Here is a 144,179-nt window from a genome sequence, read left to right on the forward strand (position 1 = left end):
GTGCTACCAAACGTCACAACCTAAATGGGTGATTATAAAGGTGCTCTACAGGTGTCTCCAAAGGTACTTGTTGGGTTGGCGTATTTCGAGATTAGGATTTGTCACTCCAATTGTCGGAGAGGTATCTCTGGGCCCACTCGGTAATGCACATCACTATAAGCCTTGCAAGCATTGTGACTAATGAATTAGTTGCGGGATGATGTGTTACGGAACGAGTAAAGAGACTTGCCGGTAACGAGATTGAACTAGGTATCGAGATACCGACGATCAAATCTCGGGCAAGTAACATACCGGTGACAAAGGGAACAACGTATGTTGTTATGCGGTCTGACCGATAAAGATCTTTGTAGAATATGTGGTAGCCAATATGGGCATCCAGGTCCCGCTATTGGTTATTGACCGGAGACGTGTCTCGGTCATGTCTACATAGTTCTCGAACCCGTAGGGTCCGCACGCTTAACGTTACGATGACAGTTTTATTGAGTTTTGATGTACCGAAGGAGTTCGGAGTCCCGGATGAGATCGGCGACATGACGAGGAGTCTCGAAATGGTCGAGACGTAAAGATCGATATATTGGACGACTATATTCGGACTTCGGAAAGGTTCCGAGTGATTCGGGTATTTTCAGAGTACCGGAGAGTTACGGGAATACGTATTGGGCCTTATTGGGCCATACGGGAAAGAAGGAAAAGGGCCTCAAGGGTGGCCGCACCCCTCCCCTTGGTCTGGTCCGAATTGGACTAGGGAAGGGGGGCGCCCCCTTCCTTCCTTCTCTTTTTCCCTTCCTCTTTTCCTATTCCATATGGGAGGTGGAATCCTACTAGGACTAGGGAGTCCTAGTAGGACTCCACACTTGGTGCGCCCCCTCCTAGGGCCGGCTTCCTCCTCCCTTGCTCCTTTATATACGGGGGCAGGGGGCACCCCAGAGACACAACAATTGATCCTTGAGATCTCTTAGCCGTGTGCGGTGCCCCCCTCCACCATATTACACCTCGATAATACCGTTGCGGAGCTTAGGCGAAGCCCTGCGTCGGTGGAACATCATCATCGTCACCACCCCGTCGTGCTGATGAAACTCTCCCTCAACACTCGGCTAGATCAGAGTTCGAGGGACGTCATCGAGCTGAACGTGTGTAGAACTCGGAGGTGCCGTACGTTCGGTACTTGATCGGTCGGATCGTGAAGACATACGACTACATCAACCGCGTTGTGATAAGGCTTCCGCTGTCGGTCTACGAGGGTACGTGGACAACACTCTCCCCTCTCGTTGCTATGCATCACCATGATCTTGCGTGTGCGTAGGAATTTTTTGAAATTACTACGTTCCCCAACAGTGGCATCCGAGCCTGGTTTTATGCGTTGATGCTATGCACGAGTAGAACACAAGTGAGTTGTGGGCGATATAAGTCATACTGCTTACCAGCATGTCATACTTTGGTTCAGCGGTATTGTGAGATTAAGCGGCCCGGACCGACATTACGCGTACGCTTACGCAAGACTGGTTTCACCGTTCGGAGCACTCGTTGCTTAAAGGTGACTGGCGGGTGTCTGTCTCTCTCACTTTAGTTGAACCGAGTGTGGCTACGCCCGGTCCTTGCGAAGGTTAAAACAGCACCAACTTGACAAACTATCGTTGTGGTTTTGATGCGTAGGTAAGAACGGTTCTTGCTAAGCCCGTAGCAGCCACGTAAAACATGCAACAACAAAGTAGAGGGCGTCTAACTTGTTTTTGCAGGGCATGTTGTGATGTGATATGGTCAAGACATGATGTGATATAATGTGTTGTATGAGATGATCATGTTTTGTAACCGAGTTATCGGCAACTGGCAGGAGCCATATGGTTGTCGCTTTATTGTATGAGATGCAATCGCCATGTAATAGTTTTACTTTATCACTAAGCGGTAGCGATAGTCGTAAAAGCAATAAGTTGGCGAGACGACAACGATGCTACGATGGAGATCAAGGTGTCGCGCCGGTGACGATGGTGATCATGACGGTGCTTCGGAGATGGAGATCACAAGCACGGTGCTTCGGAGATGGAGATCACAAGCACAAGATGATGATGGCCATATCATATCACTTATATTGATTGCATGTGATGTTAATCCTTTATGCATCTTATCTTGCTTTGTTTGACGGTAGCATTATAAGATGATCATTCACTAAATTATCAAAGTATAAGTGTTCTCCATGAGTATGCACCGTTGCGAAAGTTTTTCGTGCTGAGACACCACGTGATGATCGGGTGTGATAGGCTCTACGTTCAAATACAACGGGTGCAAAACAGTTGCAGACGCGGAATACTCAGGTTAAACTTGACGAGCCTAGCATATAACAGATATGGCCTCGGAACACGGAGACCGAAAGGTCGAGCGTGAATCATATAGTAGATATGATCAACATAGTGATGTTCACCATTGAAACTACTCCATCTCACGTGATGATCGGACATGGTTTAGTTGATATGGATCACGTGATCACTTAGAGGATTAGAGGGGTGTCTATCTAAGTGGGAGTTCTTAAGTAATATGATTAATTGAACTTAAATTTATCATGAACTTAGTCCTGATAGTATTTTTGCAAAGTATGTTGTAGATCAATAGCTCGCGTTGTTGCTTCCCTGTATTTATTTTTGATATGTTCCTAGAGAAAATTATGTTGAAAAGATGTTAGTAGCAAAGATGCGGATTGGATCCGTGATCTGAGGATTATCCTCATTGCTGCACAGAAAAATTATGTCATTGATGCACCGCTAGGTGACATACCTATTGCAGGAGCAGATGCAGACGTTATGAACGTTTGGCTAGCTCAATATGATGACTACTTGATGGTTTAGTGCACCATGCTTAACGGCTTAGAATCGGGACTTCAAAGACGTTTTGAACGTCATGGACCATATGAGATGTTCCAGGAGTTGAAGTTAATATTTCAAGCAAATACCCGAGTTGAGAGATACGAAGTCTCCAACAAGTTCTATAGCTAAAAGATGGAGGAGAATCGCTCAACTAGTGAGCATGTGCTCAGATTGTCTGGGTACTACAATCACTTGAATCAAGTGAGAGTTTAACTTCCAGATAAAATAGTGATTGACAGAATTCTCTAGTCACCATCACCAAGTTAGTAGAACTTCGTGATTAACTATAGTATGCAAGGGATGACGAAAGTAATTCCCGAGCTCTTCGTGATGCTGAAATCGACGAAGGTAGAAATCAAGAAAAACATCAAGTGTTGATGGTTGACGAGACCACTAGTTTCAAGAAAAGGGCAAAGGGAAGAAGGGGAACTTCAAAAAGAACGGCAAGCAAGTTGCTACTCAAGTGAAGAAGCCCAAGTCTGTACCTAAGCCTAAGACTAAGTGCTTCTACTACAAAGGGACTGGTCACTGGAGGCGGAACTGCCCCAAGTATTTGGTGGATAAGAAGGATGGCAAAGTGAACAAAGGTATATTGGATATACATGTTATTGATGTGTACTTACTAGTGTTTATAGCAACCCCTCAGTATTTGATACTGGTTCGGTTGCTAAAGAGTAGTAACTCGAAAACGGGAATTGCAAAACAAACAGAGACTAGTAAAAGGCGAGGTGACGATGTGTGTTGGAAGTAGTTCCAAGATTGATATGATCATCATCGCACACTCCCTATACTTTCGGGATTAGTGTTGAAACTAAATAAGTGTTATTTGGTGTTTGCGTTGAGCATGAATATGATTTGATCATGTTTGTTGCAATACGGTTATTCATTTAAATTAGAGAATAATTGTTGTTCTGTTTACATGAATAAAACCTTCTATGGTCATACACCCAATAAAATGGTTTGTTGGATCTCGATCGTAGTGATACACATATTCATAATAATGAAGCCAAAAGATGCAAAGTTAATAATGATAGTGCAACTTATTTGTGGCACTGCCGTTTAGGTCATATTGGTGTAAAGCGCATGAACAAACTCCATACTGATGGGATTTTGGAATCACTTGATTATGAATCACTTGATGCTTGCGAACCGTGCCTCATGGGCAAGATGACTAAAACGTCGTTCTCCGGAACTATGGAGAGAGCAACAGATTTGTTGGAAGTCATACATACAGATGTATGTGGTCCAATGAATATTGAGGCTCGTGGCGGATATCGTTATTTTCTCACCTTCACAGATGATTTGAGCAGATATGGGTATATCTACTTGATGAAACATAAGTCTGAAACATTTGAAAAGTTCAAAGAATTTCAGAGTGAAGTGGAAAATCATCGTGACAAGAAAATAAAGTTTCTATGATCTGATCGCGGAGACAAATATTTGAGTTACGAGTTTGGTCTTCAATTAAAACAATGTGGAATAGTTTCACAAATTTATGCCACCTGGAACACCACAGCATAATGGTATGTCCGAACGTCATAACCGTACTTTATTGGATATAGTACAATCTATGATGTCTCTTACCAATTTACCACTATCGTTTTGGGGTTATGCATTAGAGACAGCTACATTCATGTTAAATAGGGCACCATCAAAATCCGTTGAGACGACGCCTTATGAACTGAGGTTTAGCAAGAAACCAAAGTTGTCGTTTCTTAAAGTTTGGGGCTGCGATGCTTATGTGAAAAAGCTTCAACCTGATAAGCTCAAACCCAAATTGGAGAAATGTATCTTCATAGGATACCCAAAGAAGACTGTTGGGTACACCTTCTATCACAGATCTGAAGGCAAGACATTCGTTGCTAAGAATGGATCCTTTCTAGAGAAGGAGTTTCTCTCGAAAGAAGTGAGTGGGAGGAAAGTAGAACTTGATGAGGTAACTGTACCTGCTCCCTTATTGGAAAGTAGCTCATCACAGAAATCTGTTCCTGTGACTTCTACACCAATTAGTGAGGAAGTTAATGATGATGATCATGTAACTTCAGATCAAGTTACTACCAAACCTCGTAGGTAAACCAGAGTAAGATCCGCACCAGAGTGGTACGGTAATCCTGTTCTGGAGGTTATGTTACTAGACCATGACGAACCTACGAACTATGAAGAAGCGATGGTGAGCCCAGATTCCGCAAAATGGCTTGAGGCCATGAAATCTGAGATGAGATCCATGTATGAGAATAAAGTGTGGACTTTGGTTGACTTGCCCGATGATCGGCAAGCAATTGAGAATAAATGGAACTTCAAGAGGAAGACGGACGCTGATCGTAGTGTTACTATCTACAAAGCTAGACTTGTCGGAAAAAGGTTTTTGACAAAGTTCAAGGTGTTGACTACGATGAGATTTTCTCACTCGCAGCAATGCTTAAGTCTGTCCGAATCATGTTAGCAATTGCCGCATTTTATGAAATATGGCAAATGGATAAACAAAACTGCATTCCTTAATGGATTTATTAAAGAAGAGTTGTATATGATGCAACCAGAAGGTTTTGTCAATCCTAAAGGTGCTAACAAAATATGCAAGCTCCAGCGATCCATCTATGGACTGGTGCAAGCATCTCGGAGTTGAAATATACACTTTATTAAGTTGATCAAAGGATATAGTGTTATACAGACTTGCGGTGAAGCCTGTATTTACAAGAAAGTGAGTGGGAGCACTACAACATTTCTGATAAGTATATGTGAATGACATATTGTTGATCGGAAATAATGTAGAATTATTCTGCAAAGCATAAAGGAGTGTTTGAAAGAAGTTTTCAAAGAAAGACCTCGGTGAAGCTGCTTACATATTGAGCATCAAGATCTATAGAGATAGATGAAGACGCTTGATAAGTTTTTCAATGAGTACATACCTTAACAAGATTTTGAAGTAGTTCAAAATAGAACAGTCAAAGAAAGAGTTCTTGCCTGTGTTACAAGGTGTGAAATTGAGTAAAGACTCAAAGCCCGACCACGGCAAAAGATAGAAAGAGAATGAAAGTCATTCCCTCTGCCTTGGCCATAGGTTCTATAAAGTATGCCATGCTGTGTACCAGATCTATTATATACCCTACACTGATTTTGGCAAGGAAGTACAATAGTGATCTAGGAGTAGATCACTGGACAGCGGTCAAAATTATCCTTAGTGGAATAAGGATATGTTTCTCGATTATGGAAGTGACAAAAACGTTCGTCGTAAAGGGTTACGTCGATGCAAGTTATGACACTAAATCTAGATGACTCTAAGTCTCGGTCTAGATACATATTGAAAGTGGGAGCAATTAGCTAGAGTAGCTCCGTGCAGAGCATTGTAGACATAGAAATTTGCAAAAATACTTACGGATCTAAATGTGACAGACCCGTTGACTAAAATTATCTCACAATCAAAACATGATCACACCTTAGTACTTTTTGGGTGTTAATCACATAGCGATGTGAACTAGATTATTGACTCTAGTAAACCCTTTGAGTGTTGGTCACATAGAGATGTGAACTATGGGTGTTAATCACATGGTGATGTGAATTATTGATATTAAATCACATGGCGATGTGAACTAGATTATTGACTCTAGTGCAAGTGGGAGACTGAAGGAAATATGCCCTAGAGGCAATAATAAAGTATTATATATTTCCTTATATCATGATAAATGTTTATTATTCATGCTAGAATTGTATTAACCGGAAACATAATACATGTGTGAATACATAGACAAACAGAGTGTCACTAGTATGCCTCTACTTGACTAGCTCGTTAATCAAAGATGGTTATGTTTCCTAGCCATAGACATGAGTTGTCATTTGATTAACGGGATCACCTCATTAGGAGAATGACGTGATTGACTTGACCCATTCCGTTAGCTTAGCACTCGATCGTTTAGTATGTTGCTATTGCTTTCTTCATGACTTATACATGTTCCTATGACTATGAGATTATGCAACTCCCGTTTACCGGAGGAACACTTTGTGTGCTACCAAACGTCACAACCTAAATGGGTGATTATAAAGGTGCTCTACAGGTGTCTCCAAAGGTACTTGTTGGGTTGGCGTATTTCGAGATTAGGATTTGTCACTCCAATTGTCGGAGAGGTATCTCTGGGCCCACTCGGTAATGCACATCACTATAAGCCTTGCAAGCATTGTGACTAATGAGTTAGTTGCGGGATGATGTGTTACGGAACGAGTAAAGAGACTTGCCGGTAACGAGATTGAACTAGGTATCGAGATACCGACGATCAAATCTCGGGCAAGTAACATACCGGTGACAAAGGGAACAACGTATGTTGTTATGCGGTCTGACCGATAAAGATCTTCGTAGAATATGTGGGAGCCAATATGGGCATCCAGGTCCCACTATTGGTTATTGACCGGAGACGTGTCTCGGTCATGTCTACATAGTTCTCGAACCCGTAGGGTCCGCACGCTTAACGTTACGATGACAGTTTTATTGAGTTTTGATGTACCGAAGGAGTTTGGAGTCCCGGATGAGATCGGGGACATGACGAGGAGTCTCGAAATGGTCGAGACGTAAAGATCGATATATTGGACGACTATATTCGGACTTCGGAAAGGTTCCGAGTGATTCGGATATTTTCGGAGTACCGGAGAGTTACGGGAATACGTATTGGGCCTTATTGGGCCATACGGGAAAGAAGGAAAAGGGCCTCAAGGGTGGCCGCACCCCTCCCCTTGGTCTGGTCCGAATTGGACTAGGGAAGGGGGGCGCCCCCTTCCTTCCTTCTCTGTTTCCCTTCCTCTTTTCCTATTCCATATGGGAGGTGGAATCCTACTAGGACTGTGGAGTCCTAGTAGGACTCCACACTTGGTGCGCCCCCTCCTAGGGCCGGCCTCCTCCTCCCTTGCTCCTTTATATACGGGGACAGGGGGCACCCCAGAGACACAACAATTGATCCTTGAGATCTCTTAGCCGTGTGCGGTGCCCCCCTCCATCATATTACACCTCGATAATACCGTTGCGGAGCTTAGGCGAAGCCCTGCGTCGGTGGAACATCATCATCGTCACCACGCCGTCGTGCTGACGAAACTCTCCCTCAACACTCGGCTGGATCGGAGTTCGAGGGACGTCATCGAGCTGAACGTGTGTAGAACTCGGAGGTGCCGTACGTTCGGTACTTGATCGGTCGGATCGTGAAGACGTACGACTACATCAACCGCGTTGTGATAACGCTTCCGCTGTCGGTCTACGAGGGTACGTGGACAACACTCTCCCCTCTCGTTGCTATGCATCACCATGATCTTGCGTGTGCGTAGGAAATTTTTTGAAATTACTACGTTCCCCAACAGATAGCTAATCCTATCGAAGACTACACTTCTGGCCACCTCCATCTTGCAGCATGTAGAAGAGAGTAGATGGTAAGTTCACCAAGTAGCATCGCATAGCATAATCCTACCCGGCGATCCCCTCCTCGTCGCCCTGTTAGAGAGCGATCACCGGGTTATATCTGGCACTTGGAAGGGTGTGTTTTATTAAGTATCCAGTTCTAGTTGTCATAAGGTCAAGGTACAACTCCGGGTCGTCCTTTTACCGAGGGACACGGCTATTCGAATAGATAAACTTCCCTGCAGGGGTGCACCACATAACCCAACACGCTCGATCCCATTCGGCCGGACACACTTTCCTGGGTCATGCCGGGCCTCGTAAGATCAACACGTCGCAGCCCCACCTAGGCTCAACAGAGAGGTCAGCACGCCGGTCTAAATCCTATGCGCGCAGGGGTCTGGGCCCATCGCCCATTGCACACCTGCACGTTGCGTACGCGGCCGGAAGCAGACCTAGCCTGGCAGGCGTTCCAGTCCAATCCGGCGCGTGCCGCTCTGTCGCTGACGTCAAGAAGAGCTTCGGCTGATACCACGACGTCGAGTGCCCATAACTGTTCCCGCGTAGTTGGTTAGTGCGTATAGACCAAATGGCCAGACTCAGATCAAATACCAAGATCTCGTTAAGCGTGTTAAGTATCCGCGAACGCCGACCAGGGCCAGACCCACCTCTTTCCTAGGTGGCCTCAACCTGCCCTGTCGCTCCGCCACAAAGTAATAGTCGGGGGCCATCAGGAACCCAGGCCCACCTCTACCGGGATGGAGCCACCTGTCCTTTCAGCCCCCTCATCAGAATCACTTACGAGTACTCAACGAGCCGACCCGACTTTAGTCACCACATGTGTCATGTATATAAAGTATATAGTATATACCCGTGATCACCTCCCGAAGTGATCACGGCCCAGTAGTATAGCATGGCAGACGGACAAGATTGTAGGGCCACTGATGGAACACTAGCATCCTATACTAAGCAGTAGGATAGCAGGTAAGGGTAACAACTGTAGCAACAATGACAGGCTATGCAACAGAATATGATTAACCGAAATCAGTAACATGCTACACTACTCTAATGCAAGCAGTATAGAGAAGAATAGGCGATATCTGATGATCAAGGGGGGGGGGGCTTGCCTGGAAGCTCTGCCGAGAAGGAGGGGTCGTCAACACCGTAGTCGTACTGGGTAGCAGTGGCGTCGGTCTCGGTGTCTAGTGAGAGAAGAGGGGGAAGAAACAATAAATACAATGCAAACAAATGCATGACGATGCATGACATGACAAAGCGTGATGCTAGGTGTGCCCAATCACGGTAGTAGGTGATACCGGCGAAGGGGGAAAACATCCGGAAAAGTATACCCGTTGTTTCGCGTTTTCGGGCAGAGGTACCGGAGGGGGAAAGTTGCGTGTTCGATATGCTAGCGGTATGTGGCGGACGAACGGGCTGCTTAACCGGATTCGTCGGATTTTTCTGAGCAACTTTCATATAGAAAACATTTTCATCTGAGCTACGATTTATTTTATATTAATTTTCCAAAGTTTTTAAATGATTTTCTAATTTTCTGGAATTGTTTTAAATTCGAATATTAAATTCTAAAGTGCAGTCAACCCAGCCAACCTAGTCAACTTTTGACTAGTCAATAGGACAATGTGGCCCACATGTCATTGTCATATAAATTAACTAGTGTCTAGATTAAAATGAGACCACGTGCCATTGCTTTATATTAAATTAAACTAGCACTAGGGTTAGTTCTAAACTAATCCTATTCTAATTAAACCCCACACACACACACTTATGCACACACACCTAGCGCACATCAACCACGGCCATGGCCTTGACCATGGCCAGCCGCAAGAACATGCTGCAGCAGGCAACGGCACTACGCAGCGGCACTACGGGAGCAGCAATACACAGCGGCAGCCACAAAGGGCAGCAGCAAGCAGCATGGAGCAGTATAGAGCAGCAGCAGTAAGTAGCAGTGGGCAGCGGGCAGAGCAACGCAGCAGAGTATCAGCAGCAGGTAGCCAGCGGCAGTAGATCATCAGCAGCGGCACGTACGCGGGAGGGAGGCGCCAATAGGGCGGCCAGGAGCAGCCGCGGTGGCGCGGGCGACGACGGGTGCGTCGGGGCGCGGCCACGAGCGGGCGCGCACGCACGGGGGCGTAGCCGGGTGAGGGTCGTTTCGGTCAGGGCGCAGGCACGGAGCTAGCTTCGGCCATGGCGGGCGGCGGCTACGGAAACAAGCGGGAGACATGCTAGGGGATACGGAGGAGAGGGGAAAGAGGTCATAGAGGACCAGGAGCGCACAGTGAAGCTCGAGGCGGGCTCGTGAAGGCCCGAGAGGCTCGGGGTGGAGCGGATCGACGAGGGGCAGTGGCGATATCCGACGAAGGGGATCGATGTGGACGGCGTCACCGGTGCACCACGGCCTTGATCCAGTGGCGCAGGAGACAAGACGAGGATGATGGAGCTCCTGGACATGCTCCCACGGGTTGGCGACGACGGTGGCCGTGGTAACGACGGTGAGGCAGCGGTGACCGCGAGTTGTTCGAGCTCAAATTCGAGCGGAAGAGGAGGGGGACGACGGGGGATCCAGGGGCACTGAGCGAGATGGGGGTTAGGGTTTCGGTGGGCGCCTTTATAGGCCGAGGGAGGCGACGTGGTGGCCATCCGGCCATGGTGCGTGCCGTGAGATGGCTGCCACGCCATGGCCCCTGCCTCCCCCTGTACCTGGCAGGGAAAAAGGCTGGGAGTGGGTTGGGCCATGTGCACAACTAGAGCCCACTAGGAAAGTACTAGTTTAGGCCTTTTCTCCTTTTATTTTCTGTTTTGTATTTTCTCCACTGTTTTGCATTTTAATTAAATACCAATTGAATTTTGTTGAATACAAAACGTGTCACCTAAATCAAGCACAATTTTTTTGAAGAGGCCCACAAAGTTTTAAGCGGTTTGGAAATACCTAAAGATTTATTTAATTTTGAAAAGGCTATTTTGGTTGTTATTGGACCACTTTATATTTCCTAGGAATTAATTGGTGAGTCAAACGATGTTGGTTTCAACATGTCAAAAGATCAGGGGATTTATAGAATATTGTAAACATTTTAGTTTGGCAGTTTGTAGAAATATTATTTTTGACTTTATTTTAAATTTTGAATTTGAACCGGTTTTGAATCTAAGTGAGATTATCAACAGTAACAGTGGTGACGTGGCCTCATTAGCAGAGGATTACTGTGGCTTAGTTATCCGGCGTCATAATGGTTTCCCCCTCCGGCAGGGTGCCGGAACGGGCTCCCGATTGGTTTTTCGTGGCTACAGAGGCTTGCGGCGGCGGAACTCCCGATCTACGTTTTTCTTTCTGGAGGTTTCTGGATTTATAAAAAAATTGGCGTTGGCTTCACGTTAGGGGGGTCCATGAGGCAGCGGCAAGGCAAGGGGGCGCCCTCCACCCTTGCCGCTTCCTCGTGAAGCTTCTGGCCCAACTTCGATGCTTCGTGGGCTTCTTCTGGTCCATAAAATATCACCATAAATTTTCAGCTCGGTTGGACTCCGTTTGATATTCCTTATCTGTAAAACTCAAAAATAAGGAAAAAACAGAAACTGGCACAGGGCTCTAGGTTAATAAGTTAGTCCCAAAAATAATATAAAATAACATATCAATGCATATAAATCATCCAAAACAGATAATATAATAGCATGGAACAAACAAAAATTATAGATACGTTGGAGACGTATCAGCTGTGGAGGAGAGGGAGTCCGGCGATGTTGCGGCACTGGTGGCGGCGGAGGAGAGATGCTCGGCCATGGGGATGTCCTGGTGTCTGATATCAAGTTGGGGAGAATTATCTCTTGCCTTGTATTTATCAGTTGCAGATTACACCATATATACATGGGAGAAGTGCATGCATGCCCTACAAAAGAGGCACGCAGGCCCTAGCGTGATGCGATCCAAAATTACAAGAGAGAGAGAGAGAGAGAGAGAGTTACAACAGTATTAACATTATGATGTGCACAATAGTCTAACATGGAGCTCGCGGCAGATGCCGGAGAGGCCTAGGCCCCCGAGGTCCTCTTGCTTGGGTTCCCACTCCATTGATGGTCGAGCACGTATGGTGGTGGACTGGTGGTTCGTGGAGAAGGGAAATGAACTATTGTAGGTAAGAGATGAGCCCGAGCCTACAGCCCCCGCACTGAGACCGAGGAAGCAAGGGCGCGGGGAAATGGACTAGTAGCGAATGCATCAGAGGCAAGGGATTCACCTTACTTTTCGGGGAAAAGGAAAGAAGGAAAATGATACTCGCTGACTGGCCTTAATTTCTTTTAGGACTTTGCTAACTTCCACCCAGTTGGACGTTAAGCAACAGATCTGCACGATCGTAATTGACATGCATGCGGCTCTTAATAAACACATCCCATAGTATTTGCATGCATGCATGCAATTAGCTTCTATGTTGTTGGCCTCCGCTCTCTCTCTCCGTGTCCGCACGTTAATTAGATGCATGCGGCTCTTAATCAGATACATGCATGAAAAACAAAACTGATGATGTCACCATATTCTTTTTCAAAATTGAAAATTGAAAATGTTTTGTAGCGCAAACCATCGACCGAATTGAGAAACTGTCTTCACATAAAAGATTTATCGCGACAAGACCTTCGAAACTAGATCCCATGTTGGTATGTTTCGACGAATTTTTTTTGTCAAAAGTTACCAGGCCTAGGCTAAATAATTTATCACGTCTGTGGTACATCAGTTACCATCCAGGTTACTTAAAAATTATCGGGGCATAAAAATGGCTCCGCCAACATTCTCTCCACATGCAAATGCACCAGAGCACGTGAAAGCTGATGTCATTGTAGATTCTCACTATTTCGATACTGTAAAATGTTTTATAGCTCAAACTGTCGTTTCTAATTGAAAATTAGTTTTCACATACAAAATACGCCGCGACCAGAATTGCGAAAACTAGATCCCATGTTGGTAAGTTTTGATCATTTTTTCATCAAAAAGTTACCGTAAGTTATCAGTTATGTTATACGTATATTAACATGTTATTTATGCAGAAGTGACCGGGGGTGTGTTTTCAATGACTTCTTTCCCCAAGGTCAAAGTTACTGTGGTATTTGTACCTAAGTTATCAGGTCCGCGATGCATACATTACCATGCTATTTGCATAGAAGTAACCAGGGTATGTTTCAACAACTTCTTATTCGGGACTAAAATTACCGTGGCATTTGTACCTAAGTTATCAGGTCTGCGGTGCTTATACAAGAATTACCAGGGGCGTGTGTATTCAACTATTTTTTCCAATGTCCTCCCCCATCCCTCGACACCGTCTCCAAAGTTACCAGGACTAGGTAACATAAGTTATCAGGTCTGCCATGTGTGAGTTATCATGCTATTCACAAAAGAAGTTAACGGGGGTATATTTCATCAACCGCGCTCCCCCCACCCGGTCGCCATATTTACCAAGACCGGGATATATAAGTTATCAGGTCTGTGATGTGACCGGTGTGTAAATTACCAAATTATCAAGTTTTTTACACATAAGCTGCGAGGGGATGTTTTCAAATAGTTTTTTTCCATCAGGTAAAAGTATCACATTGTTTGTGCATGAGTTCTTTGTCTGTGATGTGTAAATTATGTTAATATTTACACATAAGGTACCGGGGGTGTATTATACCAAGGGTCAATAGCTCATGTGCGACGTTTTTCATGCGAATTGAAAGGAGTGCGACGTTGTTGGAATGAATGGATGTGATGCGACGTTTTAGAAGCAAACAATAGCTCCAATGCGACATGGCTCTGTTTAACCATGATATGAAAAACACGAGGGGTTAGTGATTCGAGTTATGACACGCGGGACCTAGCAGTTACTCGCATGCGGGTGGGACCCACAACTTATCCACGCAAGCATGCCCGTACTCATCAGCGTGCCCCGACCCGAGCCAGCCACGAGCCCGATCCAGCGCACCCCCCCCCCCTCCCCGCCCTCCATTGCTTGCCCTGCCCCTTTCCTTTCCCACCTTCTTCTTCTTCTGCTCCGGCAACGAAGCGCGCCGCCAGCGAGTGATGTCTAGCTCGACTTCGGCCTCCCGCCAATCATGAACGCAGTACGGTCCACTGCCGTTGACAAGATGCCCCGATTGCCCGCGCATGGAGCCTCTGAAGCGTTTGACTTGTGTGAGGGAAGAAAATGGCAACCGTGGGCGCGAGTTTGTGAAATGCTTGAGCAAGCCACAGCCAGGGCAGGTTAGATCAGTGTTCTTGACCAATCCTATGGTCTAATTTCTCCCGATTTCTTTCTTTTTTCCTCGAATTAGGGCGGTGGATCTGGGTGGTGAATCTAGGATTCATGCGCCGCCGGCCCCCTGTTTTTCAGGTTCTGAAGAAATGTGGGCATTTTGAGTGGCTCGATGACTATGTTGAAAGGTTGAAATTGGAGGGATCAACCGGAACCCAAGAACTCAATTTTGGGGGGCGGCTTGCCGTGGAACAAGCCCCCAATTTGGCGGACAAAGCCGATCCGATGATGCACAGTGCAGAACTGAAGTGTGAATTGAAGAAAATTGGCAAGCAATTAAAGCATCTGATCGATTTGAAGCAGCAAGCAAATATGATGGCCGGAGCATTTTATGGTTGTGTCATTGCTATGGGTTTATTTTACTTGATGTTCATCAATCGCTAGAATTTGTTAGAGTTTCAGTTAGTGTGTCAGCTAGTTTGAGGGGTGCCCAGTAGTTTTAGTTAGCCAGGGATCATTGTTAGATGAATTTGAATTAGTGTGAAGCAAAACTTGCTTGAATTATTGTAATGATATTCCCAGGGGCCCTATTCAGTGTTCATGCTCTGTTTTCTCTGTTTTTGTTCTTCAGTTAACAGAGTACACACCCAAATTCAGTTTCTAGTAAAAAACAAAACTGGGCTGCCGAATAGATGTTGGGCCGTGAGAAAATGGGCCCTGATAAAATAACCATGCCCAAGACTAGCCCACCTGCGTAGGGGCACCAGGCCACCTCTAACTTCGGCAAATAAAATGGGGCCCAATAAAATGTACTTGTTTTTATTTTGGCCTTTTTCTTGCACTAAATTTTGTGATGGATCATTTCTTGATGCACTAAAACTAAATGTTAATCGTTTTTATGCATGTCTATGGTTCCATGAACTAAATGAGTTGCATGAGTGCCCGAAGTAAATTAGTTTGCATTTCCTAGTTGCACCCATGTCCACAGTGGGTTTGCATAGGGCTCCTAGTTATATGTCCATGGTTTGGCCAATATTTTGAAGATGATGTGTGTGGTGATTGGGGTGTAGCAACCCGGGCCCGTAGCAACCCATAGCAATACACGAATTAATAAGCAAGAACAACCCATAGCAATCCACAAATAATAGCACGAAACATACAATATATATAGTAGCATAACGATTATATAGAAGCATAAGGATTGCAACCCATAGTTCCACGATAACCTTACAACTTAAAGTACTAATAAAACTTAATAATAGTAGCATAACGATTATAACTTAAAAAACTAATACGATAGATCTATAGCAAGCTAGATAGATCGGGGGGCACCAAACGCGGGTTCTTCTTCGGGTTCTTGTTCTCCTCCTCCTCCGGGGCCACCTCGCTCCTCCGGGCGCCGCCCTTCACTCCTCCCCGTTGTTGATGGGGTACGGAAGCGTGTGCATAACGCCGTTGTTGGGGAAGATGCCGTTGAAGTCGGTGAAGATATTGTAGGTTGTGAAAACTATGAACTCACAACCAACCCAATACGCTCGCCCGAGGAGATGGAAAGCATCGAAAGGGTTAGTGAACGTGGCGAGGAGCCCAACCACAACACCGTTGTGGTTGACCTCCTCAAGATGGTACATCCGAGGAGAGCCGCGGGGGAGGTGGCGGAAGCCGGCCGCAAGGAAGAACTCCTTTAACTCCCTTGCACCCCTCCACCTCGAGATCGCCCAAACCCTAAGGGTTCTCTCTACATACACTCCGGCCGGGTAGAGCCTTTTCGGCACGGTTGGGGGGAAGCAGTAGGTGGGGGCGTTGTACTGCATGGTGGCGGGGTGGCTGGAGAGCTCGATCGGGTTTGATGGAGAAGAAGGAAGAAGGAGGGCAGAGGAGGCAGAGGATGGGGTGTGGATGAGGAGGGAGAGGAAGACGATAGTGCCCGGCTTAAATAGCCCAAGTGCGACGTGGTTTCACCCCGTAGAATTAATGGCAGGCGGCGTTTGGTGGCGCCCCATGAAAGTGTGTACACGAGCGTGGGAAACGGGCTGCGATCCTTCTGTGCCACCGGTCGCAGGTCAAGCGGGACGGGCTCACGCACGCGTCTGTGCCATCGTGGGTCAAGGGGACATGCCTGCCCCGGGTTCTCTGCATGTGCCGCCCGTGCATTCATGCCGTAGCCCATTAATTTGCCCATCTTGCTAGGACCTGGCTAGAGGGCAACGTTCGGTCGATGGGAGACGTGACAATAATGGACGCCTTCATTTTCCCATCTTGTAACGGGCAGCACGCCGTTTGAACTGCATCGATACCCACATCGATACCCCATGCCAGTATTGTGTCCTCAAAGAGGAGCACGCCATGTACAGCGGGTACCCATGTACAGCACGCCATGCAGCGTTGGCTTTTTGGTTGTCTTCATCGGGCTGCTGCATTGTGGCCGCGTGCATGCTTTGATGCAACGCTGCATCGGTTCTAATGGTAGGCATGCGACAGCTTACTGCGTCGATAGGGGTGGCGGAGCAGGGCTACGTCGAGGGCATGCATGCAACGCACGGGCGCAGTTCTGTGGGTGGGCATGCATGCTGCGGGTAGGCACGGGCACGGATGCAACGATGGAAAGGGCACTGCGTAGGCTTGGTCCATGCACCGCGTCAACTCTTGCCGTTGGATTAAAATGAACGGTCCTGATGCCCCAACGAGAGAGGCTGATCCAAACCCCACTGATTCAACCAATCAGCGCGTCTCATGCGGATCGATGCACACTGTAGCTAACCCTAGCGCCTGATCTCAACCGTCCACGCACAACGATCGACGACCCGGTAGTGTGCGGGGTTTTGAGGGGTTTTGACTGATTAGGGTTGAGCATAACAAATTCAAAAAAAATCAAAAAAAAATTGCGCACATAGTCTTATTATGTCGTATAGTAACGAGAAAAAAATATAAATATGGTTTACATACATTTTTATGGAAAATCCTTCACAAAATTGTCATTCCTCGAACAATGTAGTATGGAGTTCAAGGGAGAGAGTAGTGGGCACCCGAGAGTAGGTGGGGTTTTGAAAATGAAAAGTGTGAAAACCTCACCAAAACTTTATTTTGGATTGACTAAGAAAGATCTTAACTTACTTTTCTCATTTTCATGTTTTAAACTTGTTTTATATATAATTTTCTATTAAACCTTGTTTTTTCAAAAAGAAAAGAAAATAATAGAAAATTAATTCAATAAATAGTGAGACTTTAGATTTACACTATATAGGTAGAATAGATGTGTAGAAAAATTATTTGGCTGGTTGAGACAAGGTGCCAAAAAAACTTGCTTAAATATGAGGCCGTTTACCCTACCTTTGGAGGTCATTTGAGACACACTTTTCATGACTATGAGTTCAACTTACCAAAAGGGCTCGGAATGAACAGCAAGCAAACATATTTCAGTTGAGGTACTTTAGATAGCATTAAAACATCAATACCCCATCCCTAATTCAAATTTGAGCCCAAATTTGTATTTAAATTTGAATTTTGTTTGGCTAGTTTAGACTAGGTACCAACAAACAAGTTCGAATAGAAATACGGGGATACATAGTGACTACCAGTACGCACCAAGTTACAAATATTATTACATGCCTCAAATTTTCAAACTGTTCTCTGTTCTACCTCTTCCTACCACGTCGTGTGCCCTTCTTCGCCTTAGCACTTCTTGTTTTTGGTTCTACTACACACACAAGTTCACTGATCATCTTGGTTTTCTTCACTGGTCTTTTCAACACCTCGCCAACACCCTCGTGATCAGTGTCTTCAGTCTCAATGTTGACAGCAGTTTCAGTTTCTTCGGTGTGTACCTCAACATGGGTTTCTTCAGTCTGAACCTCGACACGCTCAGGTTCAGTTTCAACCTCGAGAGCAGTTTCTTCAGTCTGAATGTTGACTGCAATTTCAGTTTCTTCGGTGTGCACCTCCACATCAGTTTCTTCAGTCTGAATGTTGACTGCAGCAGGATTTTCTTCAGTCTGCTCAGGCTCAGGCACACTTCTCTTCTTTCTACCGCCATTGACTCTTGCTTTTTTTGTTGGCCAACACTGTTCAACAACAAGGGGCTGACTTGCTCGCTTCCTCCTGGCCATTGGGAAAATGTTATAGATATAGTAATTGGAAAAAAGCACCAAATCAAAACACAGACAAATAAACAAGAACATACTTTGGCTTATCAGGAGTGTAACAGCATTTGACCGATCCCACTCTGTGCCCAAGTTCCTGGCACAACTTGCATATGTTTTTGTTACCTTTTTGGGCCCTTTTTGGCTTTCCATCTTTCTTTCCCTTCTTACCACTCCCACTTTCTCAAACCATGCCTTGAATCTACTCTGTTTAGGCCTGCCAGCCTTTCTTTTCGTCAAGGGAGGACACATGGAAAATTCAATGTCCACTTCAGGCCACTGAGACTGATCTGTAAGTGCTGGAATTGGAGTAGCATATGCAGCTTTGAATCTTGCTACCGAATAATATTCATGCAAATATGGGTGCATGTTTATCTTCGGTTGGGATGCTAAGAAGAGAATGGCATGCTCACATGGTTTACCAGTGTGTTGCCACTCGAGGCAAGTGCAATCATGCAATTTAGTGTTAACAACATGTCTCCTTCCAGTTTTGTTATCTCGAACTTCAGCACCCCAAGGTGAAGATTTTTCAACAAACAAATGTGAAAGACATCTGCTTCTATTGACCACCTGTTGTACCACTGTTGGAAGCTTATCACCTTGCAGACAATCACCTATCCTTCTTCTCAATTCCCACAACCGCATGAGCATGATCCCGATTTGGTCAACCATGTCATGCACAGGCAAATCTTTTAACTCCTTCACCTTGTTGTTGAAACTCTCTGCCAAATTGTTGTTGATGTGGTCACACTTGATGGCAGTGTTGAATGCTGACCTGTACCATAACAAAGAATGGTAGGTGTTCAGCCATGGACCAAACTCATCACATGCTGCAATTATCTTATCAAGATGATATGTGTGTGTCTGTCTAGTGTAAGATCTTGCTGATGGCCACATGCGCCCAAATTCTTCTCCTCTAATTTTTTTGATCAAATTCATCCACAAATGACTGAAGCACTCCCTCTGCTCAGCATGTGGGAAAACATTTTTCACTGAATTTTCAAGCCCCTTACATGCATCTGTGTGTATAGCCAAAGGTGACACTGCTCCTAGGCATCTTTTCAACTGGATCATGAACCATGTCCTTGAAGCCTTTGTTTCTGACTGAAACAAGCCAACAGCAATAGGAAACATCCAGTTGTGTCCATCTAGAGCATTGCATGCTGCCAACTGGCCATTCCACTTGCCTGTCAAAAATGAAGAGTCTATGCTCAAATATGGACGGCACCCTGCTTTGAACCCATCGATGCAAGGCTTCAAAGCCATAAAAAACTTGGAGAACTTGACTTCACCTTCAGCTGATACCTCTGTATCTATCTCCACAACACTGTCAGGTGACCTCTTTTCCACCTCTGCTTTGAAGTTGTAAAGCATCCTAAATGTATTTTCCCAATCACCATATAAATTTTTCATTGTCCTTTGTTTTGCCTTCCACACTGTGGTATATTTCAGTTTAATGGGGTACATCTTTTCCAAGTCTAATTTGAGTTTCTTGGCAGTAGTGTTTGGTGTTTTGGCTAAAATTGGGGTGATCTTTTCTGCAACCCAAAGTTGTGATGTCATGGTTGATACTCTCTGTGAACTTGTAATACAAGTATGTTCATTGGGGATTTGGTTAACCCTGACAGTACTTCCATCAGGTTGCAGTCTAGCAGATATGTACCACTTGCAAGGGTTCACACTACCATCAAATCCTCTGCACCTCGCATAAAACTTCTTTCTATCAGTCCAAACAGTCTTGGCATCAAACTCATGTTTCACTGCATAAGTCTTGAAACACATCCTAAACTCCTTCGTGCTTGGGAACAACTTGCCTACTTCAATGACAGGGTTTTCTTTGTCATACACATGCACCAGCTCATCATCATGTGCATCATCTACTTCATCTGCAGCTTGTTCAATCAATTGTCCATCTACTTCTTCATCAGCATTAGCAGGCAAACTAGATTTGCCCCTCTCCTGCTTATCTCTGTCATCGACTGGAATGCCAAAAAGTTTGGCCATCTCAATGTCAGGCATTGGTGCAATGACCAAATCAGTAGGCTCATCTAATTCAACTACATTCCAATCAACAGTTGCTGCAGTTTCAGTTTCAGTTCCAGTCACCTGTCCCTCTTCGGCTATTACTGTAAGTTCAGTACACATGGGAATCAATGGCCTCTGTGTAGCCCAATCATCATCTACCATCTATGCAGCCAATTGTGATGGCACATATCCAACCTTCGAAAAAATGTTCAGATCAACGAGCTCAGCAAAAAAATTAGCCAGTTTGCTTGTCCAGCCGTTTTGCCAATCGATTTCTTCAACAATCTGTTCACCATCTTCTATTCTCACATACTCTCCTTTCCAATCATCAAACCGCAACAGAGATACTTCTTGCTCTGGACCCGAAATAATATTCTCCCCAATTTTTTCCACCCATTTCTTCACTGCCGTCTCTCCCATGTTCTGTAGAACTTGTGGATCAATCTCTGTAAACTCAACCTCCCATTTAACAATTGTGTCTCTCTCAATGTTCTGTATGCTACCATCAACTAATTTTGCCTTTGATGGAAAGAAATTGACTGTCAATTCGAAGGTCCGAGCGGCAGCATCCCTCTGTCAGTGGCGGACAGCGTGAGCCCGTGAGAAAGAGCAGACGAGGCCCTAATTGCATGCAAAATTGGATCGGAGAGAGGCGCATTACCTATTCGAAGTTGAATCTGGCGGCTCCATCTCAGTATGCCCACGGGCTCCCCTCACAACCTATCGATTCAACAAGCGAAAACAGAGGAAACGAGTTGAGATCTACGGGCCCGAGAGAGGAACGGGAGGGCGACTAGGGTTTGAATTCACTCACCATTTTCTGAGGACGAAGGCTCCGCCGCCGTTGAGAACGAGGGCTCCGCCGTCGCCACCGAGAACGCAAGATCCGCCGCCACCGGAGAAGAAGGGGGGCAGAGTGGCGGGCCCGGCACGGTCGGGCGGAAGGGCACGGTCAGCTGTTTTGAGGAACAATTAAGTTGGACCCACATGTCCTAACATAAACGGGCGGGCTTGGTTGACGACCAATTTAACACCCCATGTGGCCCTGGGCTATTTACACGCTCAAATGTGTCGCATCACAGCCATTCATTCCAACAACGTCGCACTCCTTCCAATTCACATCAAAAACGTCGCACAGGAGCTATTGACCCATTATACCACATGTAGCCCGATAACTACAAAATTAACCATGTTGATAACTATAGTACATCTAGCCCGATAACAAAATAATAACCATGTTGATAACTATAGTAAATCTAGCCCGATAACTACATAGTAACCATGTTGGTAACTATAGTACATCTAGCCCGATTTTTTTTTGAAAAGGGGGGATTCCCCGGCCTCTGCATCAGGTGGATGCATACGGCCACTTAGATAAATAAAATAGGTTCAACAATGTCGAAAAGTCGTAAAAGAAACTACGTCGAGCTCACAAAGACCTCGTCACAAAAAAAGGCCATATAGCCACAACCGGCTGGCAGAAAAATAGGTATGGAAACTAATTGCCTATCCTATTACATGACCGCCATCCAAACCGGTTGAATATATCCCGCGCTACCATCTCCCACCGGGCAGATCCAGTAACCAAACGCTCCCCGGCCTCCGTCGGAGTGAGTAGGGACCACATACGGATCAACGCCGTAGCACGGAATACAACCTGCAAAAAATGAATAGTAGTTATTCTGTTAAAAACCAAATCATTTCTGCAGTTCCAAATTGCCCATAACAACGCACAAACTCCTACACGAATGTGTCTAGCTGTACCGGACTCTATCCCATCCAGCCACGTTCCAAATAACGACCCGACCGAACTCGGAGGAGTAATGTTAAAAGCAATTTGCACTGAGCGCCACAAAATTCTTGCCAACGGGCACTCAAAGAATAGATGCTTAATGGTTTCATCCCGATCACAGAAACTACACCTAGTAGATCCTGTCCAATTGCGCTTAACCAAGTTGTCCTTTGTTAGAATGACCTGTTTATGGACAAACCACATAAACACTTTGATTTTCAAAGGAACTTTGACTTTCCAAACATGTTTGGATTTAGGAATGACACTCGAGTTAATAACATCGATGTACATCGATTTAACGGTAAAATGTCCAGACCTAGTAAGCTTCCAACATAACTGATCGGGCTGATGTCGTAGCTGAACCTCCATCAGTCTACGCACCAGATGAAGCCAAGCTTCCCATCTATTACCAACAAGCACCCTCCTAAACTGAATATTAAGGGGGGTGGCCTGCATAACCGTTGCCACAAGCGCATCACGTCTATGCACAATACGATAGAGAGTTGGGTATTGTAGTGCCAAAGGAGTCTCACCAAGCCAGGTGTCCTCTCAGAAGCGAGTATCGTTACCATCGCCGACTATGAACTTTGTTCTATTAAAGAAGGCTGTCTTAACTCTCATAAGCCCCTTCCAAAATGGCGAATCAGTTGGTCTCATTGTCACATGTGACAAAGTTTTGGATTGCAAATACTTGTTACGAAGTATCTGTGCCCAAGTCACATCAGTCCCGTCTGATAACTTATTTAGCCACTTACTAAGCAGGCATCTGTTCTTTACCTCAAGATTCTCGATACCCAACCCCCCTGATCCTTGGGACGACAAATAATATCCCACTTTGCGAGTCTATACTTTCTTTTTAGATCATCACTCTGCCAAAAAAATCTTGACCGATAAAAGTCCAGCCTTTTCCTAACCCCAACTGGAACCTCAAAGAAAGATAGTAGGAACATCGGCAAACTTGTAAGCACCGAATTAATAAGAATCAACCGGCCTCCATAAGACAGAAGTTTGCCCTTCCAGCAACTAAGTTTCTTTTCGAACCGGTCTTCGATACATTTCCACTCTTTGTTCGTGAGCTTACGATGATGTATGGATATACCTAGGTAAGTAAAAGGTAAAGCCCCTAATTCACAACCAAACAATTGCCTATAAGCCTCTTGTTCCTCCTTGGCTCTACCAAAGCAGAACAACTTGCTTTTATGAAAGTTAATCTTTAAACCGGACAATTGTTCAAATAAACACAACACCAGCTTCATGTTTCTCGCTTTTGCCAAGTCATGCTCCATGAAAATGATTGTATCATCAGCGTACTGCAAAATGGACACACCCCCATCAATTAGGTTGGGCACCAAGCCACCTACTTGACCGGCGTTCTTTGCCCTGCCTATAAGAATGGCCAACATATCGACTACAATCTTGAACAAAATAGGGGACATTGGATCTCCTTGCCTCAGGCCTTTGTGTGTCTGAAAATAATGACCTATATCATCATTGACTTTAATTCCAACACTACCTTTTTGCGTAAAGGATTCTACCTGGCGTCGCCAGGCCTCATCAAAACCCTTCATACGTAAAGCCTGTTGAAGGAAAGGCCATTTGACTTTGTCATACGCTTTTTCGAAATCCACTTTGAAAACCACCCCATCCAGCTTTTTCGTGTGGATTTCATGGAGCGTTTCATGTAGGACCACAACACCCTCGAGAATATTCCTGTCCGGCATGAAGGCCGTTTGGGTAGGCTGCACAACAGCATGCGCGATCTGTGAGAGCCTATTGGTCCCGACCTTGGTGAAAATTTTGAAGCTAACATTAAGAAGACAGGTTGGCCTGAATTGCTCAATTCTCACAGCCTCTGTTTTCTTAGGGAGAAGGGTGATCGTTCCAAAGTTTAGCTGGAAAAGATGAAGCTGCCCAGCAAACAGATCATTGAACAAAGGCAACAAATCTCCTTTAATGATAAACCAGCATTTCTTATAGAACTCCGCTGGAAATCCATCTGGGCCAGGCGCTTTGTTAGTTTCCATTTGTGAGACGGCATCAAATACCTCTAGCCCGATAACCACATAATAACCATGTTGGTAACTATAACGCATAATAACCATGTTATGGGATGGAAGATCTTGTCCACTCTTCAAAAGTTTGGTAGGGAAGAGGATGGATGTTGTAGATTCCTAATCTACTTAACTCCTACCAAATCAAGTGCAAACTGAAGCATTTTTCAGAAATCAGATGATTGATTGAACACTCTTTTTTATGATCTAAGATTATTTCATACGAATCCTCGTCGTTGCGTGCTTATGAAATGATAAATAAAACAAATAAGAAAGAAATAGGGAGACAAGGACGTGATGGAGATTCCTTAAAGAACAAAGAAAAAGAAAACATCAGGGAATGGTCAAAAAACTGCGATAGGATTGCTTTTGCAAAACAATTAGTACTGCTAGGATGGTTATTATGTGTTACACGTTAGCTGCTAGGTGAGGGTTCGAATCACAAATTTAGCATCAGTTTTTTTACTATAAAAATCCTTGTAAACAAAGCCTACCAATAGATTTAGCGCACAGAAAAAAAAGATGGTGGATCTTCCAATCCAGAGACAAAGTCGAGGCGTTCAATGTCAATGTATCCAGAAATCTTCCCTCTAAACGCGCCACCAAGTTAGCAACTCTCAGATTTTTAATCTTAAACAAAGAGCCTCTACGCATTAAAAACGAAACCTCGGCACTTTTGAACATTGAAAGCTGGGCGGGATGGTTGGTGTGGTGTTGTATCTACAGAAGGTCAGAAGTTCGATTCCCATCGTAAACCTTTCCTTTTTCTCGCTCCGAACATGCGTTACACTTTAGGCGTGCTGGCGACCCTACGATCTAAATCCAACGATCGGACGTTCGATTCCCATCCTCACCCTTTCCTTTTTCTCGCTCCGAACATGCGTTACACTTTAGGCGTGCGGGCGACCCTACGATCCAAATCCACGACGCGTGGGTCGTTCGGATCTGTTAGCGAATTTCCAGTCGACCTGGCGACCCTACGATCCAAATCCAACGATCGGACGTTCGATTCCCATCCTCACCCTTTCCTTTTTCTCGCTCCGAACATGTGTTACACTTTAGGCGTGCTGGCGACCCTACGATCCAAATCCAACGACGCGTGGGTTGTTCGGATCTGTTAGCGAATTTCCAGTCGACCTGGCGACCCTACGATCCAAATCCAACGACGCGCGGGTCGTTCGGATCTGTTAGCGAATTTCCAGTCGACTGAAAAATAGCTTTCTCGTTTCTTTTAAGCACTGTACCACTGAAACTAAAAATGTCTTGTTGTTGGCCTGGGACAATCTTGGTAAAAGGAGGCATGGTGCACCATGTTGAGTTCTTGTGAGGCACTGTGGAGGGCTGGACAACGTACATGCACATCATACATGTGACATGTTGAGTTCTTTTGAGATGGAAACCGTGTTAGTGTAAAAAACGACAGCTTTTGAAAACTCATTAGAGCATGTATGTATCAAACTCTAGCGCGTGTCACGGACCAGTTTAGTCCCCGCCTAGCTAGCTTCACACTCTGCTGCACGCCATCCACTGCAAGCAAAGCATCAATTTTTGCACTGGAATGGATCTGCATGCATGAAGCCATGACCACCAAAGCAATCACGTAAGTAGTAAAAAGACAGGACTGCATCAACAGAGACGGAGACGATGGAGACGTGATCGAGGGTAGTGGCCCTACCTCAGACCCATACGTGAAGCTTCCCGGAAACAGGGACCGGCTGAGGCATGGCTAGCCTGTCGAGAGTCGATCGAAAGCTCGATCGATTGGGCTGACGTGCTTGTCATCGGTGCCGTCAATGATAAGATTAAGAAAAATAATGCTGTTTTTTTTACAAAAGTGTTGGTACACTTCGATTGAGTGGAAACTTGACCAATGGAATTAATAACGACACAAATAACAATTGCTATAGTAAATACCCCGCCCTTCTATTCTTTTTTCTTTTGGAGAAACACATATATATTTTTTCATACTTATACCAATTACAGTACACTGACTTGGGTTTTAAATTCAAGAAAAATACAAAGTAATTTCTATGACTAAGAATTAAAATGAAATATCTTGAAAACACATTTTTAACGGTATCAATCGCTGCTACTAAAAGAAATGCTCCAAAGACTTCGGCAAGGTCATTCTTCACTGGACAAAATCTGAGAAGATGCAAAAAAGAAAAGGGGTGGATGGAGTGCACGTGAAAGTCTAGTCCCACCTTGCCCCGGGGCAAATAAGTCTGAACTTCTCAATTTGTTTAAATTTGTTTAGCATTGTGAGTATACCATAGTTCAACCTATAGCAATAATAATATTTCCTTCATGGAAATCGTCAAGCATAGCTTTTAGATCTCATTTAATTATATTCCAAAATCTTTGATAAACTCAATTGGAAAACCATCAGGTCCAAGGCTTGGCCAGGTATTGTTTTGGCCGTGAGCCCTAAACCCCTGGTCCTCCCGTCCGAGACCACGACACATTCTTCTTCTCATGTCCAAGAAAAAGTCTCACACAGTTTGAGCAAAATTTGTCAAGCTTAAACAATTGTACTAGCTAGCTACTACCCAGCACTCCCACTCGCAGTTTCAAAGACCCCCACACATACATAATTGATAATCCCAAGCATGCATATATCCGGTGCAGTGATAATCATACATAAACTTACGACGGTACAGTGATAATCAGACATAAACTTAACGACTACAGCAACTTGCTACTACTAAGCTACTGTACTACTTAAGTCAAATCTTTTCTTTCTTTTTTTGCGCTGGAAAGTCAAATCTTCTTCAAGTTGCTACCACCGTGGAGTCGTGGACAGGATGCAGCTAGCTAGGCAGGGTTGCTGGAATTGGCTCCGTCTTGACAGGCTGCAGCAGCTGCATGCCGGTGTGACGGCCGCTCGTACTCAGTCGAGGTGGACCTTGTGGACGACCTCGTGGTGGTGGTTCTTGCACACCATGTAGACCACCGGCTGTGCCACCAGCGTGAACAGCACCACCGCGCTGAGAGCCACCGCCGTCGCCGCCCCGTAGGCCAGGAACCCGAGGCTGGGGCCCAGCGCGTCGTCCACCGCCAGAACCGGGAAGGCCACCAGCACGGCGAAGATGCAGCCGTCGAGCGTGACGAAGACGCCGGCGGCCGCCCAGAACTCGCCGGCGAGGAGCGCGCGGCTCTTGCGCAGGGCGCCGAGGAGCATGGTGTCCTCGAGAAGGGACACCACGCAGGCCAGCTGGCACACCACGGCGACGTAGGCCGCGCCGGCGAGGCACGCGGCCCATCCCAGCAGCTGCATCGGCAGCATGATCTTGTCCGGAGCGCCCAGCAGCTCCTGGGGATGGAACAAGGCGGAGACGAAGAGGGAGGTGCAGATCACAAGAAATGGGCCTGCGGCGAGGAGGAACTTGCAGAGGAGCCGCGCGAGCGGGACCGTGGGGAACCCCCTGACGACGCGATCGGCGGCGCGGAGGTCGCCCCCGGTGCAGTAGAGGGAGGCGACGCAGAAGACGTAGGCGGCGGTGCAGAGGAGCATGAGCAGGAGGACAAGGCCGGTGGAGACGGCCACGAAGAGGAAGAAGGCGAGCCGGTCCGTGACGAGGCGGAGGAGGCTGGGGCCGTCGTGGTGGAGGTCGGAGAGGACGCGGGAGCGGAGGATGTGGATGGCGGCGGAGGTGGCGAGCAAGAGCGCGGAGAGCAGCGGGGGAACCAGGTTGACAAAGTCGGGGGGCATGGCGCGGCGGATCACACGGCAGGTCTCCCGGCAGACGCCGGCGAGGCCGAGGCCCCCGAGAGCCTGCTAGTCGGGCGTCCACTCCATGGATCGATCGAGCGAGCACGGAGGGTGGTTTCGAGAAGGAAAGTGCGCTGCTGAAGTGAAGGGGAGAGGACGGGCAGACTGGGGGGGGAGCAGAGGAAGGGGAATGAACATCGAAATGCTCGCCTGTTGCCTGTTGGTGGCTGTTTTTTTTTTCGGGGATTAGTGAGAGAGAGAGTTCACGGGCGAGTGCATTGGGACTTAATGTATGGAATTATGTGGCCTTATTCACCCACGCGAGCACAAGCGCCGGAGAGGAGCTCAAGGCGCTCCCCACTGGTTTCCATGGTAATGGGTAGGGTATGGGCGGGTACAACCCTTTTCTGCCCAAATCCATACCCACAAAAACATTCTATATCCATTCATTTCAAGATCCATGGGCACAAATTGACACCCATATCCATACTCATCGGGTATCCCATACTCAATGGGTATCCGATGGGTACAGTATATAGCATTTACATGTTGAGAAATTATAGAAATGAGTCTAAAATTCAAGTGATGATTGGTGATCAGTTTAGCATCGACGTTGCCTCCTGCGATATGGGCCTATTAGAGGTGGAAAGGGAGTACAATAAGTGGTTGGTAGAAGGCCGACACAAAGGAGGCGGCCATGAGAACTAGGGTATATTGCTCCGAGTGTTGGGCAAGAGTCCGTTGCCGATTAGTCAAGATTTCATTATTTCGATGAGTCACATAGGTTGGAGGAGGAGTGGTGATCTATAAGTTGCGATCCTATGACTATGGCCGGTTTATGGAATAAGGGATTGAGGGTTTGGCCATAGAAGTTACTTTTTTCTGGGTATCCACTGGGTTACCCATGGGCACAATTTCTTACCCATGCCCTATCCATATATTTTGCGGGTATGGATACCCATACCCATGGGTATCAAATCTTGCCAAGTCTTACCCATGCCCACTATTTTAGGGTAGGGTACCCGCGGGTACCCATACCCATGGGCAAAACTGCCATCCCTATTTCCTCGGGCCAACTCCACCGCGCGACCCCAAACGGACGTCCGGTTTGGCCAGATTTTGTCCCTTTGAGGCGTCGATGGGTTCGCCCGTGCCCGCGTTTATCCGATGGGTCGTGGGTGCGCCCAACACGCGGCCGCACCCCAAAACATGTTCGGGATGGACGTGAATAAAAAAATATAAAAACTAGAATGAAATGACTAAAAAAGTAAATAAACGCATTAAAAAACATAAAACATATATAGGGGTCACGGCCACAAAACGGCCCAGTTTCTCAGTCCTCTTAAACAGCCCAGTTTAATAATTAACATAAAAACAAAATAAAAAACGCCTCCCGCGCGCTCCTGCCGCGCCCGTCGATGTCGTGGTCGTCGCCGTCTTCACTGGCCGCCGGTGTCGTCGTCGTCGCTGACGAGGTCCACGTAGGCCAGCGGCGTCCAGAGGTGGGCCGGCGGTGCGTGGTAGACGGGGGCGGCGGGCTGGACGGCGGGAGGTGCCTGCACCACCTCCTCCCGTGGCGACGGCTCCCGCTCCGGTGACCGCGGCGTCGTGGGGCACCAGTTCACGCCCACGGCATCGGCCATCTCCGGGGCCGTGCACGACTAGGCCCACCCCTGGCCCACCAGGGCCGGGTGGAACGCGGCCACCGGCGGCTCCTCCACCACCTCCTCCTTCGCCACCATCTCCAGCTCGGGGATGGCGACCTCGCCGGCGGCGGAGCGGTCCAGCATCTCCTCGAGGCCCTCCCAGTGGCGCTCATCTTGCGTGCGCATGGAGTCCTCCATGACGCGCGCAACGAGACGGGCCTCCTCTTCCTCCGTCATGCGAGGAGGTGGTGGTGGCGATGGAGATGGCGACGGCGTGGGCGTGACGCCGCGCACCCGCCTACGCCCGCGCTCCTGGGGAGCAGGCGCTGCGCACTCCCGACGTGGCCGCCACGGACCCGTCGACGTGCCGGCGAAGAACGACGCGCGCCTGGTGTCGTGCTCATCACGAAACCAGGTGTCCCAGAGCCCGGAGTCGGGGCCGTGCCTGGGGTCGTAGAAGAGGTCGTTGGGAGGAGGCGGCGGGGGTGCTCGATCTCCTCGTCGCGCGCACGGCCGCTCGTCAGGACCGGCGGGATCGGGACCCGGTCGGCGGAGAGGTGCCAGTTATTGGGGAGATGGACGTCGCTCCAGGGGAGCGGCGTCCTCGTATCCCAATAACGGCGGCACACTGACGCGCGAATGTAATGCCGGTCGCGCTCGCCGGCAGACGTGGGCGCGATGGAGAACGCGGGCGGCGCGGGGGCCCGGCGTGGTGGCGATGGCGACGCGGGCTCCTCCTTCTTCACTGAGCCGCGGCGGCGTCCCGACGAGGAGCCAGCCTCGCGGTCGTGCTTGCCTTTTCGGCCGTAGTTCCATAGCCCCATGGCTGCGGGCGGCCGTCCGGCGAGTTCTTGGCTAGGGTTTGGGACTGGCGCTGTCAAGTTTCGAGAAGGCCGCGGGGTGGCGTGGGGCAGTGTGGACGACGACCGGTCCACGGTTCCCACTTAAAGAAGGATGGCGACCTTTCGATGTGCGGATGACAGGTGGGGCCGTCCGCTCATGCGCATTGATGTCGACGAGTGGGAGGTAGGTGGCCGCCTGCCACGCGGTCCCAGCGCGGACAAGGCGCGCGTCCGTTTGGTATCTGCCGCGACCCAAACCCGGCGCAAGTTTGCGCTCAAAATGAATCGGCCCGGACACAAGATGGACAAGATGGGCGCGCACTGGGCCGCCTCATTTGTCCCTTTTACCTCAAACCGACAGGGCCGGACAGGATGGGTCGCGCGACGGAGTTGGCCTCATGTAGCTGGTCTATCTTCTCAGAGGCTCTCTTGCACCGCTGCATGCACCGGAATGGAACGGCATGGGCTCAGGGGCACATGGCACCATAAAGCTTGCCTCTGCGACGTGCACCATAAATAAAGCTTTGCTCCGGCGCGGAATGGAAACATGGTGTGGAGACAGCTCGATCGTAACATGCATCTTTGATTCTTACACCAGAGATGCATTCATGCACACATACACCACCATGATACACACCCACACTTCCGCGAGCATCGATCACCTATCTCTATCTGTCTTCGTCACGTAAATGTTATTCGTCTGCGTTACATTTTCCAACTCCAAAAACGAGCACTTGGGATGGAGAATCCCTCGGTCTACTATCTCCGTCCTGGTTTATTAGTCCCCTACGTATTTTATATCAAATTTTGATTAGAGATTTAACTAACAAAATATTAATGCATGTCACTAAAAATTATATCGATGGATTCATATTTGAACATAGTTTTTAGTTATATTATTTTTTACGATATGCATTAACATTTTATTGGTTAAATTAAAAAATTTGGCACAAAATATGAAGGGAACCAATAAATCAAGACGGAGGTAGTAATTAAACAGGCTGCAATTAATGGTTAGTGTAGGTTGGTGTAGTAGGGAAAAAAAAGGAGTACTCTAGGTAGCACGAGTCACCAACTCGCCCTGTGCCCTTCGTATTGTTGACACCACCTTTTCCTACTAGAGCATGCATATTTCCGTATAACCTACGAACTGTAGCAACGGTGCATATTTAGGGAGAACAATTATACCTTGAAATTTAGTGAGGGATCATTTTATAATGCTACCACCGTAATAAGCAAAATAAGATGCATAAAAGATAAACATCACATGCAATCAAAATATTCGATATGATATGGTCATCATCATCTTGTGCCTTTGATCTCCATCTCCAAAGCACCGTCATGATTTCCATCGTCACCGGCTTGACACGTTGATCTTCATAGTAGGATCGTTGTCGTCTCGCCAACTTTTGCTTCTACGACTATCGCACCGCTTAGTGGTAAAGTAAAGCAATTACATGGCGATTGCATTTCATACAATAAAGCGACAACCATAAGGCTCCTGCCAGTTGCCGATAACTTTTACAAAACATGATCATCTCATACAACAATTTATATCTCATCACGTCTTGACCATATCACATCGCAATATATACGCCCTGCAAAAACATGTTAAACGTCCTCTACTTTGTTGTTGCAAGTTTTACGTGGCTGCTATGGGCTTCTAGCAAGAACCGTTCTTACCTACGCATCAAAACCACAACGATTTTTCGTGAAGTGTGTTATTTTAACCTTCAACAAGGACCGGCCGTAGTCAAACTCGATTCAACTAAAGTTGGAGAAACAGACACCCGCCAGCCACCTGTGTGCGAAGCACGTCTGTAGAACCAGTCTCATGAATGCGGTCATGTAATGTCGGTCCGGGACGCTTCATCCAACAATACCGCCGAATTAAAGTAAGACATTGGTGGTAAGCAGTATGACTATTATCGCCCACAACTCTTTGTGTTCTACTCGTGCATATATCATCTACGCATAGACCTGGCTCTGATGCCCCCGTTGGGGAACGCAGTAATTTAAAAATTTTCCTACGATCACGCAAGATCTATTTAGGAGATGCATAGCAACGAGATGGGAGAGTGTGTCCACGTACCCTCATAGACCGAAAGCGGAAGCGTTTAATAACGCGGTTGATGTAGTCGAACGTCTTCACGATCCAACCGATCGAAGTACCGAATGTACGGCACCTCCGTGTTCAGCACACGTTCAGCACGATGACGTCCCTCGAGCTCTTGATCTAGTAGAGGGTCGAGGGAGAGTTCCGTCAGCACGACAGCATGATGATGGTGTTGGTGATATGATCCGCGCAGGGCTTCGCCTAAGCACTACGACAATCTGACCGAGGTGGTAAACTATGGAGGGGGCACCACACACGGCTAAGCACAATTGATGTGCTTTGGGATGCTCCCCCACCCCCATATATAAAGGAGGAGGGAAGGAGGCGGCCGGCCTAGGGGGCGCGCCAAATGGAAGAGTCCAACTAGGACTCCCAATCCTAGTTGGACCCCCTTTCCTTTTCCGGAGAGGGGAAAGAGGGAAGGGAGAGGAAGAGGAGAAGGAAAGGGGGGGTGGTCGCCCCCCCTCCCAAGTCCAATTCATACTCCCTATTGGGAGGGGGCGCGGCCACCCCTTGTGGTCTGCCTCCCCTCTCCCCTATGGCTCATGTAGGCCCAATATTCCCCCGGGGGTTCCGATAACCACCCGGTACTCCGAAAAATACTCGAACCTTCCCGAAACCATTCCGGTGTCCGAATACCTTCGTCCAATATATCAATCTTTACCTCTCGACCATTTTGAGACTTCTCGTCATGTCCGTGATCTCATCCGGGACTCCGAACAAACTTCGGTCACCAAAACACATAACTCAAAATACAAATCGTCATCGAACGTTAAGTGTGCGGACCTACGGGTTCGAGAACTATGTAAACATGACCAAGACACATCTCTGGTCAATAACCAATAGTGGAACCTGGATGCTCATATTGGCTCCTACATATTCTATGAAAATCTTTATCGGTCAAACCGCATAACAACATACGTCATTCCCTTTGTCATCGGTATGTTACTTGCCCGATATTCGATCGTCGGTATCAACATACCTAGTTCAATCTCGTTACCGGCAAGTCTCTTTACTCGTTCCGTAATGCGTCATCCCGTAACTAACTCATTATTCACAATGCTTGCAAGGCTTATAGTGATGTGCATTACCGAGAGGGCCCAGAGATACCTCTCCGATACACAGAGTGACAAATCCTAATCTCGATCTATGCCAACTCAACAAACACCTTCGGAGACACCTGTAGAGCATCTTTATAATCACCCAGTCACGTTGTGACGTTTGATAGCACACAAGGTGTTCCTCTGGTATTCGGGAGTTACATAATCTCTTAGTCAGAGGAACATGTATAAGTCATGAAGAAAGCAATAGCCATAAAACTAAACGATCATAATGCTAAGCTAACGGATGGGTCTTGTCCATCACATCATTCTCTCTAATGATGTGATCCTGTTTTATCAAATGACAACACATGTCTATGGTTAGGAAACTTAACCATCTTTGATTAACGAGCTAGGCAAGTAGAGGCATACTAGGGACACTCTGATGTCCTTAGTGTCAGGACTTAGTCGCGAGGCAAACGCATCTATGTGGTAGCTTGAGAGGGGTTGAGTGGGACGAGAGACGCAGGGCGGATCAACACCCAAGACAAGGATTTAGACAGCTTCGGGCCCCGGGAAACATCATCCAGTAATAGCCCTACATGCTGTTTGTGGCTAGGTCTCATTATCATCACGAGGGAATCGCTGTAAACCGGCTCTTTGTGTCTAGCCCTAGAGATTGTTTCCTCTTGCTTGTCCCTCTTGGGCTGCCCTGCCCCTCCTTATATAAGTTAGAGGGGCGGGTTACATGTGGAGTCCTATTAGGATTAGGACTAGTCTAGCTTGTAATACAAACCGAATACAAGTCCGGGTCTTAACTCCTTGTAAGGTAAATATTCCTCACGCCTTTCCTCTTAAACCGGCCCACCATTAACATAAACCGGCCTTCTGAGCCTTGGGCCTTGTCATCCGTCTGTCCCGCTGTGACACCCAAGTTTTTATTCGGAATTTTTCAAAAAGATTTTATTTGACTTGAAGGGAGTGATTTAAAAATTTTCTTCAAGAGAACTCTCACTCTCGAATATTTTTCTTTATGGCAAAAAACTTTATTTGAATTCACCCAAGATCTGCCTTTGACCTGGGGAGTTCTTGCTCTTCATTTGGGCTCAAGACAAAATGTTTTTCATTTGAGAGAATAACTTTTGAAAACCTTTTCTTGAATTTGCACTACGGCTTTTGGGAAAGTACTTTGCCACTTTCAACTATTCCTTCTTGCCATGGCATAAGTGCAAATCCTCTCTCCTAACCCTTCCCTCACCTCTGGATCATGATTTGCATCAAATCCAGCAAGTTGAACCTCCCCATGTATTTATTTCCATTCAAATTTCATTCAAATATTTTTCTGCCTTCTATTCTACCTCTTGGAGATTTACAAAGGAACTCCATTTTCTGTTTGGACTTTTACCACCAAACTTCTTTCCCCTCCTAGTCCTTTGAACCCTCAACCTAGAACCATGAAGATCCACTGGTCTCCAGTTCAAAATTTTCAAACTACATCAGCTGCAAGTTTGGACCAGATTTGGCAAATTTGGTGAAATTCATTCAAAACCTTCTCCAAAAATTCCAAATAAATTCATGCAGCCCCTGGGTGCTTTGAGTGATCATCTCACCAAGTTACAGCTCCAGAAAAAATTATCTCTTTACCAAAACCTACTGTCGAACACCTGCAATGCTTGGTCACTGTCAAGATTCAGTAAGTTCAGAGTTCAGTCAAGTGGCTGCTGTCGTTTTCTTCAGAAACGGGCGTCGATCTCGCCAGTACGCTCGCGTCGCCTTGCTCCTCGTCCTCGCCCTCTCGTTCCTGCACCGCACGAGTGCCTGGCATCTTGCGGGCGTCGGTGACGAGCAGCAGAAGGTGCGCCGCCCCGTGACCGACGCCGGCGGCGGCTTTGCGGACGCCAGTGGGAGACACGGCGCCGCCGACTCCACCCAGCGCCGCCCAAACCACCGGAGCCCGCCGCGTGGCCTTCCACTCCCCCGAATGCGCTGCCGCTCTCGTCGTGAACCGCAGGGCACGGAGCGCGCTCTCTGCCGCCGTTGAGCCCGTGCGGTCACCTCACCGTGGACAGACGCCATTACGCCAGGGCCAGCTCCGTTTAGCTGCAAAACGAGTCCCGTAACATCCACCGATGCTGCCCGACCGCTCAAACCCCCTGCCAACCCACTGCTCCACCGTAATCGCTCGCCGGAGATTCTCCGTTCACGGCCACCCCGTCGATCTGCCTATAAATAGGGGCCCCGAGCTTCAACTCGAGCACCCACCAGCCCTACACTTCCCCTAGAGCACGCCCAGCCACTGGAAGAGCCGCGAGGGGGTCTCCTTCCTCGACTCCGGCCGCCGCGATCCGCCACGGGATCCAGCCCGATTCGCCCCCGTGTGTGCTTCGCAGCCCCCATTCTCTTGCCAGTAGCTTCTCCTTGCATCACCCGTTCTGACCCGCGCCTCAATTCGTACTTTGCAGCCCTCCACCGGAGTTCCCCATCCTCACCCGAACCGCCGTCCGCCGGAGATAGTGTCGCCGTCGACGTGGTGCTCCCCGTTGGACGAGTCCACCACCCACCGACGCGGAAGAAGACACTGAAGCTCTTGGTACCCTCCGTTTCTCCTAACTCGCCGTGGTTCGACGCCGGCGTCCACCGCCGTCTTCGGGCGCCGGCGAGCTTTCAAACCTGACATGCGGGCCCCGCGTGTCAGCCTCTGTTTTATCTCCCCGAACCGTTTTCTGTTGGCGCCTTCGGGCAAAATACGTTTTCTCCTTGCGCTTGCGCATTCCCAGCCGAAGCGTTTTCTGTTTTCTCAGTTAAAACCCTGGAACTTTTCTGTTTCATTACAGATAAGTCCCTGGACCGAAACCTTTATAACTTTTTAATAAAAAGGTATTTTTGAGTGATTCTTTTTCTGACAATCTTCAAATTTTGTCTAGTTTTTTATGGGATTTATTTGAAAAATATTTGGCAAAGTTTCTGTGCATGTGTTGGTTTTCACGTTAGTACCCCGTTTCGTGATTGCCGTAGGTTCCGGGAGAGGGGACGGAGCCGCGAACTTCGCCGAGCTAGACTCCGACTTCTCCAAACCAGGCAAGCATGTTTGAACATTTGATATGGCAGATGTTTTGCATGTTCATGTGAAAGTTTGTGCGTGGCATGTGAGTGTCGATAAGTACCTCGTTGCTTGTAAGGCAACGATCCGGTTGTTCCGAAGTTGCGATGACCTCTGATGAGAGGTGGCCTAATCATGTAGTGACATGAAGGGCAGCAAGGTGGTACTGTTGTAGCATGCCAGCCTTGCGTCATCCGACTCTCTTCGACGTTAACGTGGTTGGAGCCACGTTATCGATCTTTTCCCGCATGTTCCAAAGTTGCGATGACCTCTAATGAGAGGTGGCCTAATCATGTGGTGACATGAAGGGCAGAAAGGGGGTGCTGTTGTAGCATGCCAGCCTTGTGTCATCCGACTTTTCCGACGTTAACATGGTTGGAGCCGTGTTATCGTCCCTTCCCCTTTCCGTGCTACCACATGTCTCATTGCCAGGATACGGTTTAGTAAGTTGGTAACCTCTTTCCGTGCACACACCAAACAGAGAGGCCGGGATGATGGTACCTTGGCCCAGGATTAAAGCCAGTCATTCGGTCAGGGGGCATGGGTGTTTCCGGTTGGGACCGAGAGGGGGGGCACCCCCTTATAGCGCGCGTATAGAAATTTGATCCCATGCTACGCGAGGTTGTAGCCTCCCCGACTCAGGGTTTTTCCTGAATGTTGCCGAGGGTGATCCCTGGCTTCGGATGGTTAAATTGGGTGTGTACTGGTTAGACGTGTTCCTTCCAGAACACCGTAGACGGAACTAGTCCCCGTGACTACTGAAATCCGTTGGCTGTGGTTAAGTACAAACTCTGCAGAGTCAATTCTTTCCAAATCATCGTATCCATGATCAGTAATGTAGACTTTATATCCAAATCTATCCGTGTGAAAAACTTGCCCCGGTGGACAAGCTGAAGTGGTAAATTCAATTTCATTGTTATTCCTGTGGATGGACTAACATTATATTTGTCTCGTGCTTGTGATAAGTTATATTCCCGAACTATTGTATTGTTGTGTTACAATATAAGCCCTTTATGTGACGTCGCGCAGACGTCCGACTGTGGCGTGTACTCGTTTCTCACTTTCGATATAAGCCCTTTATGTGATGTCGCTCAGACGTCCGACTGCGGCATGCACTGTCTTTACTTTCTGTTATAAGCCCTTTATGTGGTGTCGCCCCGACGCCCGACTGTGGCATTATTATTCTGCATTTTCCTCTCGAGGAGTCTTTCAGACACTCGTTTGGCACCTGTATTATTATTCCGCATTTTCCTCTCGAGGAGTCTTTCAGACACTCGTTTGGCACCAGTATTACTATTCTGCAGTTTCCGCTCGAGGCGTCATTCAGACCCTCGCTTGGCACCCAGTATTTATTATCTCTGTGTCTTATCGCACTGGTTAGCTTATTCATGTGCTTCATGTTTGCATTTGTTATACCTTATGTCCGAACTGTCTTGCGAGTACTTTCATAGTACTCACCTGGCTTGTTGATTTGGCCAGATGTTGACGAAGGCGATCTCTTGGATGAAGAGTTTGATAGCGCGTCCGACGCCTAGAGGAGTCCCAGTCAGTCCTGCGCGATCCCGGATATTGGTCACTTGTATCGTTTACGCTTCCGCCACCCGCAATAAGTATTCTCGAGCCTCACTCCGACGCTCGAAGAGTTGTAGTATTCTGGAATCATGTCACTCGCTTCGCGATGATATTTCCACCACCGTTTTTATCGTGAGTTAGTAGTTTGTCACCCGATCCGCCGCGTTGTTTTATCGGCGTGTATGTAATAAATTGTTGGGCAGTCTCTGCTCAACTTTGTATTATATTTAGTACTCCTGGTATTTTTCTTCTGTGACCAATGTATTGTCTATCAGTGAGAAGGAATTCTTCCTCGCTGGTCCGTAGCAGGGATTGGTTTCTCAATAATTATTTTATTGAAAAACCGGTCGTGACAAGCTTGGTATCAGAGCCAGGCTGACTGTAGGAAGCCACTAGGTGCGATCGCTAATCGGTTATTAGCGTCTTTAGTGCTTCTTCAGCATTTTGCAATTGTAGCTATTTTCTGTTGGTCATCATAAAATTTATGACATGACTACTCAGAATTTTTGCCTACTTTTGTAGATGGCTGGCAGCAGCTGTGAGAATCGAGTGTTCACCAACGTGCCCGAGGGGTTTGTCAAGCTCCTCGTCTCCATCACCAAGCTCGCGATCGGGCCAGCAGCTCGCCCGGAGTTCACCCTCTATCAGCACAAGCTCAGTGACGACGTGTCTATGCACCAGGCTGTGGTGCAGTTCAAGGGAGGACGTTCAGCTGCACGCCACTTCCGTTTTGTGGGAAGGGCCATGCCTACGGAGAGGCATGCCAAGCAGATGGCTGCCCGGGAGGCGATAGCTCGCCTTCGGGACATCCTTCCTACGATGAAGACTCGTCGCTACCGCTACCTCCCATGCCATGTGCCTTACACCAGCCACTATGCGTTCGCCTGCCATCGGGGAGAACGAGATGAAGCCATCGAGATGGTTGTGGAGTATCTCAAGGCTCTGGAGGAGTCTTTCGACAACCTCGTAGATGATCTTGTGGCTGCCCGCATGGACTTAGTCCGGGGCGGTCCTGCCAGCAGGAAGGAGCTTCTCCACATGGCGCCGCCTCTGACATTCGTCTCGTCTTCAGCCTCGTACACACCGGCCATTTTGGCCACTGCTCGCCGACTGCCTACCACTGAGGAGTTCGACCGAGTCATCGCTCCTACTCCAGTCAGAGCCGCACCGCCTGCCGCACGCGCTCTACCACCAGTCGCCCCCACACCATCACCGCAGCGCAGCGTCGCACGCCAGGAGCCAGCTAGAGAGGAGGAGGTTGATTCTCCTGGACCGCTGAGCCTTGCCATCGGCAAGGGGAAGGAGATCTTCACCATCTCCGACTGAGAGCACCGAGTAGCCGCGTGTTATGCCTGCTTGTATGATGTGTTGTTTTTATCTGTACGCTAGTTTGTGTTGGTGTGATTGCTGCCTTCCGGAGTAGTACGCTAGTTTTTAATAACATGTCAGGATTGTGTACACGCATCCTGAGTGCTGTATCGTGTGTTTGCTTTTCGCATGAAAGTTTTATGTTAAGCACTTCTCCTCCATGAAAAATCATTTGTGTTGCCTTTGCAAGGGTTTCCTCGTGCTACACAGTTTTTCTCATGGGTTTTGCAAATGATACCCCAGACTGGAAAAATGTCTCGCCCTTGGACTCGCTCTATGCCAAATCAGCCAGAAGAGGTTTACGGAACACAGACCAGCAACAATTTCACTCAGGGACAGTCCAGCCAACAGGACAGCGAAGCGGCACTATCTCAAGTATGTCGTCTCTTCGAGCAAAGCCAGCAACAGCACCAGGAGATGATGAACCATGTCATCAATATGGGAAACCACCGTGAACCCTATCAACCACATTCCAAGTTATCTGAGTTGCAGAAGACTCGCCCCTCAACTTTTGCTCACACCGATAGGCCACTGGAAGCCAATGATTGGCTTCGCGAGATTGAAAGGAAACTGATTATCGCTCAATGCTCAGATCATGAGAAGGTGCTTTATGCGCCACACTACCTTACTGGAGCAGCCGCAGCATGGTGGGAAAACTTCCTACACATGCACCCCAGGGAACACAACATCACCTGGGAAGAATTCAAGGAAGGCTTCCGTGGGGCACACATTCCCAGGAGCATCCTAAAGATCAAGAAGAGAGAGTTTGATGACCTGAAGCAAAGAGGCATGACCGTCACAGAATACAACGGCCAGTTTACCCAACTGTCTCGTTATGCCTACGACGAGCACATGACAGAAAACAAGAAGATGGAAAAATTCCTGGACGGCCTGGCACCAGCATTAAGATGCCAACTGATTGTACACACCTTTCCGGATTTTAAGACGCTGGTGGACAAGGCCATCACCCTGGAGAATGAGCGCCGTAGTCTGGAAGATATCCGCAAGCGGAAGAGGGACAAGACGACTCTTGCCCGCAGCAACCGAGGCAAGACTGAGGTCCCAAGGACAGACACGAGGAGATCCACGACTACTGAGCCAAGACCCGTCGGACGATTTCATGCCAGAGACAAGGAGTTCACATACCGTCCAGGGGTCACCTGCTATGCTTGTGGTCAACAAGGGCATTATGCTAAACAGTGCCCGAAGCCAAGAGACACGGCACCCAAGCCAAACAATGGTGGAAACAATCCAGCCCCCAAGCGCAACAACTTCAATCCCAGCAACAACCACAGGAAGGGTCACTTGAACCATGTGACCAGGGAAGAAGCGCAGAATGCCCCAGACATCGTGCTCGGTACGTTCCCTGTCAACACAGTATCTGCCACGGTTTTGTTTGATTCTGGAGCTTCCCATTCGTTCGTTTCGAAGAGTTTTGTTTCGCAACATGGTTTTCCGATACTCCCCTTGGAAAAATCTATGATCATCAAGTCCCCCGGAAATAAGCAAATTGCTCAGGGTTACTGCCAAGGAGTGGTCATTGAGTTCGAAGGACTACCATTCCACGCGAATCTCATCGTGTTGGAAAGTAAAGGACTGGATGTCATTTTAGGAATGGACTGGTTAACCACCAACAAAGGATTCATCGACTGTTTCAATCGGACAGTGATTCTCACTCACCATCACGGCAAGACTATAAGAGTTTCCGCTCAAGAAAGGCCACGATCACAGAAACCAAAACTGAACAAGATGGACATCGCAGAATTAAGAAAAGTGCCAGTGGTATGCGAGTTCCCTGATGTGTTCCCAGAAGAACTACCAGACATGCCACCAGACCGAGAGATCGAATTCAGCATCGAACTAGCACCTGGCACTGCTCCCATTTATAAGAAGCCATATAGAATGGCACCCTCAGAATTGGTGGAGCTAAAGAAGCAGATAAAAGAATTATTGGACAAAGGATTTATTCGAGCCAGCTCCTCACCTTGGGGTTCGCCTGTGTTGTTCGCCAAAAAGAAGGATGGGACTTTAAGGCTGTGCATAGACTATCGAGCCCTCAATATGGTCACCATCAAAAACAAATATCCGATGCCACGAATAAATGATTTGTTTGACCAGCTCGCACAGGCCAAGGTATTCTCGAAAATTGATTTGCGATCGGGATATCACCAATTGAAGGTACAGACGGAAGATATTCCCAAGACAGCTTTCACTTCCAGATATGGGTTATACGAGTTTACGGTGATGCCGTTTGGACTAACAAACGCCCCCGCATATTTCGTCCACCTCATGAACAAAGTATTCATGAAATTCATGGACAAATTTGTGGTGGTATTCATTGACGACATTCTGGTTTACTCAAGGACACCAGAAGAACATGCTGAGCACCTCAGAATTGTTTTGGGGGAATTGAGGAAACATCAGTTGTACGCCAAATTTAGCAAATGCGAATTTTGGCTAAGACAAGTTGGTTTCTTAGGCCATATACTGAACCAAGAAGGCGTAGCCGTAGACCCAGAAAAGGTCAAGGCCATACTAGACTGGAAGCCACCCGCGAATGTTACAGATGTGCGGAGTTTCCTAGGAATGGCCGGATATTACAGGAGATTTATTGAAGGATTCTCCACTGTGGCAAAACCTATAACACAGTTACTCAAGAAGGACAAGAAATTTGTATGGACAGAAGCATGCGAGCAGAGCTTCCAAGAACTCAAGAAAAAGCTGACAACCGCACCAGTCTTAACTGTGCCAGACATACACAAGAGTTTTGAAGTATATTGTGACGCGTCCCGAAAAGGTCTCGGATGTGTGCTAATGCAGGATGGCAAATTTGTCGCATATGCCTCCAGACAGCTGCGAAAACATGAGGAAAATTACCCAACACATGACTTGGAACTAGCAGCAGTTATACATGCACTCAAGGAGTGGAGGCACTTTCTGTTGGGAAATCGCTGTGAAATATATACGGACCATAAGAGCCTCAAATATATCTTCACACAACCAGAGCTGAATTTACGCCAACGACGCTGGTTGGAACTGGTCAAAGACTACGACGTCGGCATCCACTACCACCCAGGAAAAGCAAATGTAGTGGCCGATGCGCTTAGTCGAAACCCCAGCCCAGTCAGTGACGGTCAGCAAAACTTGAGGCCTGAGTTTCAGCGAGAGTTCGCTAGGCTCAACATAATGTTAGTCTCCGAGGGCACCGTATCAAACCTGGAGATACAACCCACCTTGATGGAACGAATTAAGAAGGCCCAACAGGGACATCCCAGCATCGAAGGCATAAAGAAGAAAATGAATACTAGTGAGGCTTCAGAGTTCGTCACAGACAGTGAAGGAACATTGTGGTACCGAAACAGACTTTGCGTACCTAACATTGAGGAACTCAAGCAACAGATCTTGACGGAAAGCCACACCGCTCCATATTCGATCCATCCTGGAGGAACCAAAATGTACAAGGACATCCAGGAAAGATTTTGGTGGCACGGTATGAAAAGAGATATAGCCACATTTGTTGCTTGTTGCGATTCATGCCAGCGTATCAAGGCCGAGCATCAAAAGCCAGCAGGGCTACTCCAGCCAAACCAAATATCGGAGTGGAAATGGGATGAAATAGGAATGGACTTCATTGTCGGATTACCCCGATCACAACGCGGAAATGATGCCATATGGGTCATCACAGACCGACTAACCAAGGTTGCTCATTTCATTCCCGTGAAGACTACCTACTCCACACAAAGACTGGCAAAACTCTATCTCTCCCGTATAGTTTGCTTGCACGGAGTCCCGAAGACTATAATATCAGACCGAGGCACCCAATTCGTCTCCAAATTTTGGGAACACCTACAACAAGCTCTGGGCACACAACTGGCTTTCAGTACAGCATACCACCCTCAGACAGATGGACAAACAGAACGTGTAAACCAAATCCTGGAGGATATGCTAAGAGCCTGTGTGCTCACCTATGGAACCAGTTGGGAAGAGAGTTTGCCGTATGCCGAATTTGCGTACAACAACAGTTACCAAGCCAGCTTGCAAATGGCACCCTTTGAAGCATTGTACGGACGGAGGTGTCGTACCCCATTGAATTGGTCAGAAACAGGTGACAGTCGTATCTTCGGCCCAGATATGCTTAAGGAGGCCGAGGAAAAAGTTAAACAAATCAGGGACAGACTCAAGACAGCACAGAGCCGACAAAAGAGCTACTATGATCAGAAGCATCGTGAGGTCAGCTTTGAACCTGGTGATTCCGTATACCTCCGAGTATCTCCTATGAGGGGTCTGCAACGGTTCAAAATAAAGGGGAAACTAGCCCCAAGGTTTATTGGACCATTTTGTGTAAAGGCACGAAGAGGCACAGTAGCCTACCAACTAGACCTCCCCAAGGAGCTGTCAGGCGTCCATGACGTATTCCACGTCTCGCAGTTGAGGAAATGAGTGAGTAACCCGGAGAAACATGTACCTCATGAGGACATTGATATGCAACCAGATCTCACCTACAGAGAAAGGCCAGTAAAGATTTTAGAAGAGTCTGAACGGAGGACCCGTCAGAAAACGACAAAAAATTTTCAGGGTCCAGTGGAGCAACCACACTGAGGATGAAGCCACATGGGAAAGGGAAGATTTCCTCCGAGCAGAGTATCCATATCTATTTGAGGATCAGCAGAAATCTCGAGGACGAGATTTTTCCTAAGGGGGTAGGTGTTGTGACACCCAAGTTTTTATTTGGAATTTTTCAAAAAGATTTTATTTGACTTGAAGGGAGTGATTTAAAAATTTTCTTCAAGAGAACTCTCACTCTCGAATATTTTTCTTTATGGCAAAAAACTTTATTTGAATTCACCCAAGATCTGCCTTTGACCTGGGGAGTTCTTGCTCTTCATTTGGGCTCAAGACAAAATGTTTTTCATTTGAGAGAATAACTTTTGAAAACCTTTTCTTGAATTTGCACTACGGCTTTTGGGAAAGTACTTTGCCACTTTCAACTATTCCTTCTTGCCATGGCATAAGTGCAAATCCTCTCTCCTAACCCTTCCCTCACCTCTGGATCATGATTTGCATCAAATCCAGCAAGTTGAACCTCCCCATGTATTTATTTCCATTCAAATTTCATTCAAATATTTTTCTGCCTTCTATTCTACCTCTTGGAGATTTACAAAGGAACTCCATTTTCTGTTTGGACTTTTACCACCAAACTTCTTTCCCCTCCTAGTCCTTTGAACCCTCAACCTAGAACCATGAAGATCCACTGGTCTCCAGTTCAAAATTTTCAAACTACATCAGCTGCAAGTTTGGACCAGATTTGGAAAATTTGGTGAAATTCATTCAAAACCTTCTCCAAAAATTCCAAATAAATTCATGCAGCCCCTGGGTGCTTTGAGTGATCATCTCACCAAGTTACAGCTCCAGAAAAATTTATCTCTTTACCAAAACCTACTGTCGAACACCTGCAATGCTTGGTCACTGTCAAGATTCAGTAAGTTCAGAGTTCAGTCAAGTGGCTGCTGTCGTTTTCTTCAGAAACGGGCGTCGATCTCGCCAGTACGCTCGCGTCGCCTTGCTCCTCGTCCTCGCCCTCTCGTTCCTGCACCGCACGAGTGCCTGGCATCTTGCGGGCGTCGGCGACGAGCAGCAGAAGGTGCGCCGCCCCGTGACCGACGCCGGCGGCGGCTTTGCGGACGCCAGCGGGAGACACGGCGCCGCCGACTCCACCCAGCGCCGCCCAAACCACCAGAGCCCGCCGCGTGGCCTTCCACTCCCCCGAATGCGCTGCCGCTCTCGTCGTGAACCGCAGGGCACGGAGCGCGCTCTCTGCCGCCGTTGAGCCCGTGCGGTCACCTCACCGTGGACAGACGCCATTACGCCAGGGCCAGCTCCGTTTAGCTGCAAAACGAGTCCCGTAACATCCACCGATGCTGCCCGACCACTCAAACCCCCTGCCAACCCACTGCTCCGCCGTAATCGCTCGCCGGAGATTCTCCGTTCACGGCCACCCCGTCGATCTGCCTATAAATAGGGGCCCCGAGCTTCAACTCGAGCACCCACCAGCCCTACACTTCCCCTAGAGCACGCCCAGCCACTGGAAGAGCCGCGAGGGGGTCTCCTTCCTCGACTCCGGCCGCCGCGATCCGCCACGGGATCCAGCCCGATTCGCCCCCGTGTGTGCTCCGCAGCCCCCATTCTCTTGCCAGTAGCTTCTCCTTGCATCACCCGTTCTGACCCGCGCCTCAATTCGTACTTTGCAGCCCTCCACCGGAGTTCCCCATCCTCACTCGAACCGCCGTCCGCCGGAGATAGTGTCGCCGTCGACGTGGTGCTCCGCGTTGGACGAGTCCACCACCCACCGACATGGAAGAAGACACTGAAGCTCTTGGTACCCTCCGTTTCTCCTAACTCGCCGTGGTTCGACGCCGGCGTCCACCGCCGTCTTCGGGCGCCAGCGAGCTTTCAAACCTAACATGCGGGCCCCGCGTGTCAGCCTCTGTTTTATCTCCCCGAACCGTTTTCTGTTGGCGCCTTCGGGCAAAATACGTTTTCTCCTTGCGCTTGCGCATTCCCAGCCGAAGCGTTTTCTGTTTTCTCAGTTAAAACCCTGGAACTTTTCTGTTTCATTACAGATAAGTCCCTGGACAGAAACCTTTATAACTTTTTAATAAAAAGGTATTTTTGAGTGATTCTTTTTCTGCCAATCTTCAAATTTTGTCTAGTTTTTTATGGGATTTATTTGAAAAATATTTGGCAAAGTTTCTGTGCATGTGTTGGTTTTCACGTTAGTACCCCGTTTCGTGATTGCCGTAGGTTCCGGGAGAGGGGACGGAGCCGCGAACTTCGCCGAGCTAGACTCCGACTTCTCCGAACCAGGCAAGCATGTTTGAACATTTGATATGGCAGATGTTTTGCATGTTCATGTGAAAGTTTGTGCGTGGCATGTGAGTGTCGATAAGTACCTCGTTGCTTGTAAGGCAACGATCCGGTTGTTCCGAAGTTGCGATGACCTCTGATGAGAGGTGGCCTAATCATGTAGTGACATGAAGGGCACCAATGTATTGTCTATCAGTGAGAAGGAATTCTTCCTCGCTGGTCCGTAGCAGGGATTGGTTTCTCAATAATTATTTTATTGAAAAACCGGTCGTGACACCCGCCCGCCGGGTTAGCAGTGAGTCATAATGTTCAGGCAGGTTGCTTGTAAACCGTCTGGTCAAGGCGGGTTGCCAGTGAATCGCCAAGTGTTAGCGGGGTCTCAAATAAACCGCCAAGTCCGGCCGGGTTATACTTCCGGCCGGTTTACGCCGCGGGGTATATCCCCGACATTAGCCCCCGGTTTAATTTGGATTTATCCATGTTAAACTGATCCTGCAACATAAACACAAGAACGAATTTGACAGATTATGCTCCGGGTTAAGAATTCTTGTAAACCGTCTCCTGATGATCCTTAATTCCTTGTCATTTCCTTCTTTTAGAAAATCCAGGTCAATAAGCCAGCTTCATACTCAATTTGCTGATATTGGTTTCTCATAGAGAAATATTGTGAAGAATAATCCACTTGAGTCGGCTTCCAAAGCACCGGTTTAAGAAATATTGGTCTTGAAATACTCATCTGATATTCAGCCGGTTTGAAGATATAAAACTTGCCGGTTTAATATTACCAAAATTACCGGTTTGTAAATATGGATGGCACCGAGTCATAATTGTTACCGATGCCGGGTCATAATTGTTGCAGACACCGGGTCAATCTGGTTTGCTCAAAACTAAGAATTTGAAGATTTTTCTCCCTTATATCCATATTACGTGTAGCCCCCAAGTCTTGAGCAGAACAAATTGATGGCTTAAGACTTGTTTCCATATAATTACTGCCACTTTGAAGAAATTCATCTTGTTCATCTCAGCCACTATTAAAAATTGAATACTCCATATATGCAGCCCCCATGTGCCGGGTCATTATGTGATAATGAGCAGGGACTTTATAAATATGATCATGTAGATTTCAACAATAACGTGTAGCCCCCAAGGGCCGGCTCAGTAAGATAATATTGAGCTGGTACTTTATATATACTTCTTTGAAAAGAACATCATATAATGTAACCCCCACCATGGGGCTTGAACCCACGTCCACAAGGTTAAGAGCTTTGTGCTTTACCAACTGAGCAATGGACCTTTCAATATAATGGTTTTAAGACTTGTGTACCTTGAATTGTTGATAGGAGCAATTGGTAGCCCCCAAGGGCCGGCTCATTATGATGTGATGAGTCGGGTCTTCAATAAGGCCAATAAAAATGACTTTGCATTAGCCCCCAAGTGTCATGGTGCATGCTTGCAGCGACATGAGACTTGCATGTAATCTCAATTTGAATAATGTAGCCCCCAAGTATCGGGTCGTAAGCCTGCAGCGACTAAGGACTATTCCTTCCATTGTAGAATAAATCATATCCTTTGATAAAATAATAGCCATTGCGCTAAAGCGACTTTGAAAACCTCAATAATACTGGTTATTAATAACCATAATAAAATCCAGCCATGTTGGCTATTCAAGATAATATAATCCGGTATGAAAACCTTATTTATTCAATATCATAATGAAAATTCAGCCAAGTTTGGCTATTTGAATAATATAACCCAATGATTTTGTAGCGACCAGACCTCAAATGGCCTGTGCTGCTGTGCACCAGTGTCATCCCTGGATCAGTAATGCTGACACGCACAGTACAAATGAAGGATTTATAACAGAGTAGCAATCACACACTTATTACATCGAATATCTCTGAAGAGATTAAGTATGATAAACATGGCTTAAGGCCATCTAAAACGATAACAGCGGAAGGCTTGGAAGATAAGTGAGTCCATCACTCCAGCGGCATCACTGAGTATAAGACCACGACCTAAGGCACCTTACTCGTCGTCTGAAAAGTCTGCAACATGAAATGTTGCAGCCCGAAAACGGGTCAGCACATAGGATATGCTGGCAAGGTAACACATAGAGAACAATGAACAATAATAATGCTATACTATATGCATTTATGGCTGGTGGAAAGCTCTATGGTTACAGTTTTGCGAAAAGCCAATTTTATCCTACTTCAAAGGAATAAATTTTATTTAACTATCATGGTGGTTGTGAAACATTGAGAAGGTACCTCCAACTCAATCCCAATTAAGTGTCATCATTAACCCAACAAAATTAATTATAAGTAACATGGTGATGAGATTCAAATGATAATCCAGGTACTAGATACTCAAGTTGTCCATAACCGGGGACACGGCTAATCATGATTAGTTTGTACACTCTGCAGAGGTTTGTGCACTTTTCCCCACAAGACTCAATCGCCTCCGCTTGATTCTCGCACTACATGATGTTTGAGAAACGGATGACCGAGACACAGTCTTTCAGAAACAATCACTCTTTACTCTGGATGGACCGGTACACCTACTTTCCCCTACATCTGCTAGTCCACCTCTTCAAGAGATCCTGTAACCTACTCAGCTATGCTAGAGCCCATAATAGCTTGTGGCTGCACATGGAAGTTTCTAGCATGAATAATCTTATGATCCCTTTGAGCCTGGGTGGCGGACCTTATACATATAGGCAACACTGGGTTCTCCAGGTGCCTCAATCCACCCAGATGTGAGTTTTAGTTGCCACCTTAAGTTGAACCATTAATAAACATCTCACATCTGTCATGAATATCTCTCAAACCCAATCCACGTCTACGAGCATAACATGGCAATATAATAGCAACGTAGAAGTAACTCCCAAGGGTTTGATAAAATAAAACAGGTAATAGGTACTACCTCAACTGCTTCCCAATACCCACAATTTAATTAGATCCTAATCATGCAAGTGTTTGAGGAAAACAGATCTAATGCAATAAAACTGGGTATGAACGGGGTATGATCAAAGTGTTACTTGCCTTGCTGATGATCTGCAAAAGCTAACGAGTCGAAGTAATAAGCGGCACACTCCGGGTACTCTATCGCAAACAAACAAGCATACAATAAGTACTCATCTAATGCACAGGTAAAACTCGAATGAAAAATCCAACCAGAAAGTTCAACTTAAGAACTCCGGTTTGCAAAAAGAATCAACTCGAAAGAAGCAACGAAAGTCAAACGGCGAAAGAGAGAAACTTCGTTTGCTAATCTGGATCTAGGGCAAATTTTACTGTAGCAAAACTTGTTTGAGTAGATTAAACGGAAAGAGAATTTCGAGACAAAACTCTAGGCGCTTGAATCGCCTGATTCCGATAAACGAGCGAAAAGTTAAACAGAATCGAAGATTCGATCAGAAATCGAATCTGAGAAAATAGCGAGAAAACTCCGACGAAAAAGAAAAACGGACGAACGGTTAAATAACGGACGTTCGTTAACAGAGAAAAACCGACGAACGCGTTCGTTAAAACGAACGGTTCGGTGAACGCTCGCAAAATAATAAAACCGAAAAAAACCGATCTAGGGTTTTTTTTAACGAAGGGTTTTTTTTAAACGAAAACCGGCAAAGGTCAACGGCATCGGGCAGTACCTCGTCGGGCTCCGGCGAGGGGCTCCGGCGGGGCTCCGGCTCGGGCGCGGGTCTCGGGGTTCGGGGGGTGCGGCGAGGCGAGGGGCGGCGGCTCCGGCTGCGGCGGCGCGGCGAGATGCGGGCGGCGGCGGCGGCTGATGAGTGCGGCGGCGGCGCGGGGCTGAGGGAGAGAGAGAGGGGGGGGGCTATTTATAGGGGGGGGTGCTAGGCTTGGGGAAGGGGGCACCGGCGGCGGCGTATGGCGGCCGGACTCGGGCGGCGATCCCGTGGCGCGTTCGATCTCCAGGAAGGAGACGGGCGCGGGGTTGGGCCGTCGGCTGGGCCTTTGGCCCAGTCGGCGCGCGGGCGCAGTTTTTTTTAAATAAGTTCCGCGGAAAATAATACGTAGAAAAATAAATAAAAATCAGAAAAATATGAAATAAATTTTCCCCTTCTAGTTAGAAAATTGAGAATAGGGTGAACATTTTTTTAAAACAAAATAAATATTTTGAAAACATGCAATATTTTTAATGCAATAAAAATTGCAAATAAAATCCAAATAAATTCCAAATAATGATTTTAACATTTTTCCTCCAGTATTTCAATTGTTTTGGAGAAGTCATGTTTTCTCCTCTCGTTTTATTTTAAAATGAAATATTTTTCCGGAGAGAAAAATAATTAAAACCAAAATCCTCGTCTTATTATTTGATAAAAAAATCAAATATAAAAAAATACGAGAAAATCCCCAACTCTCTCCGAGGGTCCTTGAGTTGTTTAGGATTTATCGAGGATTTTGTCAAAAATGCAATAAAACATGATATGCAATGATGATCTATGTATAACATTCTAAATTGAAAATTTGGGATGTTACAGATTTATAAGCGCATGATTCCAATGGCGCAATCCAAATATATACTGGCGACTTATAGTCCAAAGCCAGGCCTATTTAATAACGCCGGATAATTTCTCATCATATACTGGCGACTTATCGTCTTAAAGCGAGGTCGGTTTAATAAACACTAGATAATTTATCATCATACTGGCGACATATAGTCGAAAGCCAGGCCGGTTTAATAAACGCTGGTGATTTATAATCATGCTTTATTCAACCTGTTTCTGCATGCAACAAGTTTAAAGTGTCCTGGCGGTTTACCGCCGGACGGGTCATAATGCCCAACATATAACCTGGGTTTATAACCAAGGCTGCACTTAAGAATAATTAAATATGAAATATATCATACCTGTGACATTGAATCACATCGTTGGTTTACCAACTTTTTGTAGTAAGGGTGATAACCCAAATTTTGAGTACTGATAACTCCTCCCATATTGTGCCGGTTTATGATAAAACCGTACCGGGTTGTGATAGACACCGGATTATCCGTATATAATACTGGCGACTTGTAGTCGAACCAGACCGGGTTAATACTCGCCAGATTATAACTGGTCATATACTGACAACTTGTAGTTGAAGGTCAAGCCGGGTTAATGAACGCCGGTTTATCAAAAATATCATAAGCCTTATCAAAAGAGAGAAAAAACTTAGCAAAAAGCAAATAAAAAACCCTTGTAGTCGAGGCTTTTCACGGGCTGCCAGGCCCAAATTCGAGGCTTTTCATGGGCTGCCAGGCCACTGATTTAAACCATTTCACAAAGCCTTTTAAGATGGTCCTCAATCCTTAACCAATCATCGTTTTAACTTGACAAGTTCAGGGTCCTTTTTTGGAGTAACTTGTCAAAGTTCGAAGGGTCATACCAGGTTTACCTGGGCTGAGTGACTTACTTAAATAGGCAGGCTAACCCGGGGTTTTAGGTGTATACACCAGGCTTCCAAGCCATGGCTTGATAGCCTATTACAAGTGTAGATTCTTTGTTCATTTCGACAGCAAAGAATCCCAAGTAACATTTTGAGCTGTTCAGTGGGTGCCTATGTTTGAGTTGTTGTTTTACAACACTCTCTTTGGCCCTGGAGTAATTTGGCTTTGAGCCGATCAAGAGGTGTGACTATGGTTCGGATATGACCAAGACCCCAAGTGATGTTGTGGCATTGCGCCGATCAAGAGGTGTAGCTATGGTTCCGATACGACCAAGCCCCCAAGTGATATTGTATAAAGCTTTGATAAGCTGAATCAAGGGTAAACCGGACGCCGCTTTATGAAATAGAAACCCCCACGTGATCAATAATATGATAAGCCAATAAGGCAGGATACCCATGTTTGAACCGCACATCATGGCAGCAGGTCCTCTTCGGCAACCTTTAAATTTTTGCAAGAGATAAATTATTCTTGAACCGGGATTTTGAACCGGATATTGAGAGCTTCAAAGCTTTGTGGGAGACACATTTCCCTTGAACCGGATATTAAACCGGAATCTTCATTTTCAGCCGGAAATTTTCTGACGGCCTTTAAACTCGAACTTGCGAGAAGTTAATTCCTTTTTGAACCAGACATTTTCAAACCGGATTTGAGAGCTTCAGAGCTTTGTGGGAGACAGATTTCCCTTGAACTGGATTGTAAACCGGATATTTGAGAGCTTTAGTGAGACTGACTTCCCTTGAGCCAGATTTTAAACCGGAATCCTTTCTGATGACCCGGAACTTCTTCATTGAGCCGGGATTTTGTAACTGTCATATACTTTCTAAGCCGGAATTTTTTTGACGGCCTTTAAATTTTCATCAATATAGCAGTAGCCTCCGGGACCGGGTTATCTGTCCCTCCATCGTCCTGGGGTTCTTAAATTTGCTGAAACTGGCAAGATTTGCTCAGTCATGTCATCGTAGCCCCCGAGTCTCAAAGGTGACTCGAGGAGTTGGCTTGAAACTCTCCATATTTGACCGTGATATAAACCGGCATAACTTGTATATCATTGGTGTTGATAGCACGATGTGAATCCACAGAAGGTTGAGGTGACTGCGGCGGGTTGTAAATGATCCCGTATGAGCCGTGTCAGCAACTCGGCCAATGGTTCCTTCCAACTGATGATTTGAAGTTAACCAAACTGTAGTGGCGGCGACTTGTGCGCCTGCCCATTGAACCACCCAGTGCAGACGGCGGTTGATAGTATATGATAATTTGCCTCTATTTTGTTGAAAGAAAACCGGGCTACCCAAGCTGTGACTTGCTCATACTCAATAAACAGCTCATGCAGACAGGTGCGGCCCGGTATGTTGATGTAGACCAGGCCGCGAGAGACGGACGACAAAGACGACCGCAACATCAGAGGCGGCTCGGACAGATGAGTCGGCCGCGGCATTGTAAGCCGGTGCGGACGGGCGAGTTAACCACATCATGTTGATGTAAACTGGGCTGCAGAATGGCGGCTTGTAGATATATTCACCGAGCTTGATGATGTGGTCAGATGCTAGCGCATTATAATGGTGGTGCGAGCTATACATCCATGACACGGCCATAGCTTTTGCGATGAACAATTGCTCCTGCATAAATAATATCGCAAGCCGGAGTAATTTGTTCTTTTTAAAGAAAGCAATATATAATATAAAAATATAATGGATGGATTTCACCTGATACGTTAGGCCAGTAGTTATCCTCCTCGTAGTAAGCCGGTGTGGACGCGTGAACCGGCCGCGAAAGCGGACGGGCGAGTCGTCCGTTGCATTGTAAGCCGATGCGGTCGCGAGAGACGGCCACAGTGTTGGAAGCTGGTGTGGGAGTCCATTGAGTAACAGCGACCACCTGTGCCGATTGATGTTGGCACGCCTCCATCTCCGCGGTATAATGTCATTTTGTAATGAATAATTCTCATGCATATAAAATACAGCAGGACCAAGTAATTTTGCTCGGATGAATTAATATGTACTTAAAAATAAATAGGGTAAACAGCACCTGGTATTTTTCATCGATGACCGTGGATACCGTGGATCAAAACCATATCAAATGTCTGACGTGACCCTAGCACCGTAGCCCATGTTCCTTTATATGATGACAAACCGGTTGCAGCACCTGTACTAGCTAATTATGTGAACAGTAGCAGGAGTAGTCGATCCAGCTTGCCTCTGCCCACTACCGCGTTGACTTTCACGTGCAGCAGTCTTCTAGTTAAAATAACCAGAGAAATAGTGCCATGCTGGAGATGCCTGCGTTTCTTTTTTTTTACTGGGCGAGGCCGACAGCGGTGAGGCAACTTGTGCTGCGCTGGCAAAGTAGCAGAAAGAGCAGCTTTAAAAACATCCAGTGACTCGCCAGGAGGCCGCGGCGCAAACATGTCGTCTTCCTTCTTCCCATATTTGTCTCTAACCCGGGACGCCCAGGGAGCGGGTGCAGCGACTTGGTATCTTCGTTAGGCATTTGCGCAAGGCAATGGTTGGCATCAGATGGCCCGCCTGCTGTGGAGATAAGCCGGCGCAACAGCTCATGGCAGCGGCGGGTCAGTGATGTGACGAGGTCGCGGAGGAAACGTAGTGAGCCGGCGATGTGGTGGGCCTGACGCGCCGTGTGGGCGCCGGCATTTAACGGAGGCAGCGGCGGTTCTCATCACAGCATGAAGCAGCGGCTCGCTTGTGCAACGGGGGCCAAAGCGAGCGGCAGGGGGCAGGAGCGGTCCAGCCCTCTCGAGGTGAGTCGGCGACGTGACGCTGCCGCAGCGCCTTGGCAGGATCCAGTAGTTGGCGAACACGGCGGCGACTCGGAATAGCGGCGCGGCGAGGCGGACGCGATAATGAAAACCGGTGGCGGCTCGGTCGCGAAGGCCTGGTGCGGCTCAACACGAACAGCGCAGGGCAGCTCCCCGGCCGACGGACAGCGTGCGGCGGCTCTCCGGCCAACAGACGACGCAACCTTCACATTACTAGCAGCCATCAATTAGTACTCATACAAATCCACCGTGTCTTCGATTCATTTTTGGTCAAGTAGTACTTTTTGGTCTCCCACGCGATTCTGAGCTTTGGAGGCCGTGCTTCTATCAATGAATAAGGCCGGCGTAGGCGGCATCTTTGATCAATAATTTTCCACCACAGGGTTGTACTAGGGACAGAAAACGCAGAGGTCTGTGTCAAGACCCATGGCCACCCTAGGAACGGGCGGATAGCGATTACGCTACAACTAGTTTGGTATTAACCAATCTCGGATTCGACGACTTGGACTTCTGCTTGGAATCGGTGTTGCGCCCTCTGACCCAGATACGAGCAGCGGGTTTAGATCGAAACCGCAATGAAAATTTCTGTTAACTTGGCGACTTGCGGCAGCGCACAGACACACAACCTTAATTCTCGCCCCAATTTTGCTCGCACCGCTCGATTGTTCATCAATGATGCAGATTCTTCCAAACCGGCTTCTCTTCATCCGAAAAATTGCGAACCTCTCAATCCTGGGGAGAGATCCCTCCAAGAACTCAACACCACCGTGCGCGTGCCCCATGGTGGGCGCCAACTGTCGTGGTTTTGTCATGGCAGATGTCCTTAGTGTCAGGACTTAGTCGCGAGGCCAACTCATCTATGTGGTAGCTTGAGAGGGGTTGAGTGGGACGAGAGATGCAGGGCGGATCAACACACAAGACAAGGATTTAGACAGCTTCGGGCCCCGGAAAACATCATCCGGTAATAGCCCTACATGTTGTTTGTGGCTAGGTCTCATTATCATCACGAGGGAGTCGCCGTAAACCGGCTCTTTGTGTCTAGCCCTAGAGATTGTTTCCTCTTGCTTGTCCCTCTTGGGGTGCCCTGTCCCTCCTTATATAAGTTAGAGGGGCGGGTTACATGTGGAGTCCTATTAGGATTAGGACTAGTCTAGCTTGTAATACAAACTGGATACAAGTCCGGGTCTTAACTCCTTGTAAGGTAAATATTCCTCATGCCTTTCCTCTTAAACCGGCCCACCATTAACATAAACCGGCCTTCTGAGCCTTGGGCCTTGTCATCCATCTATCCCGTCCGCCGGGTTACCAGTGAGTCATAATGTTCAGGCAGGTTGCTTGTAAACCGTCTGGTCAAGGCGGGTCGCCAGTGAATCGCCAAGTGTTAGCGGGGTCTCAAATAAACCGCCAAGTCCGGCCGGGTTATACTTCTGGCCGGTTTACGCTGCGGGGTATATCCCCGACACACATGTACTAAATTTCCGATTAATACAATTCTAGCATGAATAATAAACATTTATCATGATATAAGGAAATATAAATAACAAGTTTACTATTGCCTCTAGGGCATATTTGTCGGGGAACGTAGCAGAAATTCAAAATTTTCCTACGTGTCACCAAGATCAATCTTGGAGATGCTAGCAACGAGAGGGGAGGAGTGCATCTACATACCCTTGTAGATCGCGAGCGGAAGCGTTCAAGAGAACGGGGTTGATGGAGTCGTACTCGTCGTTGTCGGGTGGTTGGTGCGACATATGCCAAAGGATGGCTTATCATTGTGGGAGCCAATAAAACGTCGCCGGTGCCTGGAAACGGGATGAGGCGAAGACATGCACGCCGGCGAATCTTACCCAGGTTCGGGGCTCTCCGAGGAGATAACACCCCTAGTCCTGCTCTGCGGGGTCTCCGCATGATCACTAGCTCGATAAAGAGTAGCTACAATCGCTCCTAGAGCTGTCGGGATCAAGGGAGAAGAAGAACAAGGCTAGCTCTTGCTTCTCTCTATCTATGGTGTGTGTGCGTGTGCTATGCTTGGAAGCCAAACATGCAGAGGTGCCAACCCTTTGCATGGGTGCTCCGGGGGGTTTATATAGGCCTACCCCCCGGGGGTACAATGGTAATCCGACTGGGAACTGGCCCCAGCCGTCAGTGTCTACGCCTGCCGGCTCCTCCGCCGGCTGGTGGGTCCCGCCGGCTGCCGGCTACTCGGCCGGCAGGCCGGCCCCACTGCCTAGGGTCTTGTCGGCGGCTGCTTACTGTAGCCGCGCCTCTGATGATGAGGGCTTTGTCGAGGTAAGCGTGGCTACAGTGATCCGCGTCGGGGGCTATCACTGTAGCCTCGCCTCGTCTTGTCTCCTTAAATGGGCTCCTGCTTCGAGGAAGGGAGTCGCCGGCTTCTGGAGGCCGGCTATGCTCTTGGCCGACTAGGAAAGGCCGGGCCGCCTTCACGCCTCCCTCTGGCTGAAGGGGCCCGCAGTCCTTGGGCCGTGCAGGAGTGGGTCGTGGATGACGTCGTAGCTGGCGTGGCTACAGTGCCCGGCCGCACGGGAGACATCCCTCCCGTACGGCCTCCTGTAACCATGCCTGCCTCGGGCTTCGGGGGTCGTGGCCGCACTGTGGCCATGCCCCGTCAGGTCGTCGTTATGTAGGGGCGGTTGTGGTCTCGGCCGGCTTCTAGGAGTCGGCGTTTCTCTTGGCCGCCTTCTTGGAGTCGGTGAGGCTGGGTCGCCTTCCGGGAGTCGGCTTTAGTGGTAGCCGGCCCGGGAAGGCGGCCCAAATGCTTGGAGTGCTGGAAGGCCCAAAGGCCTGATAAATTTTCTGAAGAGCCAGGGGTAGCCGGTTTGGCTACCCGTGGCCACTTACTCCGACAGTAGTCCCCGAAGCTGATCGGGCTTCGAGGTGGAGTAGGGTTCGAGAAGCTCGAACAGCTTCCCATCGCGACAAGCCGGCAGCTGGGAGCCGGCCTTGGTCAGGCACGTCGCCTGAGCCGAAATCTTCTGGAGTCGGAGGGCGGGAACCCGCTGGCATGTGCGCCGGGCTGCGGGCCGGCCGCGGGCCGACGGCGCGCCACGTAGCCGGAAAGCCTGTGAGCCCACGCGCGAGACGGGACGTTGCCGCAGAGAGGGGGCCCGCCACGTCCGCGCCCCAGCCTAGGCGCGGATCTTTTGTATCCCGGAACCGCCTGCACGTTCCGTGCGGTAGTTTCGGCTCGCACTTATGCGTAATAAACGCGAGACGTGGGGGAGTGGGCGCAGTTAATCCCACGTCCCCCCATGTCCGGCCTCTTCGGCCGCGTGAGGCTATAAGTAGGGGAGGTGGAGGGCGGCAGGCCCTCGCACGCTCCTCCTACTTCCGCCGTCTTCTTGCCTTGCTCGTTCTCGCAACAGCGCCTCGCCGCCGCGCTCTTCCTCCGCACGCTCCTCCGCCGCCGTGCTAGCTTCCGCCATGCCTCCCCACGTAGAGCAGCTTGGCGGGGATTGGGATGGATCCATCATCCACAACGACCACATCGACTTCCTCCGCGACACACGGCGTCTGCCCAGTGCGGACAAAGTGGAGGTCCGCCTCGCGCCGGAGAAAGAAATCAGGCCGGCGCCGCGGGATGGCGAGTGGGTGGTCTTCCGCTCGCACTTCCTGCGCGGCTTCGGCCTGCCAGCGAGCGCCTTCTTCCGCACCTGGCTGGACTTCTATCAGCTCCAGCCGCACCACCTCACCCCCAACGCGGTGGTGCTGCTGTCGGCCTTCGTCACCCTGTGCGAGGGCTATCTCGGCGTCCTCCCCACCCTTGAGCTCTGGGGGGAGTTCTTCCAGTCGAAGCTGGGTACGCGCAGCAAGGGCGTGCCGGCCCACACTGGTGCCTTCATCGCGTCGCGGAGATCGGGCGCCGACAACCCCTTCCCCGTCATCACGCTGATCCAATCGGTGAAGAAGTGGCAGAAGTCATAATTCTACGTGCGGAACATCGCTCCACGGGGCGACTACGTCAACCTGCCGGCTTACGTAGCTGGCCCGCCGGCGGGGAGGCTGCCCCAGTGGTCCTTCCGGGTGGTGACGCTGTCGCAGGGAGGAAACGCCGCCATCGCCCGCCTGCGGGTGATGGTCCAGACGGAGGGCCTGACGGGGCCCGACCTCCTGGCCGCGTTCGTCACGCGCCGGGTCCTCCCGCTCCAGAGCCGGCCTCATCTGATCTGTCAGATGAGCGGCCAGCTCGATCCGAGCCGGATGTGTACCAAGGAGATGCCGCAGGCCGACGCTGCCGACATGGTGAACTACCTCGCCAACTGCCAGCTTCCCGACGACTGGCAATTCGGCAAGGAGCCATATAGCCGCGCCAATCCTCCGCCTACGGTACGCTCCCCTTCTCTTTTTCTCTTTGTCGCCGAGTTCCTCCGGGCCGACTCTAACTCAGTCGGCTCGCTCTTTTGACAGAATCCTCTGCTTCGGCCGGCCGGCGGGGCGGACATGGAGCGCCGCTTCGCCCCCGACCGGACCGAGCACGACCAGGAGGACCCCGATCTGGGGGCGGTCCATATGGAGGAAGCCGCCGAGCCGGCTGGTGGCCAAGCCGGCGGCGAAGCAGGCGGCGCCGGGTTCTCCGCGACCTTCGACTATTGGCCGGACGAGGACGAAGCCGAAGTCGTCCCGCCCCGCCAGCCAGCCTCCGGACGCGGCGCGGGCTCCTCCGGCGCGCAGCCTGCTCGGGGTAGAGGCCAGAAACGTCGCGCCACCCAGGGCATGTTCGGTAGCCGGACGAAGAAGCCGAGGGGTGGGGCGGCAGCCACCAGGCGGGAAGAAGCGGCCGCGAAGGCGGCTCGCTTCCGCAAAGTGGTGAAGCAGCCGCAGGCTGTGTCAGCGTAAGCTTTCTTTCTTTCTGTGTATTCTCCTTCTTTCTTTTCTTGGGTGGTCTTCTGAACCTTTGTCTTCTTTTCTTTGATCAGAGCTCCACTGTCACTCGAGCGGGCGGCTGCCGGCTCCGTTGTCTAGTCGCCAGGGGGCTCTGGGAGCACCACCCGCCGCGTAGATCCCCGCGCCGCCCTCCTGGAGGCGACGGAAAGGAACGCGCGGGAGGTGCGGGAGGGGCAGGAAGCGCGGGAGGCGGAGGCACGGAAGGCAGCCGCCGCCCAGGCAGCTCGGGACGAGGAGGCGGCGAAGGCGCTCGCCGAGGTTGCAGCCAAGGCCCAGGCAGAGGCCGAGGCCGAAGCGGCGGCAGGGAGGCCTTGATGGTCACCCCCCTACGCGCCATGGCGCCCGGGGACGCGGATCCCTCGCCAGGGGGAGCCAGCGGTTCCCAGCCGGGCCTGGGCGGGAGCGGCGACGACGTCATCTTCGTGAGGGAGGCGCCGGGGCCGACTCCTCCGACTAGGGCGGCCCAAGGCGGTCAGACCGAGCCTGCGCCCGCACAGTCGGCGGAAGGCGAGCCGGCCGCGGGAGCTGCGGTGGCGGTCCGGGTTCCGCCAAGCCGGCGCGCAGGGAAGGCCGCGTCGGAGCCGCAGAAAGCGGCGTCGGAGCCACGGCCGGCCGTGGGCTCCAGCTCGTCGGCCCGAGACGCGGAGGCGGCCAGCGCTACCTCCGGGTGGACGCCAGGCGGAGGGACAGCCGTGGTGAACATCGCTGCACAAGACGTCCGGACCCGGCTCCAGAACCAAGCCGCGACGCTGAGGCAGTTCACCGACGAATTCCTCGCCACGCGGGCTGCCATCCGGGTTAGTATTCTCATCTTCTTCTTGATTTCTCTCGTGGGGGCGCGTCAGCGCACCCACTGGGTGTAGTCCCCGAGATTCGGGCCGACTGCTGAGCAGTCGGCTCGGATCTTCCTTGATGATTTTTCATCGTTGCTTTCGTTCTCACGTCGATCTTCTGTCCATCTTGCAGGACTATCACAACCTCCGAGCGGCCGCCTTCAACTCCCAGGCTCGGGAGCTGACGCAGAAGACCGCCAATCTCACTGAAAGCCGAGGTATGTAACTTGATCTTTATCTCATGTGGGGGCGCGTCAGCGCACCCACTGGGTGTAGTCCCCGAGATTCAGGCCGACTGCTGAGCAGTCGGCTCGGATCTTCCTTGATGATTTCTCATTGTTCTTCTTGTTCTTCTATCTCTGCAGCGGCCAACGCCAGTCTGCGGGCACAGCTGGGGCAGTCCCAGACTGCTCTTCGTGCCAGGGATGCGGAGCTCGCCGCCTTGGTGCAGTCGCGCGACCGCTTGGTCAAGAAGCTGGCCGACCAGGAGGAAAGCCACAAGGCGGCACTGAAGGCCGCGCAGGACCACGAAGCCGCCCTCCAGGCCGAGTTCGAGACGGAGGCGGCCGCCTGGGACGAAGCCAGGCAGACTCTGGTCTCCGGCTATGGCCAGATTGAGGATCTGGTTGACGGTAAGTCGTCTACCCCTTCGTCCTTTCTTGCCATCTGTCATTTTGACTTGTTTTTCTGATTTGGGGTTCTTCTTTTCTTTTCTTCTTCGCGCAGAGTACTTCCCTGGCTACTCAACTGCTGCCAACCAGGCCATCGAAGCTCGTCGCCAGGCGAAGAGGCAAGCCGGCTTCGAGATCTCGCCGACCGCCGGCCGCTCGCTGGAGGAGCAGCTCCTGGCGATCCAGGCTCATATCCAGCCAGCTCACAGGCTGCTCCGCCGGCTTCAGCGTGCCGGGTCGCAGGTCTTGGCCGCCCTCTAGCCCGGCCAAGTGATCCCGCGCACTCCTAGTCGGACCGCCGATTGGCTGGAGGTGGCCGTCGGGCGCTTCGAGGCTTGGAAGGCGTCAGCGGCCCGCTCCGGCGCCGGGCGGGCGCTGGAGTTCGTCAAGGCCTGGTATCCCGGCTTGAACTTGGACCAGCTGGCGACCTGGCGGCAGCAAGCCGACGCGGAGCTCGAGCCGGCACGGCCGGCCATCATTCGGCGAGCTTCGGCGATCGCCGACTACACCGACACCAACGTCTTCGCCCCCGAGGTGGACGACAATGGAGTCGCCCAGCCGGAAGATTGGTTCGGGCTGGACCCGGCGTACGGCGAGGACTCGGCGGAGGAGATCGACTCCAGCGACGAGGGTGAGGAGGAGGAGGGTGAAGGCGTCGAGCCGGCTGGTGGAGAAGCCGGCCAGCCTGACCGCGCCTCCAGCACTACGTCGCGTGCGAGTGCGTCTCCTGCCGCGGGAGGCGGTCAAGCCGGGACCAGCTAGGCGGCCACTCCCTCAGCCGGCGAGCTGCCTTCACCGACCAGCTCGGCCTCCAAGTCATGCCTTAGTCTTCTTTCTTTGTTTTCCTGTCTTGTTACTTTGAACAATGTTCGGTTAAGTCTGCGCAATTCCACCCACTGGGTGTATTCAAACTTAATTCTGTTGCCAGCCTTTAGGTGGCTTTATGTATATAAGTTATGCAATCGGCTTTTCCTTGTACTTTTGCTTTTTGTCCTTCTGCTTTTTTCCTTTGCCGCCCTCCCTTGCTTGCCGTCTCCCTAGTCAAACAGTTGTTCTACAAACTGCAGCCGGGGAGTGCCTGGCCGATTGGGGAGGGGGAAGTACTTTTAGCTCTGCCAGACTTAAGCTAAGTTTTTTAGGAAGCCGGCCAGCCGGCTGTTGTGACAGTCGGCAGGCGTATATAGAGGCCGTCTTTTTGCTATATAGGTTAGTTGTTCCTTAGCCGTTTTCGTGTGAGCGTCCTTTCTGTCTTCTCTCTTGCTAGTCGGACAGTCAGTTCTTTGAGCTGCGACTTTCAACAAGAAAGGACTGGGGAGCTGGCGCACTACTTTGCTGACTTCGGGAAGAACTTATAATATAGCTTAAGGCGGCCAGTCCCCGGGCCGACTAGTCGGACCCGGTGCCGGACAAGAATTCAAAATGTAATAAGACATTCATGGATATGACACTCGTCATCCATAGATAAATAAAAGGCAGTCCCCGAGTACTGTTCGGGGGGCCTGTTGGTTTGTAACTTAATACAAAAGGGGTAGCGTGATACATACTGCTTTTCAGCTGTAAAATCGTCTTAGGAGGTTTGCGTTCCATGGTCGCTCTGACTCCTTGCCGGAGTCGTCTCTCTTGCGTGCTCTTGGCTTTTGCGCGTCGATCAAGTAGTAGGAGTCGTTGCCGAGTGCCTTGCTGACGACGAAGGGGCCTTCCCAAGGGGCCGAGAGCTTGTGCTGGCCGGCTGTTCGCTGGATCAGCCGGAGCACAAGGTCGCCCTCTTGGAAGGATCTTGGCTTGACCTTGCGGTTGTAGTAGCGGCGCAGGCCTTGCTGGTACATGGCGGACCGGCTGAGGGCTAACAGCCGGCCTTCTTCCAGTAGGTCGACGCCGTCTTCTCTTGCTTCTTTGGCTTCCTCCTCCGTGTACATGGTGATCCGAGGCGAGTCGAACTCGATGTCTGTTGGGATGACAGCCTCGGCACCGTACACGAGGAAGAATGGAGTGAAGCCGGTTGACTTGTTGGGTGTAGTGCGCAGACTCCAGAGGACAGCCGGCAGCTCTTCGAGCCAGCAGCCGGCCGATCGCTCCAGTGGTACAACCAATCGGGGTTTGATGCCGGAGAGGATAAGTCCATTTGCTCGCTCGACCTGGCCGTTTGACTGCGGGTGGGCAACGGACGCTAAGTCCAGTCGGATGCCCTGTGTCGCGCAGAAATGTGCCAGCGCGCCTTTGGCGAAGTTTGTGCCGTTGTCGGTGATGATGCTGTGCGGCACGCCGTACCGAGTGGTGATGTCGGTGATGAATGTCACGGCAGTCGGCCCGTTCAGCTTCTTGATGGGCTTGGCTTCGATCCACTTTGTGAACTTGTCCACTGCAACGAGGCGGTGTGTCATGCCACCGCGGGCTGTCTTGAAAGGACCTACCATGTCCAGTCCCCAGACGGCAAAAGGCCAGGTGAGGGGAATGGTCTTGAGGGCGGAAGCCGGCAGGTGTTGTTTGGAACTGAAGACTTGACATCCTCTGCAGGTCTTGACTATTTCTTTAGCATCCTCCAAGGCAGTCGGCCAGAAGAACCCATGGCGGAAAGCCTTGGCCAGGAGGGATCTTGAGGCGGCGTGGTGGCCGCATTCGCCTTGGTGGATGTCTTTGAGGATTACCACTCCTTTTTCTGGCTCGACGCAACACTGGAAGACTCCAGTAACACTGCGCTTCACCAGCTCCCTGTTGATTATTGTGTATGCTGCGGCTCGTCGTTGCACTAGTCTTGCTGCGATCTCATCAGTCGGCAGCTCTCTGCTGACTAGGAACTTGAGGATGGGCTGGGCCCATGAGGGAGCTGTGACTTCTTCTGCTGTTATCGTGGCCACCATGACTCGGGTGGGTGGGTTGGGTGTTGCGTTGGGGTCGACCACCACTTCTTGCGTCGTTGCAGTCCCCGGGCCGACTGCTGCAGTCCCCGGGCCGGGCTCTGAGGTCCCTGGGCCGGGTGCGACTACGTCAGTTCCCGGGGCAGTCGTCGAAGTCCCCGTGCCGCCTGCGGGATTTCTTGAGCCGGATCCGGCTGTTTCTGGCGCAGGCGGTACGAAGATGGAATCCGACTCTGGAGACGGCTTTATGGACGGCTTGAGGAGGCGCTGGAGGGAGACGCCAGTCGGTATGGCTTGTCGGGTGGAGCCGATCCGTGCTAGGGCATCTGCTTGGTCGTTGTCGGCCCTTGGCACATGAAGGAACTCGCACCCTTCGAAGTATCCGCTCATCTGCTGGACGAGGAAGCGGTAACTCGCCATGTTCGCGTCCTTGGCGTCCCAATCGCCAGATGATTGCTGGACCACTAAGTCGGAGTCGCCGTAGCACAGGATCTGGCGTATGCCGAGCTCTTTGGCTAGCCGGAGCCCATGTACGAGCGCCTCGTACTCGGCCACGTTGTTGGAGGCAGCGAAGTGGATCTGCAGCGTGTACTTGAGCTTGTCGCCTTTGGGAGAGGTGAGGACGATGCCGGCTCCCAAGCCGGTGCGCATCTTGGACCCGTCAAAGTGCATCCGCCAATGGGTAGAGTTGGGAGCCGGCGGTAAGTACTGGGTCTCGGCCCAGTCGACGAGGAAGTCGGCCAATGCTTGCGACTTGATGGCGGTGCGGGGTTGATAGAAAATCGTGTAAGGCACCAAGGCAATGGCCCATTTGGCCACCCGGCCGGATGCATCCTGGCTGCCTATGATCTCGGCGAGCGGGGCAGTGCACACGACCGTGATGGGGTGCTCTTGGAAGTAGGGCTTCAATTTCTTGGCAGCGAAGTACACCCCATAGCACATCTTCTGGTAGTGCGGGTAGTTTTGCTTTGAGCTGGATAGTACTTCGCTGAGATAGTAGACCGGCCTCTGGACCAGCTGGGCTCGGCCTTCCTCCGGGCGCTGGACCACAACAACAGTGCTGACGACTCGGCTTGTCGCGGCGATGTAGAGGAGCATGGGCTCCTTCTCAGTCGGCGCGGCCAGGACAGGCGGAGTGGTCAACATTTTCTTCAACTCATGGAAGGCTTGGTCGGCTTGATCATTCCACTCAAAGTGAGTGGACTTCTTCATGAGTCGGTACAGGGGGAGAGCCTTCTCTCCTAGTCGGCTGATAAAACGGTTCAGGGAGGCTAAGCAGCCAGTGAACTTCTGCACATCTCGCAGCTTGGTGGGAATCTCCATCCTCTCGATGGCTTTGATCTTGACAGGGTTGCACTCAATGCCGCGTTCGGAGACCAGGAAGCCTAGCAGCTGGCCGGCTGGCACTCCGAACACGCACTTCTCGGGGTTGAGCTTGATCTGGAATCGGCGCAAGTTGGCGAATGTTTCCTTCAGGTCTTCCAGCAAGGTACCGCGCTTTTCTGTCTTCACCACAATGTCGTCTACGTAGACGTGGGCATTTCTGCCGAGTTGTTTCAAGAGACATTTCTGCATGCAACGCTGAAAAGTGGCACCGGCGTTTCTCAAGCCGAATGTCATTGTCAGGTGGCAGAAAGCTCCAAAGGGTGTGATGAAGGCAGTCTTCAGGCGGTCAGCTGGGTCCAACTTGATCTGATGATACCCTGAGTATGCATCGAAAAAACTTAACAGCTCGCATCCGGCTGTGGAGTCTATCACTTGGTCAATCCGTGGCAAAGCAAACGGATCCTTTGGGCAGGCCTTGTTCAAGCTTGTGTAGTCTATACACATGCGCCACTTGTTATTCTTCTTCAAAACCAGAACTGGATTGGCAAGCCATTCTGGAAAGAACACTTCCATGATGAAGCCGGCTGCGAGGAGCCGGGCTATCTCTTCTCCCACGATTCTTCGCTTCTCTTCTGATAGTCGGCGGAGGGGTTGCTTGACCGGCTTCGCATCAGCTCGGACATGTAATTTGTGCTCGGCGAAATCCTTCGGGACACCCGGCATGTCCTTTGGGGACCATGCAAAGATGTCTCAATTCTCACGGAGGAAGTCGGCGAGCTCGCCTTCCTATTTACTGTCCAAGTTCGCCCCAATCACGGCGAACCTCTCCGGGTGCTCCGGGTCTAGAGGTATCTTCTTCGTCTCTTTGGCAGGCTGGAAGGAGCCCTGCGCATCATAGTCCTTGGGGTTGGGGGACAAGGTCGGCTGCTTGCCGGCCATGGCCACAACCCGTTCCAGCATCTTCTTCTCTTCCGCCACCACGAGGGACTCGGCCAGCCGGCTGCTAGCCATGGCACACTCGATGGACTTCTTGTAGTCGCCGGCTATCGTGATGATCCCCTTCGAGCTCGGCATCTTCATCTTCAGATAGGCATAATGGGGCACAGCCATGAACTTGGCCAAAGCAGGTCGGCCAAGTAGTGCATGATAGGGGCTCTCCAGGTCCACCACCTCGAACCATATTGCTTCCCGGCGGAAGTGATCTTTGTCTTCGAAGAGAACATCCATTTTGATCTTGCCGATTGGAGAGCAAGATAGGCCAGGTACGATACCATGGAAGACAGTGCGGCTCGTCATGAGCTGCTTTGCTTTGATGTTCAGCTTGTCCATGGTGTCGCGGTACAGTATGTTGATACTGCTTCCGCCGTCTATCAGGACGCGGGAAAATCTGGCAGCTCGCCTCTCCGTCGCAAGGGTGACGTCCAAGACCATAGCATAGGAGCCAGGCGAAGGCATCACCTCCGGGTGGTCGGCCTGGCTCCAGCTGATGGGCTTTTCCGACCAATGCATGAACTCGGCGGTGCTAGAGGCGACTGCGTTTTCTTCTTGGTGTTGCCGGCGTCGGCTGCGCTTGTCGTCGACTTGACTCGTGAAGACGACGTAGGCGTCGTGCGCTTTGGGGAACTCGTCTTGGATGGCGCCGACTGCTGGCCGGGCCGCCGGCTGCTGGGGAGCTGGAGGCGGCGGGCCGGGAGGCGGAGGCGGCACTATCCCTTCGCCCTTGGTGATGCGGGTGAGCCAGTGGCATTTCCGTGTTGTATGGTTGGACGGCTTCGCGCCGCTGTGGAACTTGCAGGGGGCATCGAGTGCTTGTTCGTAGGAGAAGGACGGCTGCCAGGGCGGCCGGCCTCCCTTCTTCTTGGGAGCGGGCCGCTCCTCGGGCTGCTCGTCTTCAACTGTGGCCACCTGCCGACTGGAGGAAGTCGGCATGGGGCCCTTGCGCTTGTGGTCGTTCTGGTAGGGGCGCCGGTTGGGGTCGCCAGCCGGCTGCTTGGGAGCCGGGGCGACCACTTTCCCTGAGGCGTCCACTCGGAGCTCGGTCTTCATGGAGGAGTCGGCAGTGGCGTACTTGTCGGCGGTGATCAGCAACTCATCGAGGGTAGCCGGCTCATCGCAGAGGAGTCGGTGCTTGAGGAGGGTGCCCACTCGGCACCCGGCAGTGAAGTACTCGATGGCCGGGACCTCATGCACTCCCTCGCAGGAGTTGCGGAGCTCGGCCCATCGCGTGAGGTAGTCGCGGGTCGACTCGTTGGGCCCTTGGACGCAGAGGGAGAGCTGGCGAGGCTTGGGAGGCCGCTTGTAGGTGCTAGTGAAGTTGCGGACGAAAACCTCGGTGAAGTCCAGCCAGCTGTTGATGCTGTATGGCTTGAGGCTGTTGAGCCACGTGCGCGCCGTCCCTTGCAGCATCAAGGGGACGTACTTCACGGCGACGCGCCGATTGCCGTTGGCGATGCTGACGGCTGTGGAGTAGTCGATGAGCCAATCTTCCGGCTTCACCGAGCCGTTGTACTTGGGCGTGACTCTGGGGAGCGAGAACCCTTTGGGAAAGGGCTCGTCGCGGATGCGGGGGCCAAACCATGGCGGGCCGACATCGTCTTCTTCTTCTAACGCCAAGGATCGGGCCAGGCGGTCGATCCTGTGGCGGGCGTCACTCTCGCCGACTCCTTCTCGGCGGCCGAGTCGGTCGCCAAGAGTCGGATGTGTGATGGGTGGCGGAGTGAGGCGTCTTTCTCTTCGAAGCGGGGGAGGAGGCAGGTTTCCCTGATGTTCAACCGCCCGAGGGCGGCCTTCCGCGTCGCGCTCGATAGTGATGCGGGTCCGGCTGCGGCTGGCAGCCGGCTCCTTGTCTTTCTTCTGGCGCGTGCCGCTTGCAGTCGGTGAGCGGGACGTCGCGGCGTGCTCCCGGCGCGGGGGATGGCTATCAGCTCGGGCGCCGGCTTCGTGCCGTTCTGCAGCCGCGTCGATCAGCTGCTGGATCCGTCTTGTCATGTAGGGGAGCTCATCGGCTCCCAGCCCATTGAGCTCCTCTGCTGCCGCCTGAGCGGCTCGCAGATTCTCGAGCGGGGTGGCGTAGACGGGGCGATCTGCGCCCAGCATGCTGGCAACGGCTGCACCGCGCTTCTGGACGAAGCCGGCTCGGCTCGGGCCGCTCGGCGGCGGCGTCCCGAAGGCGGCGCGGTCGACTTCGCGCTGGTGGGCCTCGGTGAGGCGTCTCATCGAGGCTATCTTCTTGCTCTCCGTGATGAGGGCAAGACGGCGTGCCTCCAGGGCCTCGGCGTCGGCGTCGGCCGGGAGGGGGATGGAGAGCTCGTGCATCGCTGCTTGCTGAGCGTCGCGGGCGCTCCCGCCCGAGTTGGAGACGTGGCTGATGACCAGCACTTCGGTGACAGCGCTGCTGCCGCTGTCAGCTCGAGGGAGTGGGTCGTCGAAGACCACCACGTCGGAGGGGTAGGCGTCGAGCGACGCGGTGTCGGAGTCGATGAGCGTCGGGTCGGTGGAGCCGACAGACTCCATGTCCACAGCAGGCTCGCTGGAGACGTGAAGTTGGTCGAGGAGGCTGACGAGGCGGCTCTCGGGGTAGTCGATGCCTGCGTCGGACGCAGGCTCGTCGGAGATGCGAGTCTCGCCGAACTGATCGGTGAGGCGGCTCGCTGCGCAGGCGTCGCTGACGCCTTGCAGCGCGTCGGGGCAAGCGCCATCGGGCGCAGCAGGCTGGCTGCGCTCGCGGGGAAGGAAGAAAGTTCCCGTCCAGAACAGGTCTCCGGACGACGGTGCACCTGGCCCCACGGTGGGTGCCAAATGTCGGGTGGTTGGTGCGACATATGCCAAAGGATGGCTTATCATTGTGGGAGCCAATAAAACGTCGCCGGTGCCTGGAAACGGGATGAGGCGAAGACATGCACGCCGGCGAATCTTACCCAGGTTCGGGGCTCTCCGAGGAGATAACACCCCTAGTCCTGCTCTGCGGGGTCTCCGCATGATCACTAGCTCGATAAAGAGTAGCTACAATCGCTCCTAGAGCTGTCGGGATCAAGGGAGAAGAAGAACAAGGCTAGCTCTTGCTTCTCTCTATCTATGGTGTGTGTGCGTGTGCTATGCTTGGAAGCCAAACATGCAGAGGTGCCAACCCTTTGCATGGGTGCTCCGGGGGGTTTATATAGGCCTACCCCCCGGGGGTACAATGGTAATCCGACTGGGAACTGGCCCCAGCCGTCAGTGTCTACGCCTGCCGGCTCCTCCGCCGGCTGCCGGCTACTCGGCCGGCAGGCCGGCCCCACTGCCTAGGGTCTTGTCGGCGGCTGCTTACTGTAGCCGCGCCTCTGATGATGAGGGCTTTGTCGAGGTAAGCGTGGCTACAGTGATCCGCGTCGGGGGCTATCACTGTAGCCTCGCCTCGTCTTGTCTCCTTAAATGGGCTCCTGCTTCGAGGAAGGGAGTCGCCGGCTTCTGGAGGCCGGCTATGCTCTTGGCCGACTAGGAAAGGCCGGGCCGCCTTCACGCCTCCCTCTGGCTGAAGGGGCCCGCAGTCCTTGGGCCGTGCAGGAGTGGGTCGTGGATGACGTCGTAGCTGGCGTGGCTACAGTGCCCGGCCGCACGGGAGACATCCCTCCCGTACGGCCTCCTGTAACCATGCCTGCCTCGGGCTTCGGGAGTCGTGGCCGCACTGTGGCCATGCCCCGTCAGGTCGTCGTTATGTAGGGGCGGTTGTGGTCTCGGCCGGCTTCTAGGAGTCGGCGTTTCTCTTGGCCGGCTTCTTGGAGTCGGTGAGGCTGGGTCGCCTTCCGGGAGTCGGCTTTAGTGGTAGCCGGCCCGGGAAGGCGGCCCAAATGCTTGGAGTGCTGGAAGGCCCAAAGGCCTGATAAATTTTCTGAAGAGCCAGGGGTAGCCGGTTTGGCTACCCGTGGCCACTTACTCCGACAGTCGTGATCCAAATCACCGATGATCCTAGCGCCGAACGGACGACACCTACGCGTTCAACACACGTACGGAGCATGGACGTCTCCTCCTTCTTGATCCAGCAAGGGGGGAGGAGAGGTTGATGGGGATCCAGCAGCACGACGGCGTGGTGGTGGAAGTAGCGGGATTCCAACAGGGCTTCGCCAAGCGCTGCGGGAGGAGGGAGATGTGTCACGGGAGGGAGAGGGAGGCACCAGGGCTTGGGGTGCTGCTCCCATGCGCCTCCCCACTATATATAGGGGTGGAGGGAGCTGGTTTCTTGCCCTCCAAGTCCATTGGGGCGCTGGCAAAGGTGGGGGAAAGAAATCCCATCCTTTCCCTTCCCCACCGATTGTTATCCCCCCTTTTTTCGGGATCTTGACCTTATCCCTTCGGGATATGATCTTATTCCTTCTAAGGTGGGATCTTGGCGCGCCTTGACCAGGGGTGTGGGGCCTTGCCCCCACTACCCATGTTCATGTGGGTCCCCCCATGCAGATGGGCCCCATTTTGGAACCTTCTAGAACCTTCCCGGTACAATACCGAAAAATCCCGAACATTTTCCGGTGGCCAAAATAGGACTTCCCATATATAAATCTTTACCTCCGGACCATTCCGGAACTCCTCGTGACGTCAGGGTTCTCATCCGGGACTCCGAACAACTTTTGGTTAACCGCATACTAATATCTCTACAACTCTAGCGTCACCGAACCTTAAGTGTGTAGACCCTACGGGTTTGGGTGACATGCAGACATGACCGAGACGACTCTCCGGTCAATAACCAACAACGGGATCTGGATACCCATGTTGGCTCCCACGTGTTCCACGATGATCTCATCAGATGAACCACGATGTCGAGGATTCAATCAATCCCGTATACAATTCCCTTTGTCAATTGGTACGTTACTTGCCCGAGATTCAATCGTCGGTATCCCAATACCTTGTTCAATCTCGTTACCGGCAAGTCACTTTACTCGTACCGTAATGCATGATCCCGTGACCAAACACTTGGTCACATTGAGCTCATTATGATGATGCATTACCGAGTGGGCCCAGAGATACCTCTCCGTCATACGGAGTGACAAATCCCAGTCTCGATTCGTGCCAACCCAACAGACACTTTCGGAGATACCTGTAGTGCACCTTTATAGCCACCCAGTTACGTTGTGACGTTTGGTACAACCAAAGCATTCCTACGGTATCCGGGAGTTGCACAATCTCATGGTCTAAGGAAATGATACTTGACATTAGAAAAGCTCTAGCAAACGAACTACACGATCTTGTGCTATGCTTAGGATTGGGTCTTGTCCATCACATCATTCTCCTCATGATGTGATCCCGTTATCAATGACATCCAATGTCCATGGTCAGGAAACCATAACCATCTATTGATCAACGAGCTAGTCAACTAGAGGCTTACTAGGGACATGTTGTGGTCTATGTATTCACACATGTATTACGGTTTCCAGTTAATACAATTATAGCATGAACAACAGACAATTATCATGAACAAGGAAATACAATAATAACCATTTTATTATTGCCTCTAGGGCATATTTCCAACAGTCTCCCACTTGCACTAGAGTCAATAATCTAGTTCACATCACCATGTGATTAACACACAAAGTTCACTAGAGTCAATAATCTAGTCCACATCACCATGTGATTAATACTCAATGAGTTCTAGGGTTTGATCATGTTATGCTTACGAGAGATGTTTTAGTCAACGGGTCTGCAACATTCAGATCCGTGTGTGCTTTACAAATCTCTATGTCATCTTGTAGATGTAGCTACCACGCGCTACTTGGAGCTATTCCAAATAACTGCTCTACTATACGAATCCGGTTTACTACTCAGAGTCATCCGGATTAGTGTCAAAGTTTGCATCGACGTAACCCTTTACGACGAATTGTTTTACCACCTCCATAATCGAGAAAATTCCTTAGTCCACTGGAAACTAAGGATAAGTTCGACCGCTGTCATGTGATCCATTCCCGGATCACTATTGTACCCCTTGACTAACTCATGGCAAGGCACACTTCAGGTGCGGTACACAGCATAGCATACTGTAGAGCCTACGTCTAAAGCATAGGGGACGACCTTCGTCCTTTCTCTCTCTTTGCCGTGGTCAGGTCTTGAGTCTTACTCAATAATCAAACCTTGTAACACAGCCAAGAACTCCTTCTTTGCTGATCTATTTTGAACTCCTTCAAAATCTTGTCACGGTATGTATTCATTTGAAAGTACTATTAAGCGTTTTTGATCTATCCTTATAGATCTTGATGCTCAATGTTCAAGTAGCTTAATCCAAGTTTTCCATTAAAAACACTTTTCAAATAACCCTGGATGCTTTCCAGAAATTCTACATCATTTCTGATCAACAATATGTTAACAACATATACTCATCAAAAATTCTATAGTGCTCCCACTCACTTCTTTGGAAATACAAGTTTCTCATGAACCTTGTATAAACCCAAAATCTTTGATCATCTCATCAAAGCATTCATTCCAACTCCGAGATGCTTACTCCAATCCTTAGAAGGACTGTTGGAGCTTTGCATACTTGTTAGCATCTTTCAGGATTGACAAAACCTTCTGGTTGTATCACATACAACCTTTCCTCAAGAAAATCGTCGAGGAAACAATGTTTTGACATCCTATCTGCAAGATTTCATAAATAATGCAGTAACTGCTAATATAATTCTAACAGACTCTTAGCATCACTACGAGTGAGAAAGTCTCATCGCAGTCAACTCCTTGAACTTGCCGGAAAACATCTTAATGACAAGTCGAGCTTTCTTAATGGTGACACTTACCATCATTGTCTGTCTTCCCTTTAAAATCCATCTGTACCCAACAGCCTTACGACCATCAAGTAGTTCTTTCAAAGTCTATACTTTGTATTCATACATGGATCCTCTCAGATTTTATGGCCTCAAGCCATTCGTCAGAATCTGGGCCCACCATCGCTTCTCCATAGCTCGTAGGTTCATTGTTGTCTAGCAACATGACTTCCAAGACAGGATTACGTACCACTCTGAAGTAGTACGCATCCTTGTCGTGCTATGAGGTTTGGTAGTGACTTGATCTGAAGTTTCATGATCACTATCATAAGCTTCCACTTCAATTGGTGTAGGTGCCACAGGAACAACTTCATGTGCCCTGCTACACATTAGTTGAAGTGACGGTTCAATGACCTCATCAAGTCTCCACCATCCTCCCACTCAATTGTTTTGAGAGAAACTTTTCCTCGAGAAAGGACCCGTTTCTAGAAACAATCACTTTTGCTTCCAGATCTGAAATAGGAGGTATACCCAACTGTTTTGGGTATTCTATGAAGATGCATTTATCCGCTTTGGGTTCGAGCTTATCAGCCTGAAACTTTTTCACATAAGCGTCGCAGCCCCAAACTTTTAAGAGACGACAGCTTAGGTTTCTCTAAACCATAGTTCATACGGTGTCGTCTCAACGGAATTGCGTGGTGCCCTATTTAAAGTGAATGCGGTTGTCTCTAATGCCTAACCCATAAACGATAGTTGTAATTCGATAAGAGACATCATGGTATGCACCATATCCAATAGGGTACAGTTATGATGTTCGGACACACCATCACAATATGGTGTTCTAGGTGGTATTAGTCGTGAAACAATTTCCACAATTTCTTAATTGTGTGCCAAACTCGTAACTCAGATATTCATCTCTATGATCATATCACAGACATTTTATCCTCTTGTCACGACGATCTTCAACGTCACTCTGAAATTACTTGAACCTTTCAATAATTCAGACTTGTGTTTCATCAAGTAAATATTCTCAGCATCTACTCAAATCATCTGTGAAGTAAGAACATAACGATATCCACTGCGTGCCTCAGCACTCATTGGACTGCACACATCAAATGTATTACTTCCAACAAGTTGCTCTCTTGTTCCATCTTACTGAAAATGAGGCCTTTCAGTCATCTTGCCCATGTGGTATGATTTGCATGTCTCAAGTGATTCAAAATCAAGTGAATCCAAATGATCCATCTGTATGGACTTTCTTCATGCATATATACTAATAGACATGGTTCGCATGTCTCAATCTTTTAAAAAACGAGTGAGTCCAAAGATCCATCAACATGGAGCTTCTTCATGCGTTTTATACCAATATGACTCAAGTGGCAGTGCCACAAGTATGTGGTACTATCATTACTATCTTATATCTTTTGGCATGAACATGTGTATCACTACGATCGAGATTCAATAAACCATTCATTTTAGGTGCAAGACCATTGAAGGTATTATTCAAATAGACAGAGTAACCATTATTCTCCTTTAATGAATAACCGTATTGTGATAAACATAATCCAATCATGTCTATGCTCAACGCAAACACCAAATAACAATTACTCAGGTTTAACCCTAATCTCGATGGTAGAGGGAGCATGCGATGCTTGATCACATCAACCTTGGAAACACTTCCAACACATATCGTCATCTCACCTTTAGCTAGTCTCCGTTTATTCCGCAGCTTTTATTTCGAGTTACTAACACTTAGCAACCGAACCGGTATCTAATACCCTGGTGCTACTAGGAGTACTAGTAAAGTACACATTAATATAATGTATATCCAATATACTTCTGTCGACCTTACTAGCCTTCTCATCTACGAAGTATCTAGGGTAGTTCTGCTTCAGTGACCATTCCCCTCATTTCAGAAGCACTTAGTCTCGGGTTTGGGTTCAACCTTGGGTTTCTTCACTAGAGCAGCAACTGATTTGCCGTTTCATGAAGTATCCCTTCTTGCCCTTGCCCTTCTAGAAACTAGTGGTTTTACTAACCATCAACAATTGATGCTCCTACTTGATTTCTACTTTCGCGGTGTCAAACATCGCGACTTGCTCAAGGATCATCATGTCTATCCCTGATATGTTATAGTTCATCATGAAGCTCTAATAGCTTGGTGGCAGTGACTATGGAGAACCATCACTATCTCATCTAGAAGATTAACTCCCACTCGATTCAAGTGATTGTAGTACTCAGACAATCTGAGCACATGCTCAACGATTGAGCTTTTCTCCCTTAGTTTGCAGGCTTAAGAAACTTGTCAGAGGTCTCATACCTCTTGACGTGGGCACTAGTCTGAAATCCCAATTTCAGCCTTTGGAACATCTCATATGTTCTGCGACGTTTGAAAATCGTCTTTGGTGCCACAATTTTAAACCGTTCAACATTACACACTGAACTATCACGTAGTCATCAAAACGTGTATGTCAGATGTTCGCAACATCCACAAACGACGCTCGAGGTTCAGCACACCGAGTGGTGCATTAAGGACATAAGCCTTCTGTGCAGCAGTGAGGACAATCCTCAGTTTACGGACCCAGTCCGCATAATTGCTACTATCAACTTTCAACTAAATTTTCTCTAGGAACATATCTTATTAGAACTAAAGCGTAAGCTACGGCATTATTTGCAAAGACCTTTTGACTATGTTCATGATAATTAAGTCCATCTGATTATTTAATGAACTCCCACTTAGATAGACATCCCTCTAGTCATCTAAGTGATACATGATCCGAATCGACTAGGTCGTGTTCGATCATCACGTGAGACGGACTAGTCATCATCGGTGAACATCTCCATGTTGATCGTATCTACTATACGACTCATGTTCGACCTTTCGGTCTCTTGTGTTCCGAGGCCATGTCTGTACATGCTAGGCTCGTCAAGTCAACCTAAGTGTTTTGCTTGTGTTCTGAGGCCATGTCTGTACATGCTAGGCTTGTCAACACCCGTTGTATGCGAACGTTAGAATCTATCACACCCGATCATCACGTGGTGCTTCGAAACAACGAACCTTCGCAACGGTGCATAGTTAGGGGGAACACATCTCTTGAAATTTTAGTGAGGGATCATCTTATTTATGCTACCGTCGTTCTAAGCAAATAAGATGTAAACATGACAAACATCACATGCAAATCATAAAGTGACATGATATGGCCAATATCATCTTGCGCCTTTGATCTCCATCTTTGAGGCACGGCATGATCACCTTCGTCACCGGCATGACACCGTGATCTCCATCATCATTATCTCCATCATCGTGTCTTCATGAAGTTGTCTCGCCAACTATTACTTCTACTACTATGGCTAACGGTTAGCAATAAAGTAAAGTAATTACATGGCGTTTTCATTGACACGCAGGTCATACAATAAATTAAGACAACTCCTATGGTTCCTGCCGGTTGTCATACTCATCGACATGCAAGTCGTGATTCCTATTACAAGAACATGATCAATCTCATACATCACATATATAATTCATCACATCCTTTTGGCCATATCACATCACATAGCATACCCTGCAAAAACAAGTTAGACGTCTTCTAATTGTTGTTGCATGTTTTACGTGGCTGCTATGGGTTTCTAGCAAGAGCATTTCTTACCTACGCAAAAGCCACAACGGTGATATGCCAATTGCTATTTACCCTTCAAAAGGACCCTTTTCATCAAATCTGAGCCAACTAAAGTGGGAGAGACAGACACCCGCTAGCCACCTTATGCATCAAGTGCATGTCAGTCGGTGGAACCTGTCTCACGTAAGAGTACGTGTAAGGTCGGTCCGGGCCGCTTCATCCCACAATGCCGCCGAATCAAGATAATACTAGTAACGGCAAGCAAATTGAACAAATCATCGCCCACAACTACTTTGTGTTCTACTCGTGCATAGAATCTACGCATAGACCTGGCTCTGATACCACTGTCGGGGAACGCAGCAGAAATTCAAAATTTTCCTACGTGTCACCAAGATCAATCTAGGAGATGCTAGCAATGAGAGGGGAGGAGTGCATCTACATATCCTTGTAGATCGCGAGCGGAAGCGTTCAAGAGAACGGGGTTGATGGAGTCGTACTCGTCGTGATCCAAATCACCGATGATCCTAGCGCCGAACGGACGGCACCTCCGCGTTCAACACACGTACGGAGCAGCGACGTCTCCTCCTTCTTGATCCAGCAAGGGGGGAGGAGAGGTTGATGGAGATCCAGCAGCACGACGGCGTGGTGGTGGAAGTAGCGGGATTCCAACAGGGCTTCGCCAAGCGCTGCGGGAGGAGGGAGATGTGTCACGGGAGGGAGAGGGAGGCGCCAGGGCTTGGGGTGCTGCTCCCATGCGCCTCCCCACTATATATAGGGGTGGAGGGGGCTGGTTTCTTGCCCTCCAAGTCCATTGGGGCGTTGGTAAAGGTGGGGGAAAGAAATCCCATCATTTCCCTTCCCCACCGATTTTTATCCCCCTTTTTTAGGGATCTTGTTCTTATCCCTTCGGGATATGATCTTATTCCTTCTAAGGTGGGATCTTGGTGCGCCTTGACCAGGGGTGTGGGGCCTCGCCCCCACTACCCACGTTCATGTGGGTCCCCCCATGTAGGTGGGCCCCACTTCGGAACCTTCTAGAACCTTCCCGGTACAATACCGAAAAATCCCGAACATTTTCCGGTGGCCAAAATAGGACTTCCCATATATAAATCTTTACCTCCGGACCATTCCGGAACTCCTCGTGATGTCCGGGATCTCATCCGGGACTCCGAACAACTTTCAGTTAACCGCATACTAATATCTCTACAACTCTAGCGTCACCAAACCTTAAGTGTGTAGACCCTACGGGTTCGGGAGACATGCAGACATGACCGAGACGACTCTCCGGTCAATAACCAACAGCGGGATCTGGATACCCATGTTGGCTCCCACATGTTCCACGATGATCTCATCGGATGAACCGCGATGTCTAGGATTCAATCAATCCCGTATACAATTCTCTTTGTCAATCGGTACGTTACTTGCCCGAGATTCGATCGTCGGTATCCCAATACCTTGTTCAATCTCGTTACCGGCAAGTCACTTTACTCGTACCGTAATGCATGATCCCGTGACCAAAGACTTGGTCACATTGAGCTCATTATGATGATGCATTACCGAGTGGGCCCAGAGATACCTCTCCGTCATACGGAGTGACAAATCCCAGTCTCGATTCGTGCCAACCCAACAGACACTTTCGGAGATACCTGTAGTGCACCTTTATAGCCACCCAGTTACATTGTGAAGTTTGGTACACCCAAAGCATTCCTACGGTATCCGGGAGTTGCACAATCTCATGGTCTAAGGAAATGATACTTGACATTAGAAAAGCTCTAGCAAACGAACTACACGATCTTGTGCTATGCATAGGATTGGGTCTTGTCCATCACATCATTCTCCTAATGATGTGATCCCGTTATCAATGACATCCAATGTCCATGGTCAGGAAACCATAACCATCTATTGATCAACGAGCTAGTCAACTAGAGGCTTACTAGGGACATGTTGTGGTCTATGTATTCACACATGTATTACGGTTTCCAGTTAATACAATTATAGCATGAACAACAGACAATTATCATGAACAAGGAAATACAATAATAACCATTTTATTATTGCCTCTAGGGCATATTTCCAACAATATTCCCTTCACTACGCGCAAGCTGTCCCAAAATATCTACCCACCTAACGGTCATATCATTGAAGGGCATTTATGTCTTATCATGTCGGGCTTCTCCCTAGGCTATAAATAGCCGCCCCCTACAACCACTAGTTGGTTGGCTGCTCCGAGAGAAATTGCCACTTATCATTGAGAGCATCCCACCCTCCGAGGACTTTGAGCGAAAATCATCAAGTGAGGAAAACCCAAACCCAAACACCTACAAACCCAAAGTGATTGAGCATCACTGAAGAGATTGTTCCTGTGTGGAACCGACGCTTGTTACATTTGAGGATTGTGTATCCTCCAGACGGTTAGGCGTCATGGTCTAGAGCATCCAAGAGGAAATTGTGGATCGCCGAGTGACCGAGTCTATGAAGGTTTGGAAGTCACCTGAAGACTTTCCACGAGTGATTGGGCGAGGTCTGTGTGATCTTAGCTCAAGGAGAATACAGTGAGGACTGTGTGTCCTCAGGTTTAAATACCTAGCCGCTCCAACCAGACGTACAACTGTCACAGCAGTTGGAACTGGTCTACCAAATCATCGTCTTCACCAAGCTACTGGTTCTCTTTCCTCAACCCTTAATTTCCTCATTCTTGTGTTGATGTACTTGATCATTACTGTTTGGAGACTTTGGCTGAAGACTTTCTCAATTTTCTCAATCCTAATTCTTCAGTCACTTTGTCTTCAGCCTGCTTATCCTGGTTATATGCTTCCTATACTCTGTGCTTGTCTTCATTTTACCATGATGATTCTGTTACTACTCTGTTACGCTTGCATCTGAGTACTTATTGCAATGTAGTTGTTCGTGACTTAGAAATTCCTCACCTTGAATTTCCTCAGTGACGAATTTGTAAAAATCGGCTATTAACCCCTCCTCCTCTAGTCGATATAACGCACTTTCAAGGAACATGCAATCCGATTTGGTACAGCCACTCCCCCGTGGTCATGCACGGGGTGGGATGGGTGGTAGCACGTTGACTCATGGCATGTTGTGGATCGTGAGAGGTGAAAAAGGATACAAGCCCCATGTAGTCAATCAAGAAAAATTAATGAAAGGTTGTTCGGTAGACAATCATCATAAAACTAGATGATGCCCCATACATTGCTGCAGGAAATCTTGCAAAATAAATGCATAAATATTTGTAAAAAAGACATCAAAACTAATGAAAGAAAAATGTAATCTGAAAACATACAAAGGGTATAAAAAATTAAATTTCAATTAAAATAATACCGTTTCGAGCAAAAATGTAAAAGGTCAATGACATAGATATGCTAGAATCACCCAACATATATATCCTCAATACAAAATCTAGTGCAAAAAATAAATTGCAAATAATTGACATGCATGAATTTATGATTTGGCTGCATTGCATGCATGCAAATAATAGGATTTATGACTTGCTTATGTGGCATGGTTGCATGGCTAGAAAAAATAGGTAATGAGTTGTAGCTATTTAGGAATAGAAAATTCCCAACTGTTAGAGACCTACTGTCCGACGGCTCATGATAACCTTGGCGTGCAAGTTAAACTCCCACCAAATAGATAGTTTCCATATTACAGTCTCATTGTATTTATACCAAACTCTGTAACTCTCCTGTATATTATATAAGAAGGGGCTAAACCGAGGCAGGCATCAAGCTGCCCAGTTTATCAATCTTACATGGTATCAGAGAACTCCGATCCTCCTCCTCTAGACCCAGCCGCCGCATCTCCCTTGCCCTAGCAACAACAGCCGCCGTCCTCTCCCTCCACCATACCCTGCCGCTGCATCGCTCCAACACCCCAACCCCTCCCACCTCGCCATGGCGTCCGCTGATGAGCTCAAGAAACTTGAAGAAGAACTCAAGAACCGCGAGTCCCTCCTTTAGGCTCGCAAGGAAGAACTCCAGCGCCAAGCCGATGAATGAGGAAAGGCCGTCCTTCCCCCTGCTGCCTCTACATATGCTGCCTCCGTCAAGACGTTCGTCCCCATCACCCTCGATCTCCAGGACTCCAACTATGCCAAGTGGCGCGAGCTCTTTCTCGTTGCTCTCAGCCGCAACGGCCTCTCGGCGCACGTTCTCTCCGAGAGCACCCCGTCGGACACCTCCTCCAATTCTGATTGGGGCCGCGACGACTTCACTGTCCTCTCTTGGATATATGGCTCGATCGCTCTCGAGCTCTTCGGCACCATCATGAAGCCCGGCTCCACGGCGAAGCAGATTTGGGATGCCATAGCCAACCTCTTCCGCGACAACAAGAAGAGCCGTGCCCTAGCTGTCGATGCTGAATTCTGCAATACTGCTCAAGGGGACATGACGATCTCCGACTATTGTGCAAATCTCAAGTCTCTCTCCGATGCTCTCGATGATGTTGGTCAGCCGGTCACCGACGACACTCTCGTGCTTACCTTGCTCCGTGGACTCAACGAGCAGTATTCCCATCTACGCTCGTTCCTGCCGTTCCAAGTGTCGTTCCCGTCCTTCCTTCAAACTCGCTCTGCCCTCATTCTTGAAGAAGCCCAGAAGAAAACCGACGCCAAGAATTCTGCCGCCACCGCCTTGTGGGCCAGTGGCAACAACGTCCTTCCCAACGCCGGTGGCGAACGCGCTCCACCTCCCAGTGATGGACGCAACTTCTCCAATGATCGCCGCAGCTCCCCATCCTTCTTTGTTGGATGTGGGGGAAGCAACACCAGCAGCCGTGGCCGCGGCTGGGGCGGCCGAGGCTGCCGTGACACTCCCTGGATGTACAACCCTTGGACCGGCCAGCCTACTCGCCTTCATCTTCTACAGCAGTCGTCATCATCGCATCAACACCTCCAAGCATCTCCTCTAGCTTGGTCGCCTCGCCCCTGGCTCCCCTCAGCTCCGGGGGTCCTCGGTCCTCGACCCACCGTGCCCTCGCTCCAAGCCTATGCGGCCTACGGTCACGGCCATGCTGCAGCACCTTCCGGCTACAGCATGAGCAACCATGCAACACCCTACAACAACTTTAATCAGCAGCAGGTCGACCCGGCTCTCATCACCGCGCTCAACAACATGCAACTCCCGGCAACCAAGAGTGGTACATGGACTCCGGTGCATCCTCCCACATGGCATCTAACCCTGGTATACTCTCCACTTACACCCCTTCTAATGCTCACACAATCACCGTCAGTAACGGTGCTTCCTTACCTATCTCTCATATTGGTTCCCACACTCTACCCTCTCTGTCTCAACCTCTCTATTTAAATCATGTCCTCGTTGTTCCTCACATAATCAAGAATCTTCTCTCTGTTCGTCAACTCACAACTGATAATTATGTTTCTATTGAGTTTGACCCTTGGGGTTTTTCTGTGAAGGCACTTCCTACTCGGATCGAGATTCTTCGATGCAATAGCTCCGGACCACTCTACTCCATATGTCCACCATCACCACCCGAATCCCACATCATCACCGTCTCCCTCGACATCTGGCATCGTCGTTTGGGTCATCCCGGTTATCACACCATGAAGCGTCTCCGCCACCATCAGAATGTTCCATCTTCTAGAGTTACACCATCTATATGTCATGCTTGTCAACTTGGACGTCATGTTCGATTGCCCTTTTATCCTTCGACTTCATATACTGTTAAACCCTTTGCTTTACTACATTGTGATCTTTGGACATCTCCTGTAGCCAGCACTTCTGGTTATCTATATTATCTTGTTATAGTTGATGATTATACTCATTACTTTTGGACGTTTCCTCTTCGGAAAAAATCCGATGTCTATGCCACATTTCTTACTTTTCATGCCTATGCCCGCACCCAGTTTGACCTACCCATTGTTGCCATCCAAAGTGACAATGGTCGTGAATTTGACAATACCAAGTTTGACTCTTTCTGTGCTTCCCAAGGTATCACCTTTTGATTTTCTTGTCCCTATACCTCTCAACAAAATGGCAAAGCCGAACGAGCAATTCGCACCACCAATAATGTCATCCGCACACTTCTCATTCAAGCCTCTCTCCCACCATCCTTTTGGGCCGAAGCTCTTCACATTGCCACCTTCCTCATCAATATTCGTCCCACTTCGTCTACCAATTTTCTCACTCCATATACTCTACTCTTAGGTACTACACCACCATACAACAGCCTCCGTGTCTTTGGCTGCCTATGTTATCCAAATACCACCTCTACATCCGCTAACAAACTCTCTCCACGTTCCACAAAATGTGTCTTCCTTGGGTATCCCTCTCGACACAAAGGTTATCAGTGTCTTGATCTCATCGCTCGTCGTATCATTATTTCTCGCCACGTAGTTTTTGACGAGTCCACTTTTCCATATGAACCATCACCATCTCCTACTCCACCCCGTTGCACTGAAATTTTTGATCCACCCATTATACATACCTCTTCTCCATCCGCATCTGATATGCATGCACCTATACCCACGATGCATGCACCCCCTACACCCGCTACGCATGCACCCCCTAGCCCCCACTCTCCAACGCCGGACCCTCCCTCCCCCTCCACGCCACCTACACCACTCACGCCGGCTACCCCTCCTGCCACGCCGGCTACTGCCCCTGCCACTCCGGCCACCCCTCCTACCACATCTTCGCCCCCAGCTCCACCGCCGCCACCTCCTGCACCTCTTTATCGCACACGCGCCACTACCGGTCGCCTCCCACCACCCATTGATCGCCTCAACCTTTCAGCTCTAGCCTCTTCCCCTCTTCCTCATAACTATCTTATAGCCCTTCGGGACCCCAATTTGCGTCAAGCCATGCAGGAGGAGTTTGATGCTCTTACACTAAATAAAACATGGGTCTTGGTTCCTCCGCCATCTGGGGTAAATATTGTGAGTGGAAAGTGGATCTTCCGTCATAAATATAATGCCGATGGCTCTCTCTCACGTCACAAAGCTCGCTGGGTTGTTCGTGGCTTCTCTCAACAACTGGGGGTTGATTTCGATGAAACATTTAGCCCTGTCATCAAACCGACCACTATTCGTATTGTTCTTTCTCTAGCCATCTCACAATCTTGGCCTATCCACCAACTTGATGTAAAAAATGCCTTCCTTCATGGTCATCTTAATGAGGTAGTCTATAGCCAGCAACCATCTGGTTTCATTGATCCTCGTCATCCCACTCACGTTTGTCGTCTCCTCAAATCCTTATATGGGCTCAAACAGGCGCCCCGTGCCTGGTTCCAACGCTTTGCATCCTTTGCTCGTTCCATCGGGTTCACTGAACCCAAATCTGATGCTTCTCTTTTCATCTTCCATCAAGGTCCTTCCACGGCCTATCTTCTTCTCTATGTCGATGATATTGTTCTCACCGCATCCTCCTTATCTTTCCTTACTACCATCACCAATTCCATGGCTCGTGAGTTTGCCATGAAGGACCTTGGTCCCATTCATCACTTTCTCGGTATCTCAGTTACTCGTTCGGCTTCTGGTCTTCATCTCTCTCAACGGCAATATATCCTTGACATCTTATCTCGTGCTGGTATGCGCGACTGTCACTCGGTTACTACCCCTATTGATACTAACGCCAAACTTCCTTCCTCTACTGGTCCTCCGGTCCCCGATCCTTCTCTCTATCGTAGCCTTGCCGGTGCACTCCAATATGCTACTCTCACTCGCCCGGACATTGCTTACGCTGTCCAGCAAGTCTGTCTTCATATGCATGACCCTCGTGAACCTCACTTTTCTCTCATTAAATGCATCTTTCGCTATCTTAATGGCACCCTCGATCATGGTCTTTCTTTACACCGCACTTCTACACATTCTCTTACCGCCTACTCAGATGTTGATTGAGCTGGATGCCCGGATACACGTCGCTCCACTTCGGGATTTTGCATGTATCTTGGAGATAATCTCGTCTCCTGGTCCGCCCGACGGCAGACGACAGTCTCTCGATCTAGCGCAGAGGCCGAGTACAGAGCTGTTGCTGCGGCCGTTGCCGAGTCCTGCTGGGTTCGTCAGTTATTACAAGAGCTTCACAGGCCCATCTCGACTGCTACAATCGTCTGTTGCGACAACGTAAGCGCGGTATACTTGTCAGCTAACCCGGTACAACATCGTCGCACGAAACATATCGAGTTAGACATTCATTTTGTCCGGGAGAAGGTCGCCCTCGGAGCAGTTCGTGTTCTTCATGTTCCGTCAGCTCTGCAATTTGCGGACATCTTCACCAAGGGTTTACCTACGGCTCTCTTCCGCGATTTTCGGTCCAGTCTTCAGGTCACTCCTGTTCCCGGCTCAGACTGCGGGGGCGTGTTAGAGACCTACTGTCCGACGGCTCATGATAACCTTGGCGTGCAAGTTAAACTCCCACCAAATAGATAGTTTCCTTATTACAGTCTCATTATATTTATACCAAACTCTGTAACTCTCCTGTATATTATATAAGAAGGGGCTGAACCGAGGCAGGCATCAAGCTGCCCAGTTTATCAATCTTACACCAACAATGGCACACAACAAAATCACAGGCTATTTATCAGACTAGTACATTCCATCCGCTAGTTTAATTAAATTTCAAATTTTTGATAAAACTCCAAGGCTTGGCCAGGTATTGTTTTCTCTATAAACGGGTTGGTCATTTGGAGATCTGTCCCCTGGTCCTCCCGTCCAAGACCACGATACATTCTTCTTCCCATGTCCAACAAGAAAAGCAACAAAATCACTGTTTCTGCAAAAATTTGACAAGCTTAAACAGTTGTACTAGCTTCTACGCAGCACTCCCACTCACAGTCTCAAAGACCCCACGCATATACCAAGCATGAATATATCCGGTGCAGTCATAATCAGACATAAACTTACGACGGTACAGTGATATAATCAAACATAAACTTACGACTACAGCAACTTACTACTGCTAAACTACTGTACTACTTAAGTCAAATCTTCTTCACGTTGCTACCACCCTGGAGCATTTAGATCACTAAAATAGTGATCTAAATATTAGTTTAGTACTACCCAGCACTCCTAGTCAGAGTCTCACAGACCCCCACCCATATAATCTCCCAAGCATGCATATCCGGTGCAGTGATAATCACACATAAACTTACGACGCTACAGTGATAATCACACATAAACTTACAACTAGAGCAACTTACTACTAATCTACTGTACTACTTAAGTCAAATCTTCTTCACGTAGCTACCACCGTGGAATCGTGGACAGGATGCAGCTAGCTAGGCAGAGTTGCTGCAATCTGCTTCGTCTGAGACGGGCTCCAGCAGCTCCACGCCGGTGTGACGGCGGCCGCTCGTACTCAGTCGAGGTGAACCTTGTCGACGACCTCGTGGTGGTGGTTCTTGCACACCATGTAGACCACCGGCTCCGCCACCAGCGTCAACAGCACCACCGCGCACAGAGCTACCGCCATCGCCGCCCCGGCGGCCAGCTGGAACCCGAGGCCGAGGCCCAGCGCGTCGTCCACCACCAGAGCCGGGAAAGCCACCAGCACGGCGAAGATGCAGCCGTCGAGCGTGACGAAGACGCCGGCGGCCTCCCAGAACTTGCCGGCGAGGAGCGCACGGCTCTTGCGCAGGGCGCGGAAGAGCATGGCATCCTCGAGCAGGGACACCACGCAGGCCAGCTGGCAGACCACGGCGACGTAGGCCGCGCCGGCGAGGCACGCGGCCCATGCGAGCAGGTGCATCGTCAGCATGATCTTGTCCTTGTCCGGAGCGGCAAGCAGGTCCTGGAGCTGGAGCGCCAAGCAGGTCCTGCAGCTGGCGACGAAGAGGGAGGTGTCGACCACGAGAAAGGGGACCGCGGCGAGGAGCAACGTGCAGCCGAGCCGCGTGAGCTGGACCGTGGGGAACCCCCTGAGGACGCGATCGGCGGCGCGGAGGTCGCCCCCGGTGCAGTAGAGGGAGGCGACGCAGAAGACGTAGGCGGCGGTGCAGAGGAGCACGAGCAGGAGGACAAGGCCGGTGGAGACGGCCACGAAGAGGAAGAAGGCGAGCCGGTCGGTGACGAGGCGGAGGAGGCTGGGGCCGTCGTGGTGGAGGTCGGCGAGGACGCGGGAGCAGAGGGCGCGGATGGCGGCGGAGGTGGCGAGCAAGAGCGCGGAGAGCAGCGGGGGACCCAGGTTGACGAAGTTGGGGAGCATGGCGCGGCGGATCACACGGCAGGTCTCCCGGCAGACGCCGGCGAGGCCGAGGCCGCCGAGAGCCTGCTGCTTTGGTGTCCACTCCATCGATCGGCGAGCACGTAGGGAGGAGGGTGGTGGTTGAGGAGAAGGAAAGTGAGTTACTACTGACTGCTACTGAAGAGAAGAGGATGAGCAGACCGCGAGGAACAGGGGAAAGGGAATGAACATCGAAATGCTCGCCCGTTGGTGGCCGTGACGTGTCAGAGAGAGAGAGAGAGAGAGTTCACGTGAGAGTGCAGAAGCAAGGCCAACCTCACCGCGTCGATCGTGCGTGTCTGCTTATTCGGACCGGGCTGTGCTTGCTTAGCAGTGTCAGTGATCGGTCCAATTAGCAATGGCAAAATCGATTTTCATTTAACGTACGTGTGTGTGCATCTATGATTTTTTGTGGGGATTTAATGATTTATAGAAACATGCAATTAATTAGGTGGCCATTTTCACCCGCGCCGGAGAGAAGCTCAAGGCGTTCCCAGCGTTTTCCTCATCTAGCTAGTCTATCGTTCTAGCTGCACCGGAATGGCCACATCACATGGGAGCGCAGAGGGGGGACCAGGGAGAGGGCCTCAGCGCGTCGTGCCTGCCTTGCGACGCGCACCATAATGCATTGTTCCGGAATGGAAATATGGTGGGCAAACAGCTCGATGGTGAAATGCATCCGGATACTTACCTCTATAGTCATGGCCATGGGCAGCCAGGCCCGAACGGCCCACCCGGCCCGGAAAAGCCCGACCCGATGCTGCACCTGAGCCGGGCCCGGGCCTAGAATTTGAACCCAAAGGCTGGGCTGGGCTAGGCCCACTTTGTGGTTTAATGAAGGGGCCCGCCCGAGGCCCAGCGGGCTTTATCAATTTCTGGCCAGGCTTGGGCCCAAAAACCAGGCCTGACGGCTGGGTCGGGCCGAGCTCGGGCCTAGGTTTTCTGCCTCGGGCTTTGGTAGGCCCGGACCGAAGCCCGGCCCGGCAGATGCCTAGCTATACCTCCACCCACCTTTTTCTACTGAATAATCCTACACCCCTCTACCCACCTTTTTCTACTGAATAATCCTACGAAAAAGGGTTTCCCCCCGCTTTATATTATAAAGCAAAGAACCAAGCATCCAACATAGCAGTACAAAGTACAATCAAGTCAAAGAGTCACGCTGGGGGCACAACAAGACAAGCCCCAAAGAAAGCTAAAAAGAGAAGCTAATCCGGCTCGGGAGGTGGTGGCGGTGGTGGAGCAAAAGCCGACGCCGAGGAACGAAGACCCGCAATGATGTTGTCGATGACGTCTCGGTCGCGCCGCTTGCTAAGCGGTCTCCAGAGCTGTAAAAAGACACACATTTTATAGATCACATCAGTCACACGACACGGAATTACGCGTTCGATGACTAGTTTATTGCAGGTACACCAAAGGGACCAAGCAAGGGTACCCAGAGCCACCCAAATAGGGGCGCGACTAGTGCAGGGAAGTCTAAGGACCTCCCCAAACAAATCCGGGAGGTTGTCATGGCACCAACTGTCACCAACCACCTACCGGAAGCAACTCCATAAGAACTGCGTCGCCGGGCACCGGAAGAAGATGTGGTTGCAGTCTTCCGGTACCGGACAAATGGGGCAGAGGCCATCCACATGGCCATTACGTTTACGGACCTCTGTGCCTGAGAGAAGGCGACCTCTAACCCATTGCCATAGAAATATGCGGATCTTCAAGGGGAGTTTGATCTCCCAAAGCACCGATAGTACCACCGGACCAGGAGTGGGAGCAATCGCCTGGTCCAGGGATCTAGTCGAGAATCTGTCGCTTGGCTCGAGGTGCCAAGATAGGACATCGGGCTCTAGAGAGGGGGAGAGAAGAAGCCATCTAGCTAATAACTATGGACCCGAAGGTCTTAGGTAAACTACTCACACATCATCGGAGAGGCTATGGTGTTGATGTAGAAGCCCTCCGTGATCGATGCCCCCTCCGGCGGAGCTCCGGAACAGGCCCCAAGATGGGATCTCAGGGGTACAGAAGGTTGTGGCGGTGGAATTAGGTTTTTGGCTCCGTATCTGGTAGTTTGGGGGTACGTAGGTATATAGAGGAGGAAGGAGTACGTCGATGGAGCAACAGGGGGCCCATGAGGGTGGAGGGCGCGCCCAGGGGGGTAGGCGTGCCCCCTACCTCGTGCCCTCCTGGTTGATGTCTTGAGGTAGGGTCCAAGTCCTCTGGATCACGTTCATTCCGAAAATCACGTTCCCGAAGGTTTCATTCCGTTTGGACTCCGTTTGATATTCTTTTTCCGCGAAACTCTGAAATAGGCAAAAAACAACAATTCTGGGCTGGGCCTCCGGTTAATAGGTTAGTCCCAAAAATAATATAAAAGTGTATAATAAAGCCCATTAATGTCCAAACTAGAATATAATATAGCATGAAACAATAAAAAATTATAGATACGTTGGAGACGTATCAAGCATCCACAAGCTTAATTCCTGCTCGTACTCGAGTAGGTAAATGATAAAAACAGAATTTTTGATGTGGAATGCTACTTGGCATAATTTCAATGTAATTCTTCTTAATTGTGGTATGAATATTCAGATCCGAAAGATTCAAGAGAAAAGTTTAATATTCACATAAAAATAATAATACTTCAAGCATAGTAACTAAGCAATCATGTCTTCTCAAAATAACATGGCCAAAGAAAGTTATCCCTACAAAATCATATAGTCTGGCTATGCTCTATCTTCACCATACAAAATATTTAAATCATGCACAACCCCGATGACAAGCCAAGCAATTGTTTCATACTTTTAGTGTTCTCAAACTTTTCAATCTTCACGCAATACATGAGCGTGAGTCATGGACATAGCACTATATGTGGAATAGAATGGTGGTTGTGGAGAAGACAAAAAAGGGAGAAGATAGTCTCACATCAACTAGGCGTATCAACGGGCTATGGAGATGCCCATTAATAGATATCAATGTGATGAGTAAGGGATTGCCATGTAGCGGATGCACTAGAGCTATAAGTATATGAAAGCTCAACAAAAGGAACTAAGTGGGTGTGCATCCAACTCGCTTGCTCACGAAGACCTAGGACATTTTGAGGAAGCCCATCATTGAAATATACAAGCCAAGTTCGGTAACGAAAAATTTCCCACTAGTATATGAAAGTGATATCATAGGAGACTTTCTATCATGAAGATCATGGTGCTACTTTGAAGCACAAGTGTGGTTAAAGGATAGTAACATTGTCCCTTCTCTCTTTTTCTCTCATTTTTTTATTTGGGCCTTTTTTTATGGCCTCTTTTTTTTCGTCCGGAGTCTCATCCCGACTTGTGGGGGAATCATAGTCTCCATCATCCTTTCCTCACTTGGGACAATGCTCTAAAAATGATGATCATCACACTTTTATTTACTTACAACTCATGAATTACAACTCAATACTTAGAACAAAATATGACTCTATGTGAATGCCTCCGGCGGTGTACCGGGATATGCAATGAATCAAGAGTGACATGTATGAAAGAATTATGAACGGTGGCTTTGCCACAAATACAATGTCAACTACATGACCATGCAAAGCAATATGACAATGATGAAGTGTGTCATAGTAAACGGAACGGTGGTAAGTTGCATGGCAATATATCTCGGAATGGCTATGGAAATGCCATGATAGGTAGGTATGATGGCTGTTTTGAGGAAGGTATATGGTTGGTGTATGATACCGGCGAAAAGTGTGCGGTATTTAGAGAGGCTAGCAATGGTGGAAGGAAGAAAAGTGTGTATAATCCATGGACTCAACATTAGTCATAAAGAACTCATATACTTATTGCAAAAATCTACAAGTTATCAAAGCAAAGTATTACGCGCATGCTCCTAGGGGGATAGATTGGTAGGAAAAGACCATCGCTCGTCCCCGACCGCCACTCATAACGAAGACAATCAATAAATAAATCATGCTCCGACTTCATCACATAACGGTTCACCATACGTGCATGGTACGGGAATCACAAACTTTAACACAAGTATTTCTCAAATTCACAACTACTCAACTAGCATGACTCTAATATCATCATCTCCATATCTCAAAACAATTGTCAAGCATCTAACTTCTCATAGTATTCAACACACTCATAAGAAAATTTCTTTTTTCTGTACTAATCTTGGATGCCTATTATAGTTAAAGCAAACTACCATGCTGTTTTGTAGGACTCTCAAAATAATCTAAGTGAAGCATGAGAGAACAATAGTTTCTATAAAACAAAATCACCACCGTGCTCTAAAATATATAAGTGAAGCACTAGAGCAAAAACTATATAACTCAAAAGATATAAGTGAAGCACATAGAGTATTCTAATAATTTCCGAATCATGTGTGTCTCTCTCAAAAGGTGTGTACATAAAGGATGATTGTGGTAAACTAACAAATAAAGACTCAAATAATACAAGACGTTCCAAGCAAAACACATATCATGTGGTGAATAAAAATATAGCTCCAAGTAAAGTTACCGATGGAAGTAGATGAAAGAGGGGAAGCCTTCCGGGGCATCCCCAAGCTTTGGCTTTTAGGTGTCCTTAGATTATCTTGGGGTGCCATGGGAATCCCCAAGCTTAGGCTCTTGCCACTCGTTGTTCCATAATCCATCAAATCTTTTACCCAAAACTTGAAAACTTCACAACACAAAACTCAGCAGAAAATCTCGTGAGCTCCGTTAGCGAAAGAAAACAAAAGACCACTTCAAGGTACTGTAGTGAACTCATTCTTTATTTATATTGGTGTTAAACCTACTGTATTCCAACTTCCCTATGGTTTATAAACTATTTTACTAGCCATAGATTCATCAAAATAAGCAAACAACACACGAAAAACAGAATCTGTCAAAAACAGAACAGTCTGTAGTAATCTGTAACTAACGCAAACTTCTGGAAGGCCAAAAATTCAGCCAAAATAGGAAGACCTAGACAATTTGTTTTTTGATCAGCAGCAATTGGAATCAATATTTTATCACGTTCTGGTGATTTGTAACAATTGTTTTCGTGAATAGAAAGTTTCTGGAATTTACAGCAAGATCAAATAACTATTATAAAAGAAGATCCTATAGGTTTAACTTGGCAAAAACACTAATTAAAACATAAAAATACATCTAACCAGAGGCTAGATCAAATATTTATTCCTCAACAGAAGCAAAAAGCAAAAAAAAAAACAAAAAAAAAATTGGGTTGCCTCCCAACAAGCGCTATCGTTTAACGCCCTAACTAGGCATTGATAATTCGATGATGCTCACATAAAAGATAGGAATTGAAGCGCAAACAGAGCATCATGAAACACATGACAAACACATCTAAGTCTAACATTCTTTCTATGCATAGGCATCTTATAGGAAAACAAATTATCATAGCAAGCAAAAACTAGCATATGCAAGGAAGCGGAAAGAAACAATAACAATCTCAACATGACGAGAGGTAATTTAGTAACATGAAAATTTCTACAATCATATTTTCCTCTCTCATAATAATTACATGTGGGATGAAAAGCAAATTCAACAATATAGCTATCACATAAAATTTTCTCTACATGATCCACATGCATGCAAAGTTGACACTCTTCCGAAATAGTGGGATTAACATTAACTAAAGTCATGACCTCTCCAAACCTACTTTTACCAAAAAATTCATAAGATTGAATATTCTCCAAATATGTGGGACCTAAAGTTGACACTCTTCCAAACCCACTTTCAATATTATTGCAAACAATATTATCAATCTCATATTCATCATGGGGCTTAAATAAATTTTCAAGATCATAAGAAGAATCACCTCAATCATGATCATTGCAACAAGTAGTAGGCATAGCAAAACTAGCATCCCCAAGCTTAGGGTTTTGCATATTATTAGCACAATTGACATCAACAGAATTTATAGTAAAATCATTGAAATCATGCTTTTCATCGAGGGAACTATCAAGCATGGGTGCAATAGCAACGATCTCATTTTTAACATAAGGAACTATAGCAAATTCGTCTTCATAAATATTGGCATCATGGCCACAAGAATAGCAAGCATCATGTTCATCAAGGTATATTTCAATCAAATCATCAGAATCATCATTATCCGTTTGATATTCTTTTTCCGCGAAACTCTGAAATAGGCAAAAAAACATCAATTCTGGGCTGGGCCTTCGGTTAATAGGTTAGTTCCAAAAATAATATAAAAGTGTATAATAAAGCCCATTAATGTCCAAAACAGAATATAATATAGCATGGAACAATCAAAAATTATAGATACGTTGGAGACGTATCAGCCTCCTTGGTCCTTAGGCTTACAGATCTCGGACAATTTGACCATATGGTACTTCTGTTTATTGTTCTCTCCTGCCCAGAAGAATCGGGAGAGGAGTTTAGTGACCTCATGATGGAGGGATTCATGTAAACTATAGAATCCCATGATATATATCATTAGGCAAATATGGAAGGAGTTCATCAGAATCACTCGTGCGGCTTTGGAAAGCCATCTCCCTTGCCATGGCTCCATCCTAGGTTGGAGCTTGGCGATTATTGGACGGAAGTCCTTCTCCAGGAGGCGTGTGTCACTAAGTGGCATGCCAAGGTAAGTCGCCGGGAAGGATCCCAAGCGGCAATTCAAGCGATTAGCAATTCACTGGGCTTCCGTCTGAGAATATCCCAGGACCATTACCTCACTCTTGGCAAAGTTAATTGTGAGGCCGGACATTTCCTGAAAGCAGAGGAGGAGGAACTTGAGGTTCTGGATATCCACATCCGATCCTTCCACCATCATAATGGTGTCATCAGCATATTGGAGGTGGGTCAGACCTCCATTGGCCACAAGGTGGGGGCAAATCCCCCTAATGTGGCCGGCGCGTTTGGCCAAGTCAAGAATCGAGGCGAGCGCATCAACCACAAGGTTGAAGAGAAATGGGGATATCGGGTCTCCCTGTCGGACCCCTTGGCCAGTCGTGAAGTATGGCTCGACCTCCCCATTTGTGTTCACCGCCGTTTGACCACTCGTCACTAATTGCATCACCCGGACAACCCAGTGGGGATCAAATCCACGCTTGAGCAATACCTCCCGAAGGAAGGACCAATGAACGGTGTCATAAGCTTTGTGGAAGTCGATCTTGAAGAACACCGCGCGGAGATGTTTGCTCTTCACCTCATGGAGAACGAGGATCCCATCCAGAACATACCTTACTTTCGTGAAGGCCGACTGGTTCGGGTGATGAATCCGGGGGGCGATTAAGGCCTCCCTAGTGGCGTACCCTTTCGCCAAGATCCGAAATATCACATTGAGGACTGAGATAGGGCGGAACTGCCTAATGTCCGCCGCACCTGGCACCTTGGGAATCAAAGAGATAATCCTGTAGTTAAGCCGGGACATGTCTAAAGTTCCCCTAGAGAACTCACAGAAAAGATCAAGGATGATATCCTTGACCATCGGCCAGAAAGCCTGAAAAAACCGGACCGGTAATCCATCGGGGCCTGGGGCCTAGGCCGGGTTCATGGCTTTAACAAAGGCCTCTACTTCTGCGGCATCGAAGGGGGCGAGCAAGGTCGCATTTTCCTCGGGGGAGATCTGTTGGTCGAGCGACCAAATGTGGCCGGCAAGGGCGATACCACTCCTCGGGCACCCCTGAAATAACGACTTGTAGAAGTCGTCAACCAGCAGGCAAATAGCGTGAGGTTCCTGAAACTGCTGACCTCCTTCCCATAAAAGGGGAATGGAGCAGCGTCGCCTACGGCCATTAGCGATGGCCTGGAAGTAAGCAGTGTTAGCGTCCCCAAACAGCATGCAGTTCATAGAGCCACGTTGGCGCCAAAATTTTTCCTCCTTGGAGTAGATCTCCATGAGGGAGTCCTCCAAATTGTATCGATGCATCCATTCCTCGGCGGAGATCCCAACAATATCTGCATGGAGATCAAGGTCCCGGATCTCCGCGAGGAGGGAGGCCTTCTGGATCCGAAGATCCCTCCCAATATTAGCCCCCCATCCCTTCATGAACTGCCGGGATCGCTTGGATTGATGATACCATTCATCGAGGATCGACATCTGCCTATAGGGCTCGTCTACCGCCGAGACCCAGTGTGTCTGGACGGCTGCCACAAAGCCTGGTTGCCTAAGCCAGAAATTCTCAAAACGGAACCGCGGAGGGGGGCGCGGTCGCTCATCCATAGATGCTAAGAGAAGGGGGACGTGATCGGACCCAACGCGAGTAATAGCCTAGAGGGAGGCCAAGGGAAACCGAAGCTCCCAGTCGGGAGAGACAAACACACGATCTAGCACGCTAAGGGTCGGGGAGACCTGTCTATTAGTCCAGGTAAATCTCGCACCGACCCTGTCCAGCTCCAGTAGACCTAGGTCTGCAACCCAGTCGTTGAAACGACGCATCTCCGCCAGATCAACCCGCGAGTTGTTCTTCTCCTCGGCGTAGCGAAGGAGAATGAAGTCTCCCCCTACAACTACAGGCAGGGCCGCGAAAGAAATCTTGGCATGAAGTTCAGCCAAGAACGCGGTGGAGCGACTGTGATCAGCCGGGCCATACACCACGATGATCTCCCATTTGAAGTTCATATCGCGTTCCCAGACTTCCATGCTAACAAAGTGGGATCCCTGGTCCATGGATCCCACCTCAAAGGTGGCATCCTTCACACCTAAAAGGATGCCACCGGAGTGACCGGTCATTCCACTAGATGGCAACACATGCCAAGCGAATAGGTGTCTGCTAAGACGCTCAAGTTCCACGAGAGAGAACTTAGTGCGCATTGTCTCTTGGATTGCAACCACATCTATGGATTCCTTGCGCATGTAATCAATGAGCTGCCTGCGGCGGCCATCGTGACCGAAGCCCCGCAGGGTTCCAGAATAGAGCGCGCATGATCACTCGCCTAATGGGTCCTCCCGGGACTCAACTGTGGTGGTAGCACTAAGGGCATGACGTAATTGGGTAGTACGAGAACGCGTCCGGCCACGGATCTCTCCCGGGTCGGCCTCACGGCGGTCCCGACCCCTAGCCCGGCGGGGCGTAGGGGTGGGGGCCTCAGCAGCTGCTGCCGCCTCGCGAGCCCGAGTGGCTGCGAGGTGGCCCTCCAGGATATCCTTTGCCTGGAGGGACGCAAGCTGCTCTAAAACTGGGCCTTTCTCGCCGCGGAAGAATATAGCCGAGTCGGCCGCGACCTTGGCTAGGTGACCAAGTGGAACCCCAACAAGAGAGGAAAAGGAAGAACCACAGATATCATCAGAATCAGAGCGAGGGGCCTGGGAGTCGGACGGACCTGTGTCGAGGTTGCGGATGGCGGCGCGACGGGAGGCCTTCTCCACCGCGGTCGGCGAAGCCCCGGTCAGCTGCAGAGTGATAATCCCCAAGTGCAGGGAATCATCGTTGCAATTCCCAATGGTGGAAGTGATAAGTATGGATTGTCGAACCCACAAGGAGCTACAGGTAAGATCAATATTCTCTCTAGTCCTATCTGCCACTAATACGACTCTACGTACACCGAACGTTTGCCTCCAACTAGAAACGAGAAATAAAACTACGTTGTGGGTATGAAGAAGAAAACTTTGCATGATATCGGAGAGCTAAAACATAAAAGTAGGTGTTGTTATCATAAAGTTAGAATATATTACTAAATATTATAAATAGCGAGTGTGGAATAATGATGGGTCGGTGTGCGGAATTATCCTAGGCAATTGTTAACAAGACCGATAGTTGTCATTGCAATTTCATATGAGGGAGAGGCATAAGCTAACATACTTTCTCTTCTTGGATCATATGCACTTATGATTGGAACTCTAGCAAGCATGCGCAACTACTAAAGATCATTAAGGTAAAACCCAACCATAGCATTAGAGCATCAAGTCACCTTTATCCCATACGCAACAACCCCCTTACTCGGGTTTATGCTTCTGTCACTCAAGCAACCCACTATAAGCGAATCATGAACGTATTGCAACACCCTACAGCGGGAATCCCTCATGCTTGCGTGACACGAAGGGCACAATAGGACAGCACCAAAATAAAACATACAACTCGTACCAGTCTAGATCATCAATCAACCCAAAGACAAAGGATATCTACTCAAAACATCATAGGATGGCAACACATCATTGGATCATAAATGTGGCATAAAGCACCATGTTCAAGTAGGGATTACAACAGAGTGCAGGAGAGTGGACCGCGTAAAAGAGATGAGGATGGTGATGTTGATGAAGACGATCACCGCGGCGATGATTCCCCTCCCGATGGCACTCCGGCGCCACCAAGAGAGAGGAGGAGAGGTTCTCCCCCTTGTGCTTCCTCCTCCATGGCCTCCCCCCTAGATGGGGAGAGGTTCTCCCTCTGGTCCTTGGCCTTCATGGCGATGATGGCCCCTCCGAGATCCTCCTCCATGGCCTCCGGTGATGATGGCCTCCTCCGGCCGGGAGCCAGAGAGGGCCTAGATTGATTTCTCGTGGCTACAGAGGCTTGCGGCGGCGGAACTTCCGATCTAGGTTATTTTCTGGGGGTTTCTGTATTTATAGGAGAGGTGGGCGTCGAGAACAAGTCAGGGGGCCTCACGGGTAGTCCACGAGGCACAGGGGCGCGCCCCCACCCTCGTCGGGCCCACGGGACTCCCCTCTGGTAGATTTTTGTTCCAGTATTTTTATATTTTCCAGAAAAATTCTCCGTTGATTTTCAGCGCATTCCGAGAACTTTTATTTCTGCACAAAAACAACACCACGGTAGTTCTGCTAAAAACAGCGTCAGTCCGGGTTAGTTCTAATCAAATCATACCAGAATCATATAAAATAATAGTAAACATTGCATGAATACTTCATAAATTATCGATACGTTGGAGACGTATCAGCATCCCTAAGCTTAATTCCTGCTCGTCCTCGAGTAGGTAAATGATAAAAAATAATTTATGAAGTGTGAATGCTAGCAAGTTCTTAAGTTTGATCAATGATAGTTTCAAACACTTTTTATAGCATCATTATATATCATAACAGTAGCTCAACCCATAAAACTTCTCATGATCAAGTAGCAAGCTATTCACATGTTAAAGTATATATCATAAACTTTCTTGAAAACTAACAAACCGTGCTCTTAGTCATCAAACAATTGCAATTCATCTTATTTTTGAAAAGGGTCTATGTAAGAGCTTTGATTCAGCAAACTCCACATACTGAACTATCATTTAATCTTTTACAATTGCTAACACGCACATGATATTTGTGGGTTCAAAGCTTTAATCGGACACAGAGAAAGATAGGGGCTTATAGTTTTGCCTCCCAACCTTTTACCTCAAGGGTAATGTCAACAATAATAGTTCATGATAACTTACATCCAATTGGATATATATATATCAGGATCTTTCCAACACAATGTGCTTGCCAAAGGATAAAATGTAAAAAGGAAAGGTGAAGATCACCTCGACTCTTGCATGAGACATAAGTCAAAAAAAATAAAAGATAGGCCCTTCGCAGAGGGAAGCAGAGGTTGTCATGTGCTTTTATGGTTGGATGCGCAAAATCTTAATGCAAAACAACATCACTTTATATTTCCACTTGTGATAGGGACCTTTATTATGCAGTCCGTCGCTTTTATTTCTTCCATATCACAAGATTGTATAAAGCTTATTTTCTCCACACTAATAGATCATACATATTTAGAGAGCAATTATTATTGCTTGCAACAATGACAACTTACTTGAAGGATCTTACTCAATCCATAGGTAGATACGGTGGACTCTCATGGCAAAACTGGGTTTAAGGATATTCGGAAGCACAAGTAGTATCTCTACTTGGTGCAAAGAATTTGGCTAGCATGAGGGGGAAAGGCAAGCTCAGCATGTTGGACGATCCATGACACTATACTTTATTTCGGATATAAGAAGGCATAACCTATTACGTTGTCTTCCTTGTCCAACATTTTAGCATGTCATATTTTAATGAGTGCTCACAATTACAAAAGATGTCCAAGATAGTATATTTATATGTGAAATCTCTCTTCCTTCAATGTTCTTTCATGAATTGTTCAAGTGACCAATTCTGCGTTTGCTAACTTTCAAATAAGTTTACTACCTATACTTATTTTGTGTGAAGTCATTACTCCCCATGGTATAAGCATATGAAACATATATAAATTTAGATTTATGATATTCAATTCATTCAACTATTTACTCATAGGATATACGTGAAGCACATGAGTAAATGACAAACTACTCCAAAGATATAAGTGAAGAACACTGAGTAGTCAAATAATTAACTAGCCATGGGAGGATCCTTTTTCATTCAAGATTTCAGATCCAATGATTTTATTCAAACAGTAAGTAAAATTGAAAATACGCTCCAAGCCCCATGCCACGGTCGAGGGAGGTGCCGCCACCACCGACGGGTTAGTGACCGAAGAGGCCGGGCCACCCGGTTGGGGTTGGGCACCCCTCTTCTTCTTCTTCTTCTTCTTGGCAAATGCCCCTCGCCCATTGCGGTTGTTGTTGTTGCTAGGACGGGACGGGGGAATTGAGCTTGGCGACGGGGAGGATCATAGCACCGCAGGGGGGGGGGTGTTGGGGATGGTAGCAGAAATTAAAATTTTCTACGCATCACCAAGATCATTCTATGGAGTCATCTAGCAACGAGAGAGAGAGGAGTGCACCTACATACCCTTGTAGATCGCGAGCGGAAGCGTTCAAGAACGCGGATGAGGGAGTCGTACACGTAGCGATTCAGATCGCGGCAGAATCCGATCCAAGCACCGAACAACGGTGCCTCCGCGTTCAACACACGTGCAGCCCGGTGACGTCTCCCGCGCCTTGATCCAGCAAGGAGGAGGGAGAGGTTGAGGAAGAAGGCTCCAACAGCAGCACGACGGCGTGGTGGTGGTGGAGTGATAGTTCTCCGGCAGGGCTTCGCCAAGCACACGCGGAGGAGGAGAGGTGTTGGGGAGGGGAGGGGCTGCGCCTTGGATGTGGTCCCGCAGCCCTCCCCTCATCACTCTATTTATAGGTGCAAGGGATAGGGGGCCGTCCCCCTCCAGATGGATCTAGAGGGGGGCGGCGGCCAAGGGGGGAGGCTTGCCCCCCAAGCCAAGGGGGGCGCCCCCTCCAGGGTTTCCCCCAACCCTAGGCGCATGGGCCCTAGGGGCGTTTGGCGCCCAGCCCACCTAGCGGCTGGTTCCCCTCTATATTCAGCCCATAGGGCCCTCCGGGGAAGGTGGATCCTCCCGGTGGACCCCCGGAACCCTTTCGGTGGTCCCGGTACAATACCGATATACCCCCGAACACTTCCGGCGACCGAATAAGGACTTCCCATATATAAATCTTCGTCTCCGGACCATTCCGGAACTCCTCGTGACATCCGGGATCTCATCCGGGACTCCGAACAACATTCGGTAATCACATACAAACCTTCCTTATAACCCTAGCATCATCGAACCTTAAGTGTGTGGACCCTACGGGTTCGGGAATCATGCAGACATGACCGAGACAGCTCTCTAGCCAATAACCAACAGCGGGATCTAGATACCCATGTTGGCTCCCACATGTTCCACGATGATCTCATTGGATGAACCACGATGTCGAGGATTCAAGCAATCCCGTATACAATTCCCTTTGTCAATCGGTACGTTACTTGCCCGAGATTCGATCGTCGGTATCCCAATACCTCGTTCAATCTCATTACCGGCAAGTCACTTTACTCGTTCCGTAATGCATGATACCGTGACTAACTACTTAGTCACATTGAGCTCATTATGATGATGCATTACCGAGTGGGCCCAGAGATACCTCTCCGTCATACGGAGTGACAAATCCCAGTCTCGATCCGTGCCAACCCAACAGACACTTTCGGAGATACCTGTAGTGCACCTTTATGGCCACCCAGTTACGTTGTGACGTTTGGTACACCCAAAGCATTCCTACGGTAATCGGGAGTTGCACGATCTCATGGTCTAAGGAAATGATACTTGACATTAGAAAAGCTTTAGCAAACGAACTACACGATCTAGTGCTATGCTTAGGATTGGGTCTTGTCCATCACATCATTCTCCTAATGATGTGATCCCGTTATCAATGATATCCAATGTCCATGGTCAGGAAACCGTAACCATCTATTGATCAACGAGCTAGTTAACTAGAGGCTCACTAGGGACATGTTATGGTCTATGTATTCACACATGTATTACGATTTCCGGATAACACAATTATAGCATGAACAATAGACAATTATCATGAACAAGGAAATATAATAATAACCATTTTATTATTGCCTCTAGGGCATATTTCCAACAGGGGGAGGCCGGCACATGCTCGGACCGAGGTGGTGAGCGAGAACGACGGGGGAACGGCTGCCGGTCCCGGTCGCGGCCGTGACCACACCACGCCTCGGGAGAGGGGTCACGGCCCCGCGAGGCGTGCCAAGTGGCGGCGGCGGCCTCGGACGAGCCCTTGTTGCACAGGAGGTCCTCACGGAGCTCGGTCTCCCGCCTGGAACCATCTAGAGATGGTCGGCGCGCCTCCGAAGGAGCGGCCGCATCCCGGCCACCAGCCCGTCGCTTGGGGCGGGGGGCCCCAACCCCAGCCACCCGGGTCATGGTCAGCACCACCGCGGGGGAAGGAGGGGGCGCTAGAGGAGGGGATCGGGGCGCCGGCAGGAGGGGGCGGGTGGAAGAGCGGCGCAGGGAGGGGTCGAGAAGCTGGCGGCGCTGGAGGAAGATGAGGGGAGGGGGGCTGACCCAATAACCCTAAAGAGGGACGGGGTGGGCTGTCAGGCGGGGGGTGGGCCACAGCCCACAGGGAGCGGGGGGCACACCAACTCGGGCCGACAGAGAAGGCATCCAGGGGCCCAACACCAGCCCCCGTCCCAGCCGGCCCAATAGGCCCGGGACGGCCCAGCCCATCCCGTGAGGGTGGTAGGGAAGGCTCTAGGGTTTCCCGTGCACCAAGGAGCGGCGCTGCCGCCACGACCACGCCGACCGGCGCCACCGTCGATGGGTGGAAAGAACGGAACCGCAGCCCTCTAGGGTCCAGAAATGGGGTCACCACCGGAGGCCTCAACGGCGGCGAAGCGCCGGCGAGCGGCGCCGGAGACCGCCGCCACGAAACCGCGGCCGGGCCAACCTCGGACCTTCCGGCCACCCCCCAAGCACGGGCTACGGCCCCACGACCACGACAGCTGGCCTCCCGGCGTGGTTCCGGTGGTGGTGGGGAAGGTGGTGCTCGACGGGCACGAGGCCGCGCCGGCAGAGAAAGGAGAGGGAGGGAGGCGAGGTCGTCGCTGCCGGCAACCCCAGCACCAGCTCGAGGCTCTCCGCGAGGCGGTCACCGAAACGGCGCGTGCGGCGGAGGAGGCTAGCCGGGCTGCCGCGGCCTCGGCCGGGTCTTCCTCGGCCGCCCAATCAGCCCAGCACGGACGGCTTGGGGGCGGGAGGAAGAGGGGCGGCGAGCCGGGGAGGACAGGGCAGCGCGGGGATGGGTCACCGGCGGGGGAAGGTGGCGGGGAGGAGCCGGCGAGGGGGGGGGGGGGAGGGGGCGACCGCGCAGTCGCCATCGCCCGTGCCCAAGGGTTCCCTCGCTAGTCAATTACCTACTGAATAATCCTACATCTACGGACAACTTACGAAGGAGTCAAGTAACTTTCCCCTCAACATAACTCTCTCCCATTTAAGTGGGGTGCCCCCCCCCCCCCCCCCCCCCTTTCCCTAACACCAACCATATTATGCCACTTGGCTAATTACGTAACAATTACGTCAACCTGTTCGTACGTGTAGCATTATCGTTTTCTACTGAAGCATGCCTATTTTGGTATAACTTTTTTAGAAATATGGCCTGGGATGAACCTATATATGCGCGCACAAGTGTCTTTTCATCTGCACGCAAAGCTAGTTTAAAGTCCGTGATAAGTACTCGTAGCACGTACACTCGTCGAGCTAGCTAGTTTCTGTACCAATCACACCACGGTTTTCCTCTCCCCAGCGTTTTTTATTTAGACCAACAAGGGAGGAGCCCCGCCTCCATTTCGTTGGGAAGAAGCCCCGTTAGTAGATAACCACACGAACATGTCTAGGCGCACCCTGTTTGCATTTATCTTTTCAAAATATTTTTCATAATCAGAAAATTCCAATACTTTTTGTGGCAAACAGCCGAGTATTCTACTCAAGTATGAACTTTTACGATGAAAGAAAAATATGACAAATGCATGTATCCCTCCGTTTTTATCTACTCCGCATATAAATAACTTTGTCCAAAGTCAAAATTTATAAACTTTCACCAAATTTGTAAACAAAATGTATTAAAATACACACCACCAAATCAATACTCTTAAATTCATTATTGAACATATTTTCACATCATATAGATTTCTTATTGTAAATGTTTATATTGTTTTTCACAAACTTGGTTGAATTTAAAAAAAAATTGACTCCAGTCAAAGCTAATATACAGAGTAAATAAAAACGGAGGGAGTACTGCTAGTCAATAAGCTCAACAATTATACTAGCTCACGGCATCACACAGAGACATACACAATGAATCAAACACACATGATGTGCCATAATCGGATTCGGATGAGATCTCTGCTACTCGGCGAGACGGAGGAGGCTGTCTTGGTTGGAGTTGATGCGGGAGCTAAGGACGTCATTGGCCCAAGACAAGATTAGGGAGAGCAACATCGAATATTCGCGGCATCGTCCCCCACCTAGTCGGAGGGGGAGGGGTCTCCTTCCTTCAATACGCGGACGATACCATCATTATGGTGGAGGGCTCCGTCCAAGACATTGCTAACCTGAAGTTCCTCCTCCTGTGCTTCCAACACATGTCGGGCCTTACCATCAACTTCGATAAGAGCGAAGTGATGGTTCTCGGGTTCCCCCCGGAGGAAGCACAGGCCATAGCGGACCAGCTTAATTGTCGGTTGGGTTCTTTCCCCACGACCTACCTAGGGATCCCCATTAGTGACTCGCGCCTCACCGTGGCGGATCTCCGCCCCATGGTGACCCGTATGCAACATCGCGTTGAACCCTGGAAAGGGTGTTGGTTGTCGAAGGCTGCTCACGTGATCCTTATCAACTCTTCGCTTGCCAGCCTCCTGTGGTTCCTCATGACACTACAAAAAAAATACACTTCCGTGATGATACGTGTTTGTCACAGTAGGTCCCGTTTTTTGTCATGCATGCACATCCATGACAAATTTATGACAGAATCAAGATAGTCATACCTGTGCTGTCGTAGAAGTGTTCCATGACATTATCAAAATTATCATCACGGAAGTGTCCACTTCCATGACGATAAATCGCGCGTCACAGAAGTGCTTTCGTCAAGGGTGACCGACACGTGGCATCCACCGTACGGAACGCCGTTAAGCTATCGGGTCGGGTTTTGGATCCGATAACCCGTTAAGAGCCCCGACCAATGGGGATTTTCCACGTGTAAAATCATCATTGGCTGGAGGAGACACGTGTCAGGTCCGCGTGGGCACAGGTGTCACTTATCCAATGGGCGAGACGCGCCTATGATATGTTGACACGTGGACCGACCCATCAAATTTAAATGGGCCGGCCCAACTGAAGGCCCACAAGATTTTGCGGACCATAATGGGCCGGCCCAGCTAAAGGCCCACGAGATTTTGCGGACCATAATGGGCTGGCCCAGCTAAAGGCCCACAAGATTTTGCGGGCCATAATGGGCCGGCCCAGGTAAAGGCCCACAAGATTTTTGTGTGTCATAATGGGCCGGCCCAGGTAAAGGCCCACAAGATTCTTGCGGATCATAATGGGCCGGCCCAGGTAAAGGCCCACGAGATTTCGCCGACATTAATAGGTCGGCCCAGCTGTAGGCCCACAAGATTTTGAGGACCCTAGTAGGCCGGCCCATTAACTGGCTGCCATGTTTTGGGCCAAATGCCGGCCCATATTTGATCCGGTCCATTAATGGCCTGCCACGCTCCGGGCCTAATAGTGGCCCATATGAGATCAGGCCCATTAAAAGCCTACCACGTTCTGGGCCAAATTACGGCCCAGATCAGGTCAGGCCCTTTAAGAGGCTTTGAGCTCAATTATGGCCCATATCAGATTCGGCCCGTCAATTGGACACTATGCTTTTGGGCCCACTTGCTAAAGGCCCACTTAGTAATTCGGCCTAATATTAGTTTTGGCCTGTTAAGGGCCTGTTTAACTTTTCGGCCCTATATTAATTTCGGCTTGTTAAAAGCCCGTCATATAGTTGGGCCTAACTACGGCCCGGTTTGCATCCGGCCTGCTCGCAGCCGATATCTGATTGGGCCAAACAAGGACCGAGACAATTTTGGCCTGTTAAAAGCCCGTGATTTGATTCGCACAATCATGGGTCGGGTTCATTTCGGGCTGCTGCCGGCCCGTGAGCTGTTCGGCACGTTTCAGGCCCAACCTACATCGTGATTGCATTACGGCCCGATTATGTACCGTAATTTTACGGTTTGGCCGGTTTATTGCGAAGACAGGATATATATACAGTAAAATAACTGCAGCATCGTGAATAAGAAAAAACCTAGACTATACAATAAAGAAATTACGGCATATTACATCCACTGGGCATCAAAGTTCGCCACTATGATAATAAAGCACAAGCAGACAGCAGATTATATACACTGGGCATCAAAGATCGCCACCAGTGCAAATAAACACGCCGACAAAATAATATACAAAACCGACAACACTTCAATAGAGTTCAAGAAAGGTTAGCCCTGTTGGGGAGCTGCAGCGCAAGCAGCTGAGCAAGATGATGAGACTGCGCTTGTTCAACACTTATATCTTCCTCACTCTGAAAGATAAACAAGCAGACAGATGACAGGTTTTGCACATAAAAGTATCAGTGCTGACAATTCATCACATTTCTTACTGACGAATAAAGTGACACAGTTCAAAATTGCATTAACACAATATGGTATTGTTCAGGTCAAGACATGGCAGGAAAATGACATTGTGAAGGAGTTGGCAGGTTCACGACACCACTGGATTACAGATCAAGAACTCATAAGTATCAATGGTTAGTGTGCTGTCAATTTATACCATTTCAGATTGGCAAATAAAGAGACGGTTTAAATAATAGTAGAATGATATGACATTGTTCATAGTTAAGACATTGCAGAATATGAGATTGTGCTGTAGTGGGTAGGTTCACCACACCACTGGATTACGGATGAAGAACAGTAGCATACATGCAGTGCAAAAGAAGATCACTTGCTCTATATAGTTTAATTTACATGGTATGAAGAAGGAACTTGGTTGTACAACTGAAAACTTAAATTGAGACAGGACAAACTTTTGTTTATGAACTACATAATAAACTTTAAACAAGCAATTTGATGCAAACACCAAAAATAAACAGCTGTTGCAGTCATGCCTAACCAAATATATACAACAAAGTTTGAAGGCTTGAGATGGAAAAACTTACATTATTGGTGAAGACAGGCTCTATAAAGGCCTTGTCCATGCTGATGGGGGGGCAATTCAAGAAGTTTACCACAGAATCTTCTTCAAAAGCATTGCCTTTATTCTACATTTTGTTAAGGGTAAATATAGATGTGATAATATACGAAAAAATGGAGAATATTTAAGATAAGATGAAGAGTGATGCTACATAACCAAGTAGCTATAAATGTAAGTGCAGCGATACAGGCAAAAGGTACAGCCAAGAGCAATGCACAGCTAAACTTCTTCAGTACCAACCTTATGGTAAGAGTAAATATAGATCTGATGTGTAGAAAATGGAGGGCAAAGGAAAATAAGCTGCAGAGTGATGGTACATGAACAACTACCTGTCATTATAATTACACTGATAAAGGACAGCATGTACTTACAAGAACAATGCAGAGCTAAAAAAACATTGACATTGGATATATTCTACACTAATGTAACCATTCATACAGATCAGATAACTTGGAGCGAACAATTGATAAGCAAGCTATCATGCATACTGCTGTCACATAATGAACCAGGTATGTATGCAAGTACAGTGATACAGGACAACAGGTACCAACAAGAGCAAAGCAGCGGGCAGCATATTTGAGATATTTTGTCGTTCTTGTCAAACCGGAATTCTTCTTCGAGCAGATTTCCTGCAAAAAAGATCCGTAAGGCACATGCGGAAAAGTAGAAGTTCAAATTGTCATTTGATTTCATAGACAGTACCTCATCCTGGGAACGAGACCAGTGCATAACAAGGTTTTTCCATTCAATGTCTTCTAAATTTAGCACAGGAGACTTCACTGGAAATTCGTTTATAGACTTGCCATCAAAGTGTGATTTCCTCAGGTAACACCGATACTGCTGTAATGCTTCCTTGAAAAGCACAAGCAAGCTTTGCTCGTCATGACTATCCAGATTGACCCTCGCCTAGTTACAACAATGTAATGTAAATCATTGATGTGTTCAATCAGCATAAAACAGGAAAACAATAACCATGAATAATAGCACTTACACGTAAGTTGGACAGGAAGATGTGAAAATGGTGTTTGTCTTCGCAATAATCTTTCCATGATGGGAATATATGCACGTAGTCCCTAACAACATTGAAAGCATTGTCTTTTAAACTGGGAATAAATGGAATGGGGTTCCAATCTGCAGGAATTGGCCGTCTCTGCAGTTGGGATAGGTCTTCGGCCGGTGGACTTGTTGTACTTTTTGCTGGAGTGGGATTTTTCTGTGGTACAGCTGGTGCTATGGAAAATGAAATCGGTATACCTTCTGCTGGAGTGCAGGTCCTATGTGGTGGGGCTAGTGGTGTGGCCAGTGAAGTATGGGTACAGTCTGCTGGAGTCGGTCCTACGTTTTGTGTCACTGGTTGTACAACCAATATAAGTGGGGTGATGTCTGATTTCTCCGGCACCACCACGTTTTTCAAGGACTTTGTTGGTGCTCCTTCAGGTTCGGCAATCACCCTCTTCCTTTTTGATGTCTGATGCACAAGAACAACATTTGAGTGGGAAAACATGGTATGGTGACAGATGGAATATGTATTGATAATGGATGGGCATGGCATCTCGACATATATGATGAGTAAACTAAGCAGATGGCGGTGCAACAAAGTAGAAGAAATGCAAGACAACATATGCAAGATACCCGCAATCAATAAAACATTGCCAAATTAGAACAGGCACCTTGATGGGTGAACAGGATAGGCCATCTGCCTTTGACTCCACGAGGTTAGAATAGTCATTAGGATCATATTCTAAACAAGAATCAACAGGTGGGGAGCGTATGAGTTTCATTGCATCCAGAATGGCACTCAATGCCTTGGTGCCAATTTTGTAAGTCATTGCAGTGTTTAGCTTCAAGAGTGGACTGCTGCTAGTGCGACACAAAGCAGCTACACAGATCAGCAAAGTGGAACTTGCTGGAATATATGTGCTAGTATTGCCGGTACGGCTAGAAAGGCTTCGGATACCAGCTCTCTTCAAGTGAAGGTGCGGTACTGTTAATATCAGTGTAACTCTCAAAGGCGACACAGCTCCCCGCATTTCCTTGCTATTCTTATAGGATTCAAGTGGGCAGGCCACTACAAATCCTATTCCTATGTTTACAAGATCCTACGAATCAAAGAGGCTCAAAGTGTCCATCACAACCGACCGTATAGACCTCTACACTGCAAATGTCCCTGCTCATCTTCAGTACAAGGAACATACTGTACTACTATCATACTCCCTCCGTTCCAACATATATGTCTTGGTAGACATTTCCACTATGGATCACATACAGATGTATCCAGATACATTTTAGAGTGTAGATTCACTCATTTTGCTCCACGGAGAGAGTACATATTAAAGAAGAACGGAAGAGGAACATGGTAAAGAAGAGCAAGCAGATTTTGGATAATAAAATGTTGGTTGCGCAGTGCCCACACATGATGAACCAGAGCGCATTAAGAATGCAACTCCCAGCTGTCTCTCGACCATTTCAGGCGGTTGGATGAAGATCCGACGTCTCCTAACCCTTCTTCTTCCTCGTCTCTGATTCTTCCCATATAGAATACCGCACGGGCCGCCGGCCGGACCACCGGCCCCCACCGCCTGTGTTCCCGCACCACCCCCACCCCCCACCCCCGCCCCAACCCCCACCCGCATCGAGTTTTCTTCGTTCGGCGAGGCCCCACAACCACCCGAGCCCCTTCGATCGCACCGGCGAACTCCGGCGAGCTCTGAAAAATCGACTGACCCAATTTTGAAATTTAGTCTACTGTGATTTAACTAGTGTAGAATATAAAAGGGGAAAACCATAAGCGTTGGGAGTATAGTGTTGAGCGTGCCATGGCGGATCTGAAGGTGCAAACCGGACAAAGGCAACTTCGCAACCAAGACAAGAAATCAGAGTAAAGCAGTGACGATATATTTTCTTGCTGCGATAAATAAGTTGAGCAGATACGAAAGAGTACCGCCTCTGGTGCGGCGCCGTGTACGCGTCTGCTGAGAATTTGACGGTGCTGCGGTAGCGATGGCTGTCAGCGGCGTGGAAGCAGATCTAGGACGGTAGACGGTGGCGGCGGGGCGCGGTGGACGAGACAGTCGTAGGAGCGGCGCCGGCAAGGTGGACGACGGCGGGGATGAAGCGAGAGGATGGGATGCAAGGATCCCGGTCCGAAGTCGTGGATTAGAGAGGTCAATCTCTTGTAATGGACGGCGGCGTAGGGGTATCAGCTCCGGCATGGTGGAGGAGGACGGCGGTGGATGGGGTGGCGGACGGCGGCGGACGGAGGAGTGTGGGGTGGAGAGGGTGTTTTGGCGCCCACGCAGTACGAATGGGGAAAAGGGAGGTAGAGAGGAAGGGGGGACCATGTATTCAAGGCGCGCTTGTCTCAAATGCGAGGAAATTTACAAACTTAGCCCCCGTTTCAAATTTCTACTACATCACAGCAACATTAGTCGGTTGGGGATAGGACGGTAATCTCGCATACACGGAATATTTGCCGACGAGAGTTTGTTTTTAGCGCCCACCGTGTATGAATATGAATCGGGAAGGGAGTCTATTTCGGCCGAGGACACACTGTGTTTTGGCGCCCACCGTGTATGAATCCGGGTGAGAGGCGGTTATGTCACGTTTGGGTGAAATTACAAACCTACCCCTATCGAAACCTATAGAAATCCAGCAGATAGGCTTTGCGTGGCAGGGATAGACAGTAGTGATTCTCGCAGATTTTGGTTTTGGGCGGTTACTGCGACTTTCCCCGCTTCGTTCAAATTTTGCAGAGTGCACGTTTACCGTGCCAACTCAACTCGAATCCTGTTTGTATTCTATTTTTTTCGGGCGGGATCCATTTTCAATTGGAATTACATTCTATATACATCATTTTTTTATATATACCCTCAAAAGCACAACACCATTTATACATAAATATGGTTTACAAATGGCATGATCTCAGATTCATAAGGTTGTATCCATCAATTTGGATTTTCAAATATTTGAAACCACTTTATGTTGAAATCCAATGTATGCATTCCTCGCTAACTGTCTCCAATTAATGTGTGTTTCATGCGGGTTTTTTTTACTTCTCAAACATGTATAATGTGTTTCACACACGCAACATATAGTGTAATCCCGTTTAGACATTAATTGCATATAAACCATGCATTGTTTGTAATTGAAGAATCTATGGATCGCCAATATTGATAAACTATATAACATTACACGTGTGCCCAAATTCAAATGAATATGCATGTTTGATACACCAATTTGCGTTATGATATTATCGATGTCATGATCTCCAGTTTAAATATTTGAATCCCCTTTAATCCAGATATTCGTCTCATATAGCTATCACTCATGCTTATATAGGATTATCTCTCTAGACCTATACGCGTTCATCGTCTCTCAGGTATCTCTCGTACTACCTGTATGTCGAAAATGATCTTTCATCTTCGTAACACACTGACGGTACTATCTTCCTCGACCTTCATCACTCTATCTCTCTCTAAGTATATCTCGCTCCCTGCTATGTGTCTCTAACTATGATTCTCCATGTGGAATCTCTTTCTCTCACACAAACACAAAACTTTGTCTCCCGGGGTCTCATTTCTCTCTACTATTCCCATGTGTGCCACTCGCACACCCCTCATACAGAGATGTCTTTCGCTCCTTAGATATGAGAACCTACGACTCTTCCTCTTCAATATCTCTTTCTCACACACAAACACAAACTCTGTCTCCCAGGGTCTCATATTTCTCCATTGTTCTCTTGTATGTCGCTCACACACACCCTCTCTCCCTAGAGATATCTTGCGTTCCCTAGTATGTCTCTCTAGCTATCACTCTCGTTGTGAAATATCTTTCTCTCTCGCAGACACAAAACTCCGTCTCTCTAGATCTCATTTCTGTCTGATATCTGTTTGTATGTGACTCACATGCACCCTCTCTCTATCTCTCTCACACCCACACACATAACCCAGCCTTCTGATCCACTCGACTCCTATCTCTAACGCACACTAGCTAGCATCTTTATCTTTCTATTAATCTGTTTCTCCATCAACCTTCTTTCTCGCCCTCACTCTTGATTCCTATCACGCACACTACATATGTTTCTCTCTACATGCAGTCAAGTGCCCTCTCACACACATATATAACTTCACCCTTTGAACCACCCGACGGTCATCTCCAACACCCAAACTAGTGGATGTCCCTCTAGCTAGCATCTCCATCTCTGTATCTATCTGTAGTTTCTCCGTCAACATTTCTTTCTCGCACGAAGTCTTGCTTCCTATCACCACACTATATATGTCTCTCCATACATATGCATTTATAGGTTGGTCTCTTTTGCACAATCGTTGCGCCTCACTCCCTCTGCTCGCCATAGATGCATGCTCCAGCCCACACCACTATCTCTTAAAGACAAAAACACATGCTCAATTGTCGGGCCTTCTTCCCTGCATTCTCACATGCATGCATATTGTCATACCGATCCGTCTCTCCCATGTCGTTGATCTTATGACTTATGTCTTCTTTCTTTTATCTTGATCATGCGCGCGCGCACACACACACACATCCCACGTATACATGTATAACTCTCACACATGCATGTTCAAGGTCTCTATGTCTCCATACGTAGTTAATTACCCTCAATCCTAACACCACATCGAATCGTTCTCCTCTTTTGTGCACATAACTTCTGCCTGGATGGGTAAAACACACACTCACACTTAACAATCTCGTTCTAGCTACCCCCCCCCCCCCCCCGCCTCTCACTCTTCCCCTATATCCCCGAAACTAATAAGACCATCCCTTTGTTTAATTCCCGCCTACATGCACCATCGATATGTAGTAGTCTTCCTCGGTGTCTCTCGAACAAACACGTTCTCTCGATGTCGACTCCTCTCACGCGCACACACCTTCTCTTCCCTCTCTACGGGCATTTTCTCTCTCGCACCCCATCGTTGGTGGCCTCTTCCATACACATCACCTCTCTATGATGAAGCCATGCACACTTAAATTACATCCGCCACAGAGGACCCCGCGACACACACACACACACGCACACACACACACACACACGCACGCACGCACCCCCCACACACACCTACAAAGACTCCATCTCTCTCTCTCACACACACACAAACACACACACACACACGCACGCACGCACACCCCCCACACACACTAAGACTCCATCTCTCTCTCTCACACACACACATAAACTAAGACTCCATCTCTCTCTCTCTCTCACACACACACACACACCCCACACACACACACTAAGACTCCATCTCACACACACATGCTCTAGGCGGAGCATTTGTTCCTACCACCCTGCATCCAACCTTACCCGTATGATAAACAATCACCTTTATTTACTTGCATAACATGGACAAATTCCACTTTACTTTAGTAGTCAGCAAACTTATCATCTGTACCCTTATAAAAAAACGAGTTGGCGGTGATGGTGTGCCTGCCATCTTGTAATACAGACCGTATGATCTATATCTGAGGATAGAAAGCAAACTATGATAATTTTACAAAAGATACCCGCACCTCTCTCCACATCATTATCTCCCGCGACCTCATTTCTCAGCAATTAAAAAAGGAATACGTCTCTGGAACAATCTAGCATGCATGGTGGCCGCTGCCGCCTGCCGGCGCCGTCCATCCCCATGCCTCCGCCCATTCCGACCACCAGTCACCACCACGCTCCACTCCTCCTCGCCTTATCTCTCATCTTTCATTGTTTCGATGACATTCTCGAGATACCAGTTTTCCGATAAAATTCTCGAGATATCATTAGTTTTTACACATGGGATTACTCCTGCATGGGTCAATCACAACAGGTGTTCTGTAAAAAAATGCATATTCATGTTCCATGCAATGCACGAGAATATTGCTTGTAATTATATAACGCAAATCACGAGCAGGAAGTGACATTTTTTGACACAACCACGTTAACATGGCCACGTAAATCACTAGCTAAAGTAAATACCATTATACTTATATCCCGATGCAAAAGGTCGAGTACATGTCCGAAGAGTAGAGTCGCACACACGCACTCTGTCTCTCAGAATCTCTCTCACACACACACGAGTTACGTGATGCCCACTTAAGCAGAAACGTATGTTACAATTTTGCACCCGCGGGTACACGTGATGCTGCGCATTTATTTAAGCCGGAAGGTGAACCCAAACAGTAGCTGCGCCGTCGACCGGTAGCCATGGGCTGGCCGAAGGTAACAACATACGCCATACTCCCGCCGGAGCGGCGCTTTAATATGGAAATTTTAGTGGTCATGCATGCATCTTTTTGTGCTAGCACTCCTATATAAGGGTTGACCGGTCGCTTCCCGCGGACGTGCGCGGGCGGTGGAAGAGGAAGGAGAAGGGAAGCGGGCTGTGGAGTAACGTTTTTTACCACAACTTCTTAGGAAACTGAGTGCAATAATTGAGGAGTTTTGCAAACTACCAATACTACACCTGAAACGGTTCAAAACCTATACTCCCTTGCCAGCGCGCGCTTCCCGCGTGAAATGGTCAGCGTCGCCCTGGAGCGTCAGTGCCGCATTAATGCCCGGCCAGAGCGGAGGCGACCTCTCACTGGCGCCGGCTTTGAAGTGGCGCGACGGCCGAGTGTCACAGCCCTAGAAATCTTCTTGTAATTAGTGGCATTGCATCCATGCATCATTTTCGATTTCAATTAATCTTGAAATGGGGATGTTAAAACCCTAGCACTAAATGAAATACAATTAGGGTCAAATTAAATCTTTTCGATCTACCCAAAATGGCCTACAGAAAAGTTCATCAATTTTGGAATGGGTGAAAACTTCTCCCAAAAATGATGCACACATTTCTAGGACATTTATGGATTCTGGAGTTAATTCATAAGTATTTGAATTTGGACAATTAAATTCTATAAATACTCTTAAATGTCCAAATAATCTTGAAAGCATTTGAGGGCCGTGGGAAATAATTTCCCAAGTGCCACAAATATTTTGAGCATTTTACAAAGTGGTTTGGCATTTTTGCTAAATCGAACCAATTGCAGAAAATAGAAAACAGAAAGAAATAAAAAAAGGAAGCAGAGACTTACCTGAGGCCCACTTACCTGGTGGCCTAGCAGATTCGGCCCAGCCCACCTCGTCCTTCCTGTCGTCTTCCTCCCCAGGCCAGTAGGCAGAGCGCGTGGACGCAGCGCGCCGGCACGCGCCCCGGCCACCTCCACCCTGCCTGCCTGCGTCCCCGTCACCCTGGATCTCCCCCGCGTCGCCACGCACCCCCTGGGACTCTCTCACTCTCTCCCGACCTTCTCCCTCTCCTCTGTCTCTCTCCATCGCTCTTCCCCTCACGTGCCTGAGCACGCCGCCGTGAACCACCGCGGCCACTAGCATCCCCGCGGCCATCCAACTAGCCTACAAGCTCCGCCTCGGATCCATGAAGCTCTACGCCGACGCACGTGACGCCGGAGCGCCCCGCAGCACCGCTATCGCTGTTGTCTTCTTCCTCTGCTCCGAGCGCCGCCCCGTTCGATTCGTCACCGTCCGGGCTTCCCAGACCTCTCCGACGACGCCTTAGAGTTCAATGTGAGCTCCTGTTGCTTCCCCCTCGCTCTCCCCCTCTATTCTCGTCCCCTAGCCCCATCTTCCGACCGAGCCCGAGAGCTCACCGCCGCCGGCCATGGCACCGCCGTAGCTAGAGCGCATCTACCACGCACTCGAGCCCACCCCCGTGCTCAGCGAGTCCGCAGGGCTCCGTAGCAACCCGCAGCTCGTCCTCCCGTGCACCAAAACGTTGTGTCCGAGCGTGCCCGAACTCCGGCCGCCGCCTCGCTCGCCACCGCCGACGCCACAGCTCACCCCATCTCCTCTCGCTTGCTCCTTTGAATGCGCGCGAACCCGAGGAACCCGTAGCAGCAATCGGCGAGGCAAATGGTTGCCCGTAGCTTGATCCCGAGGAGCATCCGTCGCCGGATGTGCTCGCCGGCGTTCAACTCCGGCGTGCCGACGTGGCCGCGTGATTAGTGCTAATCACTGCCAGCTAACCAACCTATAGTCACTGACAAGTGGGCCCAGCGCCCTAATAGTTTTAACTTAATCACTAACTAGAGCAAGTGCCACTGACGTGTGGACCCCACTGTCAGGTTTGACCTGGACCAGCCGCTGTTGACCAGCTGACGTCACAGTGACGCAGTGCTGACGCAATAACTCATTTTCTGGATTTATTATTATTCAGGAAATTCCAGAAAATAGTATAAACTTCTAAATATCATATAAAATCAACCGTAGCTCAGAATGAAATAATTTATATATGAAAAATTATCAGAAAAATGCAATCTATCCATCTGTATCATTTTCATGCATGTCAAACTAAGCTATACCTGCTGTATAGGTGAAAACATGATAATGCACTATTTGAATTCATAGTTTGAATTTGAATTTGAACCTTGAGCTCAAATGAACCCAAACCTTTCTGTTGCTAGTTGCATTAGTCCAAATCATGTCATATTGCCATGTCATAATCATGCATCATAATTGTTGCATTGCATTGATTGTGCTCTTCCTTGTTTGCCGGTGATTGTCCCCTCTCGATAGCCGTGATTCCGACGACGTGATCGATGACACCGATGAAGAACTATAATATCTTCAGAAGTGCCAGGCAAGCAAAACCCCCTTGTTCATTCCGATACAATCCCATTCTCTCGCTCCTGCTCTCTTCTACTGCATTAGGACAATCGATTCAACTGTTACATGCTGCGGTAGTTGAACCCCTTTTCCTCTGCATGACCTGTCATTGCCACAGTAAATAGATGAAACCCACTAGCATGAGTAGGAGTTGTTTGAGCCCTGATGTGCCTACTCATTCATGCTTGTTTGTCATGCCTGCTACTGCTTAGAGTTGATTCGGGTCTGATTCGTCGGGGATGAATTGGAATGGTGATGAACATGTCCTACTGTGTGTGAACACGATTTGGTAAAGGTAGCGGTGAGAGGCCATGTAGGAGTACATGGTGGGTTGTCTCATTGAAGCCGTCCTCAGGAACTGAGTTCTGTGTTTGTGATCCATGATACAGTTACTACCACGCATTGGGCCCGAAACCAATGGACCCTCTCGGCTTCTTAATCACCCTTGTCCTCTGTCCAGGAGTTGCAAGTAGTTTCTGGTGTTTGTAGTATGCTGGAGGCCGTGGACAGCGCTGACCGAGGGGTGGGCTGTGATGCGGTAGGCACGTGGCACGGTGTACCGGGCGCCCGTTTGGTGTCTCGGGAACCCTGCACACATCGTTCGGGGCCGTATGTGGAAACCTCGGCCAGACTCCCTGCGGATGGAACCTGAATAGGCGATAAACCTGGACTAGAGACTTGAGTGTTTAGGTAGGCTGTGGCCGACTCCCTCGCCAGGCTTCCGCTTGAAGGTTGCCGAGGTACACGACGTGTACATGGTGGTAAGTGGCGAGAGCGTGTGTGACGAAGTACACCCCTGCAGGGTTAACATCATCTATTCGAATAGCCGTGTCCGCGGTAAAGGACTTCTGGGTTGCCTATAACAGTTCATAGACAAGTGAAAGTGGATACTCTAAAATGCGCAAGATAAGCGTGAGTGCTATGGATGGCGTTCTCGTAGGGAGACGGGAGCGGGTCCATAGTGGAGTATTGATTTGGTGAATATGTGGACTCGTGTGCGCCACCTCAAAAGAGTTGCTTGCAGTCGTAGTTAGGATAGCCACCGAGTCAAAGCTGGCTTGCTGCAGTTAAACTCCACCACCCCCCTTTTGTTGATACCGATGCATATGTAGCTAGTTCTGATGTAAGTCTTGCTGGGTACATTTGTACTCACGTTTGCCTATTTTATGTTTTGCAGAGAGACGCCAGTCTCGCTAGTAGTTTCGTGTGGACTTCGACGTTTAGCTTGATACCTCAGCTACGATCTTGTGCCCTCGGCAGGATCTGGTAGATAGTCAGGCTTCTCAGCCTTTTTCATTTGTAGATGTCTGTACTCAGACATGTTAAGCTTCCGCATGTGCTTTGACTTGTATGCTCTGAATGTTGGGTCATGAGACCCATGTTTGTAATATCTGGCTCTTCGGAGCCTAATGAATAAATACTCTGAGTCGTAGAGTCTTGTTGTGATGCCATGTTGTATTTGCACATATCGAGCATATTGTGTGTATGATTGAAATGCTTGGTATGTGTGGGATCCGACAACCTAGTTGTTTATCCTTGGTAGCCTCTCCTATGGGGAAATGTAGTCTTGTGCTCCCATGAGCCATAGTAGTCCGCTACAGCCCGGTTCACCGGAGTCCTGCTAGCCCAGCACTACTGCTCCGGAACACTTGACTGGCCGGCATGTGTTTCATATCGTTCCTGTGTCTGTCCCTTCGGGGAAATGTCACGCGGTGACATCCGGAGTCCTGCCTAGCCTGCTACAGCCCGGGTTCCCGGAGTCCTGTTAGCCCAGTGCTACAGCCCGGATTCGCACGCTGCTGACCGACACGTTCGATGTTGATTCAGGTATGCCTGTCCCCATACGTTAGTGCCGCTTTGGGTTCACGACTAGCCATGTCGGCCCGGGTTCTCTGTCATATGGATGCTAGCGACATTGTCATATACGTGAGCCAAAAGGCGCAAACGGTCCCGGGCCATGGTAAGGTGACACCCGTGGGGGTACCGTGCGTGAGGCCGCAAAGTGATATGAGGTGTTACAGGCTAGATCGGTGTGACTTGGAATCGGGGTCCCGACACCGAGAGAGCGCCGCTTCCCGATGCACGCGACTGCTCCGCGTCGAGACTGGCCATAGGCCCTGTTTGGATCCATGGGTTAGAGTTAGTTTGAGCTAGTTGGGGCTCAAATAGCCCTAAAGTATCCAAGCATGAGGGTTTAAATTGGAGCAAGTTGCACCGAACCCACCAAAAAAAACTATCCCACCCAAGAGGTGCTAACTGGAGATAGTTCTCATTGGGACCACTGAAAAATCACTTTTCTCTCTCCATGAAGTGCATTTATTGACAATCTAACCCTGTAACCCAAACACCTCTTTGGCTATAGTTAGTTCAGGGTTACTCATGAGTTAGTATAACCTCTAGCTAAGTTAGAGTATCAAACAGGAGCAGTATAGGACATGCAAGTTGCTCAAAGCATACACGCAAATTCGTACGTGAAAGGATTTTTTTCATTTTAAAAATGGAACGTGAAAGGAATTTTTTTAGAATGCTCTTGGCATGTCGCTAACATGTGATAGTTAACCGACCTCAATAGACGGCAGAAACGCCATCCCGCTGCACTTTGATAGAGACGAGGAGGGAGAAGCGATACAGGTTGCTGGATTACTAGAGATAGGTGTCGCACGGAAGCCAAGAAATATGGTGATTGCGTGGGTTAGCCATGTACTAGTATGATGTAACTACACTGGGCTGCCGTGTTTCGTACTCTTCCAGTCCACTGTGGAGATGATTGGTTAATTTTATATCGCTGAATAATATTAAATATTATGAGTGCAGACGCTCCTTCTCGGTCGTTCGGAATCTATGTTCTTCCACTCTATTTTTTTTACGTGAGCTTTGTTCATCCTTTTGCCAACACGCGAGACATCTAGCATCAAGGTGCACGTGTTATGCAAGGATCGTTCCATCTATATGAAGGACACGTGGGACTGGAACTACGAGACGGACATGTACCCAGGAGTGGACGTACGAACCTGAGTAATGTAGTGCAGTAAGTGAAGTAGAAAAGCACAAATGGTATGAACATGCGTGGCATATAGGGTGTGTTTGGTTGCGTTCTCGTCTCAGCATAGTTGTTCCCTCTTCATGCATGCTCAACTCAACACCCCTCTTCATGCATGCTCTCTTCATGCATACTTCTAGTGTATTTGTGCTAAACTAGTGTGGACTCATGCACCCTCCATACACTCTACCAAACACCCAAAAGTAGGTCGAGAAGGGAACTCTTGGGCGGCATTTGTCTCTTACTACGTACTATCACTAAATGTTGTACGTGCAATGCACGGTGATGTTATGGAGTACGTGCCTAAGTACTCTACTACTACTATATTAGTTGGAGGCACATATTAACTTTTATATTTGTTTACGTGTATGCCCCGAGACCTTCCAACTAGACGTGTCTTTCTCTCCAGGTCGCACTTTGTATCATTCATACCACTAAGTACTACTACGTGTGGTCTCCGACCCAGAAGTGGAAGAAGTGGAGGCGCTCTACCACGCTGTTTTTTTACGTTGGGCTCTACCACGCTGTTCATGTCCCACTCCTTTCGCTGACGTGTGGGACATCCTGCACGTGCCGTATTTGGCACCCTTCGTCGTAAGAGTTGAAACGCTAGCATTCATCAGAAATAAAAAATAATTATAAATCGGCAGTGGTACTATTTTTTTGCGAACCAATCAGCAGTGATACTATACCACGCGGTTTCCTTGCTCCTTGATATCGGAAAGAATACTTCCGTTCGCCAACATGTGGGACGTCGACCATCCTGGTCCACTTGCCATGCACGCAGAACTCCAAGGGAGAGTCACCCAGGTTGTCGCGCCGCAGTAACAATGACTAATGAGCCGTCAAATCACAGGCCCACTTCCCACTTTGAAGTTGCTCGGACGAAGGAACCATCATGACTTCGTTGAATTCCGCTTCTTGAAGAAAACTACTGTAACAGCAGTACTGCTAGCTACAGTAGTAACTCCAACAGAGGCCTCCTTTCGTTCATAGGATAGGAATATGAAAATCATGGGAAGTGAGATGACATGCATCTCAATTCCTATAGAGAAAGAGATGCCATTTGATGCTTAGGATAGGAATTTTTCCATTTAGTCCAGGCTAATGCACTGGTAATTTGCTCTAAAAACTACAGTAGTAACTAGTAGTATTGGTACATGCTCGTACTCAGACACAAACACACACACTAACTACTAGTACTACTACTTCTCACATGCTGGCCAGACGCCGTCGTTCTCCTTCCCGGCTTTGTCGGCGACACCCCACCGTGCTTGGATCTCCGCCGACCTCTCCGCAGCAGCGCGTGCGTCCTTTTCTTTCTTGCGGCGGCGAGCCTCTCTTTTCTTGAGTGCTTTCTGACTTTTCCGCTCCCTCTGTGCGGCTTTGGCCGCCTCTTGCTCTACCGCCCATTCGGCCTTGGCATCTTCAAATTCCTCCCACATAGTTGTGAGGTCGCGAGCGGCGATGAACTCGGCACGGCGGGATGCCATCGCTTCCCTACCATTTTGTGTGCGGTCGTGGGCGGCGAGGAACTCGGAGCGGCGGGATGCCATCGCTGCCTTACCGGTTAGTGTGCGGCGCGGTGGCATGAACGACGCTTGGTGAGAGCTCTGGGGTGGAGTGGCCGGACAACCGTATAGTGCATTGGTTTGTCAAGAGCTCAAGGACAGAAGACGAAGCAAATTTGGATTCCCCTTCAATCCTGGTCATTTATTACCGAGTAAAATGCATTAGCGGTCATCGAACTTGTCTTGATAGCTCACTTTGATCATTGTATACGAGATATGGTGATTATACGGTCACTGGCTCAGCGTATAGTTTGTCTGGTTGACCAGTCAAACAGTTCGCATGCGCCTCATCAGCTCGTGTTCTTTATCTATCTACGCGGGCCTACCTGTCAATGGAGAAAGAAATACTGTAAAAACCAAAATTATGCGTATGTGGGGAATCAAACCACGGACTCGTCGCTGCAATGCACCCTCGTCAGCCAAATGAAAATGAAGTACTTCACGTCAGACACTCACGCTCACGCTGTCAAAGCATGCTAATGCATGCACGTCGCCCTCTAAATCAAAGTCCTGCTCATGGCGCAACGCAAACGGCGAGCCCATCACCTGCGTGCCCCGGCGGTGCCTGACATTACTGTTTAGACGTTTGATGGAGGCCTACGCGAACGCCGAGCATGTATTCACCTGGCTCAACACCAACGGTCATACTCGGACCACCTTGCTCATGTATATCGTCCATCACAACGACAATCTATAAAATAGCCTAAGCTAGAGAGGGTACTATGGTAGTATGGAACGGAGTATGTACTATCGTGAGCGACCGATCTTAGTGCCACTGCACACCGAAACCCCTTCCATCGCTAGCGCGCGCTTCCCGCCTGAAACGGTCACCGTCTCTCCAGAATGTCAATGCCGCATTCACCGGACTTAACTGCAGGTGCAATTGGTGTGTTGGCCCCACATGTCAGTAACCCAAACGCATCTGCAGTTAAGTCACTGCAGCCGCGTCCGCATTCACGCCCGACGAACCTACTCCGGCGCCAGTTGTGCATCCGTCTGCCGCGGCTCATTGCCATTCGCCCGCTATATTAACTTGAGCCCCAGCTCCCAGCCATAGCCAAAGATCCACACTTATTCTCCTCCGGTCCCTTCCTTCTGTCGGCACCACTTCAACCATGGCCTCCTGGCGCTCCGAAGCTCTCTTGGACGTACTATCGCAGGAGCAGATGAGGGACATCGGCGGCTCCGCTCCAGCCTCCACGGGCTACCGTCGACCTCCTCCAGCCTCCACGGGCTCCTGTTCATCCAGCCTCCACCGCGCGCTACTCCACCGGCTACTGTTCAACCACCCCTCCACGGGCACCCCTCCACCTCTACTGTTCATCCAGCCCTCCACACCACGGGGTCCTGTTCAACCACCCCTCCATGGGCACCCCTCCACCGTCTACTGTTCATCCAGCCCTCCACCACACCACGGGGTCCTGTTCATCCAGAGGCAACGCCACCGCTCACTGTTCATCCAAACACCCCCGCAACGCTCACTATACATCCCAGAGGCAGCATCGATCGGCTTCAGTTAGCAGCAGTAGCGAAGGAATCGCTCGATCGGGTTCAGTTAACAGCCATCGATCGATCGCTCGGGTTCAGTAACGCGTAGCCTGCAGTGCAATCGCTCGGGTTCAGTTAGAGCCCAATGCCTCGCTCGGGTTCAGTTAGAGCCAACGCCTCGCACACACGCGCGTACGTGTACGAGAGAAACGCGCATCGCTCGGCCCCCGACCCCCCACCGTAACCGGGAACTCCCCAAAATTTTCCTCGCCCTCGCTTCTACCATGGTTTTTTCCGTCATGGACGGCCCAAAGAATGTCATGCAGCTGCGTCTCCGGCCCGCCCAGGACGAAAAGCCAATTTTCTGTCATGATTTTTTGTCATAGAAGTAGGAGCCCACCACATCTATGATGATACCGGGTTTTGTCACAATTATCGTCATGGAAGTGTCATATGTATGACAGAATTTTTTTTCGTTCGGCCCAAAATGTCACGGATGTGTCTTTTTGTAGTGTGAGCTTCTATAGCCTCCATGAGACCCTCCATCAGGAGATCGCCAAGTACCAATCCAGATTCTTCTGGGCTGGGGAGGGGGATAAGCAGAAGTACCATATGATTAGCTGGCCCGATATCTGCAAACCCAAGGACCAGGGAGGTCTTGGGATCCTGTCCTCCCGCCGCATGAACTTGGCCCTCCTGACCCGTTGGCTCTGGCGCATTGCTAATGGCGATCGAGGTCTCTGGCTCACCATCATCCAGAACAAGTACCTTCGAGGACAACCCCTTGCATTCTGTTAGCGCTCGGGCGGCTCCCAGTTTTGGCAGGCCGTCGTCCAGCTGCTTCCTGTGCTTCGCATTGGCACATCCATCTCGGTTGGTACCGGGTCCTCGACCCTGTTCTGGTTTGATCGGTGGATTGGCGACTCCCCCCTGGCCGCGCGATTTCCGGAGCTCTTCGCAATTGCAGTTGACCCTCGCGTCTCTGTTGAGACGGCCCTTATTGACTTAGGGCGCCTCGCTTTTCGCCGCCCCTTTGCCCCCCTGAAGTTGCTGCCTGGGACGCCCTACTTCAGGACATCGCCCTCCTCCCTATGGACGGCGTTGACACCCCGGATGCCACCTCTTGGCGTCTAGAGCCTTCCGGCTGCTTCTCCACCAAATCCCTCTACGCGGCCATCGCCCCCTCGACGGCCCCCGAGCCCTTTAGTTTGATTTGGGACATCCGCTTGCCCCTGAAGATCAGGATCTTCCTGTGGCAATGGATCTGTGGCCGCCTCCCGTCCGGCGTGGAGGTCCTTAAGCGTAATGGACCTGGGAACGGGATGTGCCCCTTGTGCGACACGTTGGAGGATGCTAACCACATCTTCTTCTCGTGCTCTACGGGTCAGTTCCTTTGGTCCTGTTTCCGCGAGACGGTTGGGGGCCAGTGGTGTAACACCAACTTCCCTGACCTGCTTGCGGAAATTCACGCCTCCCCCTCGCTACCGCCATATTAGATGGCTCTGCGTTGGGGTCCTTGCCTGGACGCTTTGGACCGTTCGCAATAAGCTTGTCATTCAAAAGGTCCCTCTTGGACGTGCTACTGACGCCATCTTTAAAATGTGTGGATACTTGCAGCTCTGGCGGCCACTTAGCCGCCTCCAGGATCGGGACGTCATCAACAACCTCATCGCCGACCTTCGATCGATGGCCTTCCGCTTGGCGCCTGCGCTCCCCCCCCCCCCCCCCCCCGCCACCCCCGGAGCCCGACTAGATGCTTTGCCGCACCTCGCGTGTGCGTGCTTTTTGTCTTTTTCAGGGCTTGTTGAGTTGTGCCCTCAGCATTAACCCTTTGACTACTTGTTTGTGCTAGACCTTTGTGTGTGTGTGTGTGTGTGTGTGTGTGTTTGTGAACCTTGTTGGATGTTTGGCTTGGGCAGTTGCTTTATCTATAAAGCGGGGCGAAAGCCTTTTTCGGTAATATTGAATAATCAAATTCTTCAATTCAAATTCAAAGTTTTTGAGATCTTTAAAAAAGTGGATTAATCGGACGAGGACAAAGAGAGAGTCCCATTCTACATGTCAATACTGACAACAATGAAATTTCTAGTAAAAGGAAAATCCGTCGACTTTATAAGTTGTGAGGGTTCAAGTCCCTCTATCCCCAAATCCTCTTTTATTCCCTAACTATACTATATTATAATTATTTATCCTTTTTTTTTCCTTTTTAAGGGGAGCTAAGCAGGCGACATTGAAGATGCTGGCGCAGAGGACTCGGGTGACCTCGCGGCAGACGCCGGCAAGGCCGAGGCCACCGAGGTCCTGCTGCTTTGCTACCTAGTCCATGGATCGAACACGGTGGTGATGGTGATGGTGGGGAAAGAATTCGACTACCGAAGGCAAGAGAGTTCGGGCACACAGTCAGACTGAAAGTAGAAGATATACTCGTTGGTGAGAAGTTTCCTCCTTGATGAGAAATTTCCAAACCTTTACAGGATGATATCTGTCTGGATCACGAGTGCACGGCTTGCGCAATGGTCACCACACCGTGGCAACAAAAACACCCCCCGCCCCTCCCCCACGATTTTACTCCGAAGGGTTTGTTGGGATTCATCCAGCGGATTGATCACATAAAAATCCACAAACGCACTGAAAAACTGGCCTGTATTGTGACCTTTGTTTTTCAATTTCTCTTCACGTTTTCTTGCGTTACAAAACTTGCGGCCTAGATGTGTTTTTAACACGAGCAGCCGATCATAGACCTACTCGTACTTAACATGGTAACCAAACATGAAGGACTTGATACACTTTCCTAATCTAACAGTTAAGGTGTACTTTCGAACTAGAGGGAGAACTCAATGTTAAGCTTCGAAACAAGATAAATGCCGGCGGGAGGGACCCCGTTCTCGTTTTTGCTAGGTTGAACGTCTTGGTTGGGGCTGTGTGGCGGCGGCGATGTCCCTCCGTAGTAATAATGTCTCCCACGTCCTATCTCCGTCCCGATGGTGCGAATAGCGTTGTCGGAGGATGTGTGGAGGTGTGTCTCTGTCGGATCTCAAGGGATTCGATCGGTGCTGGTCTTCGATGGATCTCTTTGGATCCAGTTTTTGTCCGTCTTCGTTCATGTGGTTCCAGGTTTGATCTTTGGGATAATTAGATTTATGCCCCTAGTTGTGTCCCACTCGTCTGTTTTACCCCAAATTCCCAAAAGTCACCGGTTCTATCCAAGTCACTTTGCTCCTCTTATGCTTTTGCCCTTTGACCGTTTGACCGTCAGTTTGAAAACTTCATAACTAATTCATACTGAATCAGAAAAAAGCAAATAAGATACCAAAATGTTCAGAAAAACATCACCTATATGTCAGTGTCATTTGCATTCATGAAAAAAGTGTTGGAAAGTGCACATCCGAGTTTTAGCTCTTTTGGTACCACCATGAATAGTGAACTCTAAAAAAATTCAAAAAAATCAAAAAAATATGGTGGCGAAAAACAACAAATGTTCTAAGTGCTTGCCAAGTTTCATTAGGGAACGACATTCGTGGAAGTCGTGGCAAAAAATAATCTATTTTGGAGTGCTGATTGTTTTTTTTGCCGCGGCACCCACGAATGTTATTCCCTGATGAAACTTGGCAGGCACTTAAAACATTTGTCATTCTTTGCCACCAATTTTTTTTAATTTTTTTGAACTTTTTTTGATTTTACTATTCATGGTGGTAGCATAAGAGCTAAAACTCGGATGGGCACTTTCCAACACTTTTTTCATGAATGCAAATGACACTAACATATAGGTGATGTTTTTCTGAACATTTTGGTATCTTGTTTGCATTTTTCTGATTTAGTATGAATTAGTTATGAAGTTTCCAAACTGATGCTCAAACGGTCAAAGGGCAAAAGCATAATAGGAGCAAAGTGACTTGGACAGAACCAGTGACATTTGGGAATTAGGGGTAAAACAGACGAGTGGGACACAACTAGGGGCATAAATCTAATTATCCCTTGATCTTTCCAATCTACAACTCTCTTCATCGGCAATGGTTGCTGCTCTGGTGTGTTGGTCCTTTGGGGCCTTAGCACGACGACTTCCCGACTGTCTATTACAACAAGGTTTGCCCGAATCCGGTGATGGAGGGGCGATGACGGCGGCGCGCCTTCGGCTCGCTCCAGTGCTTGTAGTCGTCGCTAGGTGGTCCATAGACCTAGTTGTAATTTTTATTACCTCTTGTGTTCTCTGTACTGCCATGATTGATGAATAGATTGGAAATTTCTCTCGCAAAAAAAAAATAAAATCTTTAAAAAAAGTTAAATGAAGTAGCACAAATCTTAAAGTAACCACGGACCGTGGATCCATGTATTGATTTTCTCAAGGTAAGGGTTGCTTGGGAAAAGAAAATTTGAACAAATCAAACACTTGAATTGGTGCATATGGCCATACTGTTCATCCTACTGCACTTACTTTGATCCATGAGTATAACTTTGCACTCAGCACATTATATAATCCCAACTACCAGCATGCATGTCTTTGTACACTGACAAGCGGATCAGACATATAATACACATCATACGACTAGCATGCATGTCTTTCTACACTGACAAGCGGATCAGACATATGATACACATCATACGACTGCAACATCTTATGAATCGTCTCAAATCATCTTGGAGCTAGCTTAGGTAGTAGTAGAGAGAAAGCTTAGTTCGTAGTACTACCGTGGTGGAGTCGTCGACATGCAGGACGCGGCTAGCTAGGCAGTAGTTTCAGGGATCTGCTCCGTCGTCACCGGCTGCAGCTCCACGCCGTTGTCGCCGTCGACGGCGAGCCGCTCATACTCTCCGATGTAGTCGAGGTGGACCTTGTCGACCACCTCGTGATGGTGGTTCTTGCACACCATGTAGATCACCGGCTGCGCCGCCAGCGTCAGCAGCACCACCGCCCACAGAGCCACGAACACCGCCACTCCCGTGGCCAGCTGGAAGCCGAGGCCGAGGCCAAGCGCGTCGCCCAGCACCAGCCGCGGGAAGGCCAGCTGCAGGGCGAGGAAGCAGCCGTCGAGCGTGAGGAAGACGGCCGCCGCGGGCCAGAACTTGCCGGCGAGGCTTGCGCAGAGCGGCAAATTCGACGGCGTCCTCGAGCACCGACGCGACGCAGGCAAGGTGGAGCAACGGGGCGACGTAGGCCACTCCGGCGAGGCAAGCGGCCACGCCCAGCAGCTGCAGCGGTAGGCCGACGCCGACCTCGTAGTGGAGCAGGAGCAAGGCGGCGAGGGAGACGTACAATATGACAAAGGCGAGTACGAGTGCGAGGAAGAAGGTAGAGGCGAGGCGCGGGAGGGGGACACGGGGAAGGTGCCGCAGGAGGCTCTGGGAAGCGCGGAGGTCGCCCTGGGTACAGTAGAGGGAGGCGATGTGGAACACGTAGATGGCGGTGCAGGCGAGCGAGGAGAAGGCGATGCCGATTATCGAGACGACCTCGAAGAGTAACCCGGCGAGGAAAACGACGAAGTGGAAACCGTCGTTGGTCAGGAGGGAGTCGATGCCGTGGAAAGCGGCGATGTGCGCGAGCAAAAGTGCAGAGAGAAGCGCGGCTTCCACGCCGGCCGCCGCGTAGGGGAGGATGGAGGGGAAGACCACCCGGTAGATCTCTCGACAGATGCCGGCGAGCCCGAGGCCCCCGAGATCCTGCTGCTCCGGTTCCCACTCCATTGATCTTGCACGGTGGTGGTCGGTCAGTGCCGGCCTGGTGGTGCGTGGTCGTGGAGAAAGAAGTCGACTGCTGGAGGGAAGAGACCAGCACAAGCACAAGCGCAGACGAGGAAGCAAGAAAAGGTGGGACTGGGCTGACCGGTTTTATTTTCCTTTTGGCATGGGCTGGGCAGCATGCTGGACAACATACATACATGCACATCATACATGTGACATGTGACAGGAATTAATGATCAACCCGATGTTTTGAGCTAGCTAGAAACCGTACGTGTTGGTGTCGGAAAAGACAGCTTTTGTAAACTGACTAGCAGAACAGCTTTTGAAAACTGACTAGCAGAGAATGTACGTGTGTACTCTAGTGTGCCGTGATTTGCATTGGCGTCGTAGTGTAGGTTTTACGAATTTTCAAACACGGAAAAGTATGCATGCATGGCACTTTATACAGAGTTTTTTTCTTCTACTTTTTCATCGTGTCATCCTGACCATAACTTTCAGTGCTCTAATCGCCGTCTCAATTTGCGGTGTATTGACATCATTTTAAATTTAAATTTGTGTTTCAGCAACACCTTAGCTACCATCAAAAAGAAAAAGAAGCAACAGCTAGGCCACGGACCAGTTTACTCCCCGCGCGCAAGCCTTCCCACACTTTGCCACTGCAAGCACTGCATCAATTCTTGCACCGGAATGGAGTGGCATGCATATCTCTGCATGCATGAAGCCATGACCACCAAAGCAATCACGTAAGTAGTTAAAAAGGACAGAGAAGATGGAGACGTGAGGGTGGTGGCCACTCCATACGTGAAGCTTCCCGGAAACAGGGACTGGCTGTGGCTGCGGCATCGCTCGCGTGTCGAGAGTCGATCCATAGCTCGATCTATCGACCGAGGTGCTTGCCATCGGTGCCGTCGATGTGGAACCCATCAAGGCCACTTCAGCCCCTACGAACAAAAGGACACATTATAGGGGTTTGTTACAACTTGCTAGCCAAGCTCACCTACACCTAATTAAGTATCTCTGGTAATGGCTCTTGGGCCTTCATCTGAAATTCAGATGTTTTTTTTATAGAAAAAACAGATGTTTACTTTTCTGGTAGATTCTATAAGCTTATTTTTCAGCACATACATGTCTCGGCTCCTTTTAAGTGGATTTGGGCTTATAAGTGTGTCAAGAAAATTAAGTTCTTTCATGGCTCGTGTTATCCGATCGGCTAAAATACAAAAGGATATGCAACGGAATGATGGGGTTGTGCTTCTTAGCGCATCTCCAACACGGGTCACTAAAACGTCTGCAAATGTCTGGATCATCAAATTGGGTCGGACCGTTGACTTCACACCTCTGACCCACACCAAAAAACGTGTCCGCGTTGAGAAACCTCGTTGCATTCATATTGACTTCACTGGCTTCCTGCCTATTTTTGCATACATTTTATCAAACTCGTTACATTTCATTTGAATGTTGTGTTTGAAATAGGGGACATAGTTGGATGGCCGACGCCCATCCCGATGTCTATAGACATTTTAGAACATGTACAACTAGGCATCTCAAATCCATCTTAAACGCTCGGGCTGGCGAACCGGTCAACCGGTCAAAAAAAAACCCAACCCATCTGGACGCCTCAAACCGGCCTCAAATACCCAGGCTGTTCGACGGCCCTCATATCCAACCCAAATGTAGGGCAGATATGGGGCAGCCCAGTCGCGTCCACCATATCAGCCCGGCCCACCACCGACCCCACGTCGTCCCCGCAAAAACCCCAATCTGCCCCCTCTCCGAACCCTAGCTCTCAGCCCACTCTCCTCTCTCGCTCCGTCCGCTCCTCTCCTTCTCCAAAACCCGCTTCCGCGTTGAGACACCTCGTGCATTCACACTGGCTTCACTAGCCTCTGGCCTATATTTGCACTTATTATATCGAACTCGATACATTTCATTTGCAACGGGGGGCATTTGGGGGATACAGTTGGATGGCCGTGTTTGACACGAAGAAGAAACACCCATACAAAAAGATAGAGATGTGTTGTATAAATGTCTCCCATGCACCGGGGAACAAAATGTTGCAGGGCTTGCCAGTGTACAAAGTACACAAATACAAACAGAAGAAAATAAAAGAAAAGGTGAGGCCTGCTGGCACGACCAAGTGATCAAGCGATCGTGGTCTCTGAAGGAAATATGCCCTAGAGGCAATAATAAAGTTATTATTTATTTCCTTATATCATGATAAATGTTTATTATTCATGCTAGAATTGTATTAACCGGAAACTTGATACATGTGTGAATACATAGACAAACAGAGTGTCACTAGTATGCCTCTACTTGACTAGCTCGTTAATCAAAGATGGTTATGTTTCCTAGCCATAGACATAAGTTGTCATTTGATTAACGAGATCACCTCATTAGGAGAATGACGTGATTGACTTGACCCATTCCGTTAGCTTAGCACTCGATCGTTTAGTATGTTGCTATTGCTTTCTTCATGACTTATACATGTTCCTATGACTATGAGATTATGCAACTCCCGTTTACCGGAGGAACACTTTGTGTGCTACCAAACGTCACAACGTAAATGGGTGATTATAAAGGTGCTCTACAGGTGTCTCCAATGGTACTTGTTGGGTTGGCGTATTTCGAGATTAGGATTTGTCACTCCGATTGTCGGAGAGGTATCTCTGGGCCCACTCGGTAATGCACATCACTATAAGCCTTGCAAGCATTGCAACTAATGAGCTAGTTGCGGGATGATGTATTACGGAACGAGTAAAGAGACTTGCCGGTAACGAGATTGAACTAGGTATTGAGATACCGACGATCGAATCTCGGGCAAGTAACATACTGATGACAAAGGGAACAACGTATGTTGTTATGCGGTCTGACCGATAAAGATCTTCGTAGAGTATGTGGGAGCCAATATGGGCATCCAGGTCCCGCTATTGGTTATTGACCGGAGACGTGTCTCGGTCATGTCTACATAGTTCTCGAACCCGTAGGGTCCGCACGCTTAAAGTTACGATGACAGTTTTATTATGAGTTTATGTATGTTGATGTACCGAAGGAGTTCGGAGTCCCGGATGAGACCGGGGACATGACGAGGAGTCTCGAAATGGCCGAGACGTAAAGATCAATATATTGGACGACTATATTTGGACTTCGGAAAGGTTCCGAGTGATTCGGGTATTTTTCGGAGTACCGGAGAGTTACGGGAATACGTATTGGGCCTTATTGGGCCATACGGGAAAGAAGAAAAAGGGCCTCAAGGGTGGCCGCACCCCTCCCCTTGGTCTGGTCCGAATTGGACTAGGGAAGGGGGGCGCCCCCTTCCTTCCTTCTCTTTTTCCCTTCCTCTTTTCCTATTCCATATGGGAGGTGGAGTCCTACTAGGACTAGGGAGTCCTAGTAGGACTCCACACTTGGTGCGCCCCCTCCTAGGGCCGGCCTCCTCCTCCCTTGCTCCTTTATATACGGGGGCAGGGGGCACCCCAGAGACACAACAATTGATCCTTGAGATCTCTTAGCCGTGTGCGGTGCCCCCCTCCACCATATTACACCTCGATAATACCGTTGCGGAGCTTAGGCGAAGCCCTGCGTCGGTGGAACATCATCATCGTCACCACGCCGTCGTGCTGACGAAACTCTCCCTCAACACTCGGCTGGATCGGAGTTCGAGGGACGTCATCGAGCTGAACGTGTGTACAACTCGGAGGTGCCGTACGTTCGGTACTTGATCGGTCGGATCGTGAAGACGTACGACTACATCAACCGCGTTGTGATAACGCTTCCGCTGTCGGTCTACGAGGGTACGTGGACAACACTCTCCCCTCTCGTTGTTATGCATCACCATGATCTTGCGTGTGCGTAGGAATTTTTTTTGAAATTACTACGTTCCCCAACAGTCTCCTGGTTCTCGGAGGTCTCGGGAAAGCCCCCGTTAATTACTTACTGGCTTTGGAGGTAGATGCATCGGCGGTTTCCTCGTCGTCCGGGGTCTTGTCGATATCCATATCAGTCGCAGCCGAGGCCGGGCTGTAAAGGTTCATCATCCACTCGGTCAATACAAGGGAATCGGTCAGAACAAGAAAATATGGAGAGAACATTTACCCAGAAGCAACAGGAACGTCCATCTTGATTCTAGGCAAGGTCTTCCGAGCCTTCGAAGGATTGATCTTGGGCTGCTTGGTGACCTTCTTAGCCAATTCTGGAGTCGAAGACCGAGCGCGCTTTTGAGATGGAGCGCTCGAGGCCATAGCCTTGCCGCGCCTGCCCGCGGGATCATGGTGCTGCTTGGATCGATATTCGGAACGAGGTGGTGAGTCGGCTACCTCTCGTCGTCCGACTCATCGCTCTCATCTTCATCATCGTCGGCTGGTGACTCCCACTCGCCGCTCTCCTCCGCACTGTCCTCGCCTTCATGGTCCTGCTCCAGAGCTTGCTCGCCATTGGGCATTGAGTACATCTCTGTATAAATCTACAAAACAAGGAGCCGAGTGGAAATCAGTCGGATCAACAAACAGTCAGAAAACGCATCCAAATTTAATCAGTTGTAGTGGCCAAACCTTGTCTAGCTGGTTGCTGTCGCTGAAAGGTTTGACTCTCCTAGCGCCCCTGGGGTTGTCCTTGTTCCCGGTGATGCCCCTCAGCCACTCGGCCACTATTTTGGCCTCCACCTCCTCCGGATGAACCCGAGCGGTATCACCAGCCCCGGAGTACATCCACATGGAGTGGTCACGAGCTTGGAGTGGTTGAATGCGCCGACTGAGGAACACCTCCAGCCGATCCATGCCGGTGAAACCTTGGTTGATCAGTTGAACTACTCCCTCGACCAGCATGCCCGTCTCCGCCTTCTCCGCGGCGGTCACTTTCAACGAAGATGGAGTTTGAACACGATCAAAAGAAAAAGGGGGAAGTCCAGTCGACTGGCCTGGGGTCACGATATCCTGGCAATAGAACCAGGTCGACTGCAGCCCCTGACCGACTCAGGAAGAGTCATCGAAGGGAAGGAACTCCTCTTCCTCTTCTGAATACCCAGACCCCCACACATCTGGATAACATGGGTTTTCTCGTCGTCCGAGTTCGCTTTCTTCACTGTTTGGGAGCGGATGGTGAAAATGTGCTTAAAAAGACCCCAGTGCGGTCGACACCCCAGAAAATTCTCGCACATGGACACGAATGCAGCAAGGTATGTGATGGTGTTGGGAGTGAAATGATGGAGTTGAGCCCCGAAGAAATTCAAGAAACCTCGAAAGAAGGGGTGCGGAGGAAGCGAGAAACCGCGGTCGACATGAGTGGCAAGCAGAACACACTCACCCGGTCGCGGTTGTGGCTCCGTTTCCCCCTCCGGCAGCTGCGCAGACTCATGGACGATCAGCCCTAACTCGGAAATATCATCCAAGTCTTCCTGCTGAAGCGAGGAACGGATCCAATCTCCCTGGATCCAACCCCGCGGCAGCCCCGAGCGCGATGAAGATCCCCGATTCGTCTTCTTGCCTTTCGCCGCCCCCGTCGCCTTCTTCGCGCGTTCCAGCGCCGCCGTTTTCTCCTTCCCCATGGCGGCGGAGCGGAGACGTCGAGAGTGGAGAAGCCGGATGAGGTGAAGGAGCGAGAGGAAGAAGAAGGAGAATGGGCACGCACAGTGCGGACGCCTCGGCCTCGTCGCTTTTAAAGGCCCACTTCCGAGTGGCTGACGCGTGGGTCCGGGCAATCCTGTCAAATCCCGCAACAGTCGCACACAGGATACGTGGCGAAAAAGGTGGCGCAGAAATCAAAACGTCCTGTTTATCCACTCCGCTAACCATGGCACGCTCCGCCTGGCGCGCTTCCACCGAAATTTCGAATCCCGTGAAATCCGGGATCCTCTGCAACCGATCACGCCAAAGATTTTGCGTCAAAGGCAACACTCGGCGGGTGACGTTATAAAAACCAATCGGCAATTTCTGAATCGATCAAGGCAACTGAAATGAAGCCGAAGTTCCAACACTAGCCCCCGTTCATAGATGAATTCTTGAGAAAGGCAAGAGTCAAAGTAAGATCAACTTCAACCTTCTTTTCACTCGGACCTCAATCCATTCGGGGGCTAATGATGAGGACATAGACCTGGGGTAGGGTAATAGGCCTGACCTATACGTCCTACCTAAGGTCCTTGTCCTAGAAGCAAAGAAGTTCAAGAGAAAATAGAGATGGCTCAACAAAGGTGTCGAGTGCAATCCACTCGACCTACCATTCACTCGGAGATCCCTCCTTATTTAGGTCACTCAACCACTCAACCACTCGACGTGCAGAAGACCTAAAGCCACTCCGCGCAGCAACGGTCGGGCGTTTACTCATAGACTTAATGATCATTTATAGCACTTTATTATTGACGTTACCTGTAACGCTCTCGCTTTATGTACATTGAATCCTATGTAACGGAGGGGAGCTGGGGTCCTGGCGCACTCTATATAAGCCACCCCCTCCTCTGAGACAAGGGTTCGCACCCCCTGTAACTCACACGCATATAATCCAGTCGACCGCCTCTGGGCTCCGAGACGTAGGGCTGTTACTTCCTCTGAGAAGGGCCTGAACTCGTAAAACTCGTACGTACAGCTTCTCCATAGCTAGGATCTTGCCTCTACATCCCTACCCCCATTCTACTGTCAGACTTAGAACCACGACATAGAGTACTCCTTTCTTTTTCCCTACTACACCAACCTACACACACTGACCATTAATTGCGGCCTGTTTAATTCGACCGAGACGAGGGATTCTCCATTCCAGTGCTCGTTTTTCGGAGCAGGAAAATGTAACGCGGACGAATAACATTTACTACGTGGATAGGTGATCGATGCTCGCGGAAGTTTGGGTGTGAACTCTCTCTGCCCCGTCACGGCCACCGACTGGCCAGCATTTCGATGTTCGTTCCCCTTCCCCTGTTCCTCCCGACTAAGTTTTTTTACCGGTGGCGGGAGCTACCGGCACAGCTCCAGCCAATCACCTTGCACCACCGCACACTGTAGTTTATACCACATGCAGTATAACACTGTTTGCTCATATTTACTAAATGTTTGTATTTCACCACCCTGGCCCACCATGTGATGTCATCCACATGCATGTATGTCAAGAATGTGACACCTCTCATCTCTTTTCCCTTACACAATAAATCCATACTTTTATTTCAGCTTTGCTAATTTAACTCGTCCGTATCTTTTAAACCATAATTTTATTATTGAAACTTTTTATATATATGAACTTGTGGCGTTCAGACCTTTAAAACAAGACCAATTTTGAATATATTTCAAACACGTTTGAATTTCAATGTTTCAATCGATTTATTTCACTTCAACTATTTCAGTCAGTTGAAATTCTGATTTCATTTATTTCAAAAAATATTTTGAATAATTTCAAGCAATCGTTTCAGATAACAAATTCACAAATTATTTCACTCGGTTCAAGAATCCGGTTTCATTTTTTTCTTACAACCATTTCAATTATTTCAGACTTACTACACTTTTTCAAAATACTATTTCATTTACTTCGGATAAGTCTCCACTATTTCAAAAAGAATGAGCTAATATATTTCAATAATTTCATAACATATTTCACTTCTTCAAAATACTTTTTATAGAAACACTATTTTGACCCAAGCTGATTTCACTACAAACCCTTCACCCCATTTCAAAAACACATGTTTCACTCATTCCAAAACATAATTTCACATAAAAATGAAAACGCATTTCACTCATTGCTCTTGTTCTAAACAGCTCCAAACATCGTATTTACTTCAACTATTTCAAAAAACAGATTCACAAAAAATTTCACTCAATTCAAGAATCCAGTTTCAGTTTTTTCTAAAAACTTTCAAAAAAATTCAGATGTATTTCACTTTTTTGAAAACCTTTTCACTTATTTTGGATAAGACTCCAGTATTTAAAAAAAAATGAGTTTATACATTTCAATAATTTCATAACATATTTCACCTTTTCAAAAACATTTTCAAATTTTCAATCTTTTGAAACAAACTGATTTTAATACTAAAACCCTTCACGCCTTTTAAAAAACACAAGTTTCACTCATTCCAAAAACTTAATTTCACTAATATTGAAAACCGATTTCAAATGAATTGAAACATTCAAATTTAAACATTTCTGAAATGTATCAAATTGGTCTTATTATAGAGGGCTTAAGGCTAGGAATTCAATTATATAAAAAGTTTCATAAAGGAGTTTATAGTTTAAAATATATCAATGATTTAAAAGAGCAAAGATGAAATAAAAGGGTACATTTAGTGTGTAAGAGAAGAGAGAGACTTTGACAACTTTTCCTGCCATGCATGCATTGTGGGGGCCTGGAGCCGTATATGGTCTCCGATAGGCTTGGTATGAAAACAACCAATAATTAATTGGTGGACCCCCGCACGAATCACGATGCATACGTGGATGATGGATGCTTCACCGGTAGCTCCCTTGACCGGTAGAAGAGACTTTGCGCTGTTCCTCCCAGTCTGCCCATCCACTTTCCTTCACTTCAGTAGCTCACTTTCCTTCTCCTCAACCACCACCCGGCCTCTTCCCTACGTGCTCGCCGATCGATGGAGTGGACACCAAAGCAGCAGGCTCTCGGCGGCCTCGGCCTCGCCGGCGTCTGCCGGGAGACCTGCCGTGTGATCCGCCGCGCCATGCTCCCCAACTTCGTCAACCTCGGTCCCCCGCTGCTCTCCGCGCTCTTGCTCGCCACCTCCGCCGCCATCCGCGCCCTCTGCTCCCGCGTCCTCTCCGACCTCCACCACGACGGCCCCGGCCTCCTCCGCCTCGTCACGGACCGGCTCGCCTTCTTCCTCCTCGTGGCCGTCTCCATCGGCGTCGTCCTCCTGCTCGTGCTCCTCTGCGCCACCGCCGCCTACGTCTTCTGCATCGCCTCCCTCTACTGCACCGGAGGCGACCTCCGCGCCGCCGATCGCGTCCTCAGGGGGTTCCCCACGTTCCCGCTCGCGCGGCTCGTCTACACGTTCCTCCTCTCCGCGGTCCCCTTCCTCGTGATCTGCGCCTCCCTCTCCGTCGCCGCCCTGTTCCATCCCCAGGAGCTGCTTGGCTCTCCTCCGGACAAGACCATGCTGCCGCTGCAGCTGCTGGGATGGGCCGCATGCCTCGCCGGCGCGGCCTACGTCGCCGTGGTGTGCCAGCTGGCCTGCGTGGTGTCCCTGCTCGAGGATGCCATGCTCTTCGGCGCCCTGCGCAAGAGCCGTGCGCTCGTCGCCGGCAAGTTCTGGGCGGCCGCCGGCGTCTTCGGCACGCTCGACGGTTGCATCTTCGCCGTGGTGCTCGCTTTCCGGGCTCTGGTGGTGGACGATGCGCTGGGCCTCGGCCTCGGGTTCCAGGTGGCCGCCGGGGCGGCGATGGCGGTGGCTCTGTGCGCGGTCGTGCTGTTGACGCTGGTGGCGCAGCCGGTGGTGTACATGGTGTGCAAGAACCACCACCACGAGGTCGTCGACAAGGTTCACCTCGACTGAGTACGGGCGGCCGTGACACGGGCGTGGAGCTGCTGCAGCCCGTCAAGACGGTGCAGATTCCAGCGACTCTGACTAGCCAGCTGCATCCTGTCCACGACTCCATGGTAGCAACTTGAAGAAGATTTGCTTAAGTGGTACAGTAGCTTAGTAGTAGTAAGTTGCTGTAGTCCTAAGTTTATGTCAACTCTCGTCGTGACTCGTGAATTTATGTCTGATTATCACTGCACCGGATGTGCATGCGATTATATATGTGTGAGGGTCTGTGAGACCCTGAGTAGTAGTGCTGGATAGGAGTTTGATATATTTTATATGGCCAAAGCGTGTAATCGTGGTCACATAATTCTGCAAAGATGCTTATTTACTTGCACGTCCTGTCATTATTATTGTGACCCTGCTACCGTTTCATTTTTTTTTCTCAAAGAGAAGAAATTGCTTCATTGGAATTGGTACAGTAAGTCATTTTAGAAAAAATATATTTGGCACAGTATGTGAAACTATAAGGATGCAACAAATATTTGGAAAGACAAACCCCTCCAAATGTTATTTAGAAAGCTACAAGGAATTTAGTCTGTTATTCGCAAAAAAAAAAGGAATTTAGTCTGTCAAAGAAGAGGTCAATAATATGCCTGATATTTTCAGTTTTGTTTGTCATAGATGTGGTTATTAGATCGTATCTTCATATTGCTTTCATGATTATTAGTGTGTGTGCGCGCGCGTGTTTGTCTTGTCATACTTAAAATCTCAACCATCTATGATCCGTCTAGATATTCCATCTAGCAGCAAGTATGATCTCCAATGAATATGGGTGCTTAATCCTAGAATTGACAATAATGAGAGCCTCGGAGGTGCTTAAGTGAGACTGCCAACGATAATTCCAACGCCGGCTAGTAAAACTGACAGGAGATATGTGCAATAGATCCTAGTTGCCTCCTCAAAACATAGGGACTTGTAGAATGATGGATAAAACAGTTTTATCTTAATCATGCCACATAATTTAAAGATGACAATAAAAATACATGTACAGTGGGTCATCATTTAGTCTTACCTCTAATAATTTGATATACCCTAAATATGTGGTGAGAGATATCGTGCTGAGAGATCATCTCTTAATCAAGAGAAGGCAGACATTTTCTTATGGTTTGTCTCTCCTCCACATCAGCATTTATCATACATAACACTCCTAAGACAACACTATTGTATACATTCTAATGACGTCTCCAACGCAGATCACCAAACACACCACATAAAATGTCTACGGACATATGGACGAGCGTCGGCCATCCAACTGTGTCCTACAAATGTCCCCCGTTTCAAACACAACATTCAAACAAAACATAACGAGTTCAATAAAATACATGCAAAAATAGGCAGGAGGCCGGTGAAGTTAGTGTGAATGCGACTAGGTTTCTCAATGAAGATAGGGGTTTTCGGGTTGGGTCAGAGGTGTGAAGTTAGCGGTCCGACCCAATTTGATGATCCGGGCATTTTAGGGCGTCTTGGTGACCTTTTTTATAGAAAAGGAGGAGGACCCCGGCCTCTGCATCTTGGCGATGCATGCGACCACTTTATTAATTATTCTTAAAAAACCTTACAAAGTCATACAATAGTAAGACTAAAGCAACCGTCTAAGTAACAACCGTCGCTACACCTATCCAATTGATGAAGGGGCGCTGATAGCCTGGGCTTAATACCAAACAGACATCGCAGCCAAACCTAAACATTTAAGACCTGAGGTCCCAACCAGGACACCTGCCGGGTATGGGGCACCTACCAGTCCGGCGCACTCCTCAACCAGGACGTCTGCCAGGTATGAGGCCGCCGCAGCCACCTGTCACCAATCCATCTTCAGAGCTGCACTGTTGCATCTACCGTGCCAGGTCTCTCTGCCATCGACGCCGCCACGACACCAGACAGCGTCGTCCTCCTACGCGAGTCCATCCTCGCACATCGAACTCCGAATCTGCACTGCGCCACGCCGTCGAGATCCGTCGCCATCAATGTGTAGCATGAAGCACCGCTCCACCAAAGATGCCGTCCGCTGGTCCCGCGAAGCTGAGTGCACCTCCAAGAATGCCGCCCCCAAGGGGGTAACGACACATGATTGCCGCCAACATCCGATCAGCTGATCTAGGGTTTCCCCCGGAGGTATTGAGTGGAGTTGGGAGCTTCACCTCGATGATGCCTTCATGAAGGAAACGATGATAAGGTCATCGTCATCACCGGCTCCGGCCATCGACCGAAGACCAGGATTTCACCCGGATCCGTCCCAAGAAATCCACCCGACAACCTGTGCACCGTTTCGACCGCCTTCAAAGCCCCAGATCCAGCCGCCTAGATCCGGCGACCAACCGCAACAACAGTGCCACCGTAGGAGCCCTGACGCACCGGCCACTGACTGAGTGTGCCACCACTGGAGCCTAGGAGGAGGGCTCCCACCCCGCCTCGCCAAGCCACGAGAGCCGCCGAGAAGGATCCCGCGCGCTCGTCACCGTCTCTGATCCGAACCAATCCATAGCAGGTCGCCATCACAGATCCGCCTGGGACAGGGACTGGACCACGGCATGCCGCCGCAGGAAGCCCTAGCTTCACTAGCCGCCACCCTCCAGGGCCGCCGCCCCGAGATCCAGACAGAACATCGCCACTGCCACCGGCCATGTTCCGCCGCCGCCGACCGGCCAAGCCGCCGGCCACTGCGACCTACACCGCCATGACCAAGCACGCCCACCGAGCAGCCGGCACCACCAGATCTTCCACGAAGCCCGCAGCTCCGCCGCCTCCTCCCATCACCACGCCGCCACTGCGCCGTCGGCGGACTCAGATCTGCCGCGCCGCCGCGACGGCTCAGATCGGGGAGGAGGGCCCCTGCGCCCCGGGTGACCCGCCTCACCCAAAGGAACGCGGAGGGAAGGGGGCCTCCGCCACCGCCGTCAGCTGCCCGGGGCTTTGCCCGGTGACCTCCTCCAACGGCGGCGGAGGGGAGGGGGAGGAGGGGTTGGGAGCCCGGCGGCGGTGGGGGTAGGGTTCCGCCCGAGCCGCCCTAGCGGGGGGCGACACCTCATATACTTATGTGTCTAAAATTGGGGGAGAATTTCACTTCCCCGGCCTCTGCACCAACTAGGGATGCATACGGCCATTTTAGTATGAGTATCAAGATAAACATGATCCTCAGGATTTTTGTGTGACATGTGTTGAAATTCCCTAGGAAGCACAACCCCATCAGTACCTGGCATATCCTTCGTATTTAGCCGATTGGGTAACATGAGCCATGAAAGAAATTAATTTTCTTGACACACTTATAAGCCCAAATCCACTTAAAAGGAGCCTAGACATGTATGTGCTGAAAAGGGAGCTTACAGAATTACCAAAAAAGTAAACATCTAAGTTTTTTTCAAAAAGAAAATCTGAATTTCAGATGAGACCCAAGAACCATTACCAGAGATGCGTTTGACTAGCTATTTAGGTATATAGGTGTTGGAGTAGCTGTTTAGGTGTAGATGAAGTTGGCTAGCAAGTTGTAACAAACCCCTATAATGTGAATATACAGCGCGCAGGGCATCTACGGATGATGACACGCTTTCTCCTTTGTTTGTAGCAGCTGAAGTGGCCTTGATGGGTCCCACATCGACGGCACCTATGGCAAGCACGCCGGCCCTGCCTGATCGATCGAGCTTTCGATCCACTCTCGACACGCGAGCGATGCCACAGCCACAGCCAGTCCTGTTTCCGAGAAGCTTCACGCATGGGGTGGCCACCACCCTCACGTCTCTGCCGATGCAGTCTGTCCTTTTACTACTTACGTGTTTGCTTTGGTGCAAGAATTAATTAATGACATGCTTGCAGTGGAGGTTGTGCAGCAAAGTGTGAAGCTAGCTAGGCGCGGGGACTGAGCAAAGTCAGTAAACTGGTCCGTGGCACACTTGAACACATACATACATTCTCTAATCAGTTTTCAAAAGATGTCATTTTCGACACTAACACGGTTTCCATCTCAAAACATATGTCTGATCATTAATCCTGTCGCATGTCAAATGTATGAGATGTGCATGTATGTTGTCCAGCCCTCCACAGTGCCTCACAAGAACTCAACATGCTGCCCCATGCCACCATCTTTTACCAAGATTGTCAAGGCCAACCACAAGAACACTTTCAGTTTCAGTGGTGTAGTGGTGCTTAAAAGAAATTAAGGCCAGCCAGCGAGTATCATTTTCTTTCTTTCCTTTTCCCCGAAAAGTACAGGGTGAATCCCTTGCCTCTGATGCACGCAGCCATACGAGTAGTATTCCCCATTTCCCCGCGCCCTTGCTTCCTGTGTCTCAATGTGGGGCTGTGGGCTCGGGCTGATCGATCTCTTACCTTCAGCAGTTCACTTCCTTTCTCCACGACCACCACCATACGTGCTCGGCCATCAATGGAGTGGGAGCCCAAGATGGAGGACCTCGGGGGCCTAGGCCTCTCTGGCATCTGCGGCGAGCTCCACCGGGTCGTCTTCCGCTCCATCATCGGCTACTCGGTGGACGCCGCCTTTCCCTCTGCGCTTTTGCTCGCGCACGTCGCCACCCTCCGCGGCCTCTGTTCCCTCGTCGAGGCCGACCACATCGGCGCCTGGTGGGTCACCCTCTTTCTCTTGGAGGGCGACTGGATGATCGTCCTCCCCTTGCTCTCGCTCGTCTGGACCGCCATCTATGTCTTCCGCGTCGCTGCCCTCTACTGTACCCAGGGCGACTTCCGCGCTTCCTTCCAGCGGCACCTCCCCCATCTCCCCTTCACGCGCTTCATCCCTACGTACCTCCTCGCACTCGCGCTCACCTCCGCCACATTCTTCCTCTCCCTCGCTGCCTTGCTCCTTCTCCACGACTACAAGGTCGGCCTGCCGCTGCAGCTACTGGCCGCGGCCGCTTTTCTCGCCGGAACGGCCTATGTCGCCGTGGTTTGCCACCTTGCCTGCGTCGTGCCGATGCTCGAGGACTCCGTCCAATTTGCCGCTCTGCGCAAGAGCCGGGCGCTCCTCGCCGGCAAGTTCTGGCCCTCAACCAGGACGCCTGCCGGGTATGAGGCCGCCGCAGCCACCTGCCACCAATCCATCTTTAGAGCTGTACTGTTGCATCTACCGTGCCAGGTCTCTCTGCCATCGACGCCACCACGACGCCAGACAACGTCATCCTCCTGCGCGAGTCCATCCTCGCACATCGAACTCCGAATCTGCACTGCGCCACGCCGTCGAGATCCGGCGCCATCAATGTGTAGGATGAAGCATCGCTCCACCAAAGATGTCGTCCGTTGGTCCCACGAAGCTGAGTGCACCTCCAAGAATGCCGCCCCCAAGAGGTAACGACACATGATTGCCGCCAACATCCGATCAGCTGATCTAGGGTTTCCCCCGGAGGTATTGAGTGGAGTTGGGAGCTTCACCTCGATGATGCCTTCATGAAGGAAACGATGATAAGGTCATCGTCATCACCGGCTCCGGCCATCGACCGAAGACCAGGATTTCACCCGGATCCATCCCAAGAAATCCACCCGACAGCCTGTGCACCGTTTCGACCGCCTTCAAAGCCCCAGATCCAGCCGCCTAGATCCGGTGACCAACCGCAACAACAGTGCCACCGTGGGAGCCCTGACGCACCGGCTACTGCCTGAGTGTGCCACCACTGGAGCCTAGGAGGAGGGCTCCCACCCTGCCTCGCCAAGCCGCGAGAGCCGCCGAGAAGGATCCCGCGCGCTCGTCACCGTCTCTGATCCGAACCAATCCGTAGCAGATCGCCATCGCAGATCCGCCTTGGACAGGGACTACACCATGCCATGCCGCCGCGGGAAGCCCTAGCTTCACCAGCCGCCACCCCTCCAGGGCCGCCGCCCCGAGATCTAGACAGAACATCGCCGCTGCCACCGGCCATGTTCCGCCGCCGCCGACCGGCCAAGCCGCCGGCCCCTGCGACCTACGCCGCCATGACCAAGCATGCCCACCGAGCAGCCGGCACCACCAGATCTTCCACGAAGCCCGCAGCTCTGCCGCCTCCTCCCATCACCATGCCTCCACTGCGCCGTCGACGGACTCAGATCTGCCGCGATGGCTCAAATTGGGGAGGAGGGCCCCTGCGCCCCGGGTGACCCACCTCACCCAAAGGAACGCGGAGGGAAGGGGGCCTCCGCCGTCGCCGTCAGCTGCCCGGGGCTTTGCCCGGCGCCCTCCTCCAATGGCGGCGAAGGGGAGGGAGAGAAGGGTTGGGAGCCCGGCAGCGGTGGGGGTAGGGTTCGGCCCGAGCCGCCCTAGCGGGGGGCGACACCTCATATACTTATGTGTCTAAAATTGGGGGAGTATTTCACTTCCCCGGCCTCCGCACCAACTAGGGATGCATACAGCCATTTTAGTATGAGTATCAAGATAAACATGATCCTCAGGATTTTTTCGTGACATGTGTTGAAATTCCCTAGGAAGCACAACCCCATCAGTACCTGGCATATCCTTCGTATTTAGCCGATTGGGTAACATTAGCCATGAAAGAACTTAATTTTCCTGACACACTTATAAGCCCAAATCCACTTAAAAGGAGCCAAGACATGTATGTGCTGAAAAGGGAGCTTACAGAATTACCAGAAATGTAAACATCTGAGTTTTTTTCAAAAAAAAAATCTGAATTTCAGATGAGACCCAAGAACCATTACCAGAGATGCGTTTGACTAGCTGTTTATGTATATAGGTGTTGGAGTAGCTATTTAGGCGTAGATGAAGTTGGCTAGCAAGTTGTAACAAACCCCTATAATGTGAATATACAGCGCGCCGGGCATCTAC

General features: G+C 49.3%; 3 protein-coding genes and 2 pseudogenes across 3 annotated transcripts; 2 read left to right on the forward strand and 3 right to left on the reverse strand.

The window, feature by feature from the left end:
- Positions 1-27,051: 27,051 nt before the first annotated feature.
- On the reverse strand, positions 27,052-29,105 carry LOC109767323 (uncharacterized; annotated as a pseudogene).
- A 1,667-nt stretch (positions 29,106-30,772) lies between these two features.
- Positions 30,773-82,323, forward strand: LOC141027650 (uncharacterized). Its single transcript, XM_073504798.1, has 3 exons — positions 30,773-30,844; positions 80,922-82,008; positions 82,286-82,323. The coding sequence occupies exons 1-3, from the start codon at positions 30,773-30,775 to the stop codon at positions 82,321-82,323; spliced, it is 1,197 nt and encodes a 398-aa protein (XP_073360899.1).
- A 3,360-nt stretch (positions 82,324-85,683) lies between these two features.
- Positions 85,684-87,368, reverse strand: LOC109775115 (uncharacterized). The gene has a single exon (XM_020333878.4). The coding sequence runs from the start codon at positions 87,117-87,119 to the stop codon at positions 86,187-86,189; it is 933 nt and encodes a 310-aa protein (XP_020189467.1). The 5' UTR covers positions 87,120-87,368; the 3' UTR covers positions 85,684-86,186.
- Positions 87,369-126,962: 39,594 nt separating this feature from the next.
- LOC109757138 (uncharacterized) lies at positions 126,963-127,920 on the reverse strand (annotated as a pseudogene).
- An 8,462-nt stretch (positions 127,921-136,382) lies between these two features.
- LOC109777429 (uncharacterized) lies at positions 136,383-137,756 on the forward strand. The gene has a single exon (XM_020336064.3). The coding sequence runs from the start codon at positions 136,472-136,474 to the stop codon at positions 137,387-137,389; it is 918 nt and encodes a 305-aa protein (XP_020191653.1). The 5' UTR covers positions 136,383-136,471; the 3' UTR covers positions 137,390-137,756.
- Positions 137,757-144,179: the final 6,423 nt, after the last annotated feature.

Source organism: Aegilops tauschii, chromosome 1, assembly GCF_002575655.3.
Source record: "Aegilops tauschii subsp. strangulata cultivar AL8/78 chromosome 1, Aet v6.0, whole genome shotgun sequence".
NCBI lineage: Eukaryota > Viridiplantae > Streptophyta > Magnoliopsida > Poales > Poaceae > Aegilops > Aegilops tauschii.

Coding starts and splice junctions, on each gene's coding strand:
- LOC109775115 (XM_020333878.4), bottom strand. CDS start 87,119: ATGGAGTGGACACCAAAGCAGCAGGCTCTCGGCGGCCTCGGCCTCGCC.
- LOC141027650 (XM_073504798.1), top strand. CDS start 30,773: ATGGCGACCTTTCGATGTGCGGATGACAGGTGGGGCCGTCCGCTCATG. Junction 30,845..80,921: donor TTGATGTCGACGAGTGGGAG/GTAGGTGGCCGC, acceptor GCCTCCGTCAAG/ACGTTCGTCCCCATCACCCT. Junction 82,009..82,285: donor ACTCCCGGCAACCAAGAGTG/GTACATGGACTC, acceptor TTTTCTGTGAAG/GCACTTCCTACTCGGATCGA.
- LOC109777429 (XM_020336064.3), top strand. CDS start 136,472: ATGGAGTGGACACCAAAGCAGCAGGCTCTCGGCGGCCTCGGCCTCGCC.